This window comes from Sphaerodactylus townsendi, linkage group LG03, assembly GCF_021028975.2.
Source record: "Sphaerodactylus townsendi isolate TG3544 linkage group LG03, MPM_Stown_v2.3, whole genome shotgun sequence".
Taxonomy (NCBI): Eukaryota; Metazoa; Chordata; class Lepidosauria; order Squamata; family Sphaerodactylidae; genus Sphaerodactylus; species Sphaerodactylus townsendi.
In genome coordinates, this window is record NC_059427.1 from 91,165,570 (window position 1) to 91,296,861 (window position 131,292).

General features: G+C 42.7%; 3 protein-coding genes across 5 annotated transcripts; 2 read left to right on the forward strand and 1 right to left on the reverse strand.

The window, feature by feature from the left end:
- Window positions 1-1,537: 1,537 nt before the first annotated feature.
- SOWAHA (sosondowah ankyrin repeat domain family member A) lies at window positions 1,538-8,341 on the forward strand. Its single transcript, XM_048491566.1, has one exon. It carries the CDS (start codon window positions 3,478-3,480, stop codon window positions 4,702-4,704), a length of 1,227 nt encoding a protein of 408 aa, XP_048347523.1. The 5' UTR covers window positions 1,538-3,477; the 3' UTR covers window positions 4,705-8,341.
- Window positions 8,342-28,204: 19,863 nt separating this feature from the next.
- On the reverse strand, window positions 28,205-87,587 carry SHROOM1 (shroom family member 1). Of its 3 annotated transcripts, XM_048491170.1 has the most exons (9): window positions 56,405-56,499; window positions 53,394-53,544; window positions 48,253-51,018; window positions 40,862-40,929; window positions 36,817-37,437; window positions 34,568-35,158; window positions 32,860-33,010; window positions 31,828-32,100; window positions 28,205-30,300 (listed from the first exon to the last, which is right to left on the reverse strand). In XM_048491170.1, exons 3-9 carry the CDS (start codon window positions 50,878-50,880, stop codon window positions 30,016-30,018), a joined length of 4,617 nt encoding a protein of 1,538 aa, XP_048347127.1. In that variant the 5' UTR covers window positions 50,881-51,018; window positions 53,394-53,544; window positions 56,405-56,499; the 3' UTR covers window positions 28,205-30,015. The 3 variants fall into 3 exon arrangements, with proteins under 3 accessions (XP_048347127.1, XP_048347126.1, XP_048347128.1); XM_048491169.1 differs by lacking the exons at window positions 53,394-53,544; window positions 56,405-56,499 and adding an exon at window positions 87,408-87,587; XM_048491171.1 differs by lacking the exons at window positions 36,817-37,437; window positions 53,394-53,544; window positions 56,405-56,499 and adding an exon at window positions 87,408-87,587.
- A 21,131-nt stretch (window positions 87,588-108,718) lies between these two features.
- Window positions 108,719-112,615, forward strand: GDF9 (growth differentiation factor 9). The gene is made up of 2 exons (XM_048492138.1): window positions 108,719-109,130; window positions 111,702-112,615. Exons 1-2 carry the CDS (start codon window positions 108,719-108,721, stop codon window positions 112,613-112,615), a joined length of 1,326 nt encoding a protein of 441 aa, XP_048348095.1.
- The last annotated feature ends 18,677 nt before the right edge of the window (window positions 112,616-131,292 follow it).

Below are 131,292 nucleotides of genomic sequence, written 5' to 3' on the forward strand. Positions count from 1 at the left end.
ATGTGGCTCTCAAGCCATGGTATGGCTACCCCTAGTTTGGTCTTTTCCTCCAAAATATCCTTTTTGCACTGCCAAAAAAAAGCAAACAAAAAGTTTAAAAACAGTTGAGGTTGAACTGAAGTACACGTAAACAAACGTAGCAGTGTGGGGTTTTTTATATATACAGTAGATACATTAAAACATTTGCATCCCACTTTCCTATAGATAAGGCGAAAGCAGCAGTGCCTCCTTCAGAATGGCAAATGTTAACATTGAAAACCTGAAAAATCAGATTCCTAGAAGTTGCAGGAGCAATCTTCAACTTGAGCCACTGCCAGATCCAGTTCTAGGGTTGGATGCAATCAAGTGTGTATGAAAAAAATAGGTTTTCATCTGCAGAGTATGATTCACCACACACACATAAACACCTGCTACAATTCAAAATGGCTCCAAAAATACTCTTCCTGGGAGTCCACCCCGGAGCAGTATTGGGGGAGCGTTCTAGGAAGTAGGGAAGAGGCAAGAAAATAATGCTCTGCGAGTGGAAAGTCTTCCACCTGTGGAAATACTCCATCAGGTCTAATCACAACATAACAAGATAGTGTTTAAAAAAAACCCACAACAATCCTATTACTGGTGATCTTTCCTGCTTGAAATCCAAACAGGCTTCAGGCTCTGATGGACACAATGGACAAGGGAGCCAAAGAAGATCCCAACCCTCTTCCCTCCCGCATGTATGTCTATGTCATGGAAGTGGCCTTGTTCAGTACTGGAGACACCAGTCTATTAATGGACAGATTTCAAATCAGAGGACTGGCCCCAAGTACAATGAAATAATTCTGCCTGAGTCTTTGGCACATGTTGCAAAAAGTGCAGCTTAACAGCCCCATCCAAAGGGACTGGACATGGAACAGCGGCTGCTTGAGCTCACGATTTCTAGTGGCATGGGGAGGCAAAGAACACAAAAAAGCCTCCCCACTGCTGGAAAGCCCCCACTGACAATGAAATTTCACCACTGAAAATGTAGCATAAGTCCAAAGCCCTAGGTACCAGTGTAGCCAGGTCAACAGCTGGATGGAAGCTGATCAGCCCTGGCTCCTCTCACGGCCATGCCTCTGGACCACTCCCACTACGCCAGTGGTGGGGGTGCAGGAACACTGGCATGGTGCTCTGCACTGTGTTCAGCTGTTGTGGAGGGCCATGCAGCTGCCTGTCAACAGATCCACCCCTCCCTCAGGCAGGGCAAATCCACCTGGTGGTCCATGCTGCCTCCAGCAGCGAATTGGCCCCTCTTCTTTTGGTTGGGGTTGTTAGTCAGATGCACATGAAAGAGATTCGCTGAATAAGCATAATGACTTATGTTTACACACCTCAGCAACTGAGCTGTGGCTTTGATTTGATTACGCAGGAGAAAATAATTAATTACTTAAGACAGTTGTGGCAGAAATAAATCAAGCAAACATTTTATTTAGCTCCATCAATCTTGTCATTAATATTCTATGCTCTGCTACTTTTAGAAGTTCATTTGGCAAGAGCAGTTGCAAATACTGCTGCTTTCTGTCTTCTTGATTAAACCTAACATCAGTCGAAAAACTTTGATTTTGTAGAGAGGGAGGGTGGAAGGGTGCTGGGTATGCAATATTTCATAGGTGGTTGAGGAAGAACTTTCCAAAGGTTCTTCTATATATCATTCAAAGATGGGCGAATAAAGACTACCATTGTCTAAATTATTACTTAGTGTAGTATATATGCAGCAGCAGCCTCTAAAGGGGTGTGTGTTTTTTTTAAAAAAGATGTCATGCTGAAATTGACAATCAAACTTACATGGCCTAGCAACTTAATACTAGACCACACAGACAGAAAAAACAAAAGCAGCAGGCCACTTATCCAGACATAAGTTTCATGGAAAGAACAAGGAAGCAGTGAGTGGGAAAAAATGGTGGATCAGCTCAGCTAGGGACACTTCACAGCTGGAGAATCCTGGGTATAAACCAAAAATCATTCTGTTCCTTCTTTTGCAGTTTGCAGGAGCAAACATAACCTCTGAAGCCTTTGTCTGCCCCTTGCCTCCCCCCATGTAGGGATCAAAACAGAATCCCTAGAACCTTCCCACTGAGCCCTACCAAATTTTCTCATATTTTGAAGTATCTTGATGGGGTGCCAGTCTCTCAGCTCAGTTCAATGAGCTGATGCTGAGCCTCGAAGTCATACATATCTGTCAAGCTGCCTACCTATGAAAGCATCTCCTCTTATACGCCATCTTCTCTTAGATTTCCTGGAGAAATGATGCTCCAGATGCTGTCACCTACAAGGGGCAGGGCTTCATCTTTTATGGCACTCCAGTTGTGAAGCTCCCTTCACAAGGATGCTTGCTTGAGCCTATCCCGGGTTTCCTTCTGAAAGCATGTGACCATTTTCCTCTTTCACAAGGCACTTGGTAGTCTGATTTTTTAAAAATGCTTTTTTATACACTCCTCAGGCATTGGTAGTTTCTTGACAGGTTAATCTTAGCTCTCATTACTTCTCTATTTTACAATAATATAAAACACGGGAACTCTCATTACTTCTCTATTTTACGATAATATAAAACGCGGGAATATAATAACTGGGTGGGAGGATGGTCATGAACGAAGCCTTCACCAACCGGATGCTACAGCTGAACCCAATTAATCTCGCCTCCCTGTCTCACCCACCCCCCATCTCCGTTGTTATATGTTAATTTTATAGGTGTGAAAGAAATTGCTGTCCCAGGAAGGTGACGGCGATGAGCACCTCCGAAAGGCAGGGAAACAGCCGCCCAAGCACATCGCTTTTTCTCATGGTCCCCTGGCGTGAGTAACAGCTTGAGGACGCAGCCACTCAACCAGGACCTTGTCAGCCGCCGCCGCCGCTAATTGTTCCAGGCAGCCGCAGGGAGAGCGAGTGCAGGAATGTTTCGTGTTTCTGTCAGCGGTGGGAGCAGCTTCCCTCCACAGCACCAGCTCCTCACGTGGGAGGACAGGCGAGGCGCGCCGTTTTTGCGGGGATGAACCATTTGGGAAGGAGGAGGGACCCCCCCCCCCCCGCGCGTGCTGGAAGCCATCCTAACGGGTTGGAGACACTCAGGTGACTACAAATCCCAGACACCTCAGCTCTGGGTGGCTTCCTCACTCCACCCCGCTGCGCCCTCCGCTAGCTGGGCGAGCGCCAGAGAGCCTCCTTCTGCAGGCGAGGAGGCAGCAGCAGGTGGCCGCGCGCGCGTCTTTGGGGACTCTTGCGCCCCTCACCTGGCTCAGCCGGGCAGCCGTGCTGAGCATTTTGCAGGAGCGCGGCGGGCAGGTGCGCAACTGGAAGGTGCCCAGCGCTTGCAGTCGCTGCTGGACCCGTCCGAGTGGGATCCCGAAGAACGAGCCGCCCTCCGCGACACTTTCAAGGACTTCGTCGACGGCAGGAGGGGGCCAAGTTCGTGGCTCTCAGAAAGAAGCTCTTGCGCGTCCGGACCGATTGTTGCTGGACGCCATGCCCGCCGAGGGGCGCTCTGGCGACGGCCAGGAAGAGGAAAGAGCGGGCACTGGGTCTCCGAGCTGCTCGGTCACTTCAGAGGCTCCTCGTCTTTCCCCTGAACAGGTAGTCCCTGAGGAGAAACGGGGACTACCCGTGTCGGAGTTGAAGAGCCTCTTTCAAAAGGGGGATCTGGAGGGGCCCAAAGTTCCCAGCAGCAATGACCTGTGGGCCCCCAGAGGCTCCCCCCAGAAACCCTGCATGTTGCCAGTGCGCTGTGCACTGCCTGCGGTGGCTGCCAAAAAGACTGACGTGCCGCCCTCCGAGCAAGAAGCGTCTGAAACCAAGGATTGGCTTCAGGTGACACCCTCTGCCAGCCTCTCACCTCGGTCGCCTTACTCAAAGCGACGGCCACTCGATGAGTTGGGTTCCACCTCCCCTTATTTGAGAAGGGTGCAGAAGTCGCCCAAGGTGGGCGAGGAAGCCAGCTGCGAGACTACTGTTCCATTGGACGCTGCTGAACATGAGTGGTTGGTGAAAGCTACAGATGGTCAGTGGTCCCAGCAGCTTCATGGCCTCTTGCTGAGCGACAAGAATCTGGCAGGGAAAAGAGATTTTATGTCTGGGTTCACAGCTCTGCACTGGGCTGCTAAAAGTGGGAATTGTGACATGGTGAATAAAGTCATAGAAGTGGCAGATAAAAGTGATGTTCATGTCAATGTTAATACGAAGTCCTATGGAGGTTATACCCCACTCCACATTGCTGCAATACATGGGCAAGAGGAAATCATTGCCCTCTTGGTCAAGGATTACAACGCCAAGGTGAACTTGAGAGACTACAGTGGGAAGAAACCATACCAGTACCTAAAAGAAGGCTCTTCTTTTGCAGTTAGGCATCTGCTGCATGACCCCAATCTGCACACTATCACTGGCCACAGTGCCTCTATCAAGAAGAATGCAAAGATTGCTGCTTCAATTTTGAGTTCCACCAGCACCTTCTTTGGCGTGTTGTCTGATGACACTGCTTTCTATGAGCTGACCAAAGGCTTAAAGAAACCTGCTTCACTTAATAAGTTTCTTAATGCGGCTGCAGCTCCAAGGAGGAAGCTGAAGTCCAGAGGAACTTTCTCGTCACGTTCTTCCTTATCTGAATCATTGGAGGAGGAACAGGAGGAAGCCACCACAAAACGTAGACCTTTGTCAGAATTTTTGGCCACTAGTGTCCACCTCACTGGAATCAAGTAATAGGAATGTCAGAGAGGACACACTGATTATTCTTTCATAGAAGCACTTTGTTTTGTATTTTGGATGTGTTCCTCTTTAGCAGGTCCAATCAAAAGGCTGGACATAAGATTCTCTGTAGGATTGGTCTGAACATTTTAATTGATAAGATCTTTACCTCACACTAAGATAGTCCTTTACAGTGAGAATAACACTGAATGCACGGGGGGGGGGGGGGGGGCCTTAATAAATTGAACAGGAAACTTCATCTGATTTTCTAATGGCTGAAATTTAATATAGAATCTTGAAAAATGTTTGGCTTTAGCTCTGACAACTAATTTGTATGCTATGTTTGCTAATTTGTATGCTATATTAGGATTAATTTGGAAAGAGTCTGTGAAGGATCAGCATGAAAGTGCATCTTTGAAGGATGCTAGGCAATGCATCTCAAAAACAAAAAATACACTTTGGTTTAGTCTATTGATGCAAACCTTTCAAAATCAAACTGGATGATTTGATAAATCAAATTTATCTTTTAAATATTCTGATTTGGAAATTAAATATCTTCTGGGGATGTTAAAATTTCCTGGTCAGCGCTGAGAACAGACAAATGTGCTAATTACGAAGACTTTCTTTACTGTGTATTTTCATTAGTGCAGTGTAAGTTTCAGATGGGTCTTATGACAGCCACTTTAATCTCCAGTGAATCTTGTGGTTGAAAAAAAAAGGAAATTTACAAGATCTTAATTCTTCAATTAAAGTGGCTACCAAAAACTGAAAATGGCTTTTTTATATTACAATGGGAAAAGGAAGATTGTTTCTTGTGGCTGTTTGGAGAGGAGCATATTTTACTATACATGCTAAAAATATTTAAAGAAAAATTTAATTATAACATACCATTTGCCAGCAGGCTAATGACTTTTTAGAAGTATTTGACTGTGTGTAAAACACAGAACATGCAGAAAATAAGAAAACTAATCAACTTAAAAGAAATCCCCAACATGTCTACCTCACTGATATATATTTAGTTATGTCTTGTTTTATTCAGAAAAAACCTAAATATGCTAACTGCAATTAATTAACATTGTATAATTCAGACTGAAGTGACAAAATGTAATATAGCTGTCTTGAATCTGTTAAAATGGCATTTTAGAGTGAAGGTGTTAAAAAAGTATTTAGGTTACATATTTTAATATGAGTACATTCCTAGAAATATAACAATTTTGGCAGTTTTTTTGTTTTTTTGCCATCTAAAATTGTGATGTGTTTTAATCTCTTTATGGTAATTAATTTTGAAATGATGAATGGATGTGCTGGATCCATTGATTGTTTAAGATCAAGAAGATAGCATGTACTTCAGTTATATAAGTACTGATTTAAAATGCATTTTTGTGCTCTGTGGCCCATTTATAAAAGACACTGTGGCTTGTTTTCAAAATTAATTAATTGTCAGCATGATGTCAATCTGTATAATATTTTGATTAATATTCTTGGAAATATTGGTAAGTATTCCATTTTATCAACGAATGGTCCGTTTGTTATTAATTGATTTTAATATAATTTATTGTTCAGTGGATTTCAGTGGAGACAGGCAGTCCAAGGTGGGGTAGTTTTGCCATGGTGGGGCATGGTGCAGCCCCAATGCCTCCACAGAGGTTCCTGGCAGTATGCACCGGAAGAAAACGGGGAAAATGCAGACCCCCCCTATGCAGCACAATGGGCTGTGCCTCGATTTAGCAGGCATAAGTAGCCAGAAGCAAAAGGGGGCATTTTGGGGCTGAAAGTCAGCTCTACCCCCAGGAACATAGCAGAATCATCCCCATTGGAACCAGCATGGCTCCCTGTGGAGGAGGAGTGCCAGCACAGTGGCAGTGTTCACACTTGGGTGCTGCAAAGCCATGCAGCACCCCAGCACTAGCATTAGTACTCTTCTCACCAGCGTAGGTGCCATTTATGCTACCTGGACTGGCAGTGACCCCAGCAGTGGAGTCACACTTGCTCCACAGTCCTCTTGCACTCTCTCTCTCTCTCTCTCTCTCTCACTCACACACACGCGTGCGTGTGTGTGTGTGTGTGGATTGCACTGCTAGAAACTGAGCATATGTGTTTTTAATTGGAAGCTCCTCTCACTGAGTTCAATAGAACTTATTCCTGGGTAATCGTACATAGTACTGAAGACCAAAAATGTTTTATGTTTTTTACAACCACCTTTGAGCTTTCCTTGTATGGATTGTGCCAGGTGTAAATACTGTTAATTACTCACAGGACTGCCAATTGCCTGGAGAGAAAAAATGTCTCTTTAATAGAAATTTAATTTGTAGCTGCAGCTCTTTATAGCATACTCAAGACATCACCTGGCAAGCAACATCCCATTACGTTTCTGTTAAAGGGAAAATACATCTTTTTTTCCTCCAGGCATTTAACAACCTTATTAACCGGGATCTGAACATAGAAGAGAGATTAAATGCACATGGTAACCACTGAAGGTTTTACATTTAATTGGCTGTTGTTGTTTTACATTTATATGGGAGACTTGTTTTGTTTTGTTTTAACATGAAGCCAATCTAAACCTTCAGAGACTGGACCAACACTTGTCAGGGATGCTTTGGTTGATCCTGCATTGGACTATATCCTGTCTCACCAAAAAATAGTAGCTCAATTGTGACCAAATATCCCTCTCCTGTGGAATGCTCCACTGTGGGTATGGCTCTTCAGGAGCAGACCTACAAGTGGAGCATTTCACAGAAAGAAGAGGGGATAGCCTGCATGGCTCCCTCCAACTCTATGATTCTGGAATACACCATCTAGGTGACATTTTGATACGGTATGAGTGAAGATGTAGTCATCCATTAGAGTTGTCATTTTTTACCTTTTAAAGTTTCAGTACTTTTATCATTTGCTCAACAAACAGAAATTTATTGTTGCCATGTTCAGCTGAGGTAATATTCACCTGTTGAATTGTAGTTATTGTAGATTCTCATCTAACGTTGTAGGAGCCATAGAAGAGGAAAAAAGACACAATAACCTTTTCTAGAAACACATCAGTAAGACGTGCGCTCCTACAAGATGATGAGCATACACACAAGTGTTACTCAACAAAGTGAAAATACATACAGGAGTTTTCTTTGCAAGATTGTTTTCTTAGTAATACTTGGGACTATAGTTGTTCATAAAGCCAAATGCCAGTTATTTTGTTCTGCTGTTAAGTATTTGAAACTGCTTCATCCTTGCATTATTTACGCAAGCAACAGCAACACACAGGTGGAGTATGCTTTTGTGTTCCTAAACATTCCATGTTAAATTTATGAGTTTCAAGACTGGAAATATTGTGATTAAATCTATGCAGGATCCATTTCACAGAGAATAGAAGTAGTACAGCATAGGACTAGAATCTCATAAAACAACTTTGCATGGAATGTTGTTTCCTTACACTGCATTTGCAGGCCACAATTGTCTTTTAATTTTAAAAAATCCATTTTGCTGCAACATAAATGAACAAGCCAGTTGTATGTAACTTTAACAACTTGCTTGTTAAATCTTCATTAGGCATTTTTATTTCAACAGTGATATGTTTCTAGAACACTCTGAAATTCTTTTCAAGGTCAGTGATTTTTGGAATGTTTTGATACCTGTTTTGCAATAATAAATATGGTATTTCTTATCACTGGTTGTGTCTATGTAAAATAGACTTCACTCATTTGTCTCAAGCTGTGGGTGAAGGGTGGTCTTTTTGTTACATTTACTGACAAACATGCCAACACTTTCCCTAGTCTCTTTTTCAACACAATTAGTAGATGTTGGGTTTAAACATTTTGGCTTTCCAATATGTGTCCAGCGAGGTACTCTTAACTGTGTAGCAAGTACGTGGCTCAAATTAGTCCATAGATTCTGAATGGATGCTCCCCACAGGTACAAAGAACCTCCTGGGTTCTTCTGGAAGCAGTTTCTACTCCAGTGAAGTAGAGGAAAGCCAGAACTAACTTTTTGCTTTCAGCCAGGGATGGTGGGGGTGAATCGTGTTGGTGATGACTGAATTAAACCATGATTTTTGTATTATGATTGAAGTGAGCAATTCTGACACAGCTTGCTGAGCACAGCAACAAAATGGAGTAAGCCACAAAATTATTGCCACAGCTTAACTTCAGTGGTGGCAGCTGCTGCCAAAAGCAACATTCAAAAAATCTGCACAACTAATCAGATGTCCAATAGTTGATCAGAAGCCTTGATGGACAAAAACCCTACCCAACCCAACCCATTTTCTAAAGCATTTGGTGGGTGACAGGAAAGGTGTCAGGGGGCACTGTGGCACCTGAAAGCACCAGACCGGAGACCCCTGCAGAATATGTAAATTTTTTTTTTGTATATCTGATTAGGTTTACAAATCGAATCAGTAGTTAGTAACTTGGGTATAATTCGCAACCAAGTTATTCAAAATACAAAGGTGAACTTTTATTTTCAGATGAGAGAAGGCATGTAATCCTATTTTCAATTTAAAATGTTCTTATAGCTCTCCTGATAAAAACCAAGTTAATTAACTGCCTGATTTTGTCTGACTAATGGATGTGGGGCCTATAAAGCTGGATGTATTAACAGGCACATACTATTAAAATATTCCTGCAGTGCTAACATTTTCTTCTACTAAGAGCTTGGCACCGGCTCTCCAATATGAATGAGCAATTTATCAAAAACTGAATTAGGAAAGACAAGCAGGGACTTCTTTACAACTTAACTAGATTTTTGAAATACATTTTGAAGATCCTAGTGTTGTTCTTGCCATTTTTAAGACCCTGGTATTTTTCTCATCATCTACCGTGCCTCCAACACAGAAAAAAAATCATTTGAAGAAAAGCTTCAGAGAATGAATTTCTGTTAGACTCATGTTGCAGTTCTAAGAGCCCCACTAGAGAAAAAAAGTATCATGACCACCCCACTAGCATTCCTTTTATTTTTTTTCCCTTGAAGTATATAATAAAATGAGCTAGATGGCAAACATGAGCTAGATGCTTTTAAAACTGTGCAAGACACAAATCTAAGATTTAATAAGAGTGTGTTAACAGATCTCCATGCTTTCCAGGCTATAGTTTGAATTGGGCTCACTAAAGTAATGACTGCATCCCAGTGGTGTAGCACCCATGGGCTGGGGGGCGTGACACCGCTGAGGGGCGCGACACCCTTGGTGGAGGCATGGTGGGGGTGTGGAGGGGACGTGGAGGGGCAGGGGCAGGCGGCACTGCAGGACGCGAGGGGCGCAGGACACGAGTGCGGCCTGGGCGCAGTTTCCCCTTACCCCACCTCTGCTCCATCCCATGTCTTAGTGAACAATTAAATATTAGTTATCCAAAATGTGGTTAATTCACAAACAGGTACTATTTACTGATCACTGATTCCCATTATTTCCCAAGTGGTTGTTCTGTAGAAGCAAATTGCATAGAACCATTGCAGTGGGAAATTAAAGGCAACCCTTTTGTTTAGAATTTCTCTTTTATCTGCTTTGAAGACTTTAAGGGAACATGGTAATGAATTCTTATCAATTTGCTTCCTCCTGCGCAACAAAATTACATGTATCAAGTTTATATGGCACATATTTACTTACAAGCAGGAAAAGCAGCATCGTTAAGGTGCTGCTGAGTCTAATGTAATGAAATCTCTTGGTTGCCTGCGTAATTTTTAATGCTTTGATAGTTCATCCTTAGAAATTTATGTTAAAATGACTCACTGGTAATTCTGGAGGAGTAAAATCCTAACAACATTTTCGTTATTATCAAAAATGCGTGGGACTAATCCATTGGCTGTTCTGTTGATAAAATTTTGTTTGAATCAGCTAGTCATTTTCCTGCAAAGAAAAGATAAACATTGGACGTAGCCTAATACTGCCTACTGAAATGGCAACAAAATGCTTAACCAATTAATAATAATAATAATATTTCTTTTTACTATTCATTATGAAATAGTCTACCTTCTCTACACTAATAATTTTAAAAATTAGTTACATTGATAGGGAAAGTTCCTCATTTTAATTTGAGATACCCTTTTTTCATGGCAACATCCAGATCATAGGCAGGGAACTGAGCATTGGGTGTATTATTTATTTTTGTTTTAAATTAGTAGTTTAGTATATATAGGCTGAGCTTTTTAATTTAAATCTCTGGCATTCAAACATGTACCCTTTTTCCTGACAGAAATGCTATGCCTTCAAAAATTGTACAGCAGACACTTTGTAGAGGCAGGGAAAGCTGTGGTATTTCTGCCAGCAAACACACCTGCTAAAAGCCCATTGTCCCTTTCCATGGTTGTTTGCTAATTAATCCGAATTCTAAACATTTCAGCTACTATTTTCATACTCTGCTCACTTAACATTGACATTGGTGATCCACCAGTACAACTGTGCCTATCCTCCTTCGCCATGAGATCCATGTTAACAGCAGACCACATTCTTTTTGTATAACTTAACATTACCACACCCAGTAGATTAAAGTTCATCTATAGAGTTGCTTACTTGTTCACCTTTGTTCTTCAAGGAATAACTTATCTGTTTCATTGCATTACATGGTCTAAGTGAATTTATCTCCAAATAAAAACCAAGAGAACAGCTAGGAAAACTTTTGAAGCAACTGCTGCTTTGCTAAGGAATTCCAAGTCATTTTCCAAAAGGACATCTGGCAAGACTTCTGTTTATAGTTTTACACTTTCAAGGAACTAGTTATGCTGAAGCTAGGAGCTAGGCCCAAAGGCTCCAAGTTGACCAGGTTTTTTTAGGCCTTGTTTTCATCTCTAGATAGATACTTATTCTTAAAAATGCCATTTTGACATGTCTCTGCTAATACTGGTAGGTGTGATCATAAATGTATGGCTCAGATATGTAGAGGTGCCAAACATCCAGTGTTTCAAGGTGGCACAGTGGGAGTGACAGGTGTTCAGCACATCTGAGGAATTTAACTCTTAAAATTTTAATTCAAAATTGGTGGCGGAAAATGCTGTCAACTCACAACTGAAGACAACCCTGTAGGATTTTCAAAGCAAGAGATGTTCAGAGGTGGTTTCTATCACCTGCCTTTGCATAGTGATCCCGGACTTCCTTGGTAGTCTCCAAGTACTAATCCGGGTCAACCCTATATAGCTTGTGTGATCTAACAAGCTAGCCTGGGATATCCAGGTCAGGGCAAATTACTCTGAATTACTCATCTAAATAACCTTAATTCAAACCAGTCTTGAACTAGAGTCTTTAAAACATTTGTGGTGCATTATTCTCCATGTGGTGCATGGAGAATCTGTGCATTATTCTCCAATTTCTTTATGCAGAAACTTCAGTTAGACACTGACTTACTTCAGAATTCCTCCCACTATCCAGTCATCTATTTCATGATTGCATCACATTTTGTGGGGTTGTATTATTATAATTTATACAGTACCACAAGTGGGCTTAGGGCTGAAGGATTCAGTTACATTGAAGTCTTTGTCTATCAGAGGAAATGTAGTTGAGGAACTCCAGCATCTGCTATATTCCTTTTTTTTTTAAAAAAAAGACTGAGCTTTCACTGCAGTAGTGGGAGGAAGAAGCACACAATTCAGAAAATGCATAAAGCAACACCAAGATGGTGAGGGACAAAAGTGAAGGAAAAAAAACCTTTTAGACTCTGTTGATCCTCATTGAAAGTATTATTCTGCTGTCACATTTGCAAGTAGTAAATCTATTTGGCATAGAGTTCCACAGGACTTATTTCTCAGGAAAAATGCTTAGGAACTTAATGAACAAGATTTGACAGTTCATTCAATTCTTTGACTCATAGCCGTGCAGATACTTTATTCAAGATCTTTAAAAATATAACATATATTTATATAAATATAAGATTGTTGCCCATAATCTGAATAAAAGGAGGAACCACCTAGTAACAATGACAGCATCCTTTTAATTTACCTTGTTTGTAGATTTCTTTTTTTCTGCCTTCTGCTTCACGTTTTGCAGCAACATGACCTACATTCCCTCAGTGGGGTTTGCTCTTTGATTTGCATGTGAATCACAGTAAAGTGAACACAGGGGCAGTAATCCATGTTTCCAGTAATTTGTACTAATGAAGAGACCTCTAAATGAAGATCTTCATTTGGCACATGCTGTTTGCTAGGAACAAACAACCCAGTAATTGTTTGCAGTAAACAGATTGGGGGCATTCTACTGTACTAGGCAAATAATATGTTTATCATGTGAATCATGCCTTGGGTGAGGGAATGACATATTCTTTTGAAGATTAGAAAGAGGCAACCAATAAACTACCACTCACCCTGCACTAGGGAGTAGATTACCAAATCGGTACATGTTAATCAGCCCCAGCAAGGTTAGCTGGCGTCTTATATTCTTCAAGACTGATTTATTTTATTACGAGGTGGCTTTTGAGTACACCCTGAAATCTCAGAAGAGGAAAACTGCTGGGTAGCTTTTAAGATCAGAATCAGCACGTGGATAGTTGGGGAGGGGTGTATATTGTTTTTTTATCTACAGCAGCACCCCTGATCAGTACTCTGAGAAAGGATATTCTTTTTAAAGTTAGCAGGTCTCTCATTAGTCTTACTGTATCATATGGCTATTTGCCAGAACTAGATAAAGCTTTTGTTTAGTACACGTCTGTTGGTACTAAACTGCCCCACCTTCTCTAATCAGCAAGTAATTCATTGGAAGTTGAAACAGCCTGTCAATCAAAATTTGCTCAGTCTGCTGCCATGCACTGTACCTACTTCATAATCTCCTGATGCAGAATGCATCATGAAGAAGCAAGGATGGGCTGAACAAAGTCCATGGCATGCACATAGCAAAGTGTAAGAGATGTAGAACAGAACTTTGGCTTATCCAAAAGAAGGAGAACTGCCACTAAACCCCTAAACTGTGAAGAGGGTGAGGGAAATTCTCTCCAAAGAAATGTTTGGGGAAGGTATCTGGTATTTCTAAATCTGAAAGTAAGTTCCCTTACTGAAGGCTTTTAAGTTTAGTTCTAAAAGAGTTTTCCAGAGAAGTACAAATATCATGTAATAGTCTGCAAAACGTATCTCCCATTATACCAGAACATATGTCCAGGTCAAAAATATGCCTAAGTGTTAGGTATAAAAAGCATGGAAGAAATCAATACTTGCCATGGCAGAGTAGCTAATTTTGAGATAAATTCTTACTGATGGTAAAGCTAAGTTTGGGCTGTACTGATTGCCAAACAGGGATCACATGACAGAATGATCTTCCATATTAAAACGAAAACCCACCCACGTAGAAAAGCAGATGCTAAGGAGGACAGTACAGCCTTTTCCCCCAATGTGATAATTTTCTCTGTGTTGGAATTTTCATTGGGGAGCATTCCATCACAAACACCCACCTGCTGCCTAAAGTGCTACCGCTCTCAGAAACAGTTACTATGTCAGTGGAAGCTGTATCTTGGTACTCCACATTGACATCTAATGACATTATGTATAATGCATTAGCTAGTATAAACAACATTACGACATCAAGAGCTTTATAAATAGCAAACAAATAAGAACTAAAAGTACAATGCTACTAAGTAAGAAGTACTGACAACTAAAGCTGTTGTTTCAGAGGGTAGCTGTTTTGGTCTGCAATAGAACAGCTAGATTAGAGTTCAGGGGCACCTTAGAGAACCCCACAAAAATATTGGGGTATCTGATGGAGGGAGCTTTGACCCTTGAAAGCTATTAACATCCCCCCCCCAAAAAAAATCTTGTTGGTCTTTAAGATGATACCAGATTGGACTCTAGCTAAAGCCATTAGGAAATATTCAGTTTGCAAGATCTGATCAAGGCTGTTATAGGATCATAGAATCATAGAGTTGGAAGAGACCACAAGGGCCATCAAGTCCAACCCCCTGCAATGCAGGAACATACAATCAAAGCACTCCCAACATATGTTCATCCAGCCTCCGTTTAAAAACCTCCAAAGAAGGAGACTCCATCACTCTCTGAGGCAGTGAATTCCACCGTCGAACAGCTGAGACAATCAGAAAGTTCTTCCTGTTGTGGTCGTGGTGGGTGGGTGTTTGGTTGGTTGGTTGTTGTGGTTGTTGTTAACAACAACAACAACAACAACCACAACAACAGCAGCAGCAGCAGCAAGAAGAAGAAGAAGAAGAAGAAGAAGAAGAAGAAGAAGAAGAAGAAGAAGAAGAAGAAGAAGAAGAAGAAGAAGAAGAAGAAGAAGAAGAAGAAGAAGAAGAAGAAGAAGAAGAAGAAGAAGAAGAAGAAGAAGAAGAAGAAGAAGAAGAAGAAGAAGAAGAAGAAGAAATAATTCAATCAGGGCCAAAATTGAAAAATCCTCAGATGATGCAAAATGCAGATTGTGCAAAGAAGCTGATGAAACTGTAGATCATGTCCTCAGCTGCTGCAAAAAGATTGCCCAGACTGAGTACAAACAGAGACACAACTCTGCGGCCAAGATGATCCACTGGAATTTATGCAAGAATTACAACATAAGAAGAGCTAAGAACTGGTGGGAACATTGTCCAGAGAAAGTAATGGAAAATGAGAAGGTTAAGATCCTGTGGGACTTTCGAATCCAAATGGACAAAGTGTTGAAACACAATACACCAGACATCACCGTGATCGAGGACAAGAAAGTGAGCATCATCGACATAGCAGTCCCCGGTGACAGCAGGGTCATTGAAAAAGAACATGAGAAGGTCACTAGATACCGCGATTTGAAAATCGAGCTTCAGCGTCTATGGCACAAACCAGCTGAGGTCATCCCAGTGGTAATCGGCACGCCATCCCAAAAACACTTGGGCAGCACTTGAAACATCTTTGAATTGACAAAATTAACATCTGTCAAATTCAGAAGGCAGCCCTGCTGGGATCCACACGAATACTACGCCGATACATTACAACTTCCTAGGCCTCTGGGTGAGGCTCGAATTGTAATGAAGGCCAACAACCAGCTAACGATCTGGCAGCTGTGAAATCTACAATAATAATGAGAAGGTCAAGATCCTGTGGGACTTTTGAATCCATAGCAGTCCCCGGTGACAGCAGGGTCATTGAAAAAGAACATGAGAAGGTCACTAGATACCGCGATTTGAAAATCGAGCTTCAGTGTCTATGGCACAAACCAGCTGAGGTCGTCCCAGTGGTAATCGGCACACCATCCCAAAAACACTAGGGCAGCACTTGAAACATCTTCGAATTGACAAAATTAACATCTGTCAAATTCAGGAGGCAGCCCTGCTGGGATCTGCACGAATACTACGCCGATACATTACAACTTCCTAGGCCTCTGGGTGAGGCTCGAATTGTAATGAAGGCCAACAACAAGCTAAAGATCTGGCAGCTGTGAAATCTACATATAATGATGATGATGATGATGATGATGATGATGATGATGATGATGATGATGATGATGATGATGATGATGATGGGCTTTTTCAGGCAACCAATTACCAATCCATCTAACAGTTGCATTGTCTAGTCCACATCTTTCCAGCTTACTTGCAAGAATATCATGGGGCTCCTTGTCAAAGGCCTTACTAAAATCAAGGTATGTTACATCCTCAACATTCCCTTCATCTACCAAGTTTGTCACTCTATAAAAAAAAGAGATAAGATTAGTCTGGCGTGACTTGTTTTTGAGAAATCCGTGTTGATTTTAAGTGATCACATTATTCCCTTCCAAGTGTGTACAGGCTGTCTCAATGATCTGCTCTAGAATCTTTCCTGGTATTGATGTCAGGCTGACTGGGCAGTAATTGTTTGGGTCCTCTTTTTTCCCCTTTTTGAAGATGGAGACAACATTAGCTCTCCTCCAGTTCGCTGGGACTTCTCCTGTTCTCCAGGAGTTGTCAAAGATTATAGCAAGCTGTTCTGAGATTACTTCTGCCAGTTCTTTTAATACCTGGGATATAGTTCATCAGGCCCTGGAGATTTGAATTAATTTAAAGTATTCAGGTATTCCTGTACTAGCTCTTTATTTATTCAGTGCTGAATTTCCCCTACTGTATCTTCTGATCCATTTCCCCCCAGTTGAGCACTGTTTTTCTTTTGAGAAAAAAAAACCAAGGCAAAGAAGGTGTTGAGTAGTTCTGCCTTTTCTCTGTCCCTTGTTAGAATTTCACCATCTTCTCCATGCAGTGACCCTATCATATCCTTTTTCTTCCTTTTGCTATATACATAACCAAAAAAGTCATTTTTATTGTTTTTAACATCTCTTGCATGTCTGAGCTCATTGTGAGTTTCAGCTTTTCTGACTTTTTTATATGTACTGGCTTATTTGTTTGAATTCCTCTTTAGTAATTTCCCCCCTTTTCTATTTCTTGTACATGTCCCTTTTATATCTTAGCTCACTTGAGAGTTCTTTAGACATCCATTCTGATTTCTTTAGACACCTCTCATTATTTCTCATTGGAACTGTTTGAAATTGTGCCTTCAAGATCTCACTCTTAAGAAACTTCCATCCATCTTGTACCCCCTTATCTTTTAGTATTAACCATGGGATTACACCCAATAGTTTCTTGAGTTTACTGAAATCAGCTTTCTTAAAGTCTAGAATGCATGTCCGACTAGACTTGGCATCCCCTTTCCAATGCATAATTAACTCCAGGAGAACATAATCACTCCCACCTGAGTACCCTACCACTTCTACCCCATTAATCAGGTTAATTTATTTATTATTCGACTTATATCCCGCCCTTCCCCCATAGGACTTAGGGCGGCAAACAACATTGATAAAAACCACAGGCATCAATAGTCATCATCAGGTCAATGAGTAACAATAACATAGCACTACAAAACAACAAAAACTTCAATATTATCAATATTATATAACATAACCACATAGAATAACAATATTCTAACTAACATATCAATAGGTGAACATTACACATAAAAGAAAATCAGTAAACATAACATAGTAACATAACATCATTAACAACATCATGGCATCATTAACAGCATCATAACATCATTAAACATCATTAACAAAACATCAAACCACACCATGAAAATATCCTGAATACACAAGATGGTGACTTCCAGTACATTCCAACAATCAAACTACAGAACATAAAGACCCAAGGCTAACCAACTGAGCAGTTCATAATAGTGCCAATACATTAAGCCTAGTAACTAACCTATGTAAGAAACAATAATATTACAAAACCTAGTATTTAAGCTCCCCATGCTTAATATCTACCACTAATGCTATTAACTACAAACATTAACCAATTCTAAACTCACTAGAACAATCAAAATAAATAACACAGTATAAGATCTCTAAACAGCTGGAAAAACCCAACCCACCCTCACAGTCAGCATCTTCAGTAAGTAATAGCGTCCATTAAACTCCATCCTCCATAGAGTGTAACATTCCAGCAGAAAGAGCACCATCCCGCCACCGCCGCCACTGCCATGTTCTAATTGAGGTGCACCCAGCCTCTGCATGTTCCGTGGGGGCCCCTGCCATTGGTCCCCACTGCTGCATGGGAGCCTCTGACGATGAGTAGATGCACTCTGTCCCAGCACTCTCACCACCAGTTGCCTCCACAAACCCAAACTCTGATGCCATGGGCCCGAACGCCGCCGCTGTAACTGTTGTTGATATTGGGGGGAGGCTGCTGGACCTGATAATCTTGGCAGAGTTTGACTCCCAGCAAATATCTAGATAAATGAAATGTCTCATTACTACTATTTCTCTTCTTTGTGAAAGTTTGGTCATCTGCTTCAGGAAGGTATCAACCAACTCTTCAGACTGGCTTGGGAGTCTGTAATAGACCCCCACAATGAGATCACTGTTGTTTTTCTCTCTCTTAATTTTTACCCAGATGCTCTCAACCTGGTTCCCAGGATTTAAGTCATAGACCTGCTCACAGGTGTAATCATCCCTGACATATAGTGCTACTCCTCCAACTTTCCTAGTTGATCTATTTCTCTGGAATAGGTTGTACCCCTCAATTATTACATTCCAGTCATGAGATTTATCCCACCAGGTTTCAGTGATGCCTATTATATCATATTTATTATGCCGTGTTGAGTTCCAATTCATCCTATTTATTACCCATGCTTTGTGCATTAGTGCAGAGACATCTAAGACTTTGGTTCATGCCCCATGGGTGCTTATTTAAGGTTTGATCCCCCTCACTGCTGGGTTTTTGAACTATTCACTCAGTTCTCTCTATAAACTTCAGCCTATTCTCTCTAGTACTAGGTGAACTCCTCACTTGAATACTGTCTCCCTCCCCGCACTTCACTCAGTTTAAAGCTCTCTTGATAAGGTTTTTCAATCTCCTAGCAAAAATGCTCTTCCCTACAGCTGTGAGGTGTAACCCATCCCTTGCCAGTAGTCCCTCTTCATGAAACTGCAGACCATGGTCCAAGAAGCCAAAATGTTCCAGGCAGCACCACCTGCGAAGCCAATTATTCACCTCCACTATTCTTCTTTCCAGTTTGGGCCCCTGTGTCCTTCAACTGGAAGTAGAGATGAAATTACAACCTGTGCATCCAGTTCTTTCAGATTCCTTCGGAGAGCCTAAAAATCCTTTCTGATGTCCTGAAAGCTACGTCTAGCAGTGTGATTTGTTCCAATGTGGAATAAAAGGAAGGGATAAAGGTCAGTGGGCCTGACTAGTCTTCTCAGCTTCTCTGTGACATCACAGACTTTTGCCCCAGGGAGACAGCACACCTCTCGATACATCAGACCTGCAAATTGCTGCTTCTGTCCCCCTTAGGAAGGAGTCCCTTACCACCACCACCACACGTCTCCTCTGGTGACATTTCATGGATTGCAGGTGACATTTCAGGTGACATTTCATGGATTGAACCTTCTGTCACTTCTGCATTCTCTGAGAGCTGAGTCCATTCCTCCTGTGCCTGTTCCTTATCCTCGCTGAGAAGAAAGAGAACCTCAAAATGATTCTGTAATTTCAAATTCACAGATTGCTCCCTGGTCCTTCTTCTTCTATGGGTTACATTTCTCCAGTTGCCCACCTCCTCTGTTTGAGAGCTGCCATCCTTCTCAGAGATGTTCCCAGTGAGTTCTCCACCCAGTATCATCTGATGTTTGGGAAGTCATTAATTTATAGGGTCACCATTTGTCAGAAGTTACTTGATGGCATGTAATACACACAGTGTAAACACCTCCCAATTTTACCTAACAATACAGGAAATTATACACTTTTTAAATGCTAGATGCCTTAAAAGGTACAGTGGAAGACTCTGGACCACTTCCGAACTGCACAGGTTACAGCACAGTTATTGTATCAGCAATCATACCAGACTGCAGTCTTAGTCCTGCACCTTGGCTGTATTTTGGTGCACTGTGACCTACAGAGGAGTGCTTATGTCAGTGCAGATAAGTTTGTCTTGTGCAGAAGTAGGCCGTGTAGTTGTCATTATGCTTAGAGAGGCAAAGAGAAGGATGAGACATATCCTGGCATTTGTGTTAAAGGAGCATCCGCCTTTGACTCTTGTTACCTTGAATGTGTATTTAATGGGAACACAGCGACATTTAAAGGTATTCATTTTTCAAAACTGAATGTACTTAACTGATATTACCATTTGGGGGATAAAGCATGTATCAGGTAAATGTATCAAAAAGACCCCACAGCAAATCCTTTTCTGCCTGTTTTAAAGAATACATTAGGATATCCAGTTCTGCATCGTGAGAGTCAGCATGGTGAACCGCTGGAGTGTCAGACTAGGATCTGGGAGGCAGAGACTCCCATGGAAGCTTATTGTGTGGCTTTGCCCCCTCATTCTCTCAGCACATAACATCACTAGGGTGCTGTGAGGATAAAATGGAGGAGGAGAGAATAATGGTGTCAGCCACTTTGGGTCTTTATTGTGGATAAAAGTGGGGTATAAATAAATTAATAATAGTAACAGCACAGGAAAGAGAGAATTTTACTAATCTCCAGCTCTGAGTCATATATCTATTCCTTTAGTATATATGCATTAATATGGCTCACCCACCTGATTTCTCTTCTTGATTTTTCCCCATTTATCTCCACTGTTATTGTTCCACCCACCTACTCTGCCATTTTCTGCAAAGCATTTCATTTAATGAAAATTATAAGATATTACAAAAGCAAAAGCACTCACTTTGGACTCTGATGTTCAACTGTGACTTACCCCACAGCTCTGTAAAAAAGGCCACATATATGAATAGTGAGTAATTGTTCCCAAGTTATTCACAGATCCTGTGGGATGGAATCATATATTTTTCTGCTACATAAGGTTCTACTGCACGGTACACATCAAATCTTTATATTTTTTAAAAGTGTAATATCTGAGCCAGCTTGTTAAGTTGCCTGAGCAAAAGGGGAGTTTCTACCACCCTACAGTTCTGCTAACTGGTAATTTTTCAGTGCTTGGAACAACAGCTGGATACAAGCTCTAAAGGACTTGCTTGGTTGCTTATTTAGGCAGAATAAAATCACTATCTTGACTGGAGTAGAAGGTAGAAGGTTGTGGGCAGTGGCGAACCACCCATGGGGACGAGGGGATCAAATGACCCCAGGCACAATGGCAGGAGTGTGTATGCAAAATCGCCCCCACCCCACCCCTCCACCGTGAGAAGAGCTGGGTCGGCATGAGGGAGGCACCTAAAGAAAGAGCCAGAGTGCTGCCAAGAGCAGACCTGCTGCTGCAGTGCCTGTCCGATCCGCCTCCTTGCTTCCCCAGGCCCTCAGGGGCAGCTTGGATGGGTGCCGCCACTTTTGTCTAAGAAGATAATTTCCAACTGGTTCTGGTTCTGTCATGAGCCAGCCCCTTGGTACTCACCAGGACACCAAGGACTCCAAGGCAGAATCTGAGAACACAATGCAGCCATCATTGACTGCTCCTGGGGAAGACCAGGTAGCAGAGCCAACGCCCAGCCCTTCCCTGCCTGATGACATACAGATGGAGGAGTCTGCAGATTCTCCTAGGGAATCCAGTGATGAGCCAATTGTGCATAGAAGGCAGAAGCAGCTACTGCAGAACCGCAGAAGGAATGCTTGTTTGGCAGGAAAGTATGGGAGATTGGAAGTCTCTATATCTGATGAAGATTAACTCCTTGCAGAATCCCAGCCCCCTGAACAAAGCTCTCTATGGGCACTTCCGCACATGCAGAATAATGCACTTTCAATCCAATTTCAATGCACTTTGCAGATGGATTTTACTGTGCGAAATAGCAAAATCCACTTGCAAACAATTGTGAAAGTGAGTTGTAAGTGCATTATTTTGTATGTGTGAAAGTGCCCTCTCTAAGCCTTGCTGTGAGCTTGTTTCTGCCTGGGTGCAACAAGTGTGTTCCCTGTCGCTGCTGTGTGCCTGGTTCTGCATTGATTTCTAGCCTGCTCCTTGGTTCTCCTTGACCTATAGGACTGGGACCTGACTATGCTTTGCCTGCTGCCTGCCTTGACCCACTGGCAGTGGTGGGATTCAGCAGGTTCCCATCACTTTGGCAGAACCGGTTGTTAAAATGGTGCTTGTAAACAACCAGTTGTTAAATTATTTGAATCCCACCACTGGAACCGGTTCTAAAATTATTTGAATCCCACAACTGCCTATTGGACTGTGACCTGACTACACATTGCCTGCCGCTGTCAGTCCCCTGTTCAGACAATAAGATGCTTGTAGGTTTTCAAGGATGTTATTGAAGACATATGAGAGACAGAAGAAGACAGTTCTGGTGAAAAGGTGCCCAGCATTTGATAATATGGATAGCATAATCCCCACCCCCACATGGGAACAGAGACAGGCAGAAGTGTCCAGCCTGGAGGCCCTTCCCAGCCGCAGAACTCCAAGGCCAGAACCATTAGATAGCGATGCACCTGCAAAAGCAAAAGCACTCCCAGTCTTTCCCCCCTCCCAACAAGAGCATCTTGACAGCTGCCTGGCTTGACCTATTGGATTGTGACCTGACCACACTTGTGCTTGCCGCCTGCTTTGCTCGGCGGGATCAGACCTGGCCACGCCTTGCTAGCAGCAGAGGTTCAATCTGAATTTCCATATAAAAGTTAGCATTGCTAAGGTGTTTGACTTCTCCCTCCCTTTTTTAGTTTGGATATAATCTCAGCACAGTCATTTTGATTCCTTATGGCAGATAATCAGAATGGATATCTATCTTCTATCTTTGTGTCTATTGTAAAGGCAAGTGTCAGCTTTTCCATGTCTGAAGCCCTGACTGAATAGCATCTTGCTCAGTTTGCCCAACCCTGTTTTCTCAGATTGTTTAAGCCCATAAAGGCCATTTTGAAGTTTACATACTAGATGTTTATTCTTTTCATCTGTAAACCTTAGTGGCTGGTTCATGTATAATTCTCCCTCTACTTCACCATGTTGAAAGGTAGGTGTGACAGACTGAAAGGAAATATGATTTTTAAAGTGCAGTTTTGCCTAAAACAACTTACTGTTTACAGTCAGAGTGAGGCAGAAAGGGGAATAGGGAGCCATCTGATTGGCTGTGGCCTCCTGCACTGTGATTGGCCAAGTAACTGTATGATATGGGGGTGGGGGAGGTTAACTCCCTGTCAGAAGAATCAGCAAGGCTTTTTGGTCTTGAGCATTCCTTCTGTTAAGTCCTGTTTGCCTTCCTTCTTAAGTCCTGTCTGTCAAGCTGAAGACTGTTTTAGTTATAAATACTTTTGACTAAGTTCATTTATATTTATTGGCAGTTCTAATTGAAATTTTAAACTGTCCTTTATGTGTTTTATAATAGTTATTTTATTTAAATAGTAAATCACTTTAAGTGACTTAGAATACAAATATAAGGGTAGCTAATAAATGTTTAAATAAAAAAGGAAGGAAGGTAAGTTGGTAGGTCTTAGGGGAAGAGGTCTGAGAGGGCCCTGGCTAGAATTAATTTTTTGCCCCTATGGGAGTTGTATTTAATTGATATTGCACAAGAAATTCAGCCTCATAGTGATAAAAGATCTAGGCCGACATAGGTCTGAAACAATCAAAGAAGAAACTAGCGGCCTGACTATGCAGGGATGTTAAGGGTATGAGGAAACATGTAATTAACCCATTAACCGAAGGCCTTGGAAAGTAAACTGTGGTGTGATAAATGGTTTCATGGACCTGATCTAGCAACCAGAAGTCTTGGAAAGGACATCATAGGTTTGCTAACATTAAATGGTCAGGACTAATTAATCCTGAATTAAGTGTCTAGTTGGGCAGGTTGATGGCCTTCATGATATGTCAAGTTATTAAATTAGCTGGTCCTTAATGTGTTAGGCATTAGCATTGCATTTAATGTACACATGTTGAGTAAGAATATTATGTATACCTGTCACTGTTGTGTTCTTTGATGATATGCTACAAGTAATAACATTATGTTCCTTCCCTTTTTTATATTGTGCTGTGTTTGAGGTATGCAATGCAGCAGACTCAACAAATGTGGTGTGTGAATGACAAGCAAAACATCACTGATTCCATTAGAAGACGCTCACTCACTTTTTTGCTGTCTAGTTTCAGCTTACTTATGGCAAACCTGAAGAGTTTTCAAGGCAAGGAAAGTTTGGAGGTAGTCTGCCATTGCCTGTCTCTGTGTCATGGCCCAGAGATTCACTGGAAGTTTCTCATCCAAATACTGTCCAGTGTCAGACTGAGAGGTTGTGACTGGCCCAAGGCCACCCAGCCAGCTTCCATGGCACAAGTGGGATCTTGAATCTGGATTTCCCAGATCTTAGTCCGACACCTTAACAACTACACCACACTAGGAACACAGAATATATTTCAATGAAGATTTCTTAACTCAGAGATAAATAAACCAGATAAAAGGTTTGGAAATAGGAGCAACTTGAATGGCTGCCCGGCTGAGAAGGTGGGCTTGTTGGAGAATGGTCTGTGATGAAATGCCACCCTTTCATAACATCATCCATTCAAGAGTGAAGATGCATTAATAATCCAATTCCATACTGCATCTGTGCTACTGAAGTGAAAAAGGGAATAAATTTTTGCCTTCAGGAACACATTGGACCTAGTCATGGATCAGACACCAAGGAGGCTGCTTGCTAAATTGTTGCCTTCCTTGATTATATTTTAGGCAAGTCACTAGCTATAAATAACACCTTGTTTCTTGACTGGCGAGAAATCTGTGTTTCTCTTTCATATCTGAACCTACAATCCCACTTCTTGTTTAAACGAATCTCTGTTCTGTCCTAGTGAAATAGATGGCACAAGTACGCATCTTTCTGATACAGTTTACTAGTGAAATTCTGATGGTGCAAACTAAGCACAGCCTAGACTAAGCACAACCTGACAGACAGTGTCAGTTTTAGAGTGTTGTAGGTTTTCCGGGTTGTATGGCCATGTTCCAGTAGTATTTTCTCCTGATGTTTCACCTGCATCTGTGGCTGGCATCTTCAGAGGAGGATTCAGAGTATACAAACTGTCAATACTCATGATCAGACTGTGAACCAATCAAGGATATGTTAGACTAACACTGAACTATACTTGCCTTGTACAGGAAACATTAAAAAACCTCGGGGGAAACAGAGGCTGGGAATGGGCTTCTGATCCAACCCCCCTCCCCCGCAGAAAAATTGCTATTCAGTGAAGTTGGAGTTCAGAATGGTTGACTTCTGATCCTTCATCTACAAAAAGAGGCCAATTATGCACAAGGTGTTTGCTGCATGGTGGAGGCAAATGTCCGTTGCAGCAAGATTTCTTGTATGGACATATTTCCTCTAGTTTCACTTTCACTTTCATTCTCTCTGTGGCAAGCAAAACCACTTATAGCACAAATCAATTTGCTTTGCTGCCAGAGCAGGGCAGATTTGCCAGTGAGCACATCTTTGCCCCAGACCTCTTTCCTCTTCCCACAGCCTATTCTCACTCAACTCCATCATGCTGCTTTGCTTGCTTCCCCTTCGCCCTCCTACCAGTTGCAGACTCCTTCCCGCTTCTTGTCTTGCTGTATCATTTTTATGCATGGCCACCCTGCTCCTGCATATTGTTAGATCTTTAGAATTTTTTAATTAAATAACCATATCAGTAGATCTATAAATTGATAATGACACAAAAAATGTAAAAAATAATAAGATTTGTTGAACAGTTCAAACACCAATTTGCCTGGGATGTCTGCAGCCTTGTAGTTTTATATATAAGCAGTCTGTGATTCCAGCCCATACCAGGAAAAGCCAGCTAGTCTTAACACTTGGGTTTACAGCACATCGGGAGACAGACAATGGTGAACTTGGGTACCTTAGCAAATGGTCGTTCATATTGTTCTTTTGTGGTTTGCATGCCACCATTACTCCTCTCCGCTCACTCCCCGCCCTAAAAGACATTCAGTGTTTGGGCAAAGTGTACAAATGTCATATTCAAGGCTTTTCTTTATTAGGCTGGCTTTTTATATCACTATATCAATAAAATAATTTAAATATTAAAAATTATATTAAAAATTAAGGCATGCATGCGTGGTGGAGAACCCACGAAACATCCCCCCCCAAGGAAGCTAGCAAAAAGCCAGCGGATGGGTAATGCCTGCCCTGCCGCAAACAAGGCAGTGGGTAAGAATATCGAACATGCCTTGAAACAAAGACTCTGCGGCCAATTCTCTTTGAAGTTGCTGGAACCTCGCCCTGCATAATCGGCCACTTGTCTCTGCACCTCAAACTGACAACTTGTGGTGGGAAAGGAAAGTGATAATTTTTTGCTCCCACACCACAAACTGGGAGTTTGAGCTGTGGAGAACTGGAGTGATCTCCATTTTCTGCAGCCCAAACTGACAATTTATGTAGGCATAAGGGGAAGAACCTTGATCATCCCTCCCCAATTTGCTGCATCTCATCCAGGCGAGGATTCAGCAAAGTTTCAAGGGCAGGAGATCAGAAGAATTCAATTTCCCACAGATCCCTCATGATCAATTGAGTTGGATACTGGAAACCCCCCCCCCACACACACACACAAAAGAAACCTTTACTGCAGGGGTCTTCAAACTATGGCCCTCCAGATGTTCATGGACTACAATTCACATCAGCCCCTGCCAGCATGGCCAAGTGGCAGGGCTGATGGGAATTGTAGTCCAAGAATATTTGGAGGGCCATAGTTTGAAGACCCCTGCTTTACTGGGTAGAGAGCAAAATTTCCCCAGCAGAAGATCAGAACTGACTCCAAGCTGATCCCTCCAGATGGGAAGCAGCTGCTGATGGCTTCATGTAGCTTGTTTGCAAACAGCCTCCAGATTAATCAGCTGCCTGATCTTCACTGGTGAACAGGATGTGAATTGAACCAGTATGGGTGCAACCATCCCTAATTGGAGGCAACATCATGAGCAGGCCTTGGCCCCTATTCGTTGTTCGTTGGCCATCAGAGGCAACTGATTGGCCACTGTGTGAAACAGGATGAAGGATTATATGGACCATCCGTCTGATGCAGCAGGACATACCTTTGTTCTTTTGTACTATCTCCAAACTTCAAGGAAAACTGGCAACAACAGCTAAAAGAATAAAATGGAAGGGCATTGCACTAGAAATATATTGTGGAAAGGCTTTTAGACCACCCACTGTAAAAAGCAGACCTAATAACACTCATTGACAGATTAGATTAAATCAAAATGTTCTCTATGTTCCAAACCCTTGCTCAAGCACAGAAAAAAACCACCCACTATGTGTGTTTCTAATGTGCTAGAAATGCAAACTAGGCTGTCACTGGGATCCAGACTTTAACACCAACTCAGCAGGTTCCTAAAGAGGAGAAATAGCAGAAAGCCAGATAAGCACAGGCCTGGTACTACTCACTAAAAGGAGCTGGTACTTTTCAGCTTTCTGTTTATAATAAGTGGAATTCCATCCCCCACTCCCCATCCAGAAAAAGATAATACATTTTAAGACATGTCTACCCTGCCTTTCTACTAATAGAACAGCACACTATACCATTACCATGAGCATTAGACATGGTAGTTATCACTGAACACAGGATGGAACAACATGTTATGTGCTAGTAATGTGATTTAAGAGGGGAGGATGTGGAGGCCTATTCAACTATTTTTCACATAATGTAACATCACTCCCAATGTCTTCTTTTATGCCCCATGAGGGGAAGTTTATAGGTTCTGTATTTTCTAGCACAGGGTGCAGAATGGTATAGTATAGCCCAGTCTCATCAGATCAGAAACTAAGAAGGGTTGGTACTTGGACACAGTGGCGTAGCGCCCAGGGCGCGGGGGAGCAACTTGCCCAGGGCGTGCACCAGTGCAGGGGTGTGGCATGGTGGGGGCATTCTGGGGTGTGGCGGGCGGGGCCAAGGCAGGGTTGCAGGGCACACACATGCCCCGGGCACAGTTCCCCTCACTATGGCTCTGCTTGGACAAGAGAACACTAAGGAAGACTTTGCAGAGGAAACTGAAAATAAACTGCATTGGGGGGAAGCTTTTCCCCCTCCTGCACTTAAAAATTTGGTTATGAACTGAAAAACCTATAAGCTCATACAAGGAAGAGGCCCCTTGAGATCACAAGAGTTGCACAATTAAAGGTTGCCTGGGTTTAAGCCAAACTGAGGGTGGTTTCTTCTAATTAGGCTCCCCTCCCCTGAACTTCTAGAAATAGCATTGTGCAATGATGTCTCCAGCAGAATTTTGTTTTATTTTAAAAATTATAAATTACAGAAAAAACATACAATGGGTAAAAAGCTTCATCACGTTCCAGTTAATGCTGTTACAACCATTCACAAATTCATACTTTCCTGTTTTAAATGATACCACAAATCCTTCCAGCTATTATGGGAGAAACCCCTACCCTAGATGCTGATCTGTAATGCCCTATAGTTTTACTGAGGTGTCACCTCATAATACCCACACATTGATTGCAATGTACTATGAGATTTCTGCTCCATTTTCTACCTTTGTGAGGGAAGTCCAGTACCCTTGTTACAATTCTCATGCACATCACAGTAGGAAATCTGCCTATTACTTTTCTTTAACATTGATATTTATTGATTTGGGTTGAGTCATTTGTATTATCCAGTTTTTGGACAAGTAACCTTTCTGTTATTTGTACATGGATCTCTCCCACCCCACATCTGCCACCCCACAATGGCAGCCAAGATTAGCAGCGCATTTATTCTAGCTCAGTTCTGGCAGCCCCTAACAGGTAATATTCATTTACAACTCCTGAAAAATCAACAGGCATGTTTAATGTGGGAATAAAGTTATGGAGCAGCAGCCTTCAGCATTATTTTAGAACTGCTTGAAGCACTTTGCATGCTGAAGGTCCCAAGTTCAATCTCTGGGACTTCTAGTTAAGCGTTCTTGAACAGCATGGCTCAGGAATTTAAAAAAGGGCCTGAGATCGTGGAGAAGCACACCTGGTTGGGGAAGAGACTCCTGGGTAAGACGCATCATTGGTCTGGCACCATGCAAGGCAGCTTCATATAATTTGTACATTTAAGACATCAAAATTAGAATGCTGCCAAAACATATCTTTTATTTCATTCATTATTTCATTAACCTTAAAGTTGAACCATTTCTACCACCAGTCCATTATTTCTACCACCAGTTATTATTTTTATTTTAAAGTCTGTAAGAGATGAATGCATATTGTTAAAAGCAAAATTTGCATTTTCCTGGGTAGGAAAAGTTTCCTAACATCTTAATGGTTGTCAGCCTCCAGGGGGTGGCTGGAGATCTCCCAACATTACAACTGATCTCTAGGTGACAGAAATCAGTTCACCTGGAGAAAATGGCCACTTTGGACTGCATACTCTATGACGTTATACCTTATTGAAGTCCCTCCTTTCCCCAAACCCTGTCTCTGCAGGCTCCACCCCCCCAAATCTCCCAGTATTTCCCAACCCAGAACTGGGAACCCTAAGTGACAGACATCCAGAGACATTTTTGGAAGTGGGAAAAGAAAGAACTGCTCCTTTTAAACCCCTTGGAGCTATATGATGAACTTCCTGATGCAGAAGGAACAACTATGTCCTGTAGACAACTCTAGGCTGGATTTAAAGCTATTTCAAAAGGCCTTTAGTTATTAGCAATCTGCAGCCCTAAACTAGAACAGGAGTTTCCAAATGGCCCGCCAAGCTGTACCATAACATTTTGTTTTTCTGATCAACTCGCATACAAATGCCAACATGGTTTCTTGCATGAAATACTCCATCCACCCACGGAGAGGAAAATATTTTATGATTTTTAAAAATTGGAATGATGTTGACTGGCAGGAAAGTAAAACAACACAGCAATACACATTGCAACAGTAATTTCCAGATAAAATCTGCAACCTACAATTAAGGTTTTGTTGTTTTTCCTCAAGGAATGTGCGCCTAAGCCAATTAAGCCCTTGTCAACAATACTGCATTGAGAAAACAAGGCCTTGTTTGCTTCTCAGCAACGTTTCTGTGGATGCAGATGAATTTCTAGCACAAATGGTTCATTCAGGAAAGCAAGTGGTTCACTGATGTGGAGTAAGGAGGAATACTCTCCTCCAGCCTCTCCAGTTGTTCTTCAAGAAACTTAATCTGTTCCTCAAGGATCTTCTGTTCAATCAAGAGTGATGTCTTTGCCTGTACAAAGTGCCTGTAGTCCTGGAGTTGACTCTCAGTCAAGTATTTGGAAAGGATGCCTGATACTACCCTTTCTCTGCGATCTAAGTTGTCTTTCAGGTCCTTTGCATCCTCCCGCTGTCTGGACAAGAGGCTGTGCCGCTCATTCAGTGACTGCTGAAAAGAATCAACACAGAATGTGGTGTATATCACAAAATTGCCATTTAGTTTCTCTCTAGTACATCTCTTAGTCCAAAGATCCGCAACGCTTTCTGAGCTTGTGGACACCTTTGGAATTCTGACAGTGTGGAAGGTGCAGCCACAAAATGGTTGCTGCAGGAGATGGAGTCACAAAATGGCTGCCACAGCTTACCTTCAGTCACACACTGAATATCCTTGTGCTGTGGTGGCAGCTGCTGCCAAAGCAGCATTTTAAAAAATTTGCATACCCAATCAAATCTCCAAAGGTCAATCAGAAGTCTTGCAGGGCAAAAGCCCTACCTGGCCCTGAGTACTTTTCAAAACACATGGCAGGGGCCAGGAAAGGTATTGGCATATACCATAGTGCCTACAGGAACCATCCTGAAACCCCTGCCTCAGTCACTTGTAACAATTTTTATTTTTTTAACTATTAAAAATGTATACTGTTAGTTCCCTCTGGTGTTGAAATTTTGATTTGTATTAAAATGTGAATTGTACTTTCACAGAAAGGAGAAAGATTGCTGTCTCACCATGTGAGTGTCATGCACCCACTTTGATTAATTTGTCCCTCACCATGGGCAATATCCCAACCTCAATTCAACTCAACTCTACTGTAATGTATGAACACAGGAAGATACAGAAAGACTATCAGCATAAAAAATGGGCCTTATTGAAACAGTTTCAACACAAGCTAAAAATTAAGACAAAGGCTCACCAAAATCTTTCATGATTAGCTGGCCAGGTCTAGCCTGTGGACAGAAACTAGGAATAGACTACATATGATGAAGGAGAGAACATGAACCATTTCCAAGCAGCTTAGTTCAAAATAGCACTGATATTTTGAGCATAGGAATGACAGAGGCTACTCAACCTTTTTTGCCTTGCTGCTTTTCTACTAAAAATTGTGACTCTAGATGTTTTTATCCACTTTTGCATAGGAAATGACCAAAAGAGAAAGTAGTAGGCTATTCTCCACTCTCCAGCTGATTTCACAGGATGAGGGGAATGTTCCCATGTATCTTTATCTACTTTGGTCCTAAGTGATAATAAAATTTGGGCTGAGAGTGTTACAGATTCCGGCACACAAAAGGTCTATCACATATATTGCCTTCAGCAATATGTAAGCTTCTGTAAGGCAGCTATCTGTTATCTGCACTACTTGCTTTGGGGGCCAGTAACACAATGGCCTCTCATACCAATGTCACCAGTATGACTATTATCCTTTAGATGATAGTAGCAGAGGTTGGGGTAAGCTATATTACGTCAGTTACGATGTTTTCAAGGCTGTGTGTGTACTGGACGACGGATACCATCATACAGGGAATCTGGACCCTTAGAATAGATTTTAAACATTCACAAATAGTAAAATATGTGGAGTATTTCAGATTCAGAGAACTATGCCGATGGAAGTCTAGAAATAGAAAAATCACATTGCAATCTATCTTGAAAGATTTCATGGTAAGGTAAAAGATTCTGAGTTAACTCCTTCCTCGCATGACTTACTTTTTCTTCAGCATCTGTATTTTCATCAATGTTCTCCATGGCATTCTGGACCCGAGCAAGGCGGCTAGACAGGCAGAGCAGCAGGCTCACAACCTTCTCCAGATCTCCAATGAACATCATATATCGCTCATATTCATTGGGTTTGCACAGATCTTGCACCAGGGACTCCAGCTCCTTACCCTGAGCAGCATACTCCTTGGCTTCACACTGGATAAGCTCCTTCTCATCCCACAGAGTCTGCAGCTTCAGTTGGATGTTGGAAATAAGTTCTTTCTGCAAAGAAAGAAGTTGTTGAGAAAATGAATTAGGCAAGATGGTCCTTGGACTACTAGGGGCAATACGAAAGGAGCCCTAAGGTAGTGACTTTTAAATATTGACTATGTAGAAGAGACCATTGAGAAATAGGGCAGCAATATACCAAATGAAGCACATTTTACAGCCTCAACCCAAGGTGGGGATGGCTCTTTGGAGCCAATGCGAAATTGTGCTGGTGTGTATGCCCACCTGCTGGCGCATTTGGCAAATATGCCAGCAGGGTGGGCAATCTGGGAGGTGGGCGGGCACCACAGATCTCTGCCACAACCAATCCAGAAAGGAGGCTGGTGTTCCACCTTGCTTTGATGTCCAATTGGACACCTACTTGGGGGTGTGGGCTGGAGCATTCTTGGGGAGGAGCTAACAATAGCTGGCTTCCACTCTGGCTTTGGGCCACGGGGACTGCGGGCGGTGTTTTGAACTTATGCCACATGAAAGTCCATTCAGCCCCTGGAGGGCTTTCAGCCAGCCATGGAGGTTTCCTGTTTTTCCTGCCTCCTCATGCCAGCTGAAAGTCCTCTGGAAGTGGCAGGGTGGTGCGGTAGTGGTGCTGCGTCCCGCCATGGACTCTGGATGGGGCTGACCAAAAGCACTTGATTTCATTTGGAGAGATCTCAGCACATAGTTTAAATCTTCCATTGAAATCAAATGAACTTAAATGGGCAAACTTTTGCCTGGATCATGTCATAGCTTTTCTCTTCTCATTCATCCACCTACTTTCTTGGATATGATGTTTTCTGGATCGTCAAGACACTCTCTGCTGCTACTCAGGATTTGATTTATATGTGATGTGGGATCGTCTACTCTCTGTACAAGAAAATATCCAGTTTCATGAGATAGGTCTGAGGATCTATCACTGGTTCTTTGGCTGTGAAACAGAAAATAATGATATGATCAGTATTTCATTATCAGAATGAAATTCATTAACACAGACCTTACTGTTAGAAATTCTATTGATTGTTTGTTAGAAGAATCATTTTAAACCCATCAAGACTACTTTTTCTTCCCAAGAAGCGTTGTTCTCAAATTGTTTAAAATATAGAGCTTGACAACTGCCCCACTCATTTTAAATCAATCTAAACCAGTGGCCATCAGCGCATGGTGTGACAATGAGGGCTACAAGTCAACAACAAACTGTAAAAAGTAGTATTTCCTTCTGTAGGGAAACTAAATCCTTTACAATATCCCTAGATTTTTTAGTAATTGAGGGGTTGTAAAGAACATACCAAAACAATTAGTTGGAGAATGTATTTGTTTTCAGTGGGGCTATTATTGGGAGAGTGCCACCGCAGAGTATGGGCCATGTACCTCATGAAGTGGAAAGTGCCATAAAGTCTCAGATGGCTTATGGCAGGGGTCTGCAACCTGCAGCTCCGGAGCCGCATGTGGCTCTTTCAGTGTTATATTGTGGCTCTGAGTGGCCTGGAAGTCAGAGGGTAGCGTGGGCGTGTCCCTCCAGAGCAGCCGCCATCCCCCTTCTGCCATCCCCCTTCTGCCCAACAGAGCAGGCAGCTGCCTGCTCCGTTGGGTAGAGGGGGTTTCCCTGCCCAGCGCCGCTGCCTACCACAGCGCAAGAGGCAGTGGACTGGCGGGCAGAGGGGGTTTCCCTGCCTGGCATCCCTGCCTCCTGCAGCACGAGAGACAGTGGCACCAGGCAGACCGCAGACATCATCCCCCCCTCTGCCCAGAGCTGCTGCTTCCTGCAGCCCGAGAGGTGGCGACACCAGGCAGACCGCAGCCGCCGTCGCCCCCTCTGCCCCACGGAGCAGGCGGGCAGAGAGGGTTTCCCTGCCTAGTGCCACTGCCTCCCGCAGCGCGAGAGGCAGCGGCACCAGGCAGGCCACAGCTGCCATCGCCCCCTCTGCCTGGTGCATCCGCCTCCCAGTGCTGGAAGGAAAGGTGAGTGGAGGCGCCAAACTGGAGGCGGCTCTGTGCGGAGCTGCCTCTCTGGCTCGGTAGATTTTCGGGGCCGTGGAAAATGGGTCCAAATGGCTCTTTGGGTGTAAACGTTGCTGACCCCTGGCTTATGGTGACCCCACACTGTTTTCAAGGCAAGAGATGAACAGAAGTGGTTATCCATTGCCTGGCTCTGCACACTGACCCTATACTTCCTTGCTGGTCTCCCATCCAAATACTAAGTAGTGCTTTGATGCAAAAATTTACAAGATTGGGCTATCCAGATCAGGGCATATCTCATGACACTTTGGAGAAATGTGTATGTTTATTAAATTGTTTTAAGTCAGTTCCAACTTCTGGCGATCCTACAGGTTTTCTTTATTGCTGCTGGCAAAATCATGTAACTGGATTTATGCTGCCCCCTCCTCACAATGTATAAATGTTCTATATGGCTGCTGATACCAAAAAGCAACATATATCTTTGTCTACCAAAGTATGCTAGCAAAGCCTCTGTGCATCATAAACTTACTCATTTTCTTGAACAGACTGATTTCTCCTCTTTATTCTAAAGGATCCATCAGACACTAAAATGTTCCCAGGAAAAAGGCCTTCCATGAGGTCTAAAGCAGTCTTCTTAATTGGATGAGGCCTGAGGATATCAACCAGAGGTTTGTTTTTGGCAATAATCTCAACAGTGAGGTTTTCACACTTCAGGCCTTCTTGAGATGTTAACTGTTCTGTTGACAATTCTGTGTCATGCTCTTGAAAGGCATGATCATGTTCACTTTGATTCACATTTGCTGATGGATGTTCAGTACTTTTATCTCCTTGGCTATCCAATATAGTTGTACAGTATGTCGTATTCTCTGAGCAATATCCTGTTCTTCTATCGGTCACCTGTAACTGTTGCCACTGTATTCTTTCTGATGCATTAGACATTTGAGGTTGGTTACTTCTTTCTTTCTTTAGTTGAGACTCTTTATTAATCCTTTCTTTGAGGATGAAAGCAGAAAATTCAGGAGCCATCTCTGTACAATGTGAATTCTCACCAGAAATATTTCCCTCGCTATTTCCATTTCTGCTTCCAAGACCAGATTTTTCTTTCTTTGCAACATAAAAGCTAGAAGAACAAACCAGTTACATACAATTATACAGAGCTAGCATCTTTTTACCACCTCTGCTGCTGTGCCTTTTGACCCCATGCTCAGAACTGACAAAACATTCCTCATAATGAGATAAGCGGTGAAAGTTTTTCCCTTCCGTGAATCCCTGTGAATCAAGCATTTGCTAGGATAATTCAGCTGCCCCGGTATGCATTCCAATGAATGAATTTACAACAAAGATGTTCCATACAAAAGCAAACTTCTAATATTGGACTATGTTGACACAACTCTGATTATACAGAACATGAAATTGGTTTCCTAAAATGCTTCTTCTGAAATCCTGCCATTTGTTTTCCTGCAAATATTTTGTTTTTTACAAGCATGCCTTCTGAATTTCTGGCAAATATTACAAAGCAAAACAAAGATATAACACTGCAAGCTTAGATCAGTCATGATTCCTGCAAATGGGATTTATGAGGTTGGATCCCTCTGAGGATTTTAACTGATGTAAGGAAGATGATTTTCCTCTCTTCCTCTCTAGCTACAGACCTCTGGCTCCCCCTCATGCTGTTCAAGCAGCATTTTGGGGGGCAGTTTGGGCTGCAGCAGAAAGAGGATGACAAGGTAATCATGCTTCATGGACAGAAGTCCTTCCATCAGCTAAACATTTTGGTAGGGGCCAAGCCTTTGTTTAGAGAGACTGGTGAGAATTCAGCTAGGGATCCCATCGAATTGTACTGTCTGAGTTTCTTTGGGAGAGGAAATTATTAAGCCACCTTAAGTCTATCATGTAACCACGCTGTATCTTCTATCATTTAAAAAATGGGACAAAATGTGCTTTATCAGCTTGTATCAAAATGTGCTTCATAAATCTCTATCAGTTTATATCAACATTCCCTCCCTTCCAAAACCCAGAAATTATTTGAATAGAAATATAGCTAAAAAAACCCCTGATTTTAATTAATGTTACTAGAGATTTTATTGCAGATCATTACTACTTAAAGTACAATTAGGACACAATGGGATGGGCAAAGGGATGAACCCAAGGGGGCCCTTTTATGAACAGAATTCTGCAAATTTCCACTAGAGTCATATCCCATTACCCCCACCACATCCCACACCATTCTGGAGGGTCCTTTAGCCTTCAAAAACAGCTTCTCAAGTGGTGCAGGGGACACGCGAAGAGCAAGATTAATAGTTCTTTGAATCTAACCCATAACTAATGGCATTCTGTTTCTCTTTAACAAAGACTAAAATATATACTTTCTCAGATAAAATTCCGTTTGAGAACATAATACTTTATATGTAATACTGAGCCCTGTGGGGATAGGGCGGGATATAAATAAATAAATAAATAAATAAATAAATAAATAAATAAATAAATATTGACAGTACTACCTTTCTTTCACAAAAAATTACTCTTCTGAAAGGTGACATAATAATGTCAAAAAGCCCTACTAGATCAGATCAGTGGTCCAACAGCCTGTTTCAGTGACCAACCATTTGCCCTGGAGGGCCAAGAGGGTAGGGCATAAAGTCGCCTCCAGAAACTGGTATTTAGAGGTTTACTACCTTTTATATTTTTACTGACTTTTAAACCTGTGATGTATCTGGAGACATGCTTGTACACATTATTAAAGAAAATAATTGCTCCAAGCAGAAATAAAATAGTTACCTGGCATTACATTCTTTGATTTGCCTTCCTTCCAGATAAACCTGTGAAGCTGATACAGTCAAGACAGGATCTGGTTGTATTCTGTCTGGAATGGAATTCTTACTTTGTCTATAGGGGAAGGAAAGGGTTGAGGCCTTTTCTGAGCCACTGACCAAAGAGTCATTAAAAACACAATTGTCCATCTCAGCCAAAGGAGCCGGTGAAGAATCCAGAAATTCCAAAGGTACACTCTGAGTCTGCGACCTACCCACAGAAAGTGGGGGTACATGGCAGAAGGATGGACTACCTAGACTTATGAAAGTGTTGCTCTGTTTATTTGTACTAGAAGGCTGCTCAAGTGCCTGGACCATTGAATCTGACACCCTTAGACCTGCATCGGGATACGATGGTCTGAACAAAGGTCCAGATGTAGGATCACAGTTTTGCAGAGCACTGCTTTGATGATTTGGCCTTTGAAAGTTTTTGTCTGGCATCTGCCCAGAGGAAGGCTGCAAATTTTTCAGATGGTGAAGATGATCCGTACTTTGACTCAATGGTGATAATCTGACCATTTCTGAGCTTCCAGTTTCCTCCATAGATCTCCCTCTCCTTCCAGATGTATCAGTATTTTGTTTTGTAATCCTGAAACAAACAGGTGGATCAGTTTCTAGTTCCTCCTTTGGTGGGGCACTGAAGTTAGTTTCAAATCATATGTCAGCTTAGACAATCACCATTTCCTCATTCATTATGATAACACTTTAACATAAATATAAAATAAGCAGACATTTCATAGCAATAATACTGCTGAACTGCACTCCATTTCGTGATTTAAACATGACTTCCTGATTTTATTTTATTAGTTAAAGCAGTCACAGATAGATCAGATTAAGGAGTACTGCTTGAGGGAGTCAAGATGTTTGATGCGCAGGGGTGGAGCGAGGGGGAACTGTGCCTGGGGCACACACACACCCTGTGCCCCTGCCGCAGCACTGCCTGGCTCCGCCCTGCAACACCCCAGAAAGCCCCTGCCACGGTGCCACGCAGGGCTTTGCACCTCCCTGGCCCATTGGCATTACGCCAGTGTTAATGTGTTACTACCTTTTATTGTTTAACTGTTCAAAAACACTACCCTAGCTGCTTTTAACATGTAAAAAAGATTCACGCACACTCCCTTTCAGCTATGTTCATTCTGAGGTCCCTTCCATTTCTTTCCCCTGCAGAACAATCACAGATCTATATGTAACATATAATGTTGCTCTCCATAAGTGGCTTGACTATTATGTATTATGTCAATGTCTATGTATTATGACCACATATAGCCAGCAGTAATTTTGCTAGCTTCTGTCAGTATCCGATGACGTTTAAGTGAGTTAACTTAGCTGAAGGAATGTCCTATAGTTACAGAAGGACCATGTATATATTTTAGTATTTAGTATTTTAGTACCAGTGTCTATAATTGTGAGCAATAATGGGCAAATTTTGTATGCTGATTTTGTATGTTTATTTTATGCCAATAAAGGCTTGTGACTGAAGTGGCTTGACTATAAAGCAGTTAAGGCCTGTGACTACATTGGTGGGTAAACTGTCCAGTGTTAGAAGTATGTCCCTTTCCCACACAACCAGAAACAGGGTTGTGACAGAAGCAGGCTCAATGTCAAAAGGAGTAAACATGAAAAAATAAACCGTTAAAGTTTACAGTGTGGAATATCTGTGTGAATGTGTAAGTGTGGTGCTTGTTATTATACAACAGGCATCCATTATACTTCTGCAACCTAATTCTACTGAGGTGTATAAGGAATGCTTGTGTGTGTCTGGGGGCGGAGAGATCCGACTCTTCCAAAACACAATTTTATAGCTTGAAGACTAAGAAAGCTAAATTATCTGCAAGAAAAGCACTGCCTCAAGAGAGGGCATCTACAGACCAGCAAACTCCATACATGACAACAAGTGAATGATCTTTATTAAAAACGATGCATGTTTATTTAGGAGGGGAGTGGACAGTCACTCAGGACAACTCTAAATTAACCCCAAGGTCCAAGGATATGGTTGGAAGGGGAAGACACATGAACATTAACACATGCTGAGTTCAAAGAAGTACTTTCATATGAACCCACTTGACTATGCTTAGGCAAACAGTTGATACCCATGACATTAGGATTTTTGTGCAAACTGTAATAGCACTCATCTTCATTTGCTATTTAAACTGCACATAATTGAGTAGCAGAACTCTCTTTTTAAAAGCACCTAACAGTGCAAAGCATCTAACAGGGTAAACCCAATAAATCAGGCAGTCCAATCCCAGAAAAAAAAGGGGGGGGGGGCTGAATCAGGTCTTCAGACTGGAGTAGGGCTGTGTTGCCATGTTTGCCCACCCCACCAGCTCTGGAGACTGTGCATCAATGATGCTTTCCTTCGCCGTTACAGCTTTCTGGACTGAGCTGTTACACAGTTTTATGAGGTGGTGATTTACAGTTGATTTTGTAAAGCACTGGGCAACTTCATTCTGGGAAGTAAATACAGGAAATGAAGATAGCAGATGAAATTATTCTTGTCTGATTTGTGGCTTCCTCTATCAGTGAAAAATAATAAAATGTATTATCTGTAGACTATAAAAAAATTACCTACAAATTATTTTCCTGTTTTATGGAATTTAGTTTTTTTTAAGACTTGATTTTTACTGGGCCAAACCAGAAGTGTTCCCTTCTATAGTAAAAAAAATATTTTAGACTAATACAGAGAAACCTTCCATTTTATTGATTGGGATTGCATGTCTCCCCTAAATTGTGTGTGCTGTTTCTCTAGCAGATCAGATGGTGGAGCTCTCATCTCAAATAATGGTCAAGAGAACTGCTGACTGTGCCTTTGAATTACAATGTGGAGTTGTCCCACCTCTGCAAGCAGCCATTTCATGGGTTTGCACACATTTCTGGGTCCAGGAAAAGTCAAAATATAGGGTGTAATGCCAGACCTTCTAATGTGGTCATTTCCCCCCAGTGAACTGATCCCTGTCACCTGGAGATCAGTTGTAATAGCTGGAGATCTCCAGCTACCCCCTGGAGGCTGGAAACACTAGTCCCAACTAATTTAACTTCTTCTCTGTCCTATTTTCCATTTTCCCACATGTACACTTTTAACTCAAAGTGTAACTCCTACTCTAAATTGAAGTAGCTCCTCTGAATGTTTGGTGTAGTACAGGGGTAGGGAACCTGCGGCTCTCCAGATGTTCAGGAACTACAATTCCCATCAGCCTCTGTCAGCATGGCCAATTGGCCATGCTGGTAGGGGCTGATGGGAATTGTAGTTCCTGAACATCTGGAGAGCCGCAGGTTCCCTACCCCTGGTGTAGTATGTGTTAGGACAAGACATGTCTCTGTGTTTTGATTTAGTACCATCTTGACATATTTTTTTCTGCTAAAGCATGCTATTCACAGTTATTTCTTTAGGTAAAAGTTTGCAGTTTTTTCTTCACCCTGCATAAACAAGAAAGCTAATTCCTATGTTAATCTGAATGTATATTCAGGTGTTTGAGGGGGTGTGGTAACAGCAAGGAAGTCATGTTCCACTGACAGAAGTCCTGTCATTGGAAACTCTTTGTGGGATTCAACCCTGTACACAAATTACAGCATAACCAATGGATTTCATACATCATGCAAACCATAAGCAGTCTCCAAGTGGAGCTAGAGGGCTGAAAATTCATTCAAGGGGTTGAACGCCAATGGTATTCTCCTTTCGCACAGAAAGCTCATATATGTGTCTGGAAAAATGTCTGGAAAATCTTTTGGACTACAGTTAGTTTAAAATTAGTCATACATATAATTCCTTTGCCATGCATTGCACCCCAATCACCCCGAAAGATACATGTATCCAGAAAACTCGATAGTGGCCTAGCTGAATACAGCTGGGACCTCCTAGAAACAATTTTCATGATCAAAATATACAACTTTAATAATGGAAGTTGTTATGAGGAGAGAGCAGCTGTACCCGTGGAAAGCCAAGTAGAACTTAAGTTCTTCCTTGGTTGGGGATAGCCAAAGAGAATGCAGTAAAAATACAACTAAATACTTACATGGGCTGAGAGGGATATTTGTGGGCCTGGGATGACAATGATGGGCAGGCTGCAGATTTATAGATATCCTGGAAAAGGAATAAAACTTATCATGAGGAATCTCTGCATACAAATTCATTGCTTTTAACTTTTTACTCACATGCAACCTGCTGGGAAGAGATGGGAAAGCTCTAATGAAAAAAAGAAGTCTTCCTTCCTTATCTCTTCAATGGGACTTCTACATGATGACTATAGTGGGATCAGAGTTCATGTTGGGCTGTGTGTTTGGTAATATTCCAAGTAGAACTCAACTTCCTATGAGAATCCCCAGATTTCATTTTCCCCCGCCCCTGCAGCCTAGCTCTTAAGACAGCAAAAAAGGGGCTGGATAGTGAATGGACAATGCCTGGTGAATCAGACAAAATAGGAGGTGACTGAAAAAAGACTTCTGTGAGGAGTAGGCTCTTGGTGCTCTTTATAACTTCTTGATTCTTCCAATCACTAACACAATAAATTAGGCAAAATAAATGCAGATCAATTCATTTGTTTAATTTGCATTATTTTAGCATGGAATAAACCAGCCCTGCAAATTCTGCTTCTGTTTTAACAATTAAGGTCTACAGAATCTGCTGTCTCTGTCAGGTACTATACCTAACCTTTGCAAACTCTGAAGCTATTTGAAGCATGCAGAAGGATGTCTCAGGGAGAAAAAGGCCATCAAGTTTCCCAGGTAGCTTTCTGCATCTTTATTTATTATTTATTTATTTTATTTATTAAACTTTTATACCGCCCCATCCTCTAGGGGCTCTGGTATATGCTACAGCACCAGTCTCAGGTATATGCTACAGCACCAGTCTCAGAGGGCATCTGTACAGACTGGGCATTGGCCATTTCCTCACAATATGGAGGTCTTGCACAAATGACCACATAAATAGTGGATTTCTTACATAGGCTGTTTCTTACATAGGCACAGCACAATTACACCAGGGTAGACCCAAGATCGTACATACCGGGGCTATTTTATCCCAGTTTCTGCCTCCGCACAGCTGCCTGCTTCTTTCCAGGAGCTGAGGCAGAACTGGGAGGTAATACTCCAGTTTGTTCCGCATGGCCAGGTTTCCCCTTCCTACATCATCCATGCCTCGGCTTCAAAGACAGAGGGAACGGATCCCCCCCCCTCCGCTTTCCCCTTCCTACATGATCTATGCCTCGCCAGCTCTAAAGACAAAGGGAGCGGCTTCCCCGCACCCGCCAGTAGGAAAGGGGCAAGGCGAGAAAAATATACTGGGTCTGCTCCCATGGTATTTGCATGGCAGCGGGGTCACCCTGGGATCTTTTTAAAAAATCTCCAAACTGGCAATTTTTGAATATTGTGGGGTAAGGGAAATATCGCGGGGTACCGCATAAGTGCCGGGAGCCGTGCAAAATTCATGGCTGAACTGGGATATTTTTCTCGCTCACCCCGGAATATTTTGACCATGTGGAAATGGCCATAGTCTAATCCATATGTACAGTTCCTCAGACTATCCATACTTTCAGACTTATGTTTCATGAACAACCCTTCATAAATTTACACATCTTACAGGCATCACACATTACAACAGACACAAGGTTGCCACTGCTGAGTTCTCTCTTCCTTTATCCAGCTGGCAGCTGTGACTATGAAAAATACAGAATGAAGGTAGCTATTCACACAATAACATCTATTATGCCTTACAAGTAGAAGACATAATTAATATTGTAGTAAGCATAACTGTGCTCCAGTGTGCAGAAGAAACCTGGGTTCCACTGCATAACCATGTATGACATTGGCTCCTGATCACTGCAGCAATTAGCAATTTTATAGTTCAGTTTTCTTTCTCAGGATAGTCAATGCCACCACAATAAACTGGATAAATATTGGTACCATTCACCTAAATATATATTTATTTATACTATTTATAGCTTGTCTTTCTCACAGGGAATAAAGGCAGATGACAAAGAGCGGATTAATACAATCAACAAAATGGGGTATTCAATCATCAATGCAATAGGATTGGGAGATGTCTGGAACAAAGACAGCTGTGAATCACCCACTGGCTGTGGTTGCCTCTGGGGATGGGGGGGTGGATCCAAAAGTGACCACCTCTGCCCAACTGAGGGTGGAGGCGAAGCCCAGGCCATGTTGGGCCAGGGCAGACGTCACGCATAAGGGGAGGGCTGAAGGAACCTTTAAAGGGGACAGCCCTCCTTTGTGCTGGCCATGTGCTTTGGCCAGCCGACAAGTTGCCCGCCCACCTCTCCAGCGGTTTTGGTTATGGTAATGTATGTCTCCTGTCATAGCCCTTTGGTGGTGGCACATGGGTATTGATCTGGAAGTGCCGATGGCAGCAAGAGGCAACCGCCCTGCTGAACCGGCAAACAGGAAACACCTCTGGCCAGGAGCGTCCGCCCGGCAGAGCCCGCAGCTGAGCGAAGCCCGACACGGGGCATCCCCCCGGGGGAGCTTCTCTAGGAAGCAGACAGGCCAGATCAAGACCCATGATACGCCGCACGCTTCTGTTTTGTTTGGTTAATAAAATGGCTATGGCCAAAATGTTTATCCCAGCTAAGAGTCCGGTGTGGTTATTGTGAAAGGAACCACCCAGGCGGTTCCCCTCTTTGGAAGGCAAACCAGAAGTTAAACCATAACAGAAACTGAAACATGCCCCAGCACATGGGTTCTCTCTCTTCCACTCAGTGTAGTGGTTAAGGGCAGTGGACTCTGATCTGGAGAACCAAGTTTGATTTCCCATTTCTCCACATGAACGGTGAACTCTAATCTGGTCAGCCAGATTTGTTTCCCCATTCCTACACATGAAGCCTGCTGGATGATCTTGGACTAATCACAGTTCTCTCCAAACATTCTCAACCCACCTACCTCACAAGGTATCTGTTGTGGGTAGGAGAAGAGAAGATGCTTGTAAGCTGCTTAAAGACTCCTTGAAGGTTGAGAAAAGTGGAGCATAAAAAATGATGTTTCTTCTTCTTCTATGTGTTTTGCCAGTCATAGACCTGACTGCCCCCCAGAGAGCTTCAGGGAGGCTAGAGGACCTTCTGTTAAGGGACAGCATCGCCTCTCCTTTGGAATTGAGGATTAATATTTACTGATTAAAAAATGTTCAGGTAAAACTGAATAATAAGCCTTGTCCATGGTTGAGATTAGATTAGACTCCAGATATTTCCATTCCAGCCCTAGTACTGACAAGCAAGCAATGCTGGCACGCCAGAAGAAATACTAGTAGATAGAAGAACTGATGTTTATTCCTGTTCAGTAGCAGTAATACATATCTCAAGGTTCTCCAAGTTATGGTGTAGAGTGCTGTACGAGTCTCAAGTATTCTAGTCTCGAGTATTCTTATCAGCTGCCTAGTATATATTAAACTGCAAGTCAGACCACTGTTTACAGATGCCAGCCTCCAGGTAGGACCTGGGGATCTCCCAGAATTACAGTTCAGACTACAGAGATCAGTTCTCCTGGAGAAACTGGCTGCTTTGTAGAGTTGGCTCTATTGCACTGATTTCCTTGTTCCCCCAGGATCCATCCTACTGTGGTCCCTGTTCCCCCAGGCACCATTGTAAATCTCTAGGATCTGGCAACCCTCACCCCCCCACACACACACCCATCCCCTACCAATTGGCAGCAGGGACCTGGCAACTCTACCAGTGGTCTATGAAGCTCACTGTTGCAAGTTCTGGCTGCCAGTGGCGGTCCAAGGATTGAGACATAAGTCTCCCAAAACTGTCACCTTAGAATCTTTATTAGCAAAAGCCGGGAGAAACTAAGGACAAGGTTCTGCAATTTTAGTGATTTTTACCCATCTTGGGACCCAGTTATCTGGAGGAAAGCAAGCTTATAAATGTTTTAAATAATAAATCAATGAATAAATGTACATGGTAGATCTGCAGTACAGAAGAAACTTAATCTACCACTGAGCTATGGCTTATTCTCCCTAGAAAGTTAGGAAAGCAAAGGGTTGAACAAGCCATGCAGTCAAGTTTCTCTGCTTGGCTGAGGAAAACCCCCCCATGAGAATAAGGAACTGACTTCATTTCCCTGATATACTTGAAAACAAGGGAGATTAGAAGTATTTTCTTATCAGAGAAATAGTTTCTAAGAACCTGAGCTAAGAAGTGAAACAAATTTCCTCCCTCCCTTTTCTTTCCCCTTTACCTCTGTTTGTCTTCCTTATCCTGTTTGCCTAGCATTATCAACAGACATTGTCCTCCAAATTTTGGCACTGAGAAGTGCATATTTCTGCCCTGATGCCCAAAAATATTTGTGGACTGTGAGAGGAAAAAAGAAAATCACTCATTGTAACCACTGGTTTAAGCAAGGTATTACTACTGGAATTATCACCACATTCTGTTTTCTTTTGCAGTCTAAGCCCTGAGAGAAATCAGAATCAGAATATTGGAACACATTTCAAGGATTCATAACCAGGTCCTAGGAGCTTCACTGGTGGATCATTTCATGGAAAAGAACCATTTCCCTGACTCTTTAAGATATACTATGGTGGAAGTGATAGACATTTCACCTGCATCTGTGGCTGGCATCTTCAGAGGTGTATCACAGAGAGAAGTCTGTTATAACAGAAGTCTGGACACAGTGTGTAACAGACTTCTCTCTGTGATACGGCTCCGAAGATGCCAGCCACAGATGCAGGCAAAACATCAGGAACAAGATCTACCAGATCAGGGCCATGCAGCCTGGAAAACCCACAACAACCAACATTGAAAGTGATGCTGTTTGGAAGGTGGGTGGGGAATCTACCCTAAAACAGCTTCACTTTCAATGCTGTTTAAACTAGAGAGCCCAGAGTCTCCCTTTAGGGTGGATTTAAAAGGAGAATCTGGGCTCTCTAGTTTAAACAACATTAAAAGTGATACTGTTTCAGGGTGGATCCCCCCCCTTCAAAAAATAGCATCACTTTCAATGTTGTTTAAACGAGGGAGCCCTCGATGTCTTCTGATTTGTGTGTTGGGACATGTTTTATGTGATGGTGACTTTGAGATGACCTGGTACAAAAAACTTTGTTTGGTCGTAGTGGGGGAGGGTGGCCGTCCATATGGGCCACGCCACAAAAGTCAGATTTTGCCCCAGGCTCTGTTTTTCCTAGCTACGCCTCTGCTATGGATATTAAAAGAAAATTAAGACAGAGAGAAACAAGATTAATATTTGAACTGAATACTACAACTCCAGGAGGACTGAATTCCAATAGTGACTTTTCACCATTCCTGTGAATACAGTTGTGTTCAATTAACTTGAAAGGACTTAACTGCTGCTGTGTTAATTCACTCTGCTCTCTGAATAGAACCTGCGTCAGCAGAAGAGAACAGTTTTAGGTCTTTGTAAGTTTACTCTTCCTTATATTTGTATATCACTTATGGTTTTTGTATATGGATAATGGGGTCTAAGTTTACTGATGAGATATATTGACTGTATATTTTTACTTTTATAGAAGAAGTGTCTGCATTTGAAATATTATTTCAGGCTATTGACATAATTTAGTAAGTTTTCATGGGAGAGCATTAAAAATATAGTTAAAACATGTTATGATGTTATTTATTTATTTTATGATATTATACTTATTTTTGCAGATTGGCTTGACAAAGAACATGAAATAAAACCATATCTGGAGGTTTTATAGTCTCTAAGCCTTTAAAAACCCTCTATATAAACTTCTTGTTGCTTTACCTGTTGGATTTAAATATCCCTGGATTTATCATTAGAAGAAATGAAGATTGGGACTATCACAATTATAAATCAATTCTCACAATTGTAAATAATTTGTTTATGACTCAAGTATTGAGCTTATGTACGCCAAGGTGTAGTATTTGTTATAATGCCTTTTATATACTTACCTTGTTAAAATGGTAGGACCCAGTCTAGACATGTGTGGTAGAATTTTGAGTTGTTAGACTGCAGATTACATTGTTCACTGCTCCCTAATACTGGTATAAATAATTTTCTTTTAAATGGGAAACTACTAAAATACACAAAGGGCAGGGGTAGAACCTTTCTTCCTTTTGTGCTAATTTTTAATTTGCAAGAAGTAATGAGGGAGAATTAAAAATGCAACTCTTGCGACATAAAGTCTGAAGTAATATATCTCATTACACCACCTCCAAATTCCTATACATCATTGTGTTGTATGTTTGGCCAGGCTCTAGCCTCAGTAAAAAATAAATTGTTGGAAGAAACTCAGTATGTGCAACTATATACAGATTGCTGATCACTTTGCCATTTGATGGCATGAAATTATGGGGGAAGAAAAACTGAGTGGGATGTGACATCTTTAAAAATCTTGGCCATTTTCCAGGCATAATTGAGTCCCAGCAGTTTCATTGAGAAAGTTAGATACACACTTCTCCTTCACATGGAAATAATGAATGGGTATTGTAGAGCCAAAAGGAAGGAGTTTTAAGTCCAATGTTCATATGCTTTGTATTGCCGAAGGCTTTCATGGCTGGATTCAACTGGTTGTGGTGGGTTTTCCGGACTGTGTGGCCGTGGTCTGTTCCTAACATTTCAACTGCATCTGTGGCTGGGAGCTTCAGAGGTGTATCACAGAGGGAAGTCTGTTACACACTATGTACACTGTGTTACACACAGTGTGTAACAGACTTCCGTCTGTGAAGTCTATGCTTCCACATCGCATCGTGCTGAAAGTGATGTCATCACACATGGATGTGAATTGCCCCCCTCCCATTCGGCCAGCCTGCTTCCTGAGAAACATTTAACATCTGTTAAACAAAGATTTGTAGGTGTCTTTATGAGGACAGATAAATTATTATATCCCATTCTGGGCTATTCAAATTGCACAAGAAGTTGTGCTGAAACCTATCTAGTAAAATCAGCCCAGTGACTTTCAGACATGAATGTGGCCATCTTGGCCCACATGGCCAAACTACTAAATATTCAGGCTCTATACAAGGTGGGCCAAAAGGCATAAAGATGGTCACAAGGGGTAGGACTTTTTCACTGGTTTCCTCCCACCGCCCCAATATGGAATGCATTTTACCTCTCCTTGCTTATGGCACCATCACTAAAAAACTTTCTACTTTGGCCAAGGCTTTCTTATTTCAGCTAGCTTTTAACTGCTCCTGTTCATTGGTTCTTTTTTAGTTTTGTTCTGGTTTCACACTGATGATAATTTTAGACTCAGGTGCTGATCTATTCTATTTAAGGCTTTACAGCTATTACAAATATTTGGTTATGGGATTGCTCAATTGTTATTTTATTGTACTATTAACTGCCCTGGACACATGTTTCTGGAGATAAAATATACAAACATTTAAAAATAAATAAATTATGGATAAAACAAGTATATCAAAACCTCTGACAATTTGGCACAATTGGGCAAATTATAGCTCAATAAGTTTTTTACTACCTGCATAGGAGAAGGCGTTGATTTTGACCTCCCATGGCCTTTGCCGGAGGCAGAAGCACCCGAGTGAAAAAGACTTTTAGTTGAAGCACATCTGTTGACACAGCTTCCTTCACTGGCAATGGACTGCATTTTCCAATGACTCTTTTTGGGCACAGAAGAACTGGCAATAGCACTATCAGAAGCCGGAGTTATAGAAGTTGTAGAAAAGATGAGAGGGGGTGTTTCTGGATTTCTCCCGAGATCAGGAAATTGACAGGAATGATCAACATTCTGTGATTTTTTGCTGCTACTGAGGTTGGAAATGCTGTCCTCTGAAAACTTCTTTGAATTTGAAGGCCTCATTTGCAAAGGGGGCTTTTGCAGGGCACTGGAATGGGCAGCAGCAGGCCATTGTCCAATCTTGCGTTCCATGTATTGAAGAAGTGCATTGTGCTGTATCTGCTTTAGTTCCGCCTTGGAAAGACCCCTGCTTTGATTTTCGAAAGCTTTATTATTGACAATTACATTGTCTTGGTCATTGATTTCATCAGACCTGGACCTTGCATTCTTCTTTCTCCACAATGTGCTGTGATCTCTCTGGTCATCCAGTTGATTCAGTTTCTCAGGTTCAGAATAAGAGATCTTCTTTTGTTCTCTGGTGATCCTTTTCCTTCCCCCAATTCGACTAGCTTGTGGTTTTGGGAGATCTTCCTCTTTACTGATATTTTCCAGTGGCTTGTGGGGAGGAATCAATTTGCAGTTCTCATTTGTACTGGATAATGACAGAGACCTGAGGTGATGAATGGACGGCCTCGAGGAAGGCTTCTGCTTCAGCCGAATGGGTAAGCTCATCTGTAAATCCTTTCTCTTGAAAGAGGTTTCTCTCAAAACTTTTCTTTGAGCTATTTTAAGTTTTTCTCGATAGTCATTCTGGAACTTCTCGTCCACTGATGATGCTGGGCTCCCTAGAATTAGCTCTGTCTTCTGGCTGGCAACAATGTCATTCACACAGTTATTACAGTCCCTTGGTATTTCTGTTGGTTCTGCAGAGACTGAATGATCACTCCTTGGAGATTTCATAGCAGAGTCTTCTTGTAGCTGATTTGGATTACTCAAAATGTTGGTATTTTTCCCACCAGAAAGATAATAGAGCAATGGAGTTGTTTTTCTGTTTATCTTTCTATTTGCAGAGTCATCCTGGCATTGACTTTCAACCTTAGAAAATTGTTGTGGCAAATGAACAGAAGCCAGCATTTCCTCTTGCGTGGGCTTTGTAAGACTGTCAGGGCTGTCATTTTCATTTTGCTTTGCTTTTTTAACTCCATTGAGCATTTGGGATGCAGACTCCTCATAATGCTTGCAATAAGAAATAGTTTTGGTTGTACCATAAACTTCACTATGATGAATTTCTGCGATGTCCACACCCTGAGATGGTGACTTTTGCCTTCTATCTTGCTGTTTTAGAAGTGGCTGCCCAGCACTCCTGCTGTTTTCTTCTCTCGAGCTGAAACAGTGACTCTTGTCTTCATAAGTATTAATTATCCCCCATGCGGTTGCACTTGGAAGAATCCTGTCTGTGACCTTTAAGCTTGGGTAGTTTTCACAGATCTCTTGATCCAAACCTGAATGCTCATCACCACAAAACTGTCCTTCTGGTTCACTGGATACTGACATGGTACATGGCTGATCTGCTTCTGTGAAGGTTGGTTTGTGTACACTACAAGCATAAAGAGACTGTTTGTTCTCTTGTGTATCATTAACAGCACTACAAATGGTATGTGGCAAAGGAGAGAACTTAGAGTTCAGTGCCTCAGGAATTTTATAATTGTAGACTGAATTATGAACCTTCTGTGTGTGGACCAAAGAACCAGATTCCATATAGTCTTGAAAATTTAAATAATGTTTAGTAGGAATGGTAGTTTCATTTTTCCTTGTGGTGCGTTGATTAGTAAGATACCAAATGTCACTGTTTTCTAGTTCTAGGCCTGGACTTTGATTTTTACATCTTGAGAGCCAGCAGTCATCTTTACACTTTGTGGAAGAGTCAAAAGGGAGGGTTTTGCTGGAATCGTCACTGCTTTCCTCTGCTTGAATGGTGCTGTCAAGGCAAATTCCTGAATTACTTTGATCTGTATTTCTGTTAGTTTTACAACTATCAGCTTGAGCTGGTTGGAATGATGGGTGTGGAAGGCAAAATGGAAGCGTGGCCACAGGTGATGGTGGTTTGTATAATGTCCCAGGTACAACAGTGCTTTCACATGGGCTGCTATTGTCCATATTGTTGTACATGTTCATTGCTACAGGCTTGTCTTGATATATCTGTTTAAGATTAGAATATGCTGCACAAGGGTTAAAAACACCTCTTACATATTCTGAGTCCATATATGCAAGCTGTTCTAATTGCAGATTGTCATGGTCACTGTAGCACAATGGAATATGACACTCTGGAATATTGGAGCCACCTGAAAAAGAACTGTAGGCAGAATCTGCTTTCCCTGGGATATGTAAGCACTGGTCTATGCTGCTGATAGGTGCCTCAGAAGAAAGCTTGGTAGCATAGCTGGATGAGGTTGCTGGCTCCAGGAACTCTGTTATTCTTCTAATGTGCCTCAGGTTCCATCTTGTCATTTCATTCTCACAAGAAGACATTGTTGCTACTATGAGTCATCAGGTCCTTTAGGAAAGGACTGGACATAGAATTAAGATGTCCTGCTTACAATTGAGAATAAGCATCCTCTGCAGAAGATATTGTCACATTGACCACCATACATCACAAGCTGAGATATCCTGGAAAAGAGAGAATGCAATTTAAGGACACATGTGAAGACCATCCATTACTACTGCAAGACTTTGTGGAACATCATCAAGATAATACAGCGCATTGATTTTTGTTCTGTTTGTATTCAGCATTATATATTATAAACAAAAGACTGTAGATCACAGTAAAAAATCCAGAATGCTCTTCCTTGTATTGATTTACCTTGAGATTTGGTACAATTATTGTTTCATGATAAATTGTAGAGTTTCTTCTTTGGGAATATTCCTATTATATATTAAATTGATGTAATTCTTAGTGTAATTTCACACCTATGACTTTTATTTTGCTATAATATTTAACTGACATAAATTAACATTACTAATTACTAGTGCTATTGTGGAAACTGATGCTGCCTTCTGCAAACTTACTTCACATTAACAACATTCACATTCAACACAATTATAATAGTGACCTGAATGCTTTTTAGTGTGTTGCATAAAAGTGGTGGTAATCTAAACAACTGTTACATAGTCCATCCAAAAATAGCTTAATGAGATACTGCAAGGGCCATGTGTATTTACAGTACCATCCAAGAACACTTTCCTAAAAGTAATCTCCACTGAACAGAAACCAAGTGATATCACCCCATGGGACAGCAATTAACCAGTGTTAGCACGGGGGACTACCTTTACCTTAAGATTCTGAATGCCCTGACCTGGATATCTCAGGCAAGCCCTATCTCAGAAGCCAAGTAGGGTCAGCCGTGGCTAGTATTTGGATGGTCAACCTCCACAGAATACCAGGCCATGACACAGAAGCAGACAATGGCAAACAACCTCTGAATGTCTCTTGCCTTGAAAACCCTATGGGGTTGCCATAAGTTAGATGTGATTTGATGGCGCAGAGAGAGAGAGAGACAGAGAGAGAGAGAGAGAGAGAGAGAGAGAGAGAGAGAGAGAGAGAGAGAGAGAGAGAGACCTGCTTAGGAGACCACTGTTAGTTTAGTAATTACACTTCCTAGCTGAATTCATCGTGTCCCACCATTGGATTAGATAAAACTGTGAACTGATTGTTAAGCGTGCTTAGGAATACAAATTTAAAGTCACAGTTTCCAGAACTGTAAAACTCGGCTGACTCCGCCTGTACAAAATCCCTTCAAAGATGATGTTGTATTACAGGAATATCTCCCAGATGGGTTGTTCAGACACATGTCCTGATATTTTTACTCAATTAGTCAACAAGATCTTTTCCTGTTATGATACATATCATCCTTGCTGATTTGCATAAAAACAGAAAAAGTAAACACAGCCAGAGCCATGGAGACTACAAATGTTACTATCAGTAACTTGGGTAGATTTACTGAGTTCTAATATGTTGGGAGTGGGTGGCAGTTTTAGTTATGTTCTAATTATGTGTTATAAGTTGCTTTAAGCCATAGAGAAACACAGGATATGTTTTATTATTTATTTATTTGTTACATTTAATATACTGCCCACCCCCGAACTATGGTAATATGGTGTTCACTATCAGCATAGAATTCTGTGATTCCATGACCATTTACACACTTGTGGTCTCCTTTGCATTCCCTTCAGGTTGGATTCTCAATTACGCACATGTTTTCCCCTCTCTGGAACTGACTGCGCTCTCAGATCAGGAATACCCACAGTTTCCAAAAGCTCTCAAAATGCAACTTTCCCTTTACAGAAAAAGTGAAGGAGATCCAATGTGTTAGGGTTTCTTTGGATTTTCTTGCTCCTTTCTGCCTTCCTCTATCCACACCACAGCAGTTCCTCCTACTCTTCAGGTCACCACTTCAGAACTATCAGAAGGGCTTTCTTTCTTTTTTGATGCGCTCTGCTATTAGAAATGTTATGGCACTTGAGTGTAAATCTGTCAAGTGCTTTAAAACTGGCCTTTTGTTACAGGACTGGACCTGTAGCTGCTGACAGTTATATGTGTGTGTGCAAATTGGCATCAAGTTGCAGCCAACTTACAGAGACCTCAGCAAGGAGCTTTCAAGGGAATTGAGAAGCAGAGGTGATTTGCCATTGCTTTTCTCTGTAGAGCCTTCCTTGGTGGTTCCCATTCAAGCACCAACTCAGCATCTGAGATATGATGAGATCAGGCTATACCATGCCACCTTTCCTCCCAAATGTAGCTGTCAGTAACATACCCAATGATTATTAACAACTTGATATCTTTACCACCACAAATAAGCAGCATCCTCTGCTGCAACTTCTTGCAATAAGCAACCTCAAAATATATGTTGACATCAGTGGCTCTGAAGTGATGCCTAACCCTCCTCAATGGTGACAAAACTCTGCTTCCTTCCCCAAACATGCTAACATTGCAGGTTTTCAGGCTGCATTTTCCATACTGGTATGTGATCTTAGGTTGTCCTCACCTTTCTTGTTCTTAGGTCTTGCACAATTTTTCCTCTAGTTCAGCCATATTTCCCTTCTTTTCCCCTCTACTTTTGTTCTTCTAATTGCCTTGGAGCCTCATCTAGTTCTGTTCCTGATTTCATCTGCTAAATTATTAGATTCTTGCCTCATCTAAATTAGAAGAAATTGTAATCAAGGATAAAAATACCATGCACATAGAGGAACAAAGCCTGTTGAGGGAAAATAAGCATAGCTTCTGCTAAAAGAAGTCCTACCTCACCAATCTTTTGGAGTTCTTTGACAAAAAAAGAATAGACATGTAGATGATAATAAAGCTGATGGGCAGTCAGGATGGACAAAAGGAACTACTTCTTTATGCAGCAAGTTATTAAAATGTGGCATTCACTGCCTGAGAATGTAATGATGAACACAGGCTTAGACAGGGATTGGGCAGATTCATGGAGAATAGGACTATCAGTGGCTACTAGCCTTGGTGACTAAAGGGAACTTTCACGTTCAGAGAAAGCCAACCTCTGAATCCCAGTGCTAGACCAGTGCTAGAAGGCAATATCAGGGGAAGGCCTCTGCCTTTGTCCTGTTGTTGGACCTCAAGAGAAACAAGTTGGCTACTGTGTGAGATGGGATGCTGGACTTAGATGGCCCACTGGTCTGATTCAGTATGGTTCTTATGTTCTTAAGTGCATCTCAGGCTAATTCTGGATGTGTAGTCCTATGGCACAGAAAAAGAAAAACAAGAGAGACATATTTTGCTGAAAATGTCTGGTGCTCTTTCAGCAAAAAGTTCACCAGCTCTGAACTGTTTCAAGGACAGTCTTGGCATCAATCACTTTTAGCCAAGGGGAATGTGGAAAGCAGCCAAGCTGGATAATGTCAGGCAGGCGAAGGCCAGTGAATAGTTACAAGAAGTTAATTTATAAAGTGGAGCTAGATTTACAAGACATAGTAAACAAGTCAGACAACTCCCAAGAACAGCAAGGTAGAGCAACAGAATTCTAAACAAGGCATTTGTGCCAGAGCCTCTGGGGACAAAACCAGATCTTTCTGATGCAAAATAATCCAAATCAGAAATTGAATTAATTGGACTTTCACTGATGGCAGAATGGCCTACTTGAATTCTGGGGAACTCTGCTGTATGGAGAAACAGATGGCAAAATTCAAGCCTGTTCCTCAATAAGGCTAATATATGAAGATGCCAAACACAATTTTTTTACACAATACTTTGTAGACTTCAACTGATTTCACTCTAACAACAGACAATTCTGAAGTAAATAGTCAATTTTAATAGCAAAGAGCTTTGTTGAATATTTTGAAATAGTCTGAGTGAACAAATCCCCCCCCACCATAAAAAAACATTGCTTCTGGACAGTGCGTATCTGCCCGGGGACATGGGGTAATCCATGTCTTTGGATGCACGCCATCTGGTCATGTGGAGGGCACGAAATTGGTCCCCCATGTGACCAGAGAGTCAGCCTCCCTGAAGGAGGCAACTCTGACAAAACATGGAGCCAAAACAGCGTAGCCTGAGTAGACTGCTTTTTCAGTCGGCTGCCGGCAGAATTAAAGTAAGTGGGGATGGGGGTTAGTGCCTATCTTTTCAAGTTATGATGAGCATTTCAACAATATACCCATGAACCTTTGCTAAATATGCAAATTAGTAATTTGTATATTTAGCAAAGGCTCTTGGGTATGTTGTTGAAATGATCACCATAACTTGAAAAGGTAGTTCAAGGCATGACTGGGCCTGCTAAAACCTGGGGGACAGGGCCACGTCCCTGATCTCCAGGCAGTCGGCGGGGGGGGCTGAGGGAGGCCCAACTCTGCACTCTCCGCAGGTGGCCGGGGCCAGGGCATTCCACCCTCCCAGGATCCCTGCAGCAGGGACGTGTGGGGGCAGGGCTCCTGTGCAGGGCGCCCAGAGGAAGCTTTGTCTCCGGGTGCCATTTAGACCCTGTACGCCTCTGCTTCTGGAAGATTTTCTGCACCAACTTTTCCCATATCTCTCAGAATTAGCTGGAAAGATATGCTCAGTGTCTAGCCTTAAGAACATCTGAGCAACTGAATCTAGTCCCCATACATCAAAGACCCATGATCCTGCAATGACGCATATATGAATGCTGGGTTCACAGCCAAAGGCTAAGATTCCAATTCAATGGGGAAGTTAATAGTTATATCTGTAGAAGTTATAAGTACTTCACATTGGCTGTATCAGGCCCTGACCTTTCTCTGGGTATTTGCAAATCCTCAGGAAGCCCTGACAATAAATGACCAAATATTACTCTGCATTGTAAATGTTCTAAAAGTAGAAACATATCTAGAGAAAAGCTTTTTACAATCCTGAGCTAAACAATGGAGCCTTAAGCTTTATATTTCATATGTATTGAAGTTTGTTAAAATGACATACAGCCCCATCTCCTTTCACCCTGGAAGGAAAGAAAATTCACTCAGTCAACATCTTGGTAAGGTTAAAAATGATGCTATTGTTTTCCAAAAGGGTCCTGTGGCTAAGCAGCCAGAAATGTCCTGGAAATTGCACAATACAAGCCAATAGGGTAACATAAACTCATTCCAGGAGGGTATTCTCTGTTGTCTGCCACTGACAGAAAGCACATTAAACTAAGTGCGGTGTAAAATGCCAGAGAAACAGCAGATGGTGCAAAGTTCTTTAATAAACTAGCACTGCAGGAAATAAACAAAGGGAAGCAAGCCATCAACTAGTCAAGAGCCAAACTAATATCATATCACCATATTTTCCTGTCATATTTGCATCCTGGTCCTTCTTCCAAGAAGGAAGAGTTGATGTCCCCATTTTTATCCTCCAACAACCCTTTGAGGTGAATTAGCTAAGCTTGATGGATAGTGATTGGCTCAAGGTTTGTTACTTGGTTGAGTGAGATTTGAAACCAGGTTTCCCACATCCAAGTCCAATACTTTATCCACGAAACTAGCGATTCTCAAACTTCTCAAGCTGACAAGCCCAAACACACAGCCTCTTGAGCAGGAATAGGCTTACAGTGAATGCAAAAGGGAAGAAGCGTGAGTGTCAAATAAAGGCAAGAACTGGAATTCATCTGGTTCTAATCAGAATCAACTTCCTTGATTATTTGGGTGAGTTAACACCCAGCAGGAGCAGCAGTGGCGTAGGAGGTTAAGAGCTCGTGTATCTAATCTGGAGGAACCGGGTTTGATTCCCAGCTCTGCCGCCTGAGCTGTGGAGGCTTATCTGGGGAATTCAGATTAGCCTGTGCACTCCCACACACGCCAGCTGGGTGACCTTGGGCTAGTCACAGCTCTTCTGAGCTCTCTCAGCCCCACCCACCTCACAGGGTGTTTGTTGTGAGGGGGGAAGGGCAAGGAGATTGTCAGCCCCTTTGAGTCTCCTGCAGGAGAGAAAGGGGGGATATAAATCCAAACTCCTCCTCCTCCTCCTCCTCCTCCTCCTCCTCCTCCTCCTCCTCCTCCTCCTCCTCCTCCTCCTCCCTCCTCCTCCTCCTCCTCCTCCTCCTCTTCTTCTTCTTCTTCTTCTTCTTCTTCTTCTTCTTCTTCTTCTTCTTCTTCTTCTTCTTCTTCTTCTTCTTCTTCTTCTTCTTCTTCTTCTTCTTCTTCTTCTTCTTCTTCTTCCTCCTCCTCCAGATTTGTAAAATGGAAATTATAGAGATAGAAAGACACAAAGACAAAGTCATTGTTGTTAAAAGGTACATGAATAAGAAATATATTTTACTTTCCTACTCTCTAGACACTTAAGTCTCTAGAAACTTAAACTTGTTCATGTAGTATCATTTGTGTATGTATCATATATGTATCATATATGTCATTTGTAGTAGTAACTGTACAACACAGAGGACATGACTTAGATGCAAGCAGCATGTTAGTCACAAAGACATGTGCTGTCTAAAGATTTTGTTGCAAGAGTGTATCACTTGGTTCTGTAAACTTTCTAATGTAGTTAGCACACATGGGTGCTACATCAAATTATATAGTATCATAGACTTGGAAGAAACCACAAGGGTCAGCAAGTCCAATCTGCTGCCATGCAGGAATACACAATTTATTCCTGACAGATAATCATCTAGCCTCTGTTTAAAACCTCCAAAGGAGGAGACTTTACCACACTCATGTATTTCACTGTCAGACAGCCCTGACTGTCAGGAAGTTCTTCCTAATGTTTAAGTGGAATCTCTTTTCCTGTACCTTGGGTCCATTACTCCTTGTCCTAGTCTCTGGAGCCGCAGAAAACAAGCTTAATTGATCTTCAACGTGACATCTCTTCAAATATTTAAACATGGCTTTCCTGTCACTCCTTAACCTTCTTTTGGGTAGACTAAACATACCTAGCTCTCTAAGGTACTCCACAATGGACACAGAATTCAGACCTTTTACTATTTTGATCGCCCTCCTCTGGACCCATTCCCACTTGTCAAGTCAATGTTTTAAAAAGATATTATCTGGCTTCGTAAGCACACTCCCATTGACCAGAGTGCCATGTATGCAATTTCTGTGCAAAAGGTAAGTAGTGGATGGAGAAGAAATCAACTGAGCAAACAGTACAGTTAATCTAAAAAAAAAAATAGCATGCTTAACATTGACCTATGGACCCGTGAATATAGCACGAAGGCCATTTTGAGCTATTCCTGTGACCTGTCACTGATACATGCTGACATAAGTTGTAAAGCACTACTGCTGAGTTGGACTCAAGAACAAATGTATACACCTAAATACTATTGTATTAATGATTATATTAATTGTTATAGGTTTTCTGATAATGCTGCTAGTGTGTTTTAAGAGATTTTAATGTTTATTGTTCACAATTTGTGTTTTATTGTGCATTGCTTGCTTGCTTGCTTGCTTGCTTGCTTGTTTGTTTGTTTGTTTGTTTAATTTGATAGACCGCCCAACCCCCGGAGAGCTCTGGGCGGTGTACAATAAACGTAGAAAGCATTTACAATTTAAAATCATAAAATAATATACCAATAAAAACACTAAAGTACATTATAGCAGCAGTTCATATATCAATCCAAATACTGATGGCCCTCTGACCAAAGGCCAGGAGGGTCAGCATTGCCCAAAAATAGATGGAATCAGTAACCAGGCAATGCTGGAGATGACAAGCTATTGCGGGGGCTTCAGAGGGGGGCAGGTAAACTGTGGCTGGCATTCCCAAAGGCCTGGTGGAATAACTTGGTCTCGCAGGCCCTGCGGAACTCACCAAGGTCCCGCAGGGCCCGGACAGCAGATGGTAGAGCATTCCACCAGGACGGGGCCAGGGCTGTAAAGGCTCTGGCCCAGGTAGAGGTATTGTACACCGGGTATTGTACACCGCCCAGAGCCCTTCAGGGATTGTGAAATTACATTATGAAATGTAATTGATTGATTAATAATGATAATAATCAACAACAACAACAACATGTGAGTGGTCTGTGTTTGTACGAATCAGCCTTTCGTAGACAGCTGTTCTACCACCAATCTATTTGTTTCATTGAAATATAATGAACTAATACTGCTTAAAGGCATTTATTCAGTTTTTCAAGACTATTACATGTATACCAGAGAATCATTTCATAAAGGGAATGCAGATTCACCAAATAACATTTTCTGATGCAAGGATTTTTCAAGCATCCAACAGCTATATATTGGTACTGAGAAAATACCTTTTCCCCTTCCTATTTGTCATTATCATGCAATACTATGACAGAGGAGGCTGTGCACAAGTTTCAAACACTCGAGGAGCACTGCTTGGGATTCCAATTATGACCTGTGACAAGATTTCCCTGGTGTGATGTTCATGCCATTGCTCAAACCTTTCCTGTCTTGTGTTCTGAATTCTTTACAAGGTGAATATTGATCCACTTGACTGCTCATGTAATGTCTGTTATTAGCTTATCCCCTCAATTCTTCCAGCAGTTTTGTATTCTCCACTTGTGCACTAGGACAGTGGTGGTGAACCTATGGCATGGGTGCCAGAGGTGGCACTCAGAGCCATCTCTGTGGGCACGTGCCCCCACCCACCCCACACACATCTAGGCTGGCCTGGACCGCTGGGCTCGATTATTAGCATTAAACCTAAGACCAAGTTTTGGGGGAGCAGTGTAGTTAACCCTGTTAAGCGCTGTTAAACCCCACTGATTTTCATGCAAAGAACTTACCTGGGAGTAAGCTCGGTTGCTGTCAATGGCTTCTGAGTAAACCCTCCTAGGGTTGTGATTCACCCGTTGGAAGAGTTGCACGGTTGCTTCAAAGCAAAGCCACCGACTACCACCAAGCTTACTCCCGAGTAACGTGCGCCTTGGAGCCAACCGTTTTTTCTAAACTAAAACCTCAGTATTCAGGTTAAATTGCCGTGTTGGCACTTTGCGATAAATAAGTGGGTTTTGGGTTGCAATTTGGGCACTCGGTCTTGAAAAGGTTCGCCATCACTGAACTAGGACAAAGAGTCCCTTTTCAAAAGTGTGGTGCTAACAGTAAAGAACTGCCCACTGGAAGCCAGACTCTTCCCCTCTCCTAGAAATGCAAATAAGATGATCACACCATGGCACACTTGCAGAATATTGTGATGGTAAAATAGGATAGGGGCATGAAGTGATTGTTCATATGGATTGACCCCAGTTTTTCAGATGGGATAATAATCTCACCCATAGTTGATTTATAGTTGTTGTTTTCTATCAGAAATTTAACAGATTACATATGTGAGTGTTTGCTCAGCAAACTAATTAACCAAAGGCAAGAGAACCTGAATTGGTTCCCAACAGTTTTACAGAAATGTGGGACAAAAGAATCGCCTATTATCAACCTCTTTTACAAAATCCAAGAGCGCTCAGAAGAATGTGATCAATAAACATGTGAAATGCAAAGCAAACATCATGAGCAGCCTACCAGTGTTGTACTCAGTTGTGAATGACCCCCTGCTTATCAAAGTACAAACGGCTAAGATAAATATTAAACTACATTCTAAAGATTCCATTCAGTTGCATGACTGGCAGCTAGAACCTCACCTACTTTAGAAGCAAAGAGCTTGTAGAAAGGCATCGGGGCCTAAGAGAACATCGCACAAGATATGGTCTCTGCTAAACATGTAAAAATAAGGAGGCTACATATGAGGGGCACAATCCAAAGGGGAGAATTAGTCAAAATTCGAATTAGTGTCCTTCCTACTAGTTTTCACCTATTCTGTCCCAGTGGCTTTTTTTTTCCAGCTGAGGAAGACACTTCTCTGGAAACTTGATTAACAGAAAGCAGTTGAGGGGGCAATGATTGGGAAAAGCAGTATGTAGGTCCCTGAATCCAGACCACTGCTTCTTCTTTGAACATTTTAAGAGTCTCAGTGGTGATTCCCACACAGCAGAAATAAAACGTCTTGGGGTCGTTTTAAAAAGTGTTTTGGGGAAGAAGTTTGCACACCCCAAAACATCTCCAAAATGTTTTATTTCTCTCAACCCAGCTGAGAAGAAAAGCAGACTTCTTACTCTCACCTAGACTTCTTACTCTCATTTTCACCACTTGTGCATGCCATTTTGTGTGCTACGGTAGATTCTTAAAGGTTCCCAATGGAGGTTTCCTCTGCTTGCAGCTCATCCGTGTTCACTTTCTATGTAAAAAGTAGATGAATAAAGTTTGTTTTATGTATTGTCGAAGGCTTTCACGGCCTGAATCACTAGGGTGTTGTGGGTTTTCCAGGTTGCATGGTCATGTTCCAGTAGTATTTTCTCCTGACATTTCGCCTGCATCTGTGCCAGCCACAGATGCAGGCAAAACGTCAGGAGAAAATACTACTGGAACACGACCATGCAACCTGGAAATCCCACAACACCCTAAAGTTTGTTTTGCTTAGCGATCCTGGACAGGTATCATTTTCCTTTTTTATTGTTTTCAGGGGGATTTCTGTGAAGCTACGGTGACATGATTAGAGAAGTTGCAATCCACGCATATTTGTGTCGCCATAGCTTTGCAGAAGTACCCCTCAAAACAAAAAAGGGGAAAACGACAGGTTCACAGGATTGCTAGACAAAACAAACTCTATTCATCTACTTTTAACACAGAAATAATGTGCAGATGAGATGCAAGCAGAGGAAACCTTCATGGAAAACCTTTACCGAATGGCAGAAGCACGGAGAGTCTCTGCAGCAGCACGGAGAGTGGTGGGTGCAAATAAGAAACTGACAAGAGCTCTGTGCAGCCAGTGGGGAAAAATATTCATTTTGGCTGAGAATGCTTTTGGCTGGCTGTTTTTGGTGGGCTGTGTGTGAACTAAAAAACCCAAAAATGATCTTTTCAAAACATCTGCAGGATGTTTTATTTCTGCTGTGTGGAAATCACCAGTGGAATCCTGGGGTCACACTTGAAGGTGGTGCTAAAGGGGAGTTCTTGCTGGAGGTCTGAGAACAGTCTAAAAAGGCCACAGAGGCATAAGCATGGCCCAGCTCCTAAAGGCTTGAACCAAGCGCTAATGGCACAGTGCTTTAATGGAGGCACAAAAGAGCCTTTTTCTAATCGTTCACAGGCATAAGCACAGGCATTTTCTGGTTTTACCAGTATCCCTTGACTAAATGAAACATGAGAGGGTTAGATAGGAATACAAGGGGAATGTACAGGTCTCCCTCACTCTGGGTTGAATTCTGTGCAAAATCTCTGATGAAGGAAGAGCTTTCCATCAGCAGAGTAGGATTTTTCTGCTACCCTTCCACCTGAGAGGGGAGTCGGCGGTCTATAGCGAGAGGGGAGAACTAGCAAAAATCTCCCTGCTGCTTCCATCAGTGGGGATTTTCCTTTGGAACCAATCCTCTGTAATAGCATTTGCCATAAGAAAGGCAACAAAAACACAACTCTGTAGAGTCCTGTAAGATTCCTCCACATAAGGATGCTTCAACAAAGAGGATTAGGTTGAGCCCACAGAATGCAGTGATAGAACTTTTCCCTACACATTCCATATAAATACAACAAAATGGGGTCACATGGGAAAACAATCCAGTTTGTAACTGTATGAATTGTTACATGGGGCCGGAGAGCTGGGGTACATTCTTCTTATTATTGTGCTTTCCTGACCTAGCTCACTCCTAATCACTAAAATGCTAGTAGTTTCACCATGCACCAGTTGGAATGGAAGTTAATCCCACTCCTCCTGTGGCCCTAATCTTGATTTCTGCCTCATCCCTTATGGCTGCTATTAAGAATGAAAAAACAAATGAATGTTAGCTACTTCCACTTTAACCAGGATTCTTGTTGAACTGAGTCACCAAAAAACAAAACAAAAAAGGATACATATGCTTTTAACTCCGTGCAAGATTTTAAGAAGGTCCACAGCTGGGGGATAAAAAAAAGTATTGTTGAACTGAGTCACCAAAATAAATTAAAATAAAAGGATACATATGTTATGAGTTAATTATAGAGTAAAAGCTCCATGCAAAGGGCTCTGGAAGTCATGGACATTGGTCCTGCCGCACCTCAGTGCCACCTCCAGAGGGCTTTCAGGTGGCATATGGGTAGAGCAGAAAAAAAGAGAAATGCCTGGAAAAAAGCCCTCCATTGCTCAAAGCGGAGTTATGCCTTCCCAAAGGGTGGCATAATTCTGAGGTCCACATTGCAGAGTTCCTGGCACCCAAGCCCAGGTGGAAGGTGACGAAAGTCGGCTCCAACCCCAGAAATGCCCTGGTCCACCCTACTACGCCGGTGTCCAATTGGCCACCAGCGTCGCTCTGCAGCAGCACCTACTTCCATGTTTTGCTGCTGCAGATCTGTAGGGCGACCAAATGATGGAGTCCTTGCCCTCTCTGCCAGTGGCAGTGTCCCTTAAGTTGGCAGGGGGGAAAGACGCCAGCACGAGTCCAACCACATCCAAGTGGAATTGGGCCATTAACATTAAACTTTATTATTGTCACTTTATTCTATAAAGCAATATTGTTTTCAGTTTTGTTGAACACAATTGTATTGCTTTTCTTGAATATTAGTTCAGTCAGTGCAAATGGGAAATATATAACAATGCTATTCAACTTCTATACTAGGCTTATGACATATTAAGTAGCAACAATCTAATACTGAGTTAGGCTAGTGAGTGGGATTTTGGTTTGAACAAAGACCACAGCAAAATTTGAGGGTATTGAAGGTAGACTAAGGCTGAAGCAACAATCAAAAATGTATCAGAAGTAAACTGGGGTAATGAAAGAATTAAGCATCTTTTTAATGGACACCTACATTTTTGAGTGACTGAGGTAAATGCCAGGGATTTCTCTGGGTTCCTTATGGTTTGTATTTTATAATCAGATCAAATTGGGAAAGCCTCAAGTCAGTGCCTGTTCTGGCAGAATCTCTCTCATTCCAGCCAACATGCAGAGATCAAGAAGTTTATTTACATGGAGTAGAATTGACATAAATTAATGGACAGTTAACCCCCTCTATTCCCTCAAGTGTACTTCACAAACCAGCCTCCTTCAGGGTCCTTCACAAGATTTTTGATTGCAGCTGATCTTTCTTTATGTTATCTACAGCCTTAGTCTTAGAGGCAAAGGAGATCCCTTTTAAGAGTGCATGCTGGCTCTAGCCAATAAGCCAAGCAAGTGGACATGGTGATCATGTTCAGGACAAAATAGCAATTTCCCAGCAGCCGTGTATATTTTTGTGAGATCTTGAAGCAGGAAAAAAAGTTAGAGGTCATAACAACCTTCCCTATCATTACTCCTCAAGGGGCTCAGCAAACAGTCTTCCAATCTCTCTATCATTATGACTATCACAGACGAACGATGACAAAGCTAAGCCCTTTTTCCTCAACTCTGATTTCACAATGTGTTTACCCATACATGCCAAGAAAAATAAATGTGTTTACGTATACATACCTATTACCACAGTGACTGCTAAATCCCTGCTCCTAATAAAATGACCACTGAGAGAAGGCTAATAAAAACTGCTGTGCCCCTTAACTGCTCAAGAACGAGACTTCGTGTTCAAACAATTTCCTTTATTGAAAACAGCATCAGGATAAGATATTTGTACTTTAACTGACAGAACTGAGAATTAGGCACCAAAACAGCTTTCATTATACCGCTCTCCATGCCCCCTTCCACATCACATAAGACCACCCCTCAGCACAGTTCCCAGAGAGAACCAACACCCCTCCATTCTCACAGGAATACAAGGCCCTTTACTAAAACAAAACAACCCATACTCCCCAATGCTTTGAAATGCAAAAGCCAGCAGGTGTCTAATGAGCAAGAGAATGAAGTCAAAGAGAAAGGATCCCACATCCTGGTCAAGAAACATGACAGGATCAGGCAGGAACAGGGCCAGATCATGACAGAAAACAAGGCACTGACGTTTGTCAAAATGCATAGCCAAAATTTTTTAGATTACCCCATAAACTGAATTTATCCAGGTTACAATGCATGATTATTTACACTGCCTTCATCATTTTTATTTGGCACTGGGGTCAGTGAAAAAAATTAAAACTCAGCCCCTTTTTTGGAAGCTCAAAGCATGTTGAGCTTAGATTCCATGTTGCTGTTCTATTGGTACAAAAGCATATCCGCTGACAGGACAGCAATGGTAGAGGAAGGGAGAGTAGTGTTTGCTGATCTTCCTTCCCCACACACGCTCCCTGGACCCTAAGATTAGGGTAAAGCTGAGCGCTCGAAGAATTGGCTTGTCTCTACTGGAAGTGGATTCCTAACGTGTCATGACCTCATTACAGGGCACAAGCCAGGAGTGATGTTGCGAAGTCACTCCCCAACCCTGCTTTTTGCTGCTCCTAGAGCAAATAGTTGTAACAGAACCTGCAGCCAGGGCTGGTTCAAGATTTTTGTAAGCCCTCGGTGAGAGACTATAACCGAGACCCCTTTCTCACTTTAAGTCCCTGTTGGGAAGAAAGACAGGGTACAAATGCAGTAAATAAACAAATATTTCAAAAGCAAAACCCAAAACCCTCAGAGGTTGTTTGGAAAAAGCTGAAATGACTCAGTCAATATTATGCAGTAAGTAACAAACATTTTAAAACCTAGCCTTAAAGGTCCATGCCAAACACTATGATCAAGTGGTTCTTACTAATCACTTATCAATTCCAATATAAGCACAAGCTGTTGGAAAACCAAAGCAAAAGCTGATAATTACTGGATAGTATTTTATTGTGACATGGCATGGAAAAGAATGTGATTGTATGGTATTTGTTCACATTAGAACAGTGGTGGCGAACCTTTGGCACTCCAGATGTTATGGACTACAATTCCCATCAACCCCTGCCAGCATGGCCAATTGACCATGCTGGCAGGGGCTGATGGGAATTGTAGTCCATAACATCTGGAGTGCCAAAGGTTCGCCACCACGGCATTAGAACATATAAAAATTGGATCTCATGGGCCATGCTAGTTCATTAAAACTAATAAAATAGCAGCAGTAGAAAAATACCCTAATTATTAGGACTATAAGTCACAGATTTTCAATTTTATTTTAAAAATTAATTGCCTCAGGAGTTCATAACAGACCTCTAATTTAAAATTAAATGGCTTCCTATTGAAATGCAAAAATTCAAGATCAAAAGCAATAATCAAACACAATACCTCTCTGTAACATTTGTAAAATAAATCCCACAACTCCTAAGTATTTACTTCCTAAGTATTTCTGCCCAGTCTTTTTCACTATATTGTATACAGATCAGTGATAAGAAAAGAAACAAACTGTTCCAGTGGGATTACATACAAACATTAATTAAAGTTCACAGGGCATGCTTAAACTATATTCTGTAAATAAGATCTGGAATCAAGAAAGCAGAATGTACATTTTTATAACTGTGGAACAAAATAAACTGTGCAAATTTATCCTCACAGAGTTAGAACATTCTGACTTGTCTGAAAACCCAAAAGATTTGCACCAATTTTCTGTGCTATTTTGTGATTTCTTGACCAGCTGGAATCATATATGGCCACTGACCAGTCAAGAAAACCAAGATTAATCTTATTAACAGACTAATTTTCTGTTTGATACATTTTCATCACAAATCACCCCAAAAAACCTGTTGCTCCCATACCATTGCCCAAACAGTCTGCCTCTTTGAATTCTGCCCAAAGCTGTAAATTTCAGAGCTCAGTTGCCATTTTCATATTTCCTTGTGAAAACAAGCAAGCACCTCCAGACTTTGTCACTAGCACTTTTCTGATGCTTCCTCTGATCATGTCTATAAAACCTTCTCTTTAATGCAACTAAAGGTTTCAAATGTGTTTCAAATTGTTTCCTGCTGATATATGTTAACTCCAGTAACGGTTACTTTCAGCAGAAGCAAGTAGATTCAAACTTCGTACATCTTGGAGATAACTGGAAACAATAGCCCTAGAAATATTAATGTTTGTATAGCATTCAATAATACAAAGGTAATTGTCTTTGACAAGTGTATATCACCTATCTTAGTTCAGCTAGGAACTATTTGATTTAAGAGCAGCTGTCTCCTCCGTATGAAGCAATACTATCTTGGAATTCAGTGTACATTGTCCCTGGTTACGAAAAGAAATTTGTTTAGTGATGCGCAGTATTTGTAGGATAAAGGCTTTCAAACATCTGGGATGTTAGGCATTTATCTTCCTACTCAAATGTTTCTGACCTATTTCTAAGGCTGAATTCTTGGAATCCAGTATTACTAGGATACTTCAAGAAGGCAGGACAGTATTATATCCATCTCAGGAGCCTTTTGAAAACATGTTAATTCCTGTTGCAATCTGTCATTTTCATCCAGCAAGTGGGTAATTTATTACTTATTACTCTTGAATCACAGTTTCTATTCAGTTCAGCATTAACAAAATGGGTGGCAGAGGACACCATGCACATGTTTTGGATGCTGCCCAAGGAAAGTGAATAGAAGCCACAGGTATTTCTTCATCTTCTTAGTCAATGATTAACTGTTATGCTTCCAGACATACTCCTAAGATCATAGCTCTCATTTGCACAGAAGAGAACAGAACAGAGGCAGAAACTGCAAAAGCTTTTCTAGTACATAAATTCCACATACATGAAAAGTATTATTTTATTTACATTATTTATAATCTGCCTTTCTCACTAAGACTCAAGTCAGATTACACAGTGTAAATCAATGCAACCAATAGGATGAGATTGCAAAAAGGAATGCAAAAAGTAAAACCAAGTAAAAACCTGGAACAAAGCAAAAACAGAGCGTAAGTATTAACATGACATATTAAAGGATGAGGAAATCTAAATTCACATAGTAGTATAGTCCACAGTCCCTTTCCCTTTATTCAAGCACCTTCCTGAGCTATTCCATTATAATAAAGTCCTATTATCTTTGTGAATATGCCCTTCTGAATAATTTGGTTTTGCATAGTCTGCTGAATGCCAGGAGAGTAGAAGCCTTCCTGACTATATCAAGCAAATCATTCCATAGAGTGGGAGCCCCAACAGAGAATGCACGTGTACAGGAAGCTATTGGTCTTGTCTGTTTACAGGGTGTCACCTGCAGAAGGCCCTGCTCAGATGAACAAAATTGTCATGGGGAAGCTTGGAGGAAAGGCAATTCCACAGAAATGAGGGCCCAATGCCATGAAGAACTCACAGCAAATACCCCGGGGTCCTGCAGCACTCCTCACTACACCAGCAGTGACAACGCAGTGACAACGCAATCACCCTGATTCTGTCGCTCTTCCTACCCCTCAGCGCGCATCATTTCGGATCCTGGTCAGAAGTATACCTTTTTGAAACCGCGCGCTGAACACAGAGCAGGGGTCTCCTCCACTTTCACTTTTGAAGTGGGGAATCGACCTTAGTTAACATAATTAGGTTTTATTCTTTTTTCCTCCCTTTTTAATATATTTTATTTATTTTATTTTATGCCTAATAAAGGCTATTGAATTGAATTGAAAGTGTCTTCTTCACAAATTTTTGCCACAATAAAAACCCTCAACCTAAAAAAAATATGAATCAAACAGTTTCTCTGGAGAGTCCTGAAATACTACCACTACCTTTTTCTGTCCTCTTATTTTCTCCATGAAAACAATACCCTACGGCTAGCATTCATAATCCACTTTCAGGAAATGTATCAAGTCAAGTACATTGAGAATGAGCTATCACTCTCCTCCTTCCGTAAGTAAGGATCCAACAATTAAAAAATAAATAAAGAGATGTTAGGGACCCCAGTTGGTGTTGCCATTTGCACTCTCCTTTTTGGGGACTAAAACAAGCAAACAAAGGGAGCGAGGGAGGCATTCTGCTGGAATGCCAATATTGTTACGTGGCAGAGGTAAGGCAAGGCTTGGCTCTCTGCATTCTTTGCCAGTGCTCTGAAACAATGGTGTCTTTATTACAGACTACCTAAATAAATAATACAGCCCTCTCAAGTGCAAGAAAGCGAAAGACTTTTACTTTGGTGAGCTCCGAAACCAGGACAGCTCATGACGTCTTGGACCCACATATGACCTTCAGATCATTTGCCCTCTATAAAACTTTGTCCATTCAGAAGCTCAGATCCTCCTAGGCTAACATATCAAGGTAATTTTGATAACAGCTGGCAAACCTGCCCCACTCCTTTGGATCCAAGAATTTAATTAATAGGGTGACCTGATGCAAAGAAGTGGTTTCACAGGGTAAGGCGAGAAAAAATGCCCAGCCGAAATGTCTTCTCCTACACAGCTATGAAAGGTATAGCAGACCTTTCTTTCGTTCCTGCATCTGATAGCACTGTTTATTACTTGACCAGGAACTGACTCAGTGCTACTTGTTTATCTTCCTATCCATACGTGAACAAAAATCAATTTCCTTTTCAGTTCAGTCACAGGAAAATGCCCTCTGTTGCAGAGGTCTGAAAGTGAATTGGCTCACTGAATGACTTCTGAGATATCTTCATATTCTACTAAGCATTATTTTAGATGGGAAAATGACAGTGGGTACAACCCAGCTCACAGTCAAGTCAGCTTGTCCCATTCCTCTGCTTTTAAAAACTTGTTTATTTAGCAATTTCTTCTATGTGCAATTTAGTCATCTTTAATGATTGATTCACTTCATTTGTATCTGTAATAGGGGTCCACTATGGCTTACAACTTTCTCCCCTTCTCTATTTTATCCTCACAACAACCCTGTGAGGTAGGTTAGGCAGAGAGTGTGTAACTGGCCCAAGATCGCCCATCAAGCTTCCACGGCACAGGGGTGATTCACACCTGGGCCTCCCAGATCTTACTCCAATACTCTAATCATTAAAGCCATAGTTAACATATTCTAAACTGGGCTCCTGTTGCAGCATTTTTTAAAGGGATGAAATTCAGAATGTGCTGGCATACAAGAGTATGCAGAATTCAGTTCTTGCCCTATTTATGCAGCCCAGCTCCAGCACGACAAGAATAGTTCCAGTAAAAACTTTACACTGTCATAACCATTTGCAAAACACCCCAAGACATATAACATTTCCATTTTGCTAATGGCTACCTCTTATCTTTGCTCAAAAAAGTATGGTTTAATTCAATTCTGCACACAGACACGAACAAGCTATTCATATAGGAGAAACCTGATATCTACACCGAAAGCAATAAAGTTATAAATAATGAAAATCACTGACCTTGGCTGGAAAGCTACATGGAGCTGTCTACTTATGAAAATTATTTCTCCTGTGTCAAAGATGTGGTAATAGTTGGTTGTTTATATCTTATTTCAAAGTACATAGCATAAGACTAAAACCAAAAAAATATAGAGGACACAGTGCTGCAATTTGAAACACAAATATTGGTTCTACAGGCAATTGAACAAAATTGGATTCAGATCCTGAAAACAAAAGCAAGCCATCCCTTACTTTGGGGATCATTATGGCTCAAGGAAAAAAACAGGATCAAGTTGCCTCACTAGCTACCCTTGTCCAGTTGCTCACTGCTCTCCATGAAAGCTCATCTAGCAGTCAGTTTTCCATACTCCTAAAATAGAATTGTCATACACAACAACAACATCATGTGCAGGAGCACATTCAGAGAAAGACTTTTCCTATGCAGAGAATGCAGGACGCCCACTACGAAGACTGCACAGTCCATATTGGGACCCACCAGCTCATGGCCTAGTTGTATAGCTGTGGAATGCCACATAGCAAATATTCAGGTATCCACAAAGGATTAACGCTACAGAAAGTGTAAGGGTGTCTGGGATGCAGAGTGCTTTCTGCAGGAAGGGTAGAGAACTGAAGGGAAGCAATTTGACAGGTGAGTGTTGGGCCTCATCTGCACTGCAGCTCAGCTGGGCTTGCTCCTAAGCCATTTTAACTTCCCAGTCCACCTCAGGATTGCCAATCAGCCTGGAGAAAAATAACCTGTCCCTTTAACAGAGGTTTAATGTGTGGAAATGGGTGGCTGAAGCCTTTCATGGCAGGACGCAAACATCATATTGCCAGCGTGGTATAATGGTTAACAGAGATGAACTCTAATCCAGAGAACTGAGTTTGATTCCCCACTCCTCCTCATGAGCAGTGGACTCTAGTCTGGTGAACTATGTTTGATTCCCTACTCCTCCAAATGAAGCCTTGGGTTAGTCACAGTTCTTTTGGAACTGCCTCAGCCAGAGGCATATTGGGGGGGAAATGATGCCAGGAGACATCCCCTTCTCCAAGTGTCCCCCGCACCCCCGTGCCCCCCATGCTTAGGGCACGGCTTGGGGGTGCTGACCCCACCTGTGGCCTACACTGAGGCTGGGGCTTGGGTGGGGCTGTGCGGGGGCAGGGCCTGCAGGGGCAGGGCTGCCTGCTCTGAGCCCCATTCCCAGCCTCCATGCAGAGCCTGGGGAGGCCAAAACCCAGGCTTCACAGAGGCCAGAGGCTGGGGCTTGGCGGTGGCAGGTGTCCCAGGTGGGTGCCATGGCAGCCCACCATTCAGCCCCCCCCCAAAGGCTGGTTTCTGAGCCACCTGCAGGGAGGTGGGGGGGCTTGGTGGCAAACACCCAGGGACATTGGTGACTCCAAGTCCCTATAGGCCATACGCCTCTGGCCTCAGCCCCACTTAGCTCCCAAGGTGGAGAGGAAAAGATGAGGTGAATGTAAGCTGCTTTGAGACTCCTTAAAGGTGGGGTTTAAAAAGTGCGGTAAAATACCAACTCTTCTTCTAAAATCTGGCTGGGCATGTGCTCGAAGACAAGGAAGAAGGTGGTTATACTGTTACATTAAAAACAGTAACAAGAACACAAAATGGCATAACTGAGTATAAAATGGCATGGATAGATAGGGTTATAGCTCCTTAACATTAAAAATAATGCTGTTGTATAGATGCTTCACTGCTTAAATTCATGGTAGGAAAAGTTACAACTGCAGAAGGTATTACAGCGAAAGAAACTGAAATAGAACAATTTTTAAAAGTTCACAACATAGTTCAGGTATAAAGCAAGATGCTGACCAAGTATACCACTGTTTTCACCATCATGTTCCAAAGTGCATTTACAACGGCAATGGATCACTACTTGGGAGATGGGAAATGATTGCATTCCTAAAGACACAAAATATTTGATTGCCTTAGAAGAGAACATTCCTCAGTTAAAACAAGCTATAATCAGGATTATTGGCCTATTAAGACAGATGTCAAAAGAGACAGTAAGTTGCCACCATGGGATGTGTCTTGTAACGTTTGGCTCTTGAGATGATTCTTACCCAAAGGGTCTGTAGGGTGCACATTTTTTTAAAAAAATGTATATCAATCCTTTATTCACTGCATGAAATAATAAATTTTGGATCACAAATAAATTTTTGATATTTCAGCATGCTTAGCTGGAAGGAGAGGAGATTGTTACTTCTTACAACTGTAGGAAAAATCTGCAACTTGTCTGAACTCCCCAAGCAATACGTTAGTGCAAAATACAGAACAGAACATTAAAGCTGTACTACTGTACCAAATAATGCAAAGTGCCAAATCCATTTCAAATGTTCTTGATCAGGTATAAAGCAAGAACTCGTACTCAAAAAGTGTGAAACAAAGCAGGCTTCTGACGCTATGTTCCCATAAAGACTCCTTGAAAAAGATAAATGCTCCATTCCTATTATTCTCAGAGGCAATTAGGCTTTCTAATCTTTGCTTTGGATGGCAAATATGAAAATCCCATGCTTTAGTGGCAAAGCTAAGTAAAACTGAGATGATAGCAGCACAACCTAGATTTAAACTGGTAATGAAAATAGGAACATTTTCCACAATTCCCTAAAACAAGGCAGGAAGTAGAATCAGGGCATTTTTGCAGTCAAAATATCCCGGGGTGAGCACAGAAAATATCCCTGTGCAGTCGGGAATTCTGCACAGCTCCCGAAGCTGTACAGTGTCTGCTCCGGTGTTGCCCCGCGATATTTACCCTAGCCTGGGATTTTCAAAAATTATCAGTTTGGAGGTTCTTTTTAAAAACTCAAGTGTGACCCTTTGTGCCTGCTACCGAGCAAAAACTGGTTTATTTTTCCCACCCAGTCACTTGATCTCCCCACCTAACATCCATTCAAGCCAGGGGCGTAACGAGGAAAACTGGAGCCCTGGGCAAAACCTGAGTTTGATGCCCCCCATGGGCGGCGGAAGGAGGCGGAGCTCCCCATCCTCCTCCCCTGGTGGCTTGTGGTTTCCCCCTCCCTGCCGGCTGAACTTAGGTGCCCCCTCATACCGGCGAGAGGGCATGAGATGCAGGGGGCGGGGTGGGGGTGGGTGGGTGGGCAGCAGCGGCATCCAGGGGAGAGCGGCACGGTCCGTGGGTTGGCCAGGTGCGCGTGCACCCCTGACTGCTAGTCCTGCCACCCCACAAAGATCCATCTGAGGACACAGCAGGGCTGACAAGAGGCGGAGTACAGGCAGCAAGGCTTGGCAGTTCGGCTCGGCTCAGCCCGATCCGTGGATCAGGCCAAGCTGAGCCAGTTCGGAGGCACTTGGAGGGCCAAGGGCCCGAGTCCGCCCCCACTGAACTCTGTGCGATCCAAACTTGCGGTAACATCCGAGATTCTTGGATGCATTTTTATTTTTTGGTGTTTTTTCACATTTCGGCCTGCAGGGGGGTGTATTTTTAGAGATATTGGCACCAAAATTTCAGGGTATCATTGCTCCAGTACATGAAGCCTGCTGGGTTCCACAGCATTTTTAAGGTGGTGACACCAAAATTTCAAGGTTTCTTCAGGTGACCGTCCTGATGACACCCCTCAAGTTTGGTGAAGTTTCGTTCAGGGGAGCCAAAGTTAATGGACTCCCAAAAGGGGTGCCCCATCCCCCATTGTTTCCAATGGGAGCTAATAGAAGACAGAGGCTGCCCCTTTGAGGGTCCATAACTTTAGCCCCCCTGAACCAAACTTCACCAAACATGGGGGGTCATCAGGACAGTCTCCTGAAAATACCCTGAAAGTTCTGTGACTGTGCCTTCAGAAATGTGCACCCCACAGGCTGCACCAGAAATTCCCCATTGACATTAATGGGAAAAAATCAATACAGAAGTAAGATTCTTGGGCAAATTTCCGGGGGTGCCTGTCAGGGGTGCAACTGTTAAACTAGTGACACCAAAATTTCAGGGTATCATCAGGAGACTGTCCTGATGACACCCCCCAAGTTTGGCAAAGCTTGGTTCAGGGGGGACAAAGTTATGGACCCTGAAAGGTGCAGCCCCAATCTCCTTAGCTCCCATTGGAAACAATGGGGGATAGGGGCAACCTGTTTGGGGGTCCATAACATTGGACCCCCTGAACCAAACTGCAGCAAACATGGGAGGCATCATCAGAACAGTCTCCTTATGATACCCTGAAATTTTGGTGCCAATATCTCTAAAAATGCACCCCCTGCAGGCCGAAATGTGAAAAAAAACACAAAAATGCAGGAGCATGCCCTGCAAAATTCCTGAGCCCGGGGCAGCTGCCCACATTGCTCAATGGATATTACGCCACTGATTCAAGCTGCCACTCAAAAACAACAGCTAATCAGAATGTGGGTTGCGGGGGAAGCTCACAGGTGCTTGCAGCTGCCACTCAAAAGCAATAGCCAATCAGAACAATCACTTGGTATATTTTCCTCAGTACAAGCTTTATTTTAAATCAATTAGCAGATGTATTCACTAGTTTTCTCCCTCTGACAGGAAAATCTTTTTTTAAACTATTAAAAACACAGATCAATTTCTTCCATTCCAACAGCACATACACAAAAACACCATTCGGGAGCAGACCAAGTGTATTTTTCCCGCTTAACAACAGCCAATCAGAACACAAGTGCTTGCAGCTGCCACTTAAAAACAACAGCCAATCAGAATGCAGGACACTGGGCATGCTCAGACATTCTTACAAAGTAAATACAGAAGTCCGGCTCGTGCAGAGCCAACTTGAGAATTTCCTACTGTTCCTAACTCTGCTCCTGGGCAGGAGTGGGGAGCCATGTGTAGATAGAAACTGGGATTAACAAGCCCAGGTATATATGATCCCAGTTCAACCCTGGTGTAATTGGGCCGTGCAAAAAAGGCCTCAGAGTGTGTATATCAGGTTTTTTATGTCCTGAAAACTGAAACTCATTACAAGCTGAACTTCAGGACAGGTAAACAAAAGTCAGTGAAAAAAGCCACAGCTAAGTTTCTATTGTTCCTGAGCCAAGTTTCAGGTGCCTGAGAAGGATTCATGGGTTACAGTCTGAAATGTAAAAGCTTAGAAAGCAAAGAGCACAACTGGGATTTATTTAATCCAAGAAAGAGATGGGAGAAAGAAAGTGATACCAAGTAGATTACCTGTTTTGGATCAAATGGTAGATAATGCAATTTTATCTGTGATCAGTTTCCTAACTTTGCAGCGGCTCCTCAAGTCCAATCTTGGCATGTACAGTGAATTTTTAAATACTTCTATTTAAATCTGATTCCTATCAATTCATTTCTCTAACACAATTCATGGAGCTCCACAAATGGAAATTAGTATGGAAGTCTGACACACATTAAATGACCCTGGTTTAGGAATGCCAGCAGATTGTTCTCTGAAGTCCTGTCACCAGTATTGATCTACCACAAAACTCCCATGGTACAATAATGGGCGTCAATAGTTTCTATAAAGCGAAGGTGACCAGATGGTCACCTTTGTGATCTGGGACGGGGAGGCGGCCGCAGGAGCGCACGGGCTTCTGGGGCTTGCCGTTTGCCGCCCTGTGACAGAGTGGCAAACGGCAAGCCCCAGAAGGTCATGCGCTCCTGCAGACAGGTGCACGGGAGGCTGCCGCACTGCCTTGCACGCCAAAGGCAGTGCAGCAGCCTCCCCAAAATCGGGACAATTTGTAGAACCCGCGGGACGCGGGACAAATTGTCCAAAGGCGTGACGGTCCCGCCAAAAGTGGGACGTCTGGTCAGCCTATATAAAGCAAAAAAGGTTGATAATCATTCTTTACTGAGAAACATCTTTCCCCCTCCCTTAACATCCTTTTCAGTATCAAGCCTTTCTGTACAATTCAAAAGCTCACCCACTGTATCGAGAGAACCAATTTGTCTCAATAAAGGTTTTACTAGCCTTTGATATCACATTTTTGCTTTGAAGGGTTTAGTAAATAAGACTGGATAGAAATACTGCAAACAAAATCCAAAGTCACTCCAGATCCACAATCCCTTGCACAGATACTTGCAAATGCAAAGCAATACAAAACATCTGAAGGAATTGACAAGAAAAATGCACAAAAGCCACAATGGTACTCTGAATATTTCAATCCCGAAAGGTCTGGGTAGGAATAGCGAACAGTGGTATTTGGGACAACCTGCTACCATTGGCCCGCATCTCAGACACCCAAATAATTGGCTCATAGGGCATATCTGTGCAAGTGCTGGTCCCAGGTGTGTAATTGGTGTTATTTTCCAACAAGGCATATGTGCTCCATCCACAAGACTATCCAGTTTGTCTAGCTAACAGGAAAAGGGGGTTTTGGCATGCAGAATTTCCACAACACATTGAATCCCCCTTTTAAGAGGCCAGATTCCTGTCACTTCCTGGTTTAAATGCCAAACATGTGCTCATGCACACTCCCTGATAATGAATGACACAAAGTCCTTTAATGGGGTCACAGGAAACAAAGAGATTTCTTTGTTAGTATACCTTTGACCAAAGGGGGAAAATACAGCAGTTGGAGCAAAGTGAAATTTGTGTTTTCCCAGCCAGAAAAAAATGTCCTAAGGGGAACACAGAGAAGCAAGTTGGCATTCAGGTGTCCAGCTTCATGATTAATGGATTTTATTTATTTACAAAATATACGCCGCATCTTTCTGCCTTTATCAGGACTACAAAAGAGAATAACAGATATAAAACATTAAAACTAAAACACAGGGCAGGAAAAGGGGATCACTGAGGGATTATCAGATATATAAAAAAAACCCTTTCTACCCACTGGCAGAAAACTGCAACAGAGGGGGGATGGAAGCATCTCCCTGGGGATTGACTTCCAGAGTTTTGGTGCCATGACTGAGAAGGCCCTCTTCTGGGTTGCCACGCACCTAATCTCTAAGGGCAAGAGTACCCAAACCAGGATCTTTGATGAAGGTAGAAATCAGTGTAGATCCATAAGGGAATAGGAGGTCCTGAGTCCTATGGGGGAGAGTGGCATATAAGTTTGAATGAATGAATGAATGAATGAATGAATGAATGAATGAATGAATGAATGAATGAATGCTGATTCCAAGCCATATAGGGTTTTAAAGGTCAAGACCAGCACCTTGAATTGGACCTGGAAACAGATTGAGAGTCAATGCAAATGGGCCAAGAGTAGAGAGAAATGGTCCCTCTGACCCACTCTAGTCAGAATTCTGGCTGCACCATTCTGCACCAATTGAAATTTCTAAACATTTTTAAGAACATAAGAACATAAGAACAAGCCAGCTGGATCAGACCAAAGTCCATCTAGTCCAGCTCTCTGCTACTTGCAGTGGCCCACCAGGTGCCTTTGGGAGCTCACATGCAGGATGTGAACGCAATGGCCTTCTGCGGCTGTTGCTCCCGATCACCTGGTCTGTTAAGGCATTTGCAATCTCAGATCAAGGAGGATCAAGATTGGTAGCTATAAATCGACTTCTCCTCCATAAATCTGTCCAAGCCCCTTTTAAAGCTATCCAGGTTAGTGGCCATCACCACCTCCTGTGGCAGCATATTCCAAACACCAATCACACGTTGCGTGAAGAAGTGTTTCCTTTTATTAGTCCTAATTCTTCCCCCCAGCATTTTCAATGAATGCCCCCTGGTTCTAGTATTGTGAGAAAGAGAGAAAAAATTCTCTCTGTCAACATTTTCTACCCCATGCATAATTTTGTAGACTTCAATCATATCTCCCCTCAGTCGCCTCCTCTCCAAACTAAAGAGTCCCAAACGCTGCAGCCTCTCCTCATAGGGAAGGTGCTCCAGTCCCTCAATCATCCTTGTTGCCCTTCTCTGCACTTTTTCTATCTCCTCAATATTTTCTATCTCCTCAATTTTTCAAGGGCAGCCTCAAATAGACTGCAGTAATCTAGAAGATGTAATTTGGACATGCATCACTGTGACCAAAACCTTCCTTGCCAGGAAAGGCTACAGCAGGTTAACTAGTCATAGAATCATAGAGTTGGAAGAGACCACAAGGGCCATTAAGTCCAACCCCCTGCAATGCAGGAACACACAATCAAAGCACTCCCGACATATGCTGATCCAGCCTTTGTTTGAAAACCTCCAAAGAAGGAGACTCCACCACTCTCCAAGGCAGTGAATTCCACTGTCGAACAGCCCTGACAATCAGGAAGTTCTTCCTAATGTTTAGGTCCAAGCTGGGAAAAAGCACTCCTGGCCCCAGCTGCCACCTACTGGCAGGGATCATGTAATCTGATGGTAGGCCTCAAACATGCAGAAATCCTGTTGAAATCCTATTCGAAATATCAAACATATTGGCACCCTGGCACCTTCTGACTCTGCAGCTGACACTGTAGGGCCCAGGTTGGTTTGTAAGCAAGATATTTTATTTGCAGAGTTTTGAGCAGATGACAAAGCAATGTCTCCCTCTGCAGGCCAGATCCCAACAGGTGTCTGATTGTCCAGAATAACTCTGCCTACCTACGCTGTGAAGACACAACAGTGGTGGGAAAGTACTGTTTCTTTGCTGCCTGCCTGCCTGCCTGCCTGCCTGCCTGCCTGCCTGCCTGCCTTCATTCATTCATTCATTCATTCATTCATTCATTCATTCATTCATTCATTCATTCATTCATTCATTCATTCATAACTTGCCTTTCTCCCTAATTGGGATCCAAAGCAGCTTACATCATTCCGTTTTCCTCCATTTTACACTCATAACAACCCTGTGAGCTAAGAGTGCGCAACTGGTCCAATGTCACACAGTAAGCTTCCATGGGGAATCAAAATGCATCTTCCAGAAATTAATCTGTCACTCTTAACCATTAAATGACTCTGGTTCTTCAGTGCTTTACTGCCATAGAGCATGTTTTAAAATGGGCTCTCTCTTTTTTGCTGGCAAATCAGTTTATGGGGACCCTATAGGGATTTCAAGGAAAAAGACATCCAGAGGTAGTTTGCCATTGCTAGCTTCCATATCATGACCCTGGTATTCCTTGGAGGTTGACAATCCAAATGCTAGCCAGGGCTGGCCCTGCTTAGCTTCTGAGATCTGCTGAGATCAGGCTATGCTGGGGCTATCCAGGTTTCTCCTGTGTCTCACTGATTTCATCCCAAATCTTCTCTACTATGGCTCCAGATAGCTCCTTTGCCATTTCATCACTTGTGGACTCTCAGTAAACCATTGTTGTAGTCCTCCAAGATAACCAGCCTAAAGGTCTTCAACACTACCCCAGAGACCACCTGTGCCACTTCAGGCAGGGAGGACTGCAGTGGGATAAGCAGTACATCAACAGAATCCCAATCCTGCCTCTCAGTCCCAACATATAGCCTCAAAATTGGAAGTATCTTGGACAGGGCACCATGCTGGGGGAATAGAGTCACTATGGATTCCAGCAACACCTTTTCCCTGCCTGCCAGTTCTATGTTGACATATCACTGGGTTCCATGGGGGACATAGCTAAGAGAGGTTAACCTCTTCCCAAGCCCGTCTCAGTTACATGACAGGTCAACCCTCTAATGCAAGATGAAATCCTGGATGGCTGCTGTTATTGCTGTGACTTACCTGGCATTTACCAGCAGAATTTTATAACCTAGCAGGTTGTTGATATGGTTTTCAAAATCTCCTTGGCTGGAACAAGAGCCAGAAAGGGCAATAGAGTTCAGATGACTGCTGCCCCTTTCCTTCATCTGGCCTGTTCTTCTCCCACTACCCTATCCCCCCCTAGTCCACTCATCCAAACGGAGACACCATCTCTCAATCTATTGTCGCTTCATTCCCCCAAACATATCTCTCCCACCAGCTGGCAAACCTCCTAAAAAACAACAGACAGAAAAAATAAAAGACATATCCACAGCCAATACTCACTAAGCAAAACTCCAACACAGAAGCACAGCACAACACAGAAACAAGTCCAGACCCAACTTTCACCTGGATCTTGAGTGGAAACACAAACACACACCTGGTGAAAAAACAATCAAATTAGTACACAATGGTCCATTATGCATGGAACACTTAACTCAAGCCTGATCTCTGCTCAATGGGCTCGTGGTGTACTCTCCTAGCATTTCTCTGTTTACTCATGAGGATGCAGCTCACAGCATTCAGCGTCGTTTGTCTGCTGAACTCTGCTGGGTCTCTGCTTCTCCCAGTTCTTTAAAGACACACAGCTCATATTCTCTCCCCCTCCCTTCCCCTCCACACACACATGCACATACTCTCTCTCTCTCTCTCTCTCTGTATCTCTGCCACTATCGCAAGAGAATAGAAGAGAGATGTTTCTTTTAAAACAGAGTCTTGCCTCGAATAAAGCAGATAACCAAAGTGATCTAAGATATGTCAAACAGAATCATTTATAAATTGCAACTTGCAATTAATCAGACATTTTGTGTATGAAGTAGCGTTCTCCTGATGCAGTATATGAAGGAGAACGGGGATGAGAGAAGAACAGACAGGTGCACATTAAATAGTTGCCTTCAGCAAGGAAGGCTACATACCCTATGTGGATTAAACCAAAATATGAACAGCATGAGCTCTCTGCTTTTAATTGTAAGAGCCCTTAAACATATACATCCTCCAGGAATGTAAAATATGCAGTCTCGCAAATGTAGCAGAGGGACTGCATTGAGCTGCTTTTGGATACAGCAAAGCAGACATTCCTGGTGAAAGCTGAGATGTTAGTATAGGGAATTCTTACTTAGCATGTGGGACGGTATTTCTGACCCTCCTGTAGTTTCATCTGTCTGATGGAGACTACTGAGAAGGTGTAGCAGAAAATATAGTTAGGATCTGTTCTAGTCAGATCAAACTGGGCATGGAATATTTGTTTCCTTGAACAGCTTGCAATATGTAAAGCTGAGAAGTCAAGTTCAGCAATAGGTTTGTTGCCCAGTATCACAGTTTGTTCTGTAATACTGAATGTTTAATTATTGTTTGTGCACAAAGAAGAACATAAAACAAGAGTGTGCTGTTTGGTGGACAGCACAACAATAATGCGTAATTCTAAAAAAGGAAGACACATAACTCCTGTCTAAACAGGACCTTTGAATACCCAAGTCTGGGCTCAAATGTGATGGGAGCATATAAAATAGCAAACCAGATACCACTGTCTGCAACCCTATCAGCATAACCTACCCACCCCCACACTCCAAAAGATTTATGCACATAACAGGAGTTCCAAGACACACACAGAGTCCAAGAATTAGAAAGGGCCTTATAGGCCATCTAATCCAGTCCACTGCTCAATGTAGGAATAGAGTCAACACACAAATAAGATACAGAACATGAAGTTCCTACATATGTAAGGGCTTCACTATTCACTTCAGTGGTAGCACATACATCTAGGTGTACCTATGTAACTTCCCTTGATAGTAAAGAGAACAGACCCAAAAGCCGCAATTCAGCCTACTTTCCCCTCGATGCAGCTTCCCAACATATGTGACTGTTACTCCGAAGAGGTCCCACAACACCAGGAATAAACTTTGCTGGGGTCAAAAATGATTGCTGGGAGAAGCCATCATTGCTTTCCACTGGGATCCAACCAGGAAAGTCAAAAGGGTTGCCACTAACGAAACACAAATAACATTGTGTGTTATTTTAGCCACATCTGCTTTTCTAATTTTGCAGTTTTGTTTAGCTTGCTGTTTGCAAAAAAAAGTAAATGACATAGATATCCTACCTTTACCTTTATCGTTCAGGCTTGTCTATCTGCAAACCTCAGACCAAGATTTAAATGCTGCCTCAGATTTAAAAGCTGTATAATTTCAAGTCTAGTTCATAACTACCCTTTGCAGAGGTGCTCTGAAACACTGTCATTAAGTGGAAAGAATTCTAGTCAACCATAATCCTGAGGAGGGCTAGAGAAAGGGGGCAGGCAGTTGGCTGTAGGTCAGCAAACCCAGCTGCCTGTCTTGGAATTCTCTAGGCTATTCACATGACAAAGCACTGTCGAATAATTGTTACACTAAAAATGCACAGAATCTGCCTGGGGTTTCTCATGCTGGCTACATGTGTGAAAAAGCATATGTAAAAAGCCTTCCTTCAAAAACCTGGCTCGAAAAATCACAGAGGATGGTTCACTTGATGTCACTGTTTTTGTTTTTCTGATAGAAAATTGTATGTGCGCAACTGCAATAGTATTTTTTATCATGGTTAAATGATTTTTTAAATTTAATTAACAGATGGAAATTTTGGGCTTCATTTGTTTCTCTCTCCGAAGTGTGGTCTTGATCTGTGTACACATAATCGTTTGAAAGCAGAAAGGCATTTCTGCTCACATGGGAAAGGGGTGACCTCTATCAGTTTGCCTTTTTTTCTGTGCCACATCTTGTGTCATTCCCAAACATCCCTTAAGTCTCAGGAACGGCTTTTCAGGATGTTGCAGAAAAAACTGTAAGGTGTGAAAGCTGTGTTCTACTTGCATTCAGCTCTATGGGTAATGGTATTTTCTATAGCATTCAGAACAGGTTATGTTTTTAATACTATAATATATGGGCTGCATATGTGTGTGTATGAGAACAAAGGCAACTAATAGGATCTAATTTACATAGTATATATGAGGAGTCTCCAGCAGGTAACTTGTGGGCCATTACAAACTAATGTAACTGCAGAATAGCTGGTGCATTCCTGAGAAGGCCCAGGAAAAGGCTGCTAAAAAATCTGCTCTAAGCTTTTTTAAAAGACTTCTATTCAGAGTGGTAAGCTGCAGTACGGCATTAAAAGCTCTGCTCACAACCTGAGTTTGGTGGTTTCAGATAAAAGGCGCCTGTGAATTACCACGAGGCGGAGTTGCTGATCGGGGTGGGGGATTGGAATGAGCCCCGCTGACACTGCCCGGACAAGGGCGGAACTGGAAAGGGAGCCACTATGGGAAGGGGCAGCGTCACCGGATGAAAGGAGGAGCGAGCCGAGGCTTTAAAGGGACTTGCTCTCCTTTGTGCAAGCCATGTGCTAAATAAATTGGCTATGGCCAATTTATTACCCCAGCAACGGTGTGATGTGTATCATTATAGAGGGGCCTCGCACAAGAAGTGATCCACCTTCGGGCAGCAACTGGTTGACTCTGCGTTCCATCCTTCTGAGGTCGGTAAAATGAATGCACAGCTTGCTGAGGGTAAAGTGTGAACAACTGGGGAAGGTAATGGCAAACCACCACCTGTAAACAAAGTTTGTCTAGTAAATGTCATGATATGATGTCACCCCATGAGTCAGTAATGACCCTGTGCTTGCACAGGGGACTTCCTTTACCTTTTTATCTATTCATAGGGTTTCTCTCAGTGCTGTGTCACTTTATAGCTTAATATCTGATTATCTTTCTAGTTCACATTCTGTTTCTATGACAGTCTTGGAGCATATCAACAGAACATACTTTGGCAGGGGGAAGTAGCTACGGTTAAGTTGCATTATCCAGAAGTAGCTGTCATTAAAGAAGTTGGTGACCACTGGCCTGTATCTTTGAATATTGATTACATCTACTGCAGAATCTTAATTTGGCCTTATACAAATTCAAAGAGTACGCTTCCCTCCAAACATCCCTCTATCCCTTTTTATTAAAAAATGTGATCTTTAGCTCAGAACAAACAGTGAGTCATTCTGTAATGGTACAATCCACCAGGAAAGTTTCTTGCCCAGACTTTACCCTTCTGTCGCTTATATTTATTTCAATGCATCTTGTAAAGAACATTTTCCTAGTGGATGGATAGCTGTTTCTTTTGTCAACATGTTTTGCTGCCCTTTCATCACCATTTGTGTAGAGAAAACCAAAAAAGGTCAATTCAAAGGTCCTGGCCAATGTGGGTCAGTCCTTTGTGAGGGATGAAGTACCCACCATGCTGCGGGTGGATTTCAGGCCTGCAGAAGTCACTGAAATATGTACTTTGGATTCTGTGTAGTGTTTCCTGCAAGGACGGGCTCAGGCTCATTTGTATTAACTAAAAATTCCTCTTTAACAGAGCAGAGCCCCTCAGATAATGAATTCCTTGTGAAACAAATCTTGTTAAAGTAAATGAAGGATTTACAATTAAGATGAAAGACAATTAAGAGAAAGACAATTTCATCCTGGGTGGTCACCATTCTTTGGACAATCCAGTTTTTCTCCACCTGTCTGAGATATTTATAAAATACTGGATCATTTACTGTTACATGTATACAGAGAGTACATTAACATGCCACTATGTTTATTTTGTAAAAACCTTTCAGAGACCTCCGAAGCCAAAGGGCATCTTTCAGTGACTTTGGCAGGCCTGAAACCCACCCACATTGGGGTGCATACTTCATCTCCCACATAGTACTGACCATACTGGCCAGGGCCTTTGAAATGACCTTCTCTTGTCTCTCTTGAATAAATGGGATGAAAAGAAAGCAAAAAGGGCTAAAAATGGAACAACGATCTATCAGAAAAAAATAGAGGCTCTTATTACTGTTACTTGCCAATGACATCCTGGCATCACAATGCTTAAATCAACTCAGGGTTCTAAATGAAGGGAAGAGGCACCAGTAAAGTTATACTTGTTTGGTGAAATGAATTAGATCAAACTGGTCTGTTCAACTGATCTTGATAAGAACTTTCCAAAAGTTTCAGTATCTAACAATGTATTCCTACTGGTTGTTGTGGGCTTTCCAGCCTGTGTAGCCGTGGTCTGGTAGATCTTGTTCCTAACGTTTTGCCTGCATCTGTGGCTGGCATCTTCAGAGGTGTATCGCAGAGAGAAGTCTGGACGCAGTGTATAACAGACTTCTCTCTGTGATACACCTCTGAAGATGCCAGCCACAGATACAGGCAAAATGTCAGAAACAAGATCAATCAGACCACGGCCACACAGACTGGAAAACCCACAACAACCAGTTGAATCCAGCCGTGAAAGCCTTCGACAATACAATGTATTCCTAAACTCTAAAAGTGTAACCCTGGTTTAGGACTGCAGTGTAAAGATGTTAAAGATAATGACTTTAATTAAAATTTCATTAAAATCTTCTCTGCTTAGGAAAAATGGGAATGGGCTTACATAGCTAAGACACACTGGATCAAACTGATTTTTCTTCTCAGTTGTTTACTAAATTTTTGAAGTGGTTGAAACCATGAACTAGAGAACTGTGGGATCACACAAGAGGGGAATGATCTAAATCACAGTCTGGCTGTTTTCAATCAGTTTGCACAGGAACACATCAAAAACTATTCCTGTACTTTGCTACAGCACAGACACACAAGATTCTTGTATTAGAAAAGAGACCACCTCAACTCACTGCTGTAGGAGTTACTGAGCCATCAGCACCTTTGCATTTATTTGCAATGAAGAAAAGCCTCAACAAATTGCAGGAGGGTCGACCTGCCAGGCAAAATATTTTGCAGGGATGTAAGTGTGGGGAGGTAGTGATGCTGTTAGCTGTCAGCCCTTCTAACCACATGCTAAAGAGCAAAAAGACCATTTCATTAGAGCAGGTGACCACCATGCGCGCCTATGTGCCAACCATGCACTCACTGTTCACACAATGCAGAATTATTCTTTAGGAAATTGTATTTCTGGCAAAGTCACCTCTTCTACATATGGAAAGTCTATGCTTTTGAGCAATTAATAGGCGGATATGCCAGGAGCACAAATGTCTTTCCTTCAAAGATGAATGCCAATATGATCTATGTTAATAACATTGCTACAATTATTATTGTGTATTCAAAAACCAGCAACTGTGACAATACTACAAAAAAAGCCTTGAGTAGATTGACGAGTGGGACCAAACCAGGGATTCTCAGGGATTCAGAAACAGAAACAGAATCTCAGGGATTCAGAAACAGAATCTCGTAAAAGGACCTTGGCCTTCTGAACTTTAGGTCAGATCCAAGTTTCATCAGATTGTGCCGTGTATTTTGCTACAATCCATATCTTGTGCCATTTGGAGGAACCTTTGATCTTCTGGGGGAACTTTTTATGAAATTCAGGAAGGAGATGGCTGCAGCAGGAAGGAGGTGGGAAAGATTTGTTATAATCTATTCAGGTTACAATAAACATTTCTTTGGATCCCATTCATTGTTTACAACTGGCAAGTACCTACTATCTGATGCAATTATTAAAAAATGAGTTCTAGATCTCTTTCGCCAATAATTCGCCAATAACAAGCCCTTGAAAATTACAGACTAGTTTGTCTTTTTTTTCCTCAAGTGTGTTCAGTTTAATGCAACAAAATATTATTTGACTTCCCATTCCAAATAAAATCTTTGTAAATTCTGCTGATGGACCTCTTGAATGATATTTACAATTGAAGTAGGACTGCCTCAAATAAAATATTTTCTTACACCCAGTGGGTTATTTTAAAAACCTCTTAGCTTATTGTTTTGGTATATCAATTCTTGCATTTATCTCACTAGTTTTAAGACTGCATTGTTGAAGTTCTTTCATGGTTGGAATCACTGGGGTGCTGTGTGGTTTCTGGGCTAGCAGCATTCTCTCCTGATATCCTCTGAAGATGCCAGCCACAGATGCAGGTGAAACGTCAGGAGAGAATGCTGCTAGAACACGGCCATACAGCCCGGAAACCACACAGCACTCCAGTTTTAAGACTGCTGGCAATGATTCCATACACAGTTACTTGAGCCAAAATAAGATACTCCTAAGTACCTTACTCAATAATTTCAGATTTATGCAAATAAAAATATAATCTGGACTTGAAATATTTTGTCGCAAAAGAGTTCCAGTTTGTATGCAGTTCTGATTATGTTTTTGGCAGAAAGTTTTGGTCCAGAGGAGTACCTGAGAGCAGCTGCAAAATAAAGGGAACCACTGCCTTTATGATTGTTACAAGTACTATGGAAATGGATAAAAGGCTTAAGTTGTGGTACATTGTGGTATACAGCAACTCTAATATTTGCAGCTCTGAAAACACTTATTCCCATGCTATTTTACAGAGTTACATGAAACCGCTCCAGAGGAAAATAATTCCAGTTTACAATATTTACATTAGCTCATTCTGAATTAATAAAATGTTGATATTCTACACAATTATACAAGGCTCCCTTGCTTTTAGCAAACATTATGTTTTATATGCTTTAATTTCTCATTCAGTAATATAAAACTAAGTCTTTCACAGCTCAAACATAAGAAATAAATGAAAAAGAAACACAGGATTCAGACACATGGTTCATTCTTTTCTGTTTCTGTTTTTCTGTCACTTGAAATAGGAAACTGACAGAGGCACAGTATCCCAGCACTGTTTTTTCAACATTTAAAGCACAACAAACTAATTAATTTAAAAACAACAACAACGTCCTGTTGTAAAGCACCACTAAACTTCTAAATTGTGCAATAAACCAGGAAGCCTTTTCCAGTATCCCACTGGCAGTCCCTAATCTACCTGTACCTATAAGTGCCCATTCACCTTCATTAAAGAAACTCTGCCTCCACATGTACATTCATATACCCAGAAACTAGAACTAATCATTATAATTTATATACCATATGTCAATCCCCTCCTCCTTGGGGATTTGAAAACAGAATTTCTAGAGCTGCAGCAGCATAACAAATCCTTGAGAGGGAAAAATGTTATAATTACCTGCTTATAATCACTCGATGTTGCTTGTACTTCTGAAAGAAGTTCTTTGAAAGATCTTGGGAGTTTTTCACAATATTGTTTCCCTTTTAGTGCTAGCACATAGAAAGTTGTTGCTATAGTTCCTTCACCCTCACTCACTCACACACAAATGCAGTTTCTTTAAACTCTGAAAGAACTAGGCTCAACTCAGTTCAGTTTTCTTTGGTTCCCGTAGCTACTTTTAGCTCACAAAGGTAATTGGAAGAACTCCCCATCCAATCATTGGAAAGTAGGTGGGTCTAGAATAATGAACCTGAAACTCAAGCTTCAGAGTAAAAGCATTTCAAGCTGACCCAGATCTCCTTATGGAAAAAGGAGAGAAAAGCTCCCGCTAGCACTGCACAGGAGAAGAACAGGAAGATTTATTCCATTCATCCAGTCCAACTCAAGGCTCAGTTCTTTTTAACGTAAAGGAATGGCCCATGGGGCAATCCTGTATTCATGGCCGAAGACTACATTAAGAGTCATGGCCTGTTACGGTGTCACTTCATATGAATTCCAGTGTTCTCCAATGAAAATACTTCCTTGTCTTTTACCCCTTTTCTACCTGAAAGATATTAGCAAAATTTAGAAATTTCAGTCCGGCTGTTTCAAAGCATTTTTTAAGACAGTAGGCAAAACTGACACTTTTCAAAAGATGCTGCTGCTTTCCTGATTACTTTTTTTGTTCACAGAAGTAACCCAGCGAATTATATACATGAAGTAAGAATTTATATTCCAGTCAAGCCATGTATCTATAGCCACATGCTAAGAATTTAGGAATGTCTTAAGATATCTATGTCTATCTCACAAAATACCTACAGCTCTGTAACAAAGCACCTGCTTCACAACTATAAAGTTCCAAGTTAATTCTAGCATAAGTTTTTAAAAAGAATTCAAAACCATTGTCACTTTTGTCAGCCCAAATAGACAATAGTGAGCCTGATGGACTACTGGTCTGACCAAAATTAGGATTCTTTCTCTCTCACGGCCAAGTTGCAGCCAATTTACAAGCACCCCTAAAGGGGTTTCAATGAAAGAGATGTTCAAAGGCGGTTTGCCACAGCCTCTCTGTAGCAATCATGGACGTCCTTGCTGGTCCTCGAGCCAAGTACTAACCAGAGCTGACCCTGCTAAGCTCCTGAGATCTGACAAGATCAGGCTAACATAAGCTATCATCCATCACATATTTTTATTCACACAAATAATATGTGGGATTATTCCTATGAACAGAAAATAATGAGACCTGCTCCTCTGCAAATATGCTTCCTAATTGATTGAAAAAACATTGTCTCAAAATACAGTTAAATTTAATGTGGCATCCCCAAGTAGTGAGGTCGCCTCTTTCCTTATCCTCCAGCAGGAACCTCAAAAGCGAGGGAGGAAGTCGCACCGGCTGCCTTGCAATCCTCACAGTTTCCCAGCTCTAGGAACTGATGATCAATCACTTTGTCCCCAGTCCTTGCCCTGCCTTTATCAGAGTCATCTGCATTCCTCCCCACCAATCAGGGCCTTGGGGTCAGGAATGAGCCCACTCTTCCTCGGCCCCATTGCTCTCTTTCCCTGCCAATCCTTGGTTGCCCTCGCTCCTTCCTAGACCTTCCCCTGGCCTCAACTCCCTCCTGTCTCCAGACACTGAGGTCTGAGGTATCTGGCCTCCACCCACTCAGGTTGCCTCCTGGCCTGTCTCTGCAGCACTGGGCCCACATTCCACCCCTCGCAGCCTGGAGCCACTTTCTGGCATGCTGCCCTGCCATGTTTCCACCTGTTTGTGCTGCCGGTGACTGTACTGGCTAAGTGGAATGAGTATGCCTCTGAGTCTCTGAGAGGTGGGATCTCCAGTCCTGGTACAGTTTCCTGATGTGGAGGGCTACTGCTGCAGCAGTATGTCCTGCTACCACCTGGAGCCAGTTCACAGGAGTTGGGCCCTGTGGAGGGGGTCAATTTGACCAAGTCCCAAACAGTGGATTCACCTGCAGAGCCAGGTCCCATGGCTGTTCCAGGACACTTACTTTTTATCTGTGCCATCAAGTCATAGCTGACTTATGTGACACCATAGGTTTTCAAAGCAAGAGATATTCAGAGACAATTTGCCATTGCCTGCCTCTGCATTATAACCTTCTTCCTTGGTCTTCCTTGGAGATATGCTATCCAAATATTAACCAGGGCCGACCCTGCTTAGATTCTGATATCTGACTAGATCAGGCTAGCCCAAAGCTATCCTTGTCAGGGAAATGTTCACTATTCTATTATCTGGCATTTTAAGATATGAGTGAAATTATCTGGCAAGGACCTTGAAACTATTTTCATATTTACTAAAGAAAATAGGTATTGTAAAAAGCTGGTTATATTTCCTCAGTTTGCAATGCAAATCTTTACTACTCAGATGCTTTAAAAAGAACTCAAGAAGCAGATTCTTTATCCTGCATGATGGTGACGAAACAACTTCCACTGATAACATGGCACATGGTGTGTGTTCTGACTAAGCAAGACTGCCAAGCCAGAACTTGGCGATCAATTTTTTTATTTTTGGGAAGGTGAAGAATACAGGATACTACAACACTAATTAAAAACAAGACTATGGCATCAACCGAATGACTGGTAATCATGTCAAAGGCCCTTTCCACACAGCAAATGTAAAGCGGGTTGCAGGTGGGATAATGAACCAGTCATAGCCCTGGGCTGTTTGCTTGGCTGGACATCCCATGGTCAGAGAGTGTGTTGGCCGGGGTGTGCGCCTTTGCACGGAGGCGCTTTCCCCCCACACTCACCTCCCTCCACTGCATAGCTACAAAGGCTGGCAGGCATGGACCTCCACAGCCATACTGCCATCCCATGCTGCTGTCCTCCCTAGCTATGCAGCAGAGAGGCAGGGACTGGGGGGAAAAGGGAAACATGTCAAAGTTTGCTCAGACATGGCTGCAATCCAAGTTAAAACAAAAGAATTGCAGATAGTGTGATTCTTGAAAAACCCAGGTTGGGGGATGGGAAACGCGGACCAGACTACTGTTAGGAGTGGGATCTGTGTGAAGTCCGCCCCCCCCCCCGTGTTTTATACCGTGGTTCGACCACATTTATTGGCCCACGCAGAAGGGCCCTAAGAGTAACAGTGAAGAAGAAGAGTTTGGATTTATACCCCACCTTTCTGTCCTGTAAGGAGACTCAAGGCAGCTTACAATTCCTTTCCCTTCTTCTCCCCACAATAGACACTTTGTGAGGAAGGTGGAGCTGAGAGAGTTCTGACAGAACTGTGACTAGCCCAAGATCACCCAGCAGCTTCATGTGTACGAGTGCAGAAATAAATCCAGTTCACCGGATAAGACTCTGCCACTCATCTGGAGATGTGGAGAATCAAACCTGGTCCACTGCTCTTAACCACACTGGCTCTCAGTGCCATCCTAAACAGAGATAGGACCACTTCTAAGACCACTGACTAATGGATTTAGGAATGTACTGTAATTTGTACTGTATTTTTCTTTACTTCACAATGTATTTTATGATCAGATAAATTTTGAATATAAATCAAGCTGTTGTTTTTGGATCTTTAGCATGGAGGTACATCCCTAAATCAGGGGGTCCCCAAACATTTTGCGCCTTTGGAAACATTTGCACTTCTGACACAGCATGGTGCACATAGTGACAAAATAGCTGCCATAGAAAGCAGGGGAAACCACCAAGTTATTGCCAAAATTATTAAGTTCAGTAATATAGTAGATCCTTGTGCTATGGTGGAAGCTGCTGCCAAAGCATTTTTTTTAAATCTGCACAGCCACAAAATCTCTAGTAGTCAATAATGAAGGCTTGCTGGGCAAAAGCCCGACCTGGCCCCACCCACTTCCTAAAAATACTTGGCAGAGCCTCGAAAAAGTTTTGGCAGGCACCGTGGTGCTCACGGGCACCATGTTGCAGACACCTGACCTAGCCAGTTGTTCTGGAAAATACTGGCAGAACTACCCAGAAGTGATCAATTAACCACTTATTGTTTATCAGGTAACCAACTATGGTTCTTTTCCATTATGTCCTGAAAAATAATTTTCTTCCCCTTAGCCCAGGCTTGTATTTTATACTGAACGTTTAGGGGAACGTGACAGCTCACTAACTGCTTTGTGTCATTTTAATGGCTTCTAATAAAATGTATTGCTGTACTGCTTCTTTTTCAACTTGCAATTTTTTAAACATTGTGACAGTATTGTGATTATGGCCCCAAATAGGAAGCACATTATGTAGAGGAAATTTCTGCTGGAATCCATGTGACCTTGTTCTAAATAAGCAGCATTATGAACCCTGACGAATGCCCAACCAAGCAGAGAAGAGTGGAAAAGCAGCGGATTTGGAGGGACTCTAGTATGGCATTTCCCAAAGCAGGGTTCATGGTGTATTGTTGAAGGGTTTCACGGCTGGAATCAGCTGGCTGTTGTGGGTTCTCTGGGCTGCATGGCCGTGGTCTTGCAGTTTTTGCTCCTAACATTTCATCTGTATCTATTGTTGGCATCTTCAGAGGCATGCCATGGTGAGATGTGCCAGGGAGAGGTCTGCCGAGAGGTCTGGGAGATGATGGACAAAGGCTCAGCAAGCTCTCTAGATAGTTCTTTCAGAACTCTTGGGCCAGCGGATTTATATTTGTCCAGTGCAGCCAAGTGCTTCTCAACTATCTCTCTTTCTATGTCAATCAGCAGCCCAGATGCTGTGCCTTGCCAACTACCATCTCTACACAAGACTGTTCTCCTTCAGGGAAAAACGAAGGCCAAACAGGCATTGATGTAAAATACAAGTACTCGGTCCATAAGAAAAATACAGTGTTGCTGAGCTGAGCAGTGGATACTTTTCTATGATTAATAATAAAACACAAACAGCTGCCAAGACCCCACTCTGTGAAAATCTTGCGATTACAGACTGTAATTATTTGTTTTGTCAGAAATCTTTTAATCTTTCCCCTGTTGTTTAAGGATTTTCACACTCCTGAACAAGCTCCCACTTAACAGGATTGCCAATTCCAGGTTGGGAAGTTCTGGAGATTTGCGGGGAGAGGAGTCTAAAGTGGGCACTATTTGATGGGAAGAGTGAGCTCAATGGGCTATCATACTTAGGGCCTTTCCCCACTTACCTTCTGCTGCGCGCTACCGTCCCCAAATAGTGCTGGGTCCCGCGGCACTCCCCACTACAGGGGCGGCGACAACGCAGCTGCCCCGAAGCCGCTGCTCTTGCGCCCCCTCCGCATGCGTCATTCCTGGTGCTCTTCAAAAGGGCACCTTTTGATGTCGTGGGGAAGCCCGGGCGTGCGCCAGAAATGGCGTGCGCTGAGAGTAGCACGCAGCAAAGGGGAAACGACCAAAGTGGGGAAACAGCCTTAGTGTCACCAAAAGCAGCTACTTTCTCCAGGGGAATTGATCTGAATAACCTGGAGGTGGGCAACCTTAGACATGCTGATGATTGCACAGGGCCGGATTTGAACATGAGGCTAGTGAGGTAAAGAGCTTTTTAAAATTGTGACGCAACCAGTGCAAAACAACTACACAGGCCAGGTTGCATAGCAGCATTATAAAAAGATTTGGTTACTATACCCCGCTTTTCTTTACCAAATGGAGTCTCAAAGTGGCTTACAATCACCTTCCCTCTCCCCCTGCAACAGGCACCTTGGGGGTAATTGGGGCTGAGAGAGGTCTAAGGAAACTGTGACTAGCCCCAGGTTAACCAGCAGGCTTCATGTGGAGGAGTGGAGAATCAAACCTGATTAGTCAATTAGAGTCCACTGCCCTTAACCACTACACCACGCTGGGTGTCAGTTAAGCCCCCACAGCTGCTTGGCCAGGGTTGCAGCACAATTCAAATGCGATCTTGAGCCCATGCAAAAACCTACGCTTGGGCAATCCCATCCAAACGGGAGGTGGCAGGCCGCTGTGACTATGTGGCACGGTGACTTTGTGGCAGCTGCTCCCATAGACACTTCCCAGCAGCATGGGGAGGCTCACAAAGAACAAAAGTGTCCGGGGGTCGCCAGGCGAAGCTCTCGCCCAGGACCTCGACCAGCCGGTGAGCGGGCTCAAGCTCGCGACTTGGCAGCTGGAGTTCCTTGAGCGGCCCGGCCCGGCCTCCGACAGGGGAGCCGAAGCGGCCGGGCAAAACCGAGGCGGCGCAGCTGCAGCTTGTCAGGCTGCCGGCGCAGCTGCAGCGCGTTGCAGCAGCTGGGCACGGCTGTGAAGTGGGGACCGCCACAGAAGCCGGGAGGAAAGGATATAAGGGGGAGGCGGCCGGGAGAAGGGGGCTGGTCGTGACGGGGCGAGGGAGGGTGTTGCGGGAGCCCGGAGAGGGAAGTGCGTTCACGGGAGTCAGAGGGGCTGCAAGGCAGTGCCTGGGCGGAGGGGAAGGAGAGCCAGGGAAGGAGTGGAGAGAGGAGGAGGCTGAAGAAGGAGAGAAGGGAGAGACCCAGACGGAGAAGGGAAAGACCAAGACGGAGAAGGGAGAGGAAGAGGAAGAAGAGAGGGAGAACGGGGAAGCGGTGGAGGAGGGCAGCGAGGCGGAACACAGGCAACGCTTGGGGACTGCCGCCGCCTCTCTGGGGTGCGGGCGCGAACGTCCAGCCCGGGCGCCAGCAGCCCCTTGGGGAGGGGCGAGAGACCCCAACTGGGGGTAGGACAAGGGCCTGAAGGGAAGGGAGGGGCTCTCCCCCCCTTCCGGCGTGACACCCTGTGGTTCAGGCAGCTGATATTTCTAAGACCCCCAAAGACCAGGGCTCGAGACGAGGAGACCAACACCTCGGAAAGGGACGGTGGGACGGCTTGTCAGCCTCAACCGCAGGAGGGGGAGGGGGATCGCCACAAAAAGTCTCCCCAACAATAAACCTCTATGGGCCACAATGGACCTAAGCCATCCAAAAGGGTGTCTTAAGTCCCAACTGCAGCACACCTGCATAATGCCAGCAAAGAGCAGCTCTTCCTCTGGCCTCACCCCTGGCCCACCCCCGCTACGCCAGCAAGGCTCCTGCGATGCTGGCGTGGTGTCTAGAGTGGCATTCCAGCACTGTGGGAGGGGGTGGCAGTTGCCACACACTGGTGGGATCATCCTTCTCCTGGGATAAATGCCCCAGTGAGGGCGAATCCACTGGCACAGCGGCGCGGTGCTCCCAAGAACAGATCCCCCCCTTGGATGGGGCTCTTAGCCATGTCATCCTGAGGTCTAAATTGGCCTTAATTCTCTTTGTTATGTTGTTCAAAGTCTGCAGCCTAAAAAATGGCAACTACTGACAAACCAGTTACTGTAATCTAAGCCCAATTATTTTTTACTCATGTATCCCTTGGGAACCTATTTCCCTAAAACTGTGCCCCCATATGAGCAAACCCATTATGTAATTTTTTCACATACCCACAAACTCTCTGGCACATACTCCTGGGGGTACGCTTACCTCAGGTTGGGAACCACTGTGTTACATGGTGCTGCTAGCTTAACAATTGCACCCCGACAGCAGGCACCCTCCAAATTTCCCCAGATTCTCCTTTTAAATCCACCCCCTTCGGCATGGACTTAAAGGGAGAATCTGAGGTCTCCAGTTTAAACATTGAAAGTGATACTGTTTCAGGGTGGGGGAGAATCCACCCCAAAACAGCATCACTTTCAATGTTGTTTTAACTGGGGACCCCAGATTCTCCCTTTAAGCTGGATTTAAAAGAATAAATTGGACTCCCTAGTTTAAACATCATTGAAAGTGATGCTGTTTGGGGGTGGATTCCTCTGACAGTGTTTTGTGCTGACATTTGATGCTGACATTTGTTTGGTAAATGTTTTGCTGGGGGTAATTTGTGAGAGCTTTACATGTTTAATACCCACTTGCACTGGCTTGGAGCTGTTTCTCAGGCTAACAGCCTACCTCATAGGGTTGGTGTGAGGACAAAATTAGGAAAGAGAGTTGGTGGGGAGAGAGCCATGTATGTTTTGCTGGGCGTGGGAGGTGTTTTGTGAGCTGGTGCAAAAAATCATTGTTTGGTCGAGGTGGGGGAGGGTGGCTGCCCATGGGGGGGGGGGGAACTCAGATTTTGTCCCTAAGCTCCAGTTTGCTTAGATATGTCTCTGTATTTAAGGACTGATATTTTGCACATTATTTAAGCCCTTTCCTGGAAAAAGCTAGAGAAGAAATTTGAATATTTTATAACAGTACAGGAACCATTTATAATTAAGTACTACTGATAAGCAAAGGATGTTATTTTAGATATTATCCCACTGAAGCAAAAGATAAGATGGAAATCTTTCCCTCATTTGATATTTTCAACATTTGAAGGCTTTATGCATTCTTAAAATTATAATGGCTGACAGAGATCTTGAGGCGTACATTCCACAGGCAATGACTGAAAACACTGGGCTAATGTGGATACCTACATTTTTTGATTAGAGATATGAGTGTGCTTTGGTCAGGAGAGAGGTGAAAGATAATCTGGGGACTTACTACGGGTACAATTACTTTTTTGTTTCTTTAAGGTCAGCATTAAAGGACTGAAAGGGAAGAAGGGTATTAACTGTAGATTATATAGATATGAATCAGAAGCCTTCCATGGTAATTAATATCTCAAAGGACACAGTTGCAGCTCAGCAAAAGGAATAAAATTCTGCCTGATCAGTACTCCTAATTACAAAAAAGCAAGCTCGATATTTCTTTGTCACTAGCTTAGCCGTGTTATGTCTTGGAGACAACTAGACACATTGATGTAAAGTTCACATGTTAGAGCTGGGTCACCACCAAATTCCAATTAAGCAGGGTAAAGCTGTGAATATATCTTGGGTGGGTGCTTTAAATTACAGTGTGAAGGGAGCGGATGCTAAAGGTTTGCCATGTTCACATTTTCTCTCTGAAACAATTTCTCCCAAATGGTTACTTTTTCTGCTTTCCCTGTATGAAAACAACTGTGAAAAAGAAATATTTGAAGGGAGCATGTGCAAAGTGTTCAGCACTTACTTGCCTCCTGAACCACATGGCTACTAGACCATACAGGGTTCACTCATGACCCTGGGAATAAACTATCTCAGAGTTGCAAAGGACTGCTGCAGAAAAGATCTGGGACAATTAGCACCTTCCACTGATGTGTCATAGGATCAAGCCAGAAAAACTGCCCACTCTTAACCCAATATCAAATTAATATCTTGCCATTTGCTCACTTTCACTCTTACTTTTAGGGTTTTTAAAATCCTCTGCCCGATTAGTCATACAATCCAGTTTTTTAACTAGTAAAAGGGAATACTGCCATTGTCCCATAGCAAAGCCCTTCAAACCCCGCCCCCACCCGGTTCCTGTAAGATCTAGGCAGGCAAGAGTACAATGCTCCGTCCCCCCACCGCCAACACACACACAAAGCCACTGGGGCTTTTAAAAATTTGCTGGAAATGTGCTCAACAAGTCCAAGTTCATGCAAAATATAATATCCCTGCTATGGACATCACCTGGAAGAAAGAATTTGAATCTTCTACCACAAATGCAAAATACCTAGGTATTTCCATGGTACAGAAAAGGCTTCTTCCAAAACACCACAAATTTAGATTTGAAGTGAGATGTGCTGAAGTTGTTAGAGAGCCCCCTGGTGGCAACATTTGTTTTATACTAGTTGTGCCTAGGTAGCAATTTTTAAACTTTGCTGCGCTGGTGATCTGTTGTCATGTTTGTGGTTGCTACCCAAAGAGCTGCAAAGTAAGCAATACATTGTAAGAAAACATTATATTATGAATGTCAAAATGTTAATAATACATTAGTAGAATATGCCACCCCTGTAATGTATTAAAGTTCTTTTCTACCGTTATGATGCATCTCTTCTTTTCCATGAATATTTCTATTGATATTGGACAAAGAGCAATTCCTTGAAAAAAAGAACAGGTGGTAAGTTTATCATGACCTACACTGATCTCTAGCACATACATCTGAATATATATGGTGGACCATTGTTCTGATGTATATGTTCTTGCAAGCCACCCCTTTTTTAAAAATATCACAGCTGCCATATGAAACCCTTCTAAATTACAGCTCGTATCTGCCAGCACTCTTATGCAGCTGTTCTGTAACACTCCCTGAAAGACCAAGAAGTGGGAGAAAGTGGCTTGTTGGATATACCTCACAGGCATTGCTGGAATTGTACACATGTCGCTGAGATGACTGTCAGTGCGGATACCCGAATGCAGGGTCCATTCTTCCTTCTCACGTGACAGGTTTTTATGCAGCAGCTGCTCCACATGATGGCATTAACAAGTGAGAGCTCCCACACTGCAGCAAACCTGTGGAAACTTGTGCACAACCACACATTACTCGGAAAGAAAATAATTCATCTCTCCCCTCTGTATAATCAGAATTTTGCACCGTATCCTGATCATACTATCCAAGAAATTAGCACCACTGGTTCGAAAGTTCAAGTGACACTTCATCCAGGAACTCTTTAGTGTAAGCTAGTCTCTATTCTTCTTCAGCCTCCCCTGTTCCTCTCCCCTATCAGCACTGATACTGATATTATTAAAACTGATACATAATATCTCTCATCACTACAATGGTAAGTTCTATATTGGTATAAAGATACTCATACAATCAAACTATACTGAAATAATTTCCTATGAAGAAAATAATAATGAGCCATTGTTATGGAAGCTAATTCATGTCAGTCCAAATCCTATTTTGTTTTTCCATCTCCACCAGGCAAAGCAATTGGAGTTCTATCTTTCCCAGACCAACCTAGCCACTGTGATCCATGCAATGGACACTTCTAGGCTAGACTACTGCAATTCACTCTATGCAAGGCTACCCTTGGGTCTGCTCCAGAGGCTTCATCAGTTCAGGGGTAGGGAACCTGCGGCTCTCCAGATGTTCAGGAACTACAATTCCCATCAGCCCCTACCAGCATGGCCAATTGGCCATGCTGACAGAGGCTGATGGGAATTGTAGTTCCTGAACATCTGGAGAGCCGCAGGTTCCCTACCCCTGCTCTAGTTAGTCCAGAATGTGGCAGCCATTATCCTTACAGGATGCTTGAGGTGGATGCATATTCAACCTGGCTGCGCTGGCTTCGGGTAGAGCACCAAATCAGATTCAAAGTTCTGGTACTAATGAACAAAGCCTTAAATGGTCTGGGATTAGTTTACTTATGGAACCGTCTCTCTTGGTATGTCCCCCCAAAGATTGCTCCATTCAGTGAATACCAACTTACTGGTGATCCTCGGCCCAAAGAAAGTCTGGCTGGCCTCAAACAGGGCTTTTCCAGTCCTTGCCCCAACCTGGTGGAACAGAGGAAACCATGGCCCTAAGAGACCATATGCATTTCCACAGGTCCTGTAAGGCAAAGTTGTTCTGCCGGGCATATGGTTGAGACAGCTACTTAACCATATAGGCCTCCCCCTTCAATCCAATCTAACTCAATTTTTGATTCCAGCTTTATTATTAGTCCATCAGGACACCTCAGTGTTGTTACTGCTTGTTTAAATTACAATAGATTGAATATGAAATTGCTGCTTGGGTTTATTTAATATTTATTATTACGGTCAGGAGATTTTTTAAAACATTTTATGTATATTATGTGAGTTGCCCTGAGTCTGGAAGGGGGGGGGGGAGCATATTAAATTCAATGAATAATACATTAAAGTGAATAACTACAACATTTTTAAAAGTAATGTGTCCATTCCAAGATCAAAGAAGGAATAAACTAGAATTTTATTTTATTTATTTTCATTTATAATCCACTTTTCTGACAGGAATTCAAGGAGGTTTACATATATAATGGCACTGGTCGGTCAGTTCATAAGCAAGTTTCAAAATGTAATATTTGAATGATAACAATATTTGAATTTAGTAGCAAAGATTCATTGCAAAACAACATGATGGAGTGAAGTGAGGACTGAACAAGCAGTAGAAAAAAAGCACACTGTCCCTCATAGAGGTTACCTCCCAAGTAGATCCATTATATCCCTCATAGAGGTTACCTCCCAAGTAGATCCATTATATTACTGAACGCTTCTGTTTTGTCCATTTTGTAATATGTACAGGTAAACCTAATAAGCTCTGGCTGACCATTTCATAAAGTGGGAGAGACATCACAGAGAATACCCATGAACAGAGAAGGGCTGACTTTACCTGTTTGTGGGGTGGCACCTTCAGAGGATGAGAAAAACTGTCATAGCAGATCATAGCAGGAGAGGTAGTCCTGCAGGTAGATGGAGCCAGTGCCTTTTTGAGCTTGGTAGGTGATCACTAACACATTGAACTGAGGATTGTGTGGCATTCATATGCCTACTTTCCTGTTCAAGTATCACTGAACACACTGATACCTAGAGTATACATTTCATAGGGTGCTTACCAATGCCAACAATAAAAAAAACAGTAACCATCCAGCACTGTCTCACATTAGTCACATGTGGCCACAAACAATCCAAGCTGTCACATATATACACTATTTTTCTTCAGACTTCAACTTAAGGAAACTTAATCTCAAATGTTACATGCATCAATACCAATGGAAGCAGAGAGCGAAGACAAAACCCATAAATCACATCAGTATAAGCAAGCCATGCACTGAGTAAAGAAAACAACTGCATTTAGAACAGAAGCATGTGTGATACCCCATTATCCATTTAAGTTGAGGAAAGGGAAAAACTGGATTAGTTGCTCCAGCTTTACAGCCAAGCTACATAACTGCCACCATCTACTGGGTTAAAGAAGAGTAAGACTCTTAAATATTCAAACAGCATACAGCTCCTGTTTCTAGCTCAACTGCCTCAAAGGCTTAGTCCCTTGGTTGAAAGGCCCAAAACATGACTGTAATAATGTGTCATGACGTGAGAACAGCAAAAAATCTCCTGAACAGACTTGTTCAATATGCTAGGATTATGAACAAAACATACAGAATTTAACTGAAGCCAAGAAAACAAACAAAAAAATCCATGAAACACAGATTCTGATATCTCTGGTGTCTCATAGTGTAGTCAGACTAATCGGTCAGCGCAAGAACGTAGATCTAGACGCTGAGATAACATCTATGGAGGATCGCCAGCAGCTGGAGCGCTGGGGGGTCCGTGGTTCTAGCTTAATCTCCCGCTGCTAGTTCCTGGCACCTTATTATCATTCCAATGGGGCGCGTAGAAGGGCGTGGAACAAGGGGAAGCCCGAGAGTGGGAGAGACCGAGATCATCATGTGATGCAAGGATTCACCTGGCTACTGCAGAGTAGAGGAGCTGACACAACTGAGCCTGTTTCCAATCTCCACCTGGGGCAGAGCTATTGTCCCTGCTCGCAATTGAGCCGACACAGTTCAAGGGACCCAAGCGGACTCATGGGGATGAGGAATGGGGCGCGGTGCTTTACTCAGAAGGGCCGCAATGAGAGCCGGGTGTGCTTCTACCACGGCTTACTGCTGGGTCAGCAGTGCATCACTACATCTCCTCCTTTTTTACGTTTTAGAAGGGGGGGGGCCAAAATGGGGGGTGATTTAAGGGGACGCTTGTCTCCTCTGCCGTTTGGTCGAGCTGACCGAGCTGTTTATGCAACATTAGAACCTGGTTGCGGGGTAGGGGAAATTCGAGGGGCTTCTTACACACGCTACAGGCAATATTAGATACACATTGAACAAAACAGGATCCGACGATAAGGCATACAATCAAACCAATGCAGAGCTGTACAATAACACTTAACCATCCCCCTGGCAGCCAGCTCCAAAGGGCTGACCACCACCGGGGCAACACATCATATTTTAAATTAGATACAACTTCCTTCAACTCGCGCACTTTCATATGAATCAACTGAGAGTTATCAGAGAGATTAAAGCAACACATATTATGTAAAAATATTCTCACAAACCTTGGTGATGCACAAATAACAAGTAATCAATGATGGCACGATTATCTAGAGTCGCTTTGACGAAGTTCCTGTTGCTCCTGGAGGCCAGGGGCATCCAGAGCTGCGGAGGTAGAATTGATAGACTTCGCAAGAGCATGCAGGCCAGCCGGGCCGATAGTCTTAGCGCCAGGTGGCAAGCCCAGGGACTCCCACTAGGGATGTCGCAAGAGAAAACATAATCACTTTGAGAGGATGGCGACTGCGTCGCTCCGGCAGGAGGGATCGAAAGGCAGAGCGGGATGGGCGGGCGGGCGAAGGTGCCCGGGCTCTCGGGGTGGAGCCTGAGGTAGAATGATGGTGAGGCGACTGAGGCAGCAAAGAGTCCCGGCAGAGAGTCGGGCGGGAATGTAGTTAAAAGTTCTCTCCCCACAGGTCCAGAACCAGCCCCTAGGGAGCAGGATGTTTCCGAACACGGGGGGGATGTCCTCTACGTGCGAACAGTTCCAACTGGCCGAACCGGTGAATGGACCCGGGTCGGTTTCTTGGCTGGCCGCGCCAGCGATGCGGGCGCAGGTGTTGGACTCATGATTAGCGACAGTCTTGGTGATCAAAGAGAGAGCGCCGACCGGGAGGGACTTCCGACTGACGGAGTCCCCAGTGCGGCGCTCATAGAGTATCTGATAGATGAGGCATTCATGAAGGGGCTCAAACCAGACTCCGCTAGGAAGTCTCCAGGGGCTTTGCAAACTGGGAGCAGGCAGGAGCTTTAACAAACTCCCGGCTCCTGGGTACTGACCCAGGCAAAAAGGACGACTCCAACGTTGGTAGCGGTGGCGTGAACTGCTCCCAGATGTTGGTCTGGTGGAAAGCTTCGTCAGGGGTGGCCGCATTGCCATCGGCAGGAAACAGCAAGAGCAGGCAAGGATGGAGGCCAGCGCCCGAGTTGAGCCCGGTGATGATCGCCAAGAGGAAGCTAGCACCAGGAGGTTCTCGGGCGTCTCGGGGTGGCCTTGCTGGGCGCAGCAGCCCTGGAGCTTGGCTGGCGGTAGCCTTGACGTTCCCCCAGGTCATCCGTGTCCTCGATGCCGTCTGGGTGTCGGTGGCCCGGCGTCCTCGTTGAGGGGCGCTGGGCATGGGATCCTTCTAGAGAGATGTGTTCCATCTCCGGGAGATGGGGTTGGTCTCCTCTTGGCGCCATTCCACTGGGCTGGCCTGTCATGGCGACAGTTGGAGTCCCACAGGGACCTGTAGGAGAAGATCGGACTGAAACATACCCCCTTCCCCAGGTTATGGGAGAGGGTCGGGTCCCCAACCAGGCTTCGAGGTCTGAGCGGGTGGCGGGAGATCAAGATCGAAGTTTTCTTTATTTGAGTTGTAAGTTAATATAAGAAGGCTTGTTTTTGCAGCCTGCGTGAAGGTTGCCTTTAAAGCAATCTTACTGGGGAATTCGCCTACTCCTCTTTCCTTTGATTGTTTGACAGAGAGGGCAGAGGGTAGGCGGTTCTGGATGGAAATTGGCTTCAGAGCGTCATCAGAGGGTGCTGTCCAGAGCAAAGGTCCGAAAGCTCCAAGGGAGGAGGGGCAGAAGCCCGGACCCTGGGGATCGTAAGGGTATGCATGCTTAATCAGCAACTTGCAAAAGGGGAGAAGCTTAGGGAGCGCTTTTGAGGCGATGAAGGCGCATCCGGGAGCTGGAAGCAATAGAGGGCGATTAGAGGCAAGATTCCTCCGCACACACACCGCGAAGGGGGGGGTTTTCTTTGCAAGGGAGATGTACTTACCGTGACCTTGGTGGTTGATGCGGGAGGGCTGGAATGGCGCTAGAATTTGTAATCGAATTATCTCAGGGAATTGCCGCCCGCCGAGACCGCCTCTCCTATGAGGGGCTGCCAGGCCAAGCGCCTGGCCTTGGCACCGCCGCCAGAGCGCAGGCAGTAACCACAACCCACACAGGTTTGTGTGTGAATTTGGTCGCGAGCAGCATCCCCTTGACTAGAGGCCTGCCCTGGCCGCCGAAACCACTCCTTAAGGAGAGGCGGTTTTGACTAAGCGCCTTTGGCGATGGTAGCCACAAAGCCAAACAGGTTTGTTATTAGGGGCATAGTGGCAGCAGCCTCTTTTTTAAACTGGGGCCTGTCCTGGCAGTGCTGTGGTACCAGGACGGGCCCAGATTTTAATCCAGGGAGGGCCAGTCAGCCAATTGGCCCTCCCGCCTTTGCTAGTCGAAGAATAGAAGGAGAAGAGAAGGGGAGGGGGAAACGGTTTCCTAGCGGAAATCAGAAGGAGAGTTTCGGAAGACACAGCTGGGATCAATGATCTGGGTGGCGGTTTTATCCATCCCAGACCAAAGTCGTCTTTACCTGGCTCATGAGGTCTCTTCCCCAGAGGTTGACATGGATGTCCAAAACAATGGGGCGGACTGTGAGCTGCCGCTCGAGTCCTGGGCTGTTGACCGTGAGCGGGCGGATGCTCCGTCTGCGGCGGTTTGTTTCCCACCCCCCCAGATGTGTATGTGGGCAGGTCTCCAAGTCGGGCCATTGGGTCAGGCCACTCGGCTGCTCTGATGACGGTCACATCAGCGCCGGTGTCTACCAGGCCCCTTGAACACAGCTGGTCCTTCTATGGCGAGCTTCCAGGTGTCGGGCTGCTGGAGCTCCCTATGGGCGTCTCCACCGCCGCGACGGTGGTGACGGCTGCTCCGTGTTGGCTGCCGGGGCCTGTGGCCTTTATTGGGTCGGCTGCGGGCAACGCATGGGGCAGGAGAATCAGCTGGGCGCAGCTGGCTCCGGCGGGCAATTCCTGTGGGATATTTGTCCAGACCTGGAGATGGATGGGTCCCTGGTGCGTGGAGTCGATTACTCGGGGGACGATGAACAGCCTCCTGTTCCTAAAGTAGCTGTGGAGGCTTTGGAAGCACCAGCCCAATAGTCCCAGTAGGGATAGGGTCACCATACTGGGTTGGGGCTGCACAAGGACCTGCGTGAGGAGGAACTTGAAGGAGATGGGTTGGGTGCACGTGAGCGAGATGCCATGAGAGGGGGGTGGTTTGGGCGTGGGTCTTGGTGTTTGGGTCTGCTCTAGTATTCTCCTCCTCCTTGGTCCTGGGCTGGGGGGGAGGCGCCCGGGCCGAGAGTTCTCCCGGCAGACAGTCGTCTCTCCAATGGAAACCTTTCTGGCATCGCATTGGGCATCGGGTTTTGGTGGCCTTCTCCTCCTGGGGGAGGACCCTCCTCCGCGCATCGGGGTTGTAAGGCCCCCGCCTGGGTTGCCTGCATTCCCCTCCGCCGAAGATGCCCTGATCTGCCGCCAGTTAAAGTTGGGGCAATCCCCTTGGGGCTGTCCTCCGAGGTGGTGGAGAGGTGCTGCTGGCCCGAGAGAGACTAACAGTGAGCGGAGGGATCCGATGTCCCTGGCAAGCCTTTAAGCATGGTCCCAGCCAGTTCAGGATCCTTGCCCAGGCTCCATGATCGCTTTCACATGGCACTTTCGGTGGAAGCGTTCTCCTTAGCAAGGCTGCATGAGGAGCTTCGTTTTGGGCCTCTTCGCTGTCCTACCTGCCCCTCTTTGAGGGGCTTCCTGGAGACCCTGTTCACGAACTCCCCGGGACATAGGAGCTCTTGGGGCTTGGCCTTCGATGGAGGAAGCTCTGGGTTAGCGCTGGCCGGCGAATTAGGGACCTTGATGAAACGCCCTATAGATGAGCGCACTCCGAGGCAACCGTAGAGGGTGGCCTCAGTGCAAGGATTCAATCTGGATTGTCGGAGCTTGGCGAAGGCATTGAGAAGCAACCGTAAAGCTGCTTCCGGTGATTGTAGAAGCTTCCCCAGAGGTGGCTGTTCCCTGCTGAAGCACTTTGCTGGCAAGAACTCACTTTCCCAGATCAAGGCAAACATTGTGCAGGGCTCCAGGAGCATGGGAAGGTGGTCTTCCAGTGCGTCCGGAACCCATTAGGTGGTTCCTCGCATGATCGCTTCCTCCTAGCATGCCTCTCACATAGGGGCTCGCAACTCCTCACGTCCCGCATTGCCTCTGCGGACTCAGTTTGAGGATATTGTAGCTTAAAGGGCGGTAAAATTCGACGAACCCTCTGAATGATGCCACCCTCCCTCGTGGTCTGTGAAGTGGACGGGGCACAAAGCAAGGATCTCAGCATCATCTTCCGTCAAGGTCTCTTTCCTCTGCCCAGGATCGTGGGCTAATACGTCATCTGCGAGGAAGTTTCAGAAACTCCAGCAGCCATTCATTAGGCGCTGACGGCCAGGTCGCTGTGTGGCTTGGCGGAGAAAATGAGGAGCAAGGGGAGGCGGCGGCCGAGCCGCGAGGAGAGTTTGAAGAAGGAAATGGGTGGAGGGAGCACGGGGAGGGCAGAAGGAGGGACAGGCGTCCAATTTAAGCCGGATAGAGAAAATTCGGGGGCTGAAATTGAAGGTGAAAAGATGGCGAGAAGGAGGAGCTTTGACCCATGGCAAGGGAGCCATGGGTCTGCAGGCTGATGGCGGTTACATAACACTGTCTCCACGTCCAGTAGCAGCTGACACCCGGCGTCGCGAGGCTCTGGTCCGAAGAGTGCACCCGATGTTTTCCCAGTCCCTTAAGATTCCAGTAGTCCCCCCCCTCGGGGTATTTTTTCATGGACACTGGGCTTCAATCTCCCTCAACCAATTCGCGCATGGCTCCCCTCTCTTTAACGGAGACCCTGTCGCATTTAAGCTAAGCAGCTTTCAGCTCGTTAACGTGTACTTGTCATAAGCCCTGCTTTTGCTGGCATTCATACTCACCGGTGATCGTCCGTCGGACCGAGAGAGTGTCCTAGGGCCAGCGTGTCTCTGGATGCGCCCGATCAGAAGAGGGACTGGCCGATGAGCGAAGCGGTGAAGGTCCCACCTCCTGGATGCGCCCGATCCAGCTGGACTTCGGTACCCGCGTGGCCCTTTCCCAGGCGAACGGTGAGCAGGGTGGAGAGGTTCGAGGATTCCCGGGTTTCGGCACCAGCTTGTAGTCGTACTGCGTGGTCAAGCGCAAGAACAGGAAGAGGCAGAGGCCGGAGATAACATCTGGTGGAGATCGCCAGCAGCGGAGCGAGATATGGGGTCCGTGTTTCTAAGCGAATCTCCAGCGTGCTAGTTCCTGGCACAGCTTTATTATCATTCCAATGGGGTGTAGAAGAGGCATGGAACAAGGGGAAGCCCGGGAGAGCTGAGGGGAGAGACGGGGAGATCATCATGCTTGATGCATGATCTCACCTGGCTACGATGCAGAGAGGAGCCGCACTGGGCCGTCGAGGCTCTGAAATCAATCCTTACCTGGGGGCAGAGCTATTGTCCCTGCGCCCGGTAATTGAGCCAGACAGTTCATGACCCGTGACTCATGGGGGATGAGGAATGGGGGTGCCGGTCGCGACCAGAAGGGCCGCAGAGGCCCGAGCGGAAGGGGTGTGCCTTGCGGCGGCTCTACTACGGTACTGCTGGGTCAGCAGTGCATCACTACATCATAGGACCTGTACTTAAAATATTTATATGCTCACCATTCTCCTGTGCGTCTCAAGACTCAAGGTGGGCAACAATGACATAAAAACAATTTTATAGTGTTAAGGTTGCTAACCACCTCAGACTGCAATCCTAAGGACACTTTCTTGGGAGTAAGCCATATTGAAGCCAGTCTGGTTTAGTTGTATAGTCTAGTTGAAGTCTAGAAATTCCAGGAAAAAAGCAAAAGAATCACTTTTTCAGAGTTCCCCAAGGGTAGCTATACAGACAAACGCAGCAAATGGGCAATTTGAACAGCACAGACCAGATCCTATCACGCAAGAGCAGACCTACAATGACAAGACTAGTACCATCACAATCCTTTGTACATATAAGAAAGCTCCAATGAACCGATGTGTTTGTGTGTACACATGTGCGTCAGCAAGTCACAGTTGACTTATGGTGACGCATAGGGTTTTCAAGGCAAGAGATGTTCAAAAGTGGTTCGCCATTGTCTGCCTTTGCATAAGCTAAATTCTGAGAGAACTGTAACTGGCCCAAGGTCATCCAGCAGGCTTCATGTAGAAGAGTGGTGAATCAAACCCAGATTTCCAGATATGAGTCCACCACACTTAACCACTACACCACAATAGCTCTCCCACTGAATATACTAGAACTCATTTCTAAGAAAACTTATATAAGATTAGGTGTAAGCAAACCACTTTGTCATGTATAAAAACATTGCCAAGGATAGCATTATTTAATTGTAGTTAAATAAAGTGACCACCAAGAACTTATGAATATAAGGGACTGTCACCAGAAAGAAAAATAATGTGAACTGGTGTCTGTGGATCCTTATGCTATACAACCAGTGGCTTTGAACTACTCCCTGTCTTTAGCATCCATTTTATTTCAATTTCATAGTATCAGACCATCTGTCAGCACACTAGAATTTCTAAATTAGATTCTTAAACCACCTCAGTGAAAATAGCAAGATGAAAAATCTCTGTTGCGGTACAGGAAGACTGAAAACCTGCAGTTGATAATATTAGGCTAGATAAATTGCAGGATAGCTACACAACTCTGAAACATACTTCTTTTGCTGTTTCCCCCTTTCCCTTTCCCAACTGTCTTAATATATCATTAAAACCAATAATGAATACTATGCATTTTTAACTCATGCAAGAAAAGCTCCATTATTTCAATATTTATATCTCACTTTTCTCCTAAACACTATCATCATTCTATTTTATCTTCACAATAACCCTGTGTTGCATGTCAGGCTGAACCTAGATCTCCCAGATCCCACTTTAGTACTCTAACCACTAAACTATTAATCTGTTATGAGATGCTCTTGGAATTTACTGCTATTTAAATACTCATAGTAAAATCACAAACTGTTGTCAAATGGAATTTTGCACATGAATGTCATTAAAATCAATGGCAGTACATTATTCATCATTTTCTAAGATTATTGGAAGTGCGGAACAGAAAGCCTAAACTCCCTTTCTTTATTAATTCAAAATGAAATTAGTACTCCCAAGCAAGTTCTGCTTTCTTGGGCCTGACAACCCCCTAGTATTTCCTACTTGGACCAACAACAAAATGCTCTAACACATACAGACTATTAAAATAAATATTGCTGCTTACAGTAGTGAGGTTCAGTACATGTGTCTTCCTGAATCAAGGCCTAACTTAGCCAACTGGTCACTGCATTTTCCAGATGAGAATAGAGATCTCAGCAAACATGCCAGCAAACTGCAGAGTCTACAGCTGATCAGGCAAACTGGTAGTGCCATCCTAAACAGAGTTAAACTCTTCTAAGCCCATTTAATTCAATGGGATTAGAAGGATAAAACATTGCTTAGGATTGCACTGTGGATCACCTAATCAAGCGAATGACTTTTCTTCTATGTCTAATTAGAAGGGAATGGCTTTCAATAATACCTTGAATTTATTTAAGAAACCTGAAGGTGCTGCTGGCTTTCTTTAGAATACAGCTTGTCATGGGGGAAATGGTGTCTTTGTCTTGACTAATCCCCATCATGAAGATTCTTTGGGGGATATTTACCTGTTGTTGTCTTAAACTGTTTTTTTCTGGTGCCTTGTGTTCTTCCAGTTCCAGAGATGAAGGGGGCTCTCAGCCATTGCAGGTATCAGAAGGACAGGCCTCTAAACCACTTCCAGTGTTGCTGTTTCCCCCAGATGCAGAAAACAGCTACGTTCTGTTACCTCCTCTTTTCAAAGTGCTGGTTGGTCATAATCATCCAGAAGGGAATGACGGTGCCCCAGTACCACAACCGGACTCCAGAGCTCTGAGCTACATGAAGAGGCTGTATAAAATGTTTGCAACCAAGGAAGGGATCCCAAAGGCTAACAAAAGTCATCTCTACAATACAGTCCGGCTCTTCACTCCCCGTGCTGAGTGCAAGCACCCTTCTGACAGTCAAGTAAGAGGTAGGTGTGGAAATTTCAGTTTGGGTTTAACTCACCCACTCCCCACAGCTTTAGAGGTATAGAACACATCTGTTCTCCCATCTGCACATTTCCTGTTCTCAAAACTAGTGGAATTATTATGAAAGGCTCTTATGTTGTATAAAGGTATAAAAAGTAAAGCCTAGTATAAGTACCTAGTAACTTTTAGAAAGGTTGCTAAGGACATGCACACACTAGGCCTCACTTTAGAAAGGCTATTTATACCCTTCAAGTAAGCATTTATGTGTTCTTTTCTAGATTATTTAGTCTGAATGTTTTGAAGGGCATACCAGTAGAATTTGGCTTTTCAAAGTATCCATACTTACATTGCTAACATTGTCTGAAGCTACCACATGTTCATTCTGTAGCCTTGTGCTTGATGTATTCTACAGAAACTGCATATGAGTACAGGAAGCTTGCTAGTGGTTTGTAAAACTTCTCACAGAGGAGGATACATATTCATCCAAACAGTAATTCTCGCTGTGATTACACAGCTCTGCTAAATGCTATTTATGTGCTCAGGCCGTCCCCCTTTGCTAGCTGCTTGTGACCAGCACAGCTCAATTTCTGGTATGTTTACTTAGAAATCCCCCAACTTCTGTGGGATTTATTACTAAGTAATGCGCTCAGAATTGGAATTAAGCAATTATTTTAATATTCTCCACTTTATATCAGTTACGGTTATGGAGAAAGGTGAATCCCAGGTATTTCTCTCAAAGAACTACTTGCCAGTGGGATTACTGGTTTCTTCCAAATATTGCCTCATTTCTATCTCTTCACTCAGAAACTGATTGTAAAGTCCTCTGATTAACTAATAGGGCCTTATATAAGTCAATCAAGTTAGCAATTTCTATTCTGTTATGAATATTGATGTGTTACTTTGGGCCTTCCCCCTTGCCTTTCTACTTGTGCTATGTAAAACTTTGAAAAGGGAAAGAACTATAAAAGTATGTTATTGTTCTGGCTTCTGGGCATCTTGGCATGTAGTACTATTCTTGATTCAGCTGTGAATAGGGTAAATCTGTTGCTTCAGTGATATAAATAAATGATGTAAATAAGTTAGATTATATCTTTAAATTTGGTCAGCTTGAAAATAATATTGAGAGAGCTGTGAAGTGAGGTGATGGGGTTATTCTTAAGAAGATTATATACTGAGCTACCACTGCTGCCTTTCCCCTCAGAGCAGATATATGCATACTCTGGAATGCAGTTAAGAACTCTCTAGAATGGCTACCTGCAGAATTTGTTGTTGTATGCCCTGTGGGAAAGGGTTCATATTATAGTGCACAAACAACACATTCAGTATTGCTGAAGGCTTTCACAGCTGGAATAACTAGCTGTTGCACATTTTCTGGATTGAGTGGCTGTGGTCTGGTAGTTCTTGCTTCTAATGTTTTGCCCACATCTATGTTTGGCAGCAAGCAAAATGTTAGGAGCAAAATCTACCAGACTACAGCCACATAGCCCAAAAAACCCACATCAACCAAGAACATCAACATTAACATTATCTCCTTAATATCAACATTATCTCCTTAATGCATTCCTGCTCCTATACTATTGTAGGAAGAAGCTCTTCACACACTCAGTATTAGTACTAAGCATGTCAAAATATAGGCAACAGAAACCAGCATTTTCCTGTTTAACAACCCTGTGAGGTAACATAGAAGAGTGATAGTAGCTTGCACAAGTTTTGTTACTTTCATAGGTGAGAGGAGACTGGGCCTTGCTCATCATAGCTGGGAGGGACCACAGCTCAATGGTTGAGCATCTGCTTTGTACACAGAAAGTTGCTGGTCCAACCCTGGCATCTTGAGTTGAAAGGATCATGTAGTAGTAGATGTGAAAAATTGTTACTTGACATCCTGGAAAGCTGCTGGCAGCCAGAGCAGAAAGTAATGATGACCAGCTGCCTGACTCAGCGTAAGAAAGCTTCATTTGTTCAGCTTTCTAGCTATTACATCACTTCTTCATAAGCCAACCATGGATGTGGCTTATGGTGAAGCTATTTAGGTTTAGGCCCCTTTTCTTCACCTGAAAGGGCCAATCAAAGTAGATCAAATCTGAATTCTAGCATGGTATGGTCAACTGGCTGCAGCATCTGGCACTCCCTTGATCCCCAGGGTTGATTTGATGTTTACTTCTGTAGTGTTTCAGAAGTCTGGTTCAATCTTTAATTGCCTTTTTTTGTGTGCATAATTTAATATTGGCATACTTGAAGAGTCCAGAATGTCATGGAAGAGAATGCATTTTGTCTCTGTTTGCCACTGATGTTAGAAGACTCCTCAAGGCTAGTACCACAAAACACGAAAAGATAAAAAACCCAAAAATACCAGAGAAAAATTGCTTCATTTGTAAACCCCAGTGTGTTTTAAAGCAGTTAATGCTCCGTCATGACTCAAAAAGAATAACTGCAACACTGTTCCCTAAAAAGACTTATTGTGTCTTAACCAACCCTTGAGACAGCCACTAACTTAAATGCTTTCAGTCCATTTAAGTTAATGCAAATTGACTAAATTCCTTTAATCCCTAAGAAGTTTTTTTTTATTTTTTCAGGAGACCTTCGCTCAGTGGATTTGCTTTTCAACTTAGATTGTGTTACTGTTTTAGAGCACTTATTCAAGTCAGTCTTGCTTTACTCACTGGATAAGTCAGTTTCTAAATCATCAGCCATTACATGCACTTGCAATCTAGTTGTCAAGGAATATGATTCATCTGATCGAGTATGCTCCAGTGTTCCACATACAATGACAGTTGAACTCAGACGGAGGTGGGTTGAGATTGATGTGACCTCTTTCCTCCAGCCACTGATAGCCTCAAATCAGAGAAGCATTCATATTGCTGTAAATTTTACTTGCCTGAAAGATAATGAGCCTCTTCACTCTAAATGGGATTTCTTTAATACGGCTTTGGTATCACCGTCTCTCCTTCTGTATCTCAATGATACCAATGAGCAAGCTTACCATGGGAGGGATATGAATCCTATATGGTCTGGGTTGAAAAACAGTCCTTTCATGAGTCCCAGTGAAGAAACAGAGAAAGAACCCATGATGGTTAAAAGAGCATCTCGTCACAGAAGAAATGAAGATTGGAAACATACATCTATTCCACCATACAATTTAAGCCACTTCTATCAACAGTTTCTGTTTCCCCAAAATGAGTGTGAGCTTCAAAACTTTTGGCTGAAGTTCAGCCAGCTGAAATGGGACCAATGGATAATTGCACCACACAGATACAATCCTCATTACTGCAAGGGTGAATGTCCAAGAGTGGTTGGACATCGCTATGGTTCTCCTGTCCACACAATGGTCCAGAACATCATATATGAAAAGCTGGATTCTTCTGTCCCCAGACCATCCTGTGTTCCTGCTGAATACAGTCCCCTGAGTGTCTTGAAGTTAGAGAGTGACAGATCAATTGTCTACAAAGAATATGAAAATATGATAGCTACCAAATGCACTTGTCGCTAAAACCAATCCTGACCAATTTCCTAATGCTTGTATTTCAATGTTTTTTTCAACCTTATAAGGAAGTTATCCTTTGAAGAATTAGTATTAAATACTTTGACAGGTATTTCCTTGACTGCATTTATTTTTGTTAGCTCCTTTTGATTTACAGGAAACTAAATGTAAAGTTGGATATTAGGAGACTTGTTTTTTTCCAAACAGAAAAAAATGGTGAAATGTTTTGGTTAAAGTACTATGCGTTGCTAGGTAGAGCACAAGAGATATGAATACCTGTCTTTTCATGCCATCTTTTGTGTAGTTCTTAGTTTAGTCTTTCCTATGTTAAAAATATTTTAAAAGAAAACATTTTATAACAAGTGTCTAGGCACAAAAGGTTTTACTATTGCTGATTTATCAATCACTCCATTTTTAGGTGTACTTTTAGTGATTGAAACTGGTTGTCTGAGACAACTTCAGTCCTTTATTATGATGACTACCAGATGTAAAGATTTTAAAGCAATGGCTAACCTTTTGTCTATCTTTGAAGGCTCTTACAAAAGAATATCATGTAGAAAAATTTCTGGTTGTACATCTAGAACTATGAATTTGTGAGACATAACTTGTTAGGTAGACTTCACATGTTAGAACTATGCATTTCTGAGAAGTAACTTGTTAGGTAGATTTCACATGTTATGAAACTATTAAGATGTAAAAGCATTTATGTAGGATATGCTTATGAACTGTATGTAGGTCATTGCATCCATTCATATATATAGTAAACCTAAGTGGGAAACCATAATTAGCTATGATTTTCTATATGTAGTACAAATATGACTTCATGCAGGTTTCTTACTGAAGTATCACAGATGTTCCATAATGTAAAGAAGTGTTCCTGTATTCCAGAGACCGAATAGGAAAATACCAACTATGAGCCTAAAGCAGACTGATTTTATGATCTTTATCCAATTTGGCATTCTGTAATTTTTAAATGCTTGCTATCTTCTATTCTGATTGGCTTATGAACAGAAAACATCATTAAGTTAAATATAAATGGTTATGAAGTAATGTTCTATGTGAAAAGTTAATGATTATATATGTAAGTTAAATGTGTTCTGTAGTGATCAGCTGGCTTAAAGCATTTTAATGTTCCTGTTGTTGCTGAATTTAAATGCCATCTGAATGTATGGATAAACCTAAACACTTGTTTAAAATAAATGTGAAGCAGCTACTGCTTGTTTTTCCTCTTTGCTGTTGACTACTTCTAGATGAATTGTCTTCTAATTTCTGTAGCTCTATTCCAAAGCAAAGTTCCATGAGATCTGTACATTTGTACTTGGTAACAGGTTTGCTGGGTTGTTTCTTCATTCTCAGGTTACTCTGGTCCTGACTATTTCCTTGTGGCTGGTTTTTAAAAATCTGATTGTACAAAGTCATGCATTTGGTTCTGAGGTGCCACAGTCATGGGAAAGAGGAGTTCTATCAAAAGCTTAGAGCTTGAGGTTGCAATGTGGCAGACTATGAACAAGATTTTCTCAATACAAGACTTATATTTCCAAAGCACAAATTCTAAGAGTTATGTTCAAATATTAGGAAATTTAAGCAATTATTACACAGACTGTTTCCTAGCTGCAGAAAAAACAGGGACAGACTATTGCCAAGAAGGGACGAAGTAAGCACAGAGAGCCAGTTGAGTAGAAGGCTATTTCATGAAATGAATGTGATGCTCTATTTAAACTTGGCAGGTTGGAGTACTGTCACATGAGACACTTAAGACTGCTCTCATGTGAGACACTGAAGAATAGGGCATCATGCTGTTTTGGCACAGAAGAATGCTAACTAATGGCAGTGTCAAAGACATAGAAACACAGAGTTGGAAGGGACTTCCAAGATCATTTAATCCCAACCTCCTGCACAAGGCAGGAAACTTTCCCCACCCCACACACACACCCTCCAGTGACCTCTGCTCTATTCCCAGAGGAAGAAGGCAAAAAAAAAAATCCCCAGGATCCCTGGCTTATCTTCCCTGGAGGACAATTTTCTTCCTGACCACAAAGGGATGATCAACATTACCCTGGACATGTAAGAAGGGGGCACAAGAGCTGAGCACTTACTAATCCCTTCCTGGCCTCCCTTGCATGGGCTGTCTACATTCCTAGAATCAGCACTGCTGTCAGATGGCCAGCTTGCCTCTGCTCAAAAGCCTCCAAAGGAGAGCTCACCACCTTTTCAAAGAAGTGAAAAGAGAAGCATTTCTAAATTCATGAGATGGACAGGAAACTAACAGCATAATGATAGTGTTGTGAATTTTCATATGCTGATTTACAATGGCTGTTCCAGCATATCACAAGACTAACCTCTCCACCAAGAATTTTTTCAGCTTTTAAAAAATTCATTTGAACCCTGCCTTTTCCCCCAAGGTGGATCATTCTCCCTGTCTCAATTGTAGCCTCACAACAACCCTGTGAGGCAGATTACGCTAAAAGTGTGTGACTGGCCCAAGGTCATCCAGCGAGCTTCCATGCCATGAGCAGGGATTTGAACTTGAGTCTCCCAGATACTAGTCTGACACTCTTAACCATTACACCACACTAGCATTTTATAGCAGATAGAAATGGAAAGAAGGCTGGTCTTTGGTTGTGGAAGAAATGCAAGAGAAATCATTCCTTGTACTCTTTGTTGCTGTGAATGCAGAAGTATTTGCAGTGGGTCCTCTTTCCTTCACTTCCCACCTCAGCACTTTTTGCTATCTGTTTTTTTTTAAGATATGTAGTATGCGTGTTACAGTATTACATTATAGTGCTATACCTACTGCTGATAATGAAAAATGGCAAAGTGACTGCAACGGGGGAGAGGGGTGAATGGAGAGCTTAATGGGAAATGAAAGAGGAAATGGTCCAAATGTGGATCGGCACTTTGTCTTCTCAAAGTATAAAGCTTCAAAGGAAACAGGTTTTAGGGGAAATGCAGCAAAGGGGCGGGGGGGGGGAGGTCCTTGAAGGTGGGGGATTGCACGATAATGTACTGTATAAGCACACCCAAAGTTTTCTGGGTGCAGTGAAGGGTATGGAACAAAACTTCCATTTGAAAGAGCACTTGGATAAACCAGATGTTATTGTGGCAGACGAAAGCTAATGGCACATGGGAGCATTTAGGGGATGAACTGGATCTTGTGAAACAGTTTAGATGAGGGGGGATAGAGTGCAGATTAGGTATTCCAGCCTATGTTGGGAAAGTTGATATGGTGGGTGGGATCCTAGTACAGATATTTTGAGGAAAGATTTATGTGATATGAAGAGAAACCTAGTACAGATATTTTGATGGTGCGTTTGCTGAGAGGGGTATGTTAGAAACTAACCGGAGCCGTTCTCTGCCAAAGCCTGTGGGTTTGAAGGCAAAATGGCAAAAAGTGACCTTCAACCCACTGGATGTTAATTCCCTTGCTGTAGGATTGGCAAATGGCTTATCGTAGCAGCAGGTTGCACCTACCTGAAGTTGTGATCCCGAGACCTGTTTTGCATTTGCTTGAGATTTTTGGCAAATTCTCAATTCTCCCCATGACAGAAGAAGAGAAGAACCTGCAGACTCCGTGGAACCCCCTTTTTGAAGAGCGGTGACTGAATCACGCTGGCTATTAAGAGGTGAGGTAGCGGGATCTGACACCATCATAAGAGTCTCTGGAGCCGTCCCAAACAACAGTGTTCAGCTTGCCCTCCGCTAAAGAAGAGACTTTACAAAGACACATCAAAAAGACAAAGGAAGTCAATGTGGTGAAAATAGAAATTGATGCTAGGAACTCTTCCTTACCTATAAAGCTAAACAAAATAAAATTGGTCTCCAACATAGCAGCTTGCTGTGGCAGTGTGTATAGAGGAGAGGTCCCGAATATTGTGCCCGAATATCACCACACACACTAGATGGGTGAGTGCTTGTTGAAGGGCTGAGTTAATAACTTTAAAAATAAGGATACAACCTTTTGGCAGTATTGGGTGGTTTTTAGAAGACTGCCAAGGAAAACCACAGAGTTGTGGGATAGAGAGACTGTACTTTGCCATTTCCGGAAAATATTTGTATGTACTAATGAAAACAACAGTGAAACTTAAAGGATAGACACATTTCCGGTTTTAAGACAAACAAGGAAGGGGAAGAATGAGAGCATAAAGGAAGACTGCGATAGAGTGGCCAGAGACTGCTTAAGGAGTGTTTGGAATGATAAAAGTAGGAAAAGCAAAAAATTGCAATTATATATTTGTTAAAAGAACTTAAACGAACATGTCTTTAACAAGACCAAAGGATAGTGGTACGAATGGTAAAGTAAATACAGACTCTAAAACACCAGAAAAAAATGTTAATGACTTAAATAGAAAATTGGAACAGTTGCTTGACTTGACAACATCATTTCAAGAAGACACAAAAGAAGATTTTGATAAACTGGAGAGCAGATTTAACAAATTGGAAACAGAGATCTAGGGCATAAAGAAAGACTTAGGCCAGTTAAAAATTAGAAATAGCAGTGAAGGAAATAAAACAAGATATGAAAGCTACAAAAGTTGATTTGACAGTCCTGGACTGTCAGAGATTATGGAGGGTTAACTTTCTCTGGGAATCAAAAAGAGTTCTAATAAACTCAGTTCAAAAAGCTCAAGAATTAATGAATTCAAACGAAGTTACTAAAAGAAAGATCAGAAAAGAGAAGTAGATGTAAGATGTATGGCAATGTTTTTTCTTTGTATTTCTGTTTTCTCTAACTTTTCCAATCTTAACTTTTCCTATCTTCTCTAACCTCCTTAATGTAACTGTTCACCAATTTGGTTATTAGAGTAAGATACATTTTTGGTCACTCTATCACAATGGAAGTTAATCAACAACAATGTTATATAATGTTAGATAAATTGGCATCTATTAATATTAATGGACTGAACAGCCCCAACAAAAGAGAGTATTTAATTACTTATCATATATGGGTAATGATATCACATGTCTTCAGGAGACACACATAAGAAAGACGTATCTAAAATATCTGGAAAATAAAAAACTAGGAAATTTATTTTACACAGGATTTAACAAAAAGAAAAGAGGTGTAGCAATTTATGTAAAAGAATACCTGAACGCTAATTTGAAATTTAGTGATCCAGGGGGGAGTTTTATATGTGTTGAAGTTACATTTAAAAAGATATAATTCTATTAGTGGGGATTTATGCCCCAAATGAGAAAAGATCTAACTTCTTTAAAAAACTAACCAATGAAGTTACTCAATACCCCCAGGAAAATATTATTATAATGGGTGATTTCAATGGTATATCTAATGACAAATTAGACAGAAGAGGATAAAGAATTGTGAAAAGTAACAGTTTCCCAAAATCATTTCATAATATGACACAATTCATAAATATATATGATGTCTGGAGAGAGAAGGAAGATGAGTCAGAAGAATTTACTTTCTTTTCGAACAGACATGCTTCATTGTCGAGAATTGACATGATATGGGCTTTCAAATTATTGATAGCACAAACAGATAAAATAAATATTTTACCCAGAGTATTATCAGACCACAATCCAACTCTTCCCTTCTTCTAAAACTGATTAAATTGTCATAGAAAATATAATATATAAATCTTTTTTTCTTTATATTCTCTTGTACAATATAATTAATCAGTTAAGATAATTGTGATTTAGATAAAGATTTAATGTACTTTAAAGGTGAACTAGTATAAAAGATATGTTATCAAATTAGACCATTTTTCATAGTATAGCTGTAATGAAGAATTTAGGATGAAGTTTTTTTTCACTGAAAACTTTTCTATTATAACTTTTATTATTATCTTTTTCTTTTCTTTTTTTCTTTTTTTCTTTTCTCTTTTTTCCTATTTTTCTCACTTTTTCCCTTTTTTCTTTTTTCTCTATTAAGAATTGGTGCGCTTATTATAATTATTATTTGACTCTGTATTTTAAAACTTTGTTACTTTCACATAAAGATTAAACATTTTTAAATTATTTTAAAAATACCCTTACTATAGACTTTTGCTTCTTTGGCTGAGTTGGCGGAGCAAAGACCTTTGAAGAAAGGGACTTGCAGCATCTTTTGTTATAGACCGATTTTACTTTCCAGCCCCAGATTACCTTTTCTCCATTAAAAAAAGCCTGTCATCCCTTGTGGAAATTAGCTGTCCAGGCACCAGTGATGCCATTCTCTACTGAGGTGTTACTGTGCAAGAGAAGATGACAGTTTTGGGGAGCGCCAGAAATGCTTCACTGGGATTTGGTCACCTCACTGGTTTGGCCACAACAGAAGTGTTGCTCCTTGCCATTCATGTCCTATACCAGACGCCAAATCAAACAGCATGTCGGTGACAAAGCACTCCACGAGAAGCTTATACTGCAGCCCACCAAAAGCTCTCATTGTTACTGCTAGGCATGTCCAGAAAGGATAACCCTGGCACTATGAGGGGATAGACATTCGCCTTTCCCCTTAGCTTGTTTATTTGCACACAAGAGCATTTATTTTATTTTGAGTTTTGCCCAAAACTTGTTCCTTCCACTTGGAGCTGATGCACACTGTTTTAGCTCCATTAAATCCAGCATGATCAGGCTTTCCCCACAGAATCCTGGGAGTCAGGGTTTTCTGAAGGTTCCGCCCATTATCAGGCCCTTGCACAGAGTTTCTGGAAGAGAAGGAGTGAGTTTGAAACCAGGTAACATGCACCAGGCCTACTTGCTTCATGTCCACTTTGAAACTGGTCCCACGATGTTCAGTGTGACTTGCTCCTAAGAAAATGCACTTAGCACTGCCACTTTAATTCTGCAGAGAAGACGTTTTCAGAAGTGCTGAACTTTTATTGGCAAGTTTGCACAACCAGCAGTCTTTTTCCCCCTCTCAACACTGATGAGGGCTGCACTTTGGTAGTAAAGTATCTGCTTTGCATACAAGAGGTCACAAGTTCGTTTTCAGAGCCACTGCCAGTTACAGTGAAAAATAACTGATGATAAATTTGTATGTATGTGTTTGTTGTCCATCCATGGTCATTTCCCCACTCACCTTTTGTTAAGTGATAGTTGCGGCAAATAAACTTGGGGCCTGCTGCATTCCCCACTACCTGAGCAGCAGCAACGCAGCGACCCCGACTCTGCCACTCTCAGTCCTCCTCAGCATGTGTCATTTCGACCCCTGGATGGTCGAGCAACATTTCTGAAAACCCCACAGTTACTGGGGGGAGAGTGAGGCAGTGGGGAAGCCGGGGGTCACTGCGGGTTTGAATTTCCCGCTGCACATGGTGACATGGACCAATCAGGCCACTGCGGGGCGTGTGCAATGTGCACACAGCATTTCCTTCTGCCATTTTTTTAACCAGGAAATCAGTCGTCTGCACGTTGCTTCGAGTGCACACGGACACAGCGTATTTTCATAGTTCATTCAGAATATTCATTCAGTTCATTCAGAACATTCATTGTTCATTCAGAACTTTAATCTCATGAATATTCATCTCATGAAATGGAGGAGAAAGGAAAGCGGGCACTTTCGTGTTCCGCAAATTTTTGTGCTGCAGCACGACAGCCAATCAGAAACCATTTTTGTTTAAAAAAGGGAAAAAAGGCATTGGTTCAATTTGCGATGACGACTGTGCGTGTCGATGTTTCGTCGACGATTTTAGGTGTTTTTTTACCAAGTTCCGTCCACAAACCGGCACTCCAGCTAATCGGGACAGAGAAGCACCCTGCCGATGACCACGGAACGTGCGGTTGTGGGGAATGCTGCATTTCATGGCTGCCGCGAGGTTGACTACAGGGACAAGCTGTGATGGGGAGTCAGACCTCGCGCTCAAAAGCACCAATTCAAAGGAGCGCAGTTTGGCTCATCGTTCATGTCTTTAATGAAAAATAAACCCCCTAACATCAGTTATGATAAAGATGATCACACAGGTATGCATTGTTTTCAGGCACAGGCTAGAGGTTCTTTAGTCTGAATGTGTCCCGATTGTTCTCCTTTTTAGGTTTGCCGTGCAGCATAGCTGATTGTTTTTGTGTTGTAGACGAAACCTGTATTGATAGGTGCCGTATAATAACTGTTTGGACCAACAGCTCCAGGGGATAATTTAAGTCTAAAAGATGGAATTGGGATGTTAAAAAACCCTTCCCTGGTTGTACAACCCTGATTATGTTAATCTTTCTCCATGAGTTGTGGGTTTTTCTCCATGAGTTGTTGTGGGTTTTCCAGACCGTGTGGCCATGGCCTGGTAGATCTTGCTCCTAAGATTTCACCTGCATCTGTGGCTGGCATCTTCAGAGGAGTACCTCAAAGGGAGGTCTGTTACACACTGTGTCCAGTGTGTAACAGACTTCCCTCTGTAACAGACTTCCCTCTGTGATACACCTCTGAAGATGCCAGCCACACATGCAGACATTAGGAACAAGATCTACCAGACCACAGCCACACGGCCTGGAAAACGCACAACAACCAGTTGAATACAGCTGTGAAAGCCTTCAACAACACATTTCTCCATGAGGCTTTTTAAAGATAGTAGGAGATTTGGGAGATTAAAAGATAGTGAGAGATATGGTCGTGGATTCCTGTTACCCAGCCTCCTTTGGTGACTGCAAACACTGGAATGAAATTGTACATGCTGTTCTATTTACATGCATTATAGGGAACAAAATATAACCAATATACCCAAGACTAAGGAATGCATAGGAACAATTCTGTGGCAAGAAAAAAATAGCAGACAACAATTATCAAAATATCTGTGGGAATTAATTTGAAAATATTTTTACCTAGATAAATAATAATTCCTTGGATATTTCAAAAAGTGATGTTCAGGAAGTATGTGTGCCCTGTAGTTGAGTCTGCAATTAAAAAAAACTTTAATGCTTTACACCAGTGGTGGCGAACCTATGGCACGGGTGCCAGAAGTGGCACTCAGAACCCTCTCTGTGGGCACACACACAAAACAGTGTTACCCTCCCCTCCCCTCACACACATCTAGGCTGGCTTCCTGGAGCTCACTAATTTCGGGCTCAGCCATTGAAGTAGCATGTTAAACTTTCAAAGACCTTAGTTTGGGGGAAGCAGTGTAGGTAATCCTGTTAAGCCCCACTGATTTTTATGCGAAGAACTAAAGCACGATCCTTTACCTGGGAGTAAGTTCAGTTGCTGGCAATGGGGCTTGCTTCTGAGTAAACCCTCCTGGGGTCATGAGTCACCCGTTCGAAGAGTTGCATAGTTGCTTCAAAGCAAAGCCAACGACTACCACTAAACTTACTCATGAGTAACGCACACCTCTGAGTCAACTGTTTTTTCCTAAACTAAAACCTCAGTATTCTGATTAAATTGCCGTGTTGGCACTTTGCAATAAATAAGTGGGTTTGGGGTTGGAATTTGGGCACTCGGTCTTGAAAAGGTTCGCCATCACTGCTTTACACAATAACATGCTATTAAACCAAGACTTTATTTAATGTTTAATTTTATTTGTGTGTTGAAACAGACTTCCTTGAGACTTGCTACCCACATATTTTTCTAGACTTTTCCTTGAAACTCCTATTCTTGTTCCCTTTTTGTGGGCTGTGTGTTTCCCATCCCACGTGCTGCAACATGCATTATCCAGTCTTACAAATGCTGTTCCCTGAAAGTGTAAGATCATTCCACCATTCAACCCACCATTACACAATGCCTTGATATTGCACTGTTTCCTTTGCAGGACAGTTTAAAGACTCCCCCTTCAGTCTTCAGATGAGGCAGACACTTCATCTGGCTCAGCTTTGTAGACTTATCACATTATAACCCCAAACTGATGTGTTTCTTCTAAAGACTGAATTGGTATTTATAACAAAAAATTGACTTGGCAAGATAATGGAACTCCTCTTTTAATATACTGACTGCTTTGGGGCTGTGTTGACAACAAGTGATCTCCCTCTTATCACCCTGTTCATTCTAATTTTAAACAAAGGCTTCGCCAAATATGCTAAAGTGTCTTCACCTCTTTAAGTGAATAAACAACTAATATTCTGGCTCATTCTACATGTGTTTTATATTTCCCTTTGTGCTGTAACCTTGGACCTGTAGCCATTTCAACAAGCACCACTAACTGAAGCTGGCAGTTTCTGAGAACCTTTCCCTCAGATGACCTCCATGAGAAAACCAAACATGTAGTTCACACTTGTAAAATGAGCTAAAGTTTGGTCAGTCACCAAGACCAGCGCCATATTTCTAAAGCACCCCTGCCCCCCAATTCTCAAACTCATTGTTTTCTGGATTTACTTTGTACTACTGTTTCAGTAGCAGCCTCCAAATTGCCCTCTCCATTTTCTATATTTTGCTGACCAGGTGAGTGTTTCTTTTATCCTGTCAAACTATTCCAAAAAAGTGTGAAATGACCCACACTTCAATGGAGTAGTATTGTTGAAGGCTTTCATGGCCGGATTCAACTGGTTGTTGTGGGTTTTCTGGGCTGTGTGACCATGGTCTGGTAGATCTTGTTCCTAACATTTTGTTAGGAACACTGTGTGTAACAGACTTCTCTCTGTGATACACCTCTGAAGATGCCAGCCACAGATGCATGCAAAATATTAGGAACAAGATCTAACCAGACCATGATCACACAACCTGGAAAACCCACAACAATCAATTAAGTAGGTTCAAAATCACCTTGACAGACAGAAACATACTGGGCAACCATGATCAAGCCATAAGCAAAACTAAGAACAAGCCATAACCACAAATTACAAAATCACCTTGATATGCACCAAATTACAGAACCTTCCTTTCCTATCCTTGTCAGATCGGCTGATTGACACTCTTTAGTCCTGGGGAGGGTGGGGCAGAGCTTTTCTTACTGCTATCCACAGGACTCCTGGATGCCACTATGACACGCAGGACCACCTGCACATCACCCAGATGTAACCCAAATATTGTATGAAAACAAATCCTATGATGGTCCTCAAACCAGGGTAGTTTGTCCCCCTATTCCCTACTTGCAAAGCCCTGCCTATCCATGGGAAAGATTCAAAAGGATTTGGGGAAAGGAACCAGAAAAATCTTACGCAAAGCAGAAATGAACTTGGTCCTTAACTGTTGATTATTTCTGTGCTTGAGGTCTGTTACATTCTGGATGTTGTGGATTTTCTGGGATTTTCTTTACCCAAATACTCTCAGACAGCTGAGATTTTAAATTTTTATTAAAAAGAAAGGACAAGAAATAAAAAATGAATTCTCTCTCAGCAATAGAGAGTTCCAAGTATAAAAAAACAATTTCTTCACACTAATAACACAGGGTTTTGTAATTTTCTGATTAGCTGGCCAGTCCCAATAATCTCTTGGACTAGGGGTTCTTGATACAGAGTATGTGGAGCCATTCTGACACTGAAGCGTACATGGTGTACCTGGCAAGAATCACAGAAGCACACATTTGGATTCATATCAGAATTGGGTACTCATGCAAATCTATAAATGCCTACACTACAGTGTGAAAGAAAGGAAAACCATGTGTGTTACCATGCTGTATTCAGTCAGAAACAAAAGAACACTTCTATCATTTAATTGATAAGCTATATAGCACTTGCTGTGTTAGTGTCCCAGGCAGGTAAACTAGATCTAGTAATGATCTAGAAGAAGCAAAACTCAGATGTGGAATAACATTCAGCTGTGCAATAGCCCTCTTGTGGGGGTGTTGAGGGAGCATGAGTTATGATTCTGGGAGCCATCTGAAGCCACTGGAACCACAAAGGTTGCAGTAGTGGGGGGGGGGGTTTCCTCTGTCTAATAAATCCACTCCCCCCCACCCCAGCCCCATCTCCCCATTTCCTAGCAGACAGCGAGTCTTGGAAGGAACAGGGCAGGTTAGAGGAGGCGGGAGACCTAGAGTAATAATTCAGTGAAAAGTACCTGGAGAAAGGGGCCCATTAGGTCCTCCTCTTCCTTCTTTCCCACAGAGCCTGCTTGAAAAGATATTTTAGCCACCTCTCCAGGCCTGATACCATTCTTGTTCACTGCCTCACTCGGCTTGCTTAGTGAATGAGCAAGTAAACAAGACCCAAGGAAGAAAGAGGGATATTGGGAAGGGAAGAAGAAGGGAATCAGTCTTGCTGAAAGGGTTTTTTTAATGTGTCTCTTTCCAATTTAATTCACAGATCCATGTATACAGAAATGGGCAAGATGCAAATTTGCCTGTGAGGAGCAACATGTTTTCACCCACAGGACTAGAGGGGGACCTTGAAGGTTGATTAAATTTAGAAGAGGAGCTCAAGGTAAAAATTGAACACTGAATGTGGGAGTAAGTCAACAAAAAATAACACTGTCGCCACAGAGGGGGCAGAGGTGAGCTGCAATGAGAAAACAGGTCATAAAACTCGTGTAGGCAGTATGCTTTCAGGTGGGTTTCTATGACCTCAGCTGAACAGGGGACAGGCATGGCAAAGAACAGACCTTGGCAGGATCTGGGTCATATACCTATGTATGGCATGACATAATCTTAATCTAAATAGTATGCTTACTTGGTGATTGGGAGTGCTGCTTGGCACAGCGGTCACCTTAGAAGACTGGATGGCTGCAGTAGCTCAGAGAGCTTGGTCCAACTCCAGCCGCTGTGTCAACTGCATCCATCCCAGGTCAGTCAGCACTAGTTATATCCATGCTTTATTTATATCTAGTCTAGGCTGTTGCAGTGTGCTCTACTTGGGGCTACCCTTCAAGAGTGCTTGAAAGCAGTAGCTAGTTCAGAATTCTGTGCCTAGACTGCTGATTGGGACTAGCTATTTGGAGCATATGTTCCCAATACTACAACAATTACACCAGCTACTGATCCACCCCCAAGCCCAATCCAAGGTGTTGGTTCCTTTAAAGCCCTACATTGACATGGCACCAGGTATCTGAAGGACTGGTTTCATTCCGCACATGCAGAATAATGCACTTTCAAACTGCTTTCAGTGCTCTTTGAAGCTGTGCGGAATAGCAAAATCCACTTGCAAACAGTTGTGAAAGTGGTTTGAAAACGCATTATTTTGCGTGTGTGGAAGGGGCCTTTCCCACAGAGGGAACTTCCTGACCATACTTAGAGAAGTAACTTCCTGACCATCCCACAAATTAAAGCCATTTTTTTGGTAAGTACATGAGACATAATTATGGAACCTCCACAGGGAGGTGTGAATGACCCCTTCTTTGTCAATCTTCAGGAGGCAGCTGAAGGCAGTTTTATTTAGAACTGCATTTGATTAATTTAGCTTGTATTATTGGCAGTCCCAGTTGGAGTTTTTAATCTGTGACTTTTATAGGTTTCATCATTGGTTTTATTGTGTTTTTATAATGTTTCATTAATATTGTAAGTCGCCTTGAGTTCTGCAAGGGTGGAAGGTGGCGAACAGATGTTTTAAATGAATAAAATAATAAATAACTATATGGTCATGTTCCAATACATTATTTTTAATATAGCCACTCTAAAATCCATAATGCTACTGCAGAAACAGAAAGGTACTCCCTCATTTACTGCTTTCTGCTAGGTTTTACCACTGTGGAATGATAACAATGCCACAAAGAATTGCAGAGCCAGGGACAAATGTTGCTGTCTAAGTCATGTAAACAACAGCAGGACCCACATTTGACAAATTAATCCAGGCTTTTACTTCATGTTGTAAATTTGTCACTATGGAGCATTCACTTCCTGAGCTTTCGACATCTGATGATGATGTTTCCTTTTACATATTTTTTCCTAGTTGGGACCTAGGAGCATTAGCTCCTTCACGCTGGACTAGAAGTGTGATTTCTATTTTGAGCTTTCAAGATTTCTCAAAGGAACTGGCTGCAATCTCTAATCGATATTATGAAGTATGGATAAGTCTTTGTCCTGTCTGCTGTCACTGAACTTTGTGTTGTAACTTGGTGCAAGGAACATTTATGCAACTTTGCAAAAAAAACCAGACATTCTGTTCCAGACTTGGTGTGGATTTTAAAAAAGACTGGTTCATGCTTTATTTGTTTTAAGTACACGTATTAATAACAAGTGCAGACTTGGGCTTGGATCCAGCAATAATTTCTGCTGATGGAAGGCATTTCCTTCAGCATAGCAGGAGCTTCTTGCTGCTCCCCACCCACTGAAACCTGAAATGCCTCCCAAAAGGCCACTTCTGGAGGGCAAAGGACTTGCCATGAATAACACAGGGGAGCTGGAGCGATGCAGCAAGATGAATGAAATCAGCAAAAGTCACATCATCCCCTCCAGTTTATGGAAATCCTCCATGGGATCCAACCCTTTATTATGGATGGGAGCCGCTTTCAAACCACTAATTAAAAACTCATTCACACAGCACTTCCCATGCACAATATTTTAGTTTTCACTTCATGCGGTCTCCTGAATCAGCATGGTGCTTATTGGTACCTTTCCTGGAGCCCACCAAATTATTTCAGAAGCCTGGGTGGAACCAAGTGGGGGTTTTGCCTAGCAGGGATTCTGATTGGCTGTTCAGATTTTTTTTTTTAAAAAAAAAGTTGTTTTGGCAATAGCAATCACCACAGCATGAGGATCTTCACTTTGAGAGTGAAGGTAAGCTTTGTTTACGCAAGAAACTATTTTAAAACAATATGTTAATTTTAAAAGGAATTCTGTTAAACGGAGCTTCTGCCAAAAACGTTGAAGGTTAATTTTAGTGTTATGCAGAACGTCACTCCTGGTCATTTGTGGTTGGCTCCACCTGCTGTACTTTGTGCACTTGCCGTGTCAAAGGTTTCTGCAGGCCCCAAAAGATTGGGGAGCCCTATACTAGGCAGCAGTTTCCTTGACACATAATGTGAAATCATTTGTGTCTCTGGTGCCTAGACCTCAGCCAAAAAAAAAAAAAGTTTTGGAAGCTGTACCAAACTGCAGTACCTGGCTGCGAAGGGCGAACATTTGTGTTTAGGTTCTATAGGTGATACTTAACAAAGCAGCTCCACTATTCGCCCAGAAGAGATTTAAACCCCAGTACTCACTGCATCGGTTCAGACATAACCCACAACCATGGTTTATTTTATTTACAGTTAGTTTGTGAAAGTAGTTTTGTCTTACAAATAAATGCAGTGACTGGTATCACAAACTACCTTGTAGTGAGAGTCTTCTCACTGTGCCACCTCAAAACACATAAGTGTTATTTTCCCTATTAGAGATGCAAACATTCTAAATGCTTGCATGTGCAGTCTCTCTGATAGGCTCACCATTTATCTGCCTGTAGAGGGGACCTTTTGTCCCTGCATCCTTGACTTGCTGATAGATTGAGCACTATTCAAAGATTGAGAGGGCATCATGTTGTTCACAGTGCTCTAGGAATTTCCCCTAATTTCTAAGGCCTGCACCACAGAAAATGGGGAGAAATCCTAGCATGTCATGAGGGGGTGTGATGTCACTTCACCTAGACATGAAATCACTGACCCCTGGCATTGGCATTTCCTCTAGTACACCTTCCAAAGCTCCCAGATGTCTCAAGGCTGGCAATCTTGTCACTTGACAGGGCAAGTAATGTTATTTTGGGGAGTAACAAGAGCCCAATCTCCCTCTGCATCAAAGTCCTGATGTGAAAAGTCCTAACCTTTGGAGGTGGAGCTTGGGAGGTAGAGCGAGCAGTATAAAGGTGGAGTTGAGCAGAGGGACTGCTCAGTCCAATGCTGAGCTCATTCTGAACTTTGGAGGTAAAGCTTGGAAAGCAGAGTCAGCAGTATAAAGATGGAGTCAGGCAGAGCAACTGCTCAGTCTGACACTGAGCTCAGCCTGGCTAGCATAAGTTAAAATTGCAGGTTTGAAGTCTGCAGTTAAAAGCTAGACCTGGCCAAGCTGAGCACCAGCCCCTGAACTCCACATGGAGTTAGGGTGGGGACAAGTCAGAAGTGCTTGCCTTGGGCATCATATAGATATGCCCCTGGGTTCAGAGAGGGGATAATGTTTTGATATTTAAATAATATAATAACTAAAAATTGTTTTTGCATTACATATACAATAAGACAATTAGAATGTTCCAGATATATTCCTATAGACCACTATATGTCTTATGTGCAATTTGTGACAAAATTGTTTGGGGAGAACATTTTATTTCATTGCTTATTTAAAATGGGTCTATGGCAGGCAGCGGCAATTCCAGTCTGCTTCAACAGTCTAAAGGCATGGCTGGTGAGGAGGTGCAAGTGTTAAACTTGTGGGCAGAATTTGACATGATAATTACTGGGGCGGGATTTAAAAGCAGATTTAAGGTGGAGGTGGAAAGGAGTGCACAACTGGTGTTAGGACAGTGAGGGAGCACAAGGTGGATGATTCAGGGTATGAAAGAGCCTTTGGACTGTTGTTCTACTGACCAATAAAGTTGTTTTTAGACTGGAACTCTGACCCTTGCCCAAATGCTCCCTAAAATGCTGCTACCACAAATAGCATTTCAAGAGACATTTGGGGCTGCAGCAGAAGGGGAGAGGTGAAAAAGTGGAAATGCATCTCCATCAAAGTGTGTTTGCCACCCCAACTACCGCAAGTCAGATGTTGGCCTTGAGGACTTACTCAGTCCTATATAACCAAGTTCATCCTTTCCCTTCCAGAAGAGCTTTTTATGGGCTGTGTGGGGCTTCTATCTCACACTGAAGGATGTGAACCTGGAAACTCTACAGGCTCCCTGTGACTCTTTTGCAACACATTTTGTGAAATTGCTTACATCTGCCACAATAACAAGTGCACCACTATAGGAATATAATCTGCTCCTAGTTATGTGGATGACTTTCAGTTGGTGAAGTCTGCCAAAGTGAACATAGGTTGTTTCCCCACTTACCTCAACCACCCTACTCTCAGCGCGCATCATTTCTGGCGCGCTCCTGGGCTTCCTCACTACCCCACACTCTGCACGGGGTCATCAAAAGGCGCCGTTTTGAAAAGCGCCAGGAATTACGTGCGCTGAGGGGGCGCGAGAGCGGCAGCGTTGGGGTGGCTGCGTTGTTGCAGCTCCTGTAGTGGGGAGTGCCGCGGGATCCCGCGCTACTTGGGGAGAGTAGCACACAGCAGATGGTAAGTGGGAAAACGACCATACTCAGAAGTGAGCAGCTTCATAAATCTAGACTCAAGCCCTGTCATTTTAAGTATCTAGCTGGGTTAAGTTATTCAACAGGGTCCAAGAAGTAATTGGCATGGTCTAGAAATCATGAGATTCCTCCTAATGAAGGCATCCCTAGAGCCAAATAACCTGAATAATTTGGTGACCAATATTCCATTCTAAGCAAGGTATTTTAATGGATGGTGGCTATGCAACTTCTGAAAAACTTAGAAGAGATGGATCCTTTAGACCCATTTAAATCTGAACTAACACCAGGTTTTGTGATGAAAACAGGCTGGGTCACCCCCAACAGTCTTCACTGGGAAAATGAAAAAATGAGTAAATCTTTACTAATTCTGATAGACCTCTTAGTAGCCTTTGCTACCATCAACCATGGGATCACTTGAAGAGGATAGGTGGGGTTGGCAGGTGGGATTTATTTTTGACTATTTGATTCCAGAAGTGAGGGACTACTACTTAGGCCCATGGCATTTCCTTTTTTTTGGCTTCCACAGGGATTTCCCTTATCCCTCATGCCATTTAATATCTCCGTCAAACCAGTGAGGAGAGACTGTACATGGATTTGGAGTCAAAGACAGCAAAACATAAATGACACCCACCTCTGTTTCTCCTTAGCAGCTGAAATGATGGGTCTGTGGGAGTCCTGAACAGATGCCTGGTAAAGGTAAGGGGGTGGATAAAGGATGAAACAGCTGGAGCTTTGTATACATTTACCTTTTTGGAGTACCATCTACTACTGTACATGACGTATTCATACTTCAATATTATTTCCTTACACCACACTTCTCCATTGGAAATGGAGAAAAATTGAGAACAGTAAAACCAGGAGTCAAGAGGAGAAGAGGGAAAGAATTTAATTAAAAAGATGGAAATGAAGGAGACAAGGAACAAAGTACAAAGAGAAGAAAATTTTATTTTCCAAAGGCACAAACATTAAATTCCTCTCCCCTAAGTGACACTGGCCTGTCCATTCCCACTTCACCTGTATAAAATAATTAAAAGTAGATTTTACTTCTGTTTACACAGTGTTGCATATTTAGCAGAAATTTTGTACATTGTTGAATTATTTTGGAGACCAAACCAAATAAAAGCAGATTTTAGAAAGTTGCTGCACTTTGGATTTTCATTTGCCAACCAGGATCTCACGATTTCTACAGCACTTACTTTGAAACAAACCAAGATTAGCTTCCCAGAGATTTAATTAATAACTAAACTTAGAACAACAAATAATACCTACACAGGATCAGCAGAGGTTAAACGGAGTCCATACCTCACTGTATGAAATTGACAAGGCATATGTTTTGAATAGGTAATGTGAAATAAATGGAGAGCACTTGTTCGATGTGCTACTAAGCACGGGAGAAACTAACTAATGTGAAATATGTTGAGTAATTTGGGATTGTTGAAGGCTTTCATGACCGGAATCACTGGGGTGCTGTGTGGTTTCCGGGCTGTATGGCCATGTTCTAGCAGCATGATCCTCTGAAGATGCAGGCAAAACGTCAGGAGAGAATGCTGCTAGAACACAGCCATACAGTCCAGAAACCACACAGCACCCCAGTAATTTCGGATTGTTTCAGTCCTGTTTGTAAACAAACATGACTTGTGCAAAACACATGTTTATTTATTCCTTTATTTCCATAGGTATATTTTGCTGCCACCAGGAA

Excerpts from the sequence above, each read along its gene's own strand:
- SOWAHA (XM_048491566.1), top strand. The coding sequence starts at position 3,478 with ATGCCCGCCGAGGGGCGCTCTGGCGACGGCCAGGAAGAGGAAAGAGCG.
- SHROOM1 (XM_048491169.1), bottom strand. The coding sequence starts at position 50,880 with ATGTCTTCTTGTGAGAATGAAATGACAAGATGGAACCTGAGGCACATT. Across the intron at positions 37,438-40,861 it reads AAATATCCCTCTCAGCCCAT|GATTACAAAACAAAATACTG; the intron begins GTAAGTATTTAG and ends TGTTTGTTTCAG. Across the intron at positions 32,101-32,859 it reads AAAACATCATATCCAAGAAA|AAAGAACTTATTTCCAACAT; the intron begins GTAGGTGGATGA and ends CTTTCTTTGCAG.
- GDF9 (XM_048492138.1), top strand. The coding sequence starts at position 108,719 with ATGAAGATTCTTTGGGGGATATTTACCTGTTGTTGTCTTAAACTGTTT. Across the intron at positions 109,131-111,701 it reads TTCTGACAGTCAAGTAAGAG|GAGACCTTCGCTCAGTGGAT; the intron begins GTAGGTGTGGAA and ends TTATTTTTTCAG.